The sequence below is a fragment of the Onychostoma macrolepis genome, chromosome 07, assembly GCF_012432095.1.
Source record: "Onychostoma macrolepis isolate SWU-2019 chromosome 07, ASM1243209v1, whole genome shotgun sequence".
NCBI classification, from domain to species: domain Eukaryota; kingdom Metazoa; phylum Chordata; class Actinopteri; order Cypriniformes; family Cyprinidae; genus Onychostoma; species Onychostoma macrolepis.
In genome coordinates this window covers 47,420,364-47,550,685 of record NC_081161.1, presented here as the reverse complement: position 1 = coordinate 47,550,685, position 130,322 = coordinate 47,420,364, and the positions used below count along the sequence as shown (strand labels likewise).

Below are 130,322 nucleotides of genomic sequence, written 5' to 3'. Positions count from 1 at the left end.
GTTTTATTTTATATTTCATAGCGGAAATGTTCACACTGCTCTTTATCATACAGTAAAAGCACACAGTGATCATTAACTTGATTCATTGAGTCAAGGTGCAACTATTTTTGATGCATTCTGATGCTTGACAGCTTCTGTTCACTGTCTGCTTTCACTGTTTGGCCCCAGATCAGTGTGAAAATCCTTCAAAACGTCCCATGGGTTTGGACTGAGAGTAAGCGATGACAGAGTGAAGGACTCAGTACTGACCTCTGCTGATTTCTGTGTGTAAAAGTCTACGCTTCTTTTGACACCAATGGTGAAATCAACTAACACGAGTGTAACTGAGGCTGAAGCGTGTGTGAAGCCCGTGATGTATTTCACAGAAGAGCCCTAATGGTTCAGTCCAGTCAAGCGCTACCGTATTAGACCTCAAGAGCACAGCATATTATTATAGAGCTGTTTTTCACACAATATCAAGACCGTAGAGGCATAGAATCTCATCTCAGCATATCGATGCACTCAGCTTGTATGGTCTTGTTTTCCAGTGAAATCAGCTTAAAGAAGATGAATTTACTTGAAGTTTTCAGAGAACATCTTAAATGTATTTCACCCCAAACAATCTAATCTAATCAAAACTAAAGTAAAATACTGAGGGGTTTATAAAACAAGACAAACCATGTGTCAATGGGGTATAAAAGTAAACTTCTCTGAAAACAAGCCTCCAATCAAATGTATTTTTAAAGGCTATTTTTTGGAAAGCACACTATTTATGCTCCAATGCTTGAGAGATATTTAATGAGTTTTTTATAACCAAGCTTTGCACCAAATAACAAGTTCTGATTGTTAATACCGGATCTGTTTCAGTCCTGAACCCGTCTTTGTCTAAACTAAAGATCACGTGATTCAGATTGAGTTCTAGACATCTACGATCTTGATCTGCGTTGGAGGATCGGAGCTAGTTTCCTGCGCTAAACGTGGTCCTCAACTAAAAATACTGATTCCCACTGAATATGGCGTTTAGTTCAGGAAAACAGGCCGGGATCCGTGCGTTGGGCGTCTAGAGGAGCTGCTGCTGCTGCTGCTGGCCGTGTTTCTCGGTGTGGAATAAGTGAAGGGTTTGAGAGGCAGAATCAGTCCAGTGGATGAGCTCCAGCAGAACTTTGTAGGTCCAGAGTTTAGCAGCAAAACTATCAACTTCATCCTGACCCTGAAAATCACAACAGACAGTCAACATGAGAGAAAACTCGGCCTCTTGCTTAAATACATGCTCTTAGCCTTATTGTGAATGATTGGTGAACTTTATTGCACGGAAAACAAACTGTACTTCTAGCCAAACAGCTCCTGGTTAACATGATCAGTTTGTATTGTTTTTGAAAGAAGCCACTGTTGCTCACCAAGGCTGCATTGAATTGATAAAAATACAGTAACTACAGTAACATTGTGAAAAATATAACAGTTTGGGGTCAGTAAGAATAAAAAAAAAAAAAAACATTTATCAAGGACAGATTAAAATGATCAAAAGTGAGAGTAAAGACATTTACAATGTTACAAAAGATTTCTATTTTAAATAATTGCTGTTCTTTTGGACTTTCTATTCATCTGTGAATCCTGAAAAATAAAATGTATGACGGTTTCCACAAAAATATTGTGCAGCACAACTGTTTTCAACATTGATAATAATCAGAAATGTTTATATTAGAATGATTTCTGAAGATCATGTGACACTGAAGACTGCAGTAATGATGCTGAAAATACAGCTGCGCATCACAGAAATACATTACAGTTTAACAGAGATTTTAAATTGGAATAATATTTAATAATATTTTACTGTATTTTTGATAGATTAAATGCAGCCCTGGTGAGCAAAAGAGACTTCTTTCAGAAACATCAAAATATCTTATACTTCATGAAATTCATGACAACTTTTTTTGGTGGGTGTATAACAGACAGAATATGACACGACCTGCGTGTGTGTGTGTGTGTGTGTGTGTGTGAACACAGCAGAGTTAAATAAAGTCATCAGCAGTCTGTATCCACAGAGCTTCTAGATAAAATACACATTTACACTCCCACTCTGTGGTCAGTTTGGGGCATTATAGGGCACAGAAATAGATGAGACGTGCACTTCACGCCGACACACTCAGATCCAATGTAAAGTCACTTTCTGATCACGAGCCAAACGTCTGTTCATAGGAAACATCCAAAAACATTCATTTGGTGTACTGTGATCGGCTTCATTTACTCGTGTGTGAAGGAAAGCGCTCGTCTGCCACACATCCTGATGTAGGAGATCCACAGGACAGTGTTGGAGGGTCTGTAACTAAAAGTAGCAACACTACTAACTTACCTACATTAGTCAGTGCAGTGTGACGGTAGTTCAGCTGTTTGAAAATAGTGCAGCTCTTACAGTAAGCTACTTTTGCAAACAGTGTCACGTGACAAAACTACAGTGCTGTTTTTGTTGTTGTTATTGTTGCATTTGCAACTATGAATAGAGGACATATCTGTACATGCTTTCCTGAATTTATATTTACTTTTACACGAAATGTTCCTAGAATTGCTTTTTTGAATTGTTCAATATTAACTATTGTTACAGTATATTTTATATTTGCATAAATGTATAAGTTCAAGTTTAATGCATTTACTCTAATCAGAGATTCATTCAGAAACTAATAATTGTTTTTAAAGCAAAAATTTTTTTTTTTTTATTTAATCACCTGAAATACCTACATGCCATTTATTCAGACTCAACCCTGAGACTTTGGTTTCAAGGTATGTTTCCTATTGTATTTCAGGTCACTTATAAATTAACTGGGTGTGAAATTTATTTATGTACATGTTCTCACTTTTTATTACACTTATTTTTATTGTTAGAAACACTTCATTATGAATTTAATTATTTTGTGCTATGTTGGTTTGGTTTATACTGTCGGTTTCATTATATTTCAAGTTGTATTTAGTATTTCATGAGGTTTTTCGTTATTTCATGCCTTATTTTTATTACACATTTTATTTGCACACTATTTCACTGTATTTTTATTTATTTATTCCATGACATATTTAATATATTCATTGTATATTTATTCAGTTTAGTAGTATTTTAAGGCATACTGCCAAATTAAATAGTCTCAATAGCAGTGTTGTGAATCGACTTTGAAACTTTCACTTGGTAAACTACAGCTTCACAACAGCGCTGTCGGCTTCTGGAGGCCTGCAACTTACAGGAATTGGGATTTAGGGTTTAGCGGTGCGGGGTTTGATGAGCGTCCAAATGCTTATCGCTGCTTCTGTGTCAACTCCAGCAGACCAAAATAATAGAGCACGGGATACGGAGTACAGGACTTAACTGAAAGAAACATTCCTTTCAAGCAGCATATCAATGCGAACAATGAGAATGATTCAACACAGATATCAGCAGCTTTGCAAGAGTAAAGCAGAAACTGTAGTGACAGATTGATATTTGGCCATATTGAGATCATCACCATTGGATAAGAACTGTGTCCGCTCGGCAAATGAACAGAAGTGCTATTTAGCTTGTGTGTAACAGATGTTAAATCTGCTTTGTCAATGGATAGAGGTAAACAAGTTTCACTGAATTTTGATTAAGCTAGACACTACAGTTGAATAGGGTAAACACTGTAACTAATATAAAGTACTGTCAACAGACAGAAACCGAATACATTGTCACTATGTTTTAGGGGTAAAATGTTATAAAAACTATTGTCGAGGATATATCAACAAACCCCACAGTAAAAATCTTCAGAATATAGAGAGGAATAAAACTGTAAATGTTGGTGTCTGTAAGTGCTGCTGAAGTGGAGGAAAAACTCAAACAGCCTTTAAATATATGTATTGTAATTGAAATCTACAGACGCAAATAGATAAAACGCAATAATAAATCAGCCAAATGATATATCAACAAACCCCACAGTAAAACCCTTCAGAATATAGAGAGGAATACAACTGCTAAGTTTGGTGTCTGTAAGTGCTGCTGAAGTGGAGATACAAATTCATTTTGAGAAAACCGCCTTTAAAAGATATTAATGCAATTTAACCGCCTTTAAAAGATATTAATGCAATTTAAATCTACAGACGCAAACAGTATAACAAAATTAACACTTAAATGTGGATTTTGGAAACGTGGAAGTTGACCATTCAGTAATAAAACAATGGTTTTTCCTTGCTTTAAACACTGTGCAAATAAGTGTTCTTGGAATTTTAGAAAATGTGTATGAATATAATTTGCTGTCATTATGCGCGTTATATCCCAGGTGTAATGTACTTAAAGTGCTCCATTTACACACACTCATTTTGTACTTAATATGCTAAAAATTATTGTTTAGTACTTTTTAAGAAAATCTTCAGAACATCTAAGTGTACTCAACTGTGCTATTTTGAGACACTTTGAATATGAACTAAAATGCGTTTTAAACATACCATCTCTGTATTTAAAAAAAAAAAAAAGTATTTAGTTTGTATGTGTATGAAAGACAGGTTCAAGTGTACTACAAGTGGAAACCAAATCAATTTTTTTTAAAAGCACATTTTAGCTCATATTCATGGTGTCTCAAAATAGCACAGGAGTACTCTTAGATGTTCTTAAGAAGTACTAAAGAATCATTTTAGTACATTAAGTACAAAATTACTGCATGAAAATAGAGCCCTTTAGGTACATTATGGAACTGCACTTGTTTTTTATCTGGGATCTGGGGCTCCAGTTGCATAAAAGTTTATTTTCTCAACTTTTTTTTTTTTTTTTTTCTTCACTTGTTTTATATATTGCCATTATAATATAAATTACAGTATTAGTTCTATGTGTGACAACTATCCTCCTCCAGACGGGCATCATATGCTCTCTAGCTACCTACAAACACACAAACGACTCTTTATCGAACTGAAACTGCAGTCGTGCTCAAAGTATTGCGTTTGGCCAGGAGTGCGCATTACCTTGATGCACTGCAGCGGCGGGGATGGTGGGCAGCCCCCTTCTCCGTTCTCCAGCAGGGCCCCGGTGCTGTGGACCAGATGCCCAAGCCGGTCCTTCACGGTCTTCCTCAGTCTCTCATACTCTCCCTCCAGCTCCTCGCCCATCTCCTCCACCTCTCGGCTGATCAGGCACTCCAGCAGCTCCATGCAGCGCCGCAGGGCCGAGCGCACATGGCTCACCTGCTCCGCGGTGCTCAGGGCCTCGGGGCAGAGGGCCAGGGTCACCAGACGCTCGCTGCCCGGTGCATGCTGGGACAGGAAGCTCTCCCGCTCTTTCTGAGGAGGAGGAGGAGGAGGAGGGCTGTAATTAGTTATTACAGGAAAAGTGGCCCTTTAGAGGAAGATTAGTCACTCGGACCGCCCACTCCACGCTTACGGTTAATGCGCCGTGAACCACCTGTAATTAACCAAACGGCCCTCTGAGTCACATGCACAAATGCATTCGATATCAATTATGCATTGCGTGTTACACCACCTCTTCAGACAAACCCAAAAATGGCTCTGACGTCTGCGCCGACGGCTCGCGCACAGCAAACAACGCAAACAATGAAACGCAAATAGTCATGCGTTCTGAGGAAGGCAGGAGAAATGGACTTGTCAACAAGTAAAATGTAAGAAATGGTGTAGGATTTACATTGAAATCATTTTCACTCAGAAGTTGCTAGTAAATTCCTCAAATTAGTAGAAATCAAATGTATTTTCTTGTAAAATGTACTGTGTGTGTGTTGCATTATGTATTGTTTATCTTATTGCTTTTTGATTTATTTATTTTATTAGGGAAAACTAATTCTAGTAACTTCTGCTGTTGATGTCAAGTCATGTGTAAAATTGAAATTTTGTATTTATTAATTTTATAGAAATTAAATACTGTATTTTATTTCATAATAGTGAAATACTGTATGTCAGCTCAAATTCATCAGTCACTTGGTAGAAGCCAAATAATAATAATAATAAATAAATAAAAATCATTTATAATTCTGTTTACATTTTTAGTATTCTTTATTTCCTACTTGATAATAGACTTTAAAACTCAAATATACCCTCTACAATGTTTTGTCAGATGTGGTGAAAGTGGTACACTTTATTATTATTATTATTATTATTATATTATATAATATTTGCATAATTTAACGTGATATAAAAATATTTATATAATACAGTTACTGAATTTAAAAAAAATGAAACATTCTGAATGAAACATTTTGAAGCAGAAAAACATTTTAAAACGGTTTTATTAATTTTATTTTTGTTTCAATCATTTTTAATATGTACTGACTAATTATGTTGATTTACAGAGCAGGAGAAAGCATTTCTCTACAGGATTTCAGCAGTAACTTAGACCAACTAATGGCAGATTTGCAGGTTGTGTGATGCTTTTGTCCTCAAAAACCATAAACAAAGCAACACTAAGAGGATTTGTGCTGGGAATAACAGCTGAAACCAGACAGAATCAAGAGACATTTAATAAACAAGCACACCAGCCATCAATCATCTGCTGCCTGGCATCTCTAAACGGAGTGTGTGAACGATTCCTCAGATCTTGCAATGATAATCAGTTTAGTGTTTGCTGGTCACAAAAATAAATACATAAAATCCGGATGGTTGAGAGTCACTGCTATAAACAACATTCCCATCATGAATGGACGACTATCCACATTATTAATTGAAAAAATGCAGAAAATGTCTGTTTTAAATCGTAGTAAGCACCCTACCTAGACAGCACTCCAGCACAACAACAGCTCACACCACACTGAACTGGTTACCAGCAGACAGCATTTCAGATTGAAGCACCGTTACCGAATAACGGAGAGAACCCCCGAGCTGAGATTATAGCGGCGTTCGGACCGAATCACGGGGGCCAGTCGTACTCACGTAGAGCTGGAGCAGACGCGTGCAGTCACGGTGCAGCAAGCGAGCGAGCGCCGCCGCTCTGTCCGCCGCCGATCGCCCTGAGTCCGCTGCTCCCTCCATCGCGTCGCGCCTCCGTTACCGTGTCCTCGAGCCTTAAATATCAGCCGACCGCGGAGAGTGCGAGCGAGCGAGCGCCGGAGGGCGTGATGACGTCACCCCGCGCCGGTTCCGAGAAATTAAAAGCTCCGGGACTCGCGCCAGCTCCGTTGAAATGAGCCGTAATTACAAAGCGCCAGAAGTGCGTCATAATTCACCGCGGCACTTACACACTCACCTGCGCTTGCTGCACTGCTACCGTGTTTAAAATAGTGCAAACAAACATTTGAACTAATCCCACCACAAAACAAACAAACAATTCATATTGCACATCTGTTTTTTCGTTTAATGCAAAGTATAGTACACTTTCTTTTAAGATTTATTTGTTGGCATTTTTTGCCTTTAGGACAGTTTATGATCATTATTTGCACTATCTGAAACATTTTAACTAAATCAACACACACACACACACAAAACATATTGCACATCAGTTTTTTTCATTTTGCCTGTTTAGTGTATATAAAAGGATTATCCTCAGTGTTGACAATGAATGGTGTCACAAGGTAAACTGTGCCCCCAGTTCTGGTTCTTTCATTATTGTGAATTCTGGGGTGGTGTGTGTGTGAGGGGTGGGATGGGGTGGTTATGGGGGGTGGGAGGGGTGTAAATACACAGTAATCACAGAAATCGAGTAGCTCCAGAATGCACCCGGGACGATGGGGCGGGGCGACAAACACGTGTCGCCCCGCCCACCCCCAATTTCATTGGTTTATAATACAGCAGAGCTTATAGAGTGGGGGAACTATGATGTCACTTTGTAGTTGAAAACCCGGGAGCAAGTGCATTTTAGCACTTCCGGTTCTATCGTCTCAGTCAATGGGTTTTTTGAATGGGATTTTGGTTAAATCCCTTAAATAAGGTCCGTGGTTCACACATGCTCAAGACACTTTCACGTTTTATTCTACGACATAAAACACACCAGTTACACCACACTCCTGATTTTTTTAAGCTGTTACGTTTCTTAAAAAAGACGGTTGCTAACAAGTTGCTAAATGGGACTACAGGCGCTGTCGGAGACATTAAACGTCATCACGCCGAACAGTTTATCAATTTAGTATTTTCCAGTTGTAGTATAATTTATAATACAATTAAGTTTAGGATAACCAATGAATAGTTAACAGCATTTTATATTGTTGTTCAACAATGTTTTTTTGCTTTGCCCCGAAATGCGACACATGTCTTCGGAGGGAAGAAGCTCAAGTTTATCGCTTTCCTACTGATACAGACTCTGGGTTCGCACCACAAGGTAAACTCATTTTATGATTATTACATGTAAACACCACATTTACTGGCTTTACGTGGTGAAAGTGAAACTTTAATGATGCATAGCGCTTAAAGCCACGTTAAAATTAAATGTTTACGGCCACATGAAGCTGTTAGAAAGAGATTGTAGAAGCAAGGATAAAATAACATGTTGTGTACCCACCCTAACAAAACGAGAGCTGAAATGTGGTGCTTTGTTCACTAAAATAAGTTTAATCTGACCATATCCAAAGACTCGCTCACTGTTATTTAAAAGATTAAATATGCGGATTTTTAATTAAAATATTCATATTAATCAAGGATTTATTGACTTTTAATGCACCTTATTTCGAAATGTACAGAAATACGTGCTTTAAATGTCCTTTAGTTATGATTATTTCATTTATTCACTATACTATATACTAATGTCTCATTTCAGTTTGGCTCTAGTTTTGTATTTATTCCAGTTTATGTGAAAAGGTTCATGTAGTGTGGATTAAAATTCATATACAGAGTAAATCCTTCACTGAACATGTTATAAATAAGTTTGAAGCAGTTGTCGGGAGCGCGCTGGTGGTGACGCTGAAGACGAGCGACTCACGAATTCAGTCTGGGGAACAAATTCTTAATTGGTGGCCATGATATAGTCCTACCTATGCTACAAATAGCCTCACCTATGAGAAATATTAATGATGTTTCTGTGTGATGAATGTAAATAGTGGTCCTCAATCTCAACAGGTGGGTTGCACGTTAAATGAAGTCAGATATTATTGCACTTTTCCCTGTACACGAAGCAGACATACTTAAACATTGAGCAGTTTTAGCTGGACGATGCTGGTAAAAATTATCCACTGTTTGAGATTTAGCTGTTTTGTATAATGCTGTTTTGTTTTTGCATATAGGCCTATTTTAAATGTTTTTGTTTACTAAAACAGCTGTTATTAAATCTGACCTACAGCAAATATTATTATTAATGTGCTTTAGTGCGTATTTAAGCAATAAATGTTCATTTTCTCAGCAACATTTTTCTTTATACTTTTATATAGGTTATATGCACAAATTAAATAACTGGTTTTGTTGCTCAATCCTTTTATATTTTATTAAGATATAAATAAGGAAACATTGAGCTTGCCATGAAAACATTTTATTAGCACTTTTAACCTACAAGTTTGTGACGCATTGAGCAACTTTGGCTATAACTCATCTCTTTAAACAACAAAAAACGGTTGTGCTTTAAAACGTAAAATCAGCCGCTTATGTTTGTCCATCTCTAAAATACAGTAAATTATCAAAATCTCAACTTCCGATCCTCAAGGAAATAATGAAGCGCTGCAGCCTGAAGAACCCGGAGGTGCCGTCATCAAGAGTTTATTTGTAAATGACTTCATCTGACTAAAATTACCATGGTTACTAAACAGATAATAATTAAGATAGGCCTATGATTCTAGAGTTAGCACATACTATTTTTGTAATATGGCCAAATCAATTACAAAATCGTACACAAAGGAATGTGCATGCTCGGGTCTACACCAATAAGATTTGCCGTGTTATAAACCAATGGAATTGGAGGTGGGCGGAGCGACACGGGTTGCCCCGCCCCAATGTGTCGCCCCGCCCCATCGTCCAGATTGCACTCTGGAGTACTTGCAGAAATCAGATAAAATACAGGGGGAGCCCCTTGATAAACAATCTCTCAGAGAAGTGGGGTGGGGTTATAAATCGCATCAGGAGAGCAGATCCCCCTCAGCAGAAATCACATTGCAGGGCCCGGGGCCCTGTACACAGTCCCCTTTCTATTTATTTTGAGTTTAAAAACTGTGCAAATGTGAATATTTGCATCTAAAACGGATAATATTATATTTAGTTGACTACATCTTTGCATTTTTAACTAGATGTTTCTCTTGCAGGGTTTCACACAGCTCATTTCATGGTAGAACGGGGGTGTCCTGCAGCGTTTAGCTCCAACCCTGATCAAACACACCTGAAAAACTGACAAAAGATAAAAAATTATATTTTGTTACGTAAATTGCATTATATGATTGTTTAGGGATGGTGCTAAACCGTGCAGGACAGTGGACCTCAAGGGTTGGAATTGCTCAGCCCTGAGGATAAAGATGAGACAGTTAAATAATGTAAAAATACAAAAAATGTCTATGCCTCAATCAGGCCTGGACTGGGACAAAAAATCGGCCCTGGCATTTTTGCTCCTGGTGTATATCATATATATATGATATACACTACCATTCAATAGTTTTTGAACAGTAAGATTTTTCATAATTTTTTGAAAGAAGTCTCTTCTGCTCACCAAGCCTGCATTTATTTGATCCAAAATACAGCAATATTGTGAAATATTTTTACTATTTAAAATAACTGTTTTCTATTTGAATACATTTTAAAATGTAATTTAAAAGATGAATTTTCAGAATCATTACTTCAGTCACATGATTGTTCAGAAATCATTCAAATATTCTGATTTGCTGCTCAAAATACATTTATTAGTATTATTATGTTGAAAACAGCTGAGTATAATGTTTTTTGAGGTTTCTTTGATGAATAGAAAGTTCAGAAGAACAGCATTGATCTGAAATAGAAATCTTTTGTCTTTATCCTCATTTTTGATCAATTTAAAGCATCCTTGCTAAATAAAAGTATTAATTTCCATAATTTCTTTCCCAAAAAACAAAACAAAAATTATACTGACTCCAATCTTTTGAAAGGTGTATTGTATAATGTTACAAAAGTTTTTTATTATTATTTCAGATAAATGCCGATCTTTGGATCTTTCTATTCATCAAAGAATCCATTAATAATAATAAATATTTTTTGAGCAGCAAATCAGCATATTAGAATGATTTCTGAAGATCACGTGACACTGAAGACTGCAGTAATGATGCTGAAAATACAGCTGCATCACAGAAATAAATTACAGTTTAAAATATATTCAAATAGAAAACAGCTATTTTAAATAGTAAAAATATTTCACAATATTACTGCTTTTGCTGTATTTTGGATAAAATAAATGCAGGCTTGGTGAGCAGAAGAGACTTCTTTAAAAAACATTCAAAATCTTACTGTTCAATAACTTGTGTCTGCTAGTGTAGATCTGTATCATCGAGTTGTTCTGGATAATAAAAAACATCAGGTCTGACAATATCGTGTCTTTTCGAATTTAAATCTAGATTTATTCGCATTGGCCCATAGAAACCTCTATGAACACACTTGACTTGGCCAAAAAAAATCGCGGTGGACGAATTTAAGTTTTATTTAATGTCGCGCGCGCACAGCATAGATGCCTGCCTCCGGTGCGAGTCCCGATCAAGCACTTTACCGCTTCAGCTGCTCTCCTCTCCTCTCCTGCTGCTGCTGCTGCTGGCTCTCTACCCCGCATCACTCACCGCAGAGCAAGCCTGGTCTTGATGAAGCTGCTGTGAAAACGAGGGAAGAGCCGACGAGGAAGAGGTTGGGGTGAAGCGAGCTTTATAGGAGGAGGATTGTGATTGGGTGGTTTACGCTGTCAATACAGGAGACAAACCAATGGGCCACTGGCTGCTCGTAGTCCCTGCGTGATGGTCCTTGGCAAAAATAAATAAAAAATTCTGTCGGACCCTTCAGTGTGTCGGCCCACTGGGAAAATGCCAGTCCATAGATGCAGCATATTTTGAATAATCCATATTTGTTTGCATTAAATAAATCATAGAATTATTGATGACTTGGGCTGTTTTTTACACCCTAAACAGGCAACGTGACCTGAGAGATACAACTATGTTTTACTTGAGTCCAGATTATATAAAAAGTGACATGAAATGATTTTTTGCTGATCATGTTCCACTCTCCCAAACACGCTGGACCCATTCCAGTTTGCATATCGTCCAAACCGTTCCACGGACGATGCAACTCCAGTCTCCCTGTCCCCGCTCTGAAACCATGAACACCTCAGCCTCCCAACTATAAATAACTATTGACAATTTTCCTAAGTGCAATTCTGAGTGTGCTACACACAGGTGAGTGGGCTATACAAACCACCTGTAGTAACACACTCGTCCCACTATATGCACACTAGACACTTTCTATAAACACTCCCTGCAACAAAGACTCAATAAGATAATATATGTTTACTTGAATATTGCACTACAAAATAATGTGTACTTGAACATTGCACTTCTAAATCTTTTGCATATATGCGCTGCTTCCCACAAAATCTCTCTTCTGAACAATTTAATGTGAAAAATATATATTTTCTGCACAATTTCATGTACAAATATCTCTTTAGCACAATTTCATGTACAGTATTTATGTAAAGTTCTTGTACAGTCTCAGTTTGTGTATGTGTAGTCAACTAGGTATAGTAGTTATAGTATTTATAGTATATGTATAGTCAGATGGTTAAACTGTTGTATAGCTCTATTGTTTTTCCTATATTTGCATTGTTGTATGTTTATCTTATGTTTAACTAGTATGTAGCACCGTGGTCCTGCGAGACACGACATTTCGTTCCACTATATGTCCACACATGTAGCAGAATGACAGTAAAGCCCAACTTGAACTTGAACTTGAACTCTTGTCTGTTTTAGGGTTAAGAAAGTCAACATACTGAAACAATCATTCTGCGATGACCTGCCCGACCTCACATGTTTATTCCTGCCTTGGAAACAAAAGCGTTAGTAAATGCCCAATTCCCATTATAACCATTAAAACCATTACATTTTCTATTGTGTTTCGGGCAGGGTGGTGTTGCCCCAGAGCCACAGACTCTTACTTCTGTGTCGTACATCAGCTTCACAACAAAAACTTCTACTAAGTGACAGTTTATCCACTTCTGTCAAGAGATACAAAAGGCAGGAATTTCCACTTTGTCACAATGTGTCTGTCTCTCTGGCAGAAACTAGACTGCATTATTCCACGCCCGTACTTAGAAAAGAGGACAAGCCACAGTCTTCTAATGTCTGTAAATCAAACTCACTTTTGAACGACTACAAGCTAACCCACATTCCAACCAGCTAGTCAAATCAAATCAAACATATGTCAAACATGAAGTGGTGTGGCACGCGCTCACAAAGCATGAATAAAGCCACGCAAGAGAAAAGAAAGACTAGTAAAACTACAACAAACATTCACTTCTCTCATTTCGAAATGTGTAGACTTGTCATTTTTGGGTGCGCTATCCCTTTAAATAAGTGTTTTTGTTTTTTCTTTTTCAGAACTGCATTCACAGAATAGATGTAGGCTACAGAATAGAATATAAAATACGGATGTGCCATTTATAAATATACTTACTTTGGTCTCCAAATAAAAAATCTAGAGCTTAGGAAATAGGCAAACATTTACTTCTAATATGCATGTGAAATATAAGAGATTTTGGTAAGTTTGTATCAGTGTTGTTCCATCAGAGGGCGCCACCGACACTTCAAAGAGTTTGATCACGTGACCTGATGAGCTCACACACAGACACTCAACGACATCATCACCATCATCATGTCATTTTGAAAATGATACATTTCAGCCCATTTTAAGCTACAGACAGACAAAACAATTGAGTAACACACCCAACAAGCGGCAATAATATCTACAGCAATGCGATTTTAGTATACACTGCTATTGTTATTAGTAATATTGAATTAGCTTTTATTTGATATTTTCATTTTAGTTACATTTTTTGTTAAGTGCTTATGTCACTTCTTTTATTATTATTATTATTTTATATACTAAGGTTAGGTTAATTTCTTTTTATTTCAGTTTTAGTTTTAATTCATTTCAGAACTTTATGTTAAACATATTTCAGTTATGTGAGACCCTGGACCATAAGCAGCACAGGTATATTTGTAGAAATAGCTAACAATACATTTGTTACGTGTGGTGGTGTCCAAGGAGTGTGAGGAGGCGACGGGATACAAAATACGCTTTTTAATAAAGATAAGTAGATACAGTTTAACAGAAACATCAATACACTTCGTAACATTCTTAATCACGGACAAAAACCAAGGCAGAACTGAAGGCTTTTAAAGGAACAGGAACAAAAGAGCAAACAACATAATCAAACACAGGTGGAGACAAATCAAACGATAATTAACTAATGAGGGCAGGAACTAAACCAAATAAGGAAAGTGAGGACTAGGACAGACAGACATGTGACAACATTGAATGAAATTATCGATTTTTCTTTTATGCCACAAAATCATTAGGATATTAAGTAAAGATCATGTTTCATGAAGACATTTTATAAATTCCCTATCATAAATAAATCAGAACTTAATTGTTGATTAGTAATATGCATTGCTAAGAACTTCATTTGGACAACTTTAAAGGGGTTTTTGTCACGATTTAGTTTTTTTGCTCCTTCAGATTCCAGATTAACAGACTAACAAACCATGCATCAATGGAAAGCTTATTAATTCAGTTTTCAGATGATGTATAAATCTAATAAAAAATTAAAAAAGACTGGTTATGACTGGTTTTGTGGTCCATGGTCACAAATGTTAAAGTAACACTCCAAATTGCTGGTTACTTTAAGTTTTTCCATCTAGTATTTTATATTTTATTTTATTTCAGCTGCATTCCGATGTGTATTTATGTATGTATGTATGTATGTATGTACCAGGAGCACCTTAAAACCACAACAAATTCCTCGTGTGTTTGCGCACACCTGGCGAATAAAGCTAATTCTGATTCTGATTCTGATTCTGATTCTGATTCCGTTGAAAAAAAAAAAAATGTTTTTAATGGTTTTACTTTTAATGATAATAATAAGCCTGGTCTGCAATCCTTCAAGTGAACTACGTACACATGTGCAAACACTTCATTATTCAACTTTATTATGGAGATTTATACTTCATTTCTAATGAAAATAAACACGTATATTCTTACTGAATTACATTTTCTGGGGAAAGAAGATCATCTTGACTGGGAATTTGCCCTCTTTTCTCATCTTTTCTTTGGTCTTCTTCGGTCTCAAACCTTCATTAGTGTGTCTATCACGAGCGGCGACGTCAAAGACAGCAGATAGGACACAATCAGACCCCGCTGAGGTGCTGAGAGACGGTGCAGGTATTGTGACTTCACACGTGTGTTTTATCACTGCACTGATGCACTCCAGTGTGTTCAGTGTTCCTTTGAACATATCCAGTCCCTGGGAACACGGGGAGGAAATAAATGAGTCTGAGTGATCTATTCATGACAAAACAGAATTCCAGAGAACCCACGAGGAAATGAATGTGTACTCTTTAGATGTGAATTCAATGCATTTTTGCGACACAACACACAGATCATCATCAATGATCATCAAAGGCACCTGATGGGACGTCACCGGAACTTGATCTGAAAGTCTGAGAGCAAGAAAATGGCTCTATTTTACGTTAAGAAAAAAGAAAAGAAAAGAAAAAGCGTGAACGTGACTTCGTGAATGTGTGGTCTGTCTCTGTGTGCTTCAGTGTAAAAAAAGAAAAAAAACCTGACAATCACATGATCAATGACACACATTAATTTACTGACCTATTTCCTTTTTATTTTAATATCATACAGCTACAGTTTTACATCTAAAACTTCTATTTAATATCCCAGACTTTCAAGCGTGGTCTCAGACTTCTGGACGCCACTGTATCTGTTAATTGCACCTTGTAAAAAATTACAAATAGATATCACCACACTTCCCCTGCTGATTGATTATGCGACGAACTGCAAACATTTTGGTAGTCCAAGCTTTCTTAAAGGTTTTTAAATACACAAACGAGACATTATCTAATTCAGCATGCACTAATTTCTGAAGGCAGGTTTAAAGCTCTTGTCGTGTTAAAGGTTTTTCCAGAGGGGATTTGGGATTTCTCTTTTCATCACTCCATAAATCAGGAAATACCGTTAACAGACAGAAATAAATGCATTTTCACTATGTTTTTAGGAATAAAATGTTAAACATAGAAACCGGTGTGAATGATATATCAACAAACCCCTCAGTAAAAACCTTCAGAATATAGAGAGGAATAAAACTGATAAATTTGGTGTCTGTAAGTGCTACTGAAGTTGAGATAAAACTCATTTCGACAACAAGACCTTTATGTATTGTAACTGAAATCGAAAGATGCAAATTTAGAAAGTGCAATAATTAAACCAGGTGAATTGCATTAACAAACCCCTCAGTAAAAACCTTCAGAATATAGAGAGGAATAAAACTGATAAATTTGGTGTCTGTAAGTGTTGCTGAAGTGGAGATAAAACTCATTTTGAGAAAACCGCCTCGTTTAAAATATATTTTGTAATTGAAAAGTACAGATGAAAATTGATAAAGTGTAATAAGTAATAAACACGTAAATGCATATTTTGAATGTTTTCTTTACACTTCTTTGAAAACACAAAGTCTCAAAATCAGTGGATGGAAAACAAAGTGTTGCCTTGCCTTAATGCATCTCAGTTATCAACGAGAGATGTGATAAAGTCATTCAAACGAACTGAAATGCATCTAAATCTAGAGGAGTCACCTACATTTGACTCACACATGAGCAGCTCTGATAACCTTCATCTCTGAGAGACTACATACCAATCGAGGGTTAGATGAATGTTATTTTTAGCACAGCAGACCTGACAAACAAACACCCGCATGGACACCTATAAACACACCCAAACATGTTCCCCGTGCATGCACTCACACACACACACACACACACACACACACACACTTCCCACACACACAGCATGAGCCACTCACATGCATCATCCAATGGCACAGCAGGGTGTGGTGACCAGGAATGAGGAATGAGCTGAATCTGTTTATTTCCTTACTGAGATTGAATAAATAAATCACACCCAATTAAACCAGATATCAAAAAGAGATTGAGTTGTATAATTTATTGGAGAACCATTGCATTTGCATTAATATCTGTGCTAAATCCGAACAAAAGTAACAAAAAATTATTGGGTAACACTTTATTCTTAATACATTTAAGTACTGAGTAATATTAACTAACTACATGTACTTACTATATGGTTTGGGTTTGGCTCATCAGGGTTACTTGCACGTAATTCTGCATAATTTATTGTTATTATAATAGTAAGTACATATATGTAACAAGAACACCTTAAAATAAAGCGTTACCCATTATTGTTACAATAATTTTGTTACATGGTAACAATGTTGAAATTTTAAGATTGTCACTTACAATACTAGGATAGGATTACTACTAAAGATTTACAATTTTGACTTAGAAATCGCTAGTACATTTTACAAATAATAACAAAGAAATTGGAAATAATACATTATATTTTGAAGTAAATAGACTGAAATTCAAACATACTTTCTTAATCTTTGTTTTAGTTATAACTTAGAAAATCCTTTTTTTTTTTTTTTTACTATGTACTGACCAAAGAAAACAAGGAAAATACATGCTTGACAGAGTAACTTTGGGACAAAGATTCAAGTCGTAAGTAACATGTTATGCCAACTAAAATTTACGGTAACACTTTAGAATAGGGAACAGTTATTAACTATTAACTATGACTTTTCCCTCAATAAACTTCTAATTTGCTGCTTATTAATAGTTAGTGCGGTAGTTGTTAAGTTTAGGTGTTGGGTAGGATTAGAGATGTAGAATAAGGCATTAATATGTGCTTAATTACTACTAATACATGGCTAATATTCTATTAATGTGCATGCTAATTAGCAACTAGTTAAGAGACCTTAAAATAAAGTGTTACCAAATTTACAATATAAGACAAAAATAGAATGCAGACAAAAATTATTATTAGCTTTTATTTTCACATCTTTTGTCCTTGTAATGCTGTGCATGCTTGTCAATACAACAGGGAGATTTAAAACAACACACTTAAAGCTCTGAAAGCATCAGTGACGTCAAGCGTCAAGCCTCAGAGAACAAGAAATCTCCAGAATTTCATTGCATCACAACTCACTTTTGCGTGAGGCGCGCAGCACACTTATCCTCCTACACACCAGCACTTATTCAAATCCACCAGACCTCAAGACAAGCTGCTTTATTATCCTTTCTCCTCTGCATGAAAGGAGACTAATAGAAGAATAAAGAGCCAGAAATATTTGACATATCGTCCAGATATATTCTTCGAAAACAGAAGATGTAATGAAGCGGGTTGATGACCTTGCATCTGAAAACATTAACTCAAAATGTTTCTTTTCAGTACTTTTTGTGTCAAGATTCAAGCTGCTAATAAACACTGGGGCAACTATTACAGCGTCTTCGTTTCCGAAACTGATATACAAATATTTGGCAAGAAAGCAGATTCATCTTAAGAACCTCTTAAGAGTCTATTCACTCTCTTCCCTCTGTATGCCAAATCACAGGCGCTTAAAATGTCATTTACCCTCCGGGGAAGTGTTTGAGATGTACAGTGAGGTGTCATTACACTACCAGAAAAATGATATGCATGTGAAATGTTTTTGTGGTTTAGAAATCAAGGTTACTCAAGCATGTCTTACAAGAAAACACTCTTTCAGTCTTTCTACTTTCACATTTAATTAAATGTGTGGCTTGTAATTATTTGTGAAAACCTCTATATGTTCAAATTTTCACTAAATTATTTATAAGCCTAAATCTATCCGTCCGTTTCCAAACCCCTCGTGACACTTTCTATATCTGCACCCTCTGAATGCCTTAAAGAGAGAGTTCAGCCAAAAATGATCATTCTGTCATCATTTGCCATCATCATTTCAAACCTGTGTGACTTTCTTTCTTCTGTGGAACAAAAAGAAGACATTTTGAAGTGCTTTTTTGGAATGAAAGCGAAGGTTTGACAAACATTCTTCAAACATCTTTGTGTTCGGTGTAAAAAGAAAAGTTTTTGAATGACACGAGGGGGAGTAAATGTTCCCTTTTGGATGAATTCTTCTGTTTATTGTGAACTGAATATATATTTTTTGGATGCTTCAGAGGTGTTGCTGGCTTGAGTTCGTAACATGTTTAAGGGTGTAGTTCCGCTTGCATTGATAGTTAGATTGCAGTCATTGTTCAGCACTTACTAACATGAGTGGCACATAATTGCCACTTCAACATTCACATAAAAAAAAAAAAACTGAGCTTAAAAAAAAAAAAACCACACCTGTTTACCAGCAGATGAAAGTGAAGACCTGACTGAACCAACAGGAACACCAGACCGTTTCAACACCCAGCGTAGCCAAAAAATACAAATAATTGATGCATTTGAATTCCGTGTAAAATTGACCACCCTTTGGATTACATAATTTGAACATAAACTAATAAACTTAATGTGATGCACATTTGTCAATGCATACATCAATGAAACACATAAACTAGTTTACTTACTATTTGCATGTATCTGATTTGATTTAAAATACATTTATTCAGATTTCTTAGAATCTGCATAAATCTGTGAAAGCTTGTTTCCGCCGCTGAATAAAAATAAAAACGGTAACTGCGACTTTTTTTCTTTCTTTCTCAGAACTGCTATATATAAACGGTAACACTTTACAATAAGGTTCATTAGTTAACTACATTAGTTAACATGAACTAATAATGAACTGCACTTATACAGCGTTTATTAATGTGTGTTAATGTTAATTTCAACATTTACTAATACATTATTAAAATCTTGTTAACATTAGGTAATGCACTGTGAACTAACATGAACTAACAATGAACATCTGTATTTTTATTAACTAACGTTAGCGAAGATTAGTAAATACAGTAACAAATGTATTGCTCATGGTTAGTTCATGTTAGTTAATACATTAACTAATGTTTAACTAATGAACCTTATTGTAAAGTGTTACCATATAAACTCACAATTGCGAGTTATAACGTCAGAACTGTGTGTTATGGTCAGAACTGCAAGATCTAAACTCACAATTTGGACTTTTTTCGACTTGCAATTTCAAGTTTATATCTCACAATTCTGAGAAAAGAATTCAGAATTGCAAGAAACAATGTGACAATTTCTATTTAACTCGCAAGTTAGAACTGTGAGATAAAAACTCGCAATTGCTTTTATTTGCATTTTTAAATTAGTGGCAGAAATGGCCTTTTAGATGAATCTGTTCATTGAAAAAACAGTTAAATTTATTCAGTTATTTATATTATATTATATTATATTTATTCAGCTATTCAGTTCATTCAGTTTATTAGGACATTACAGAAATCTGACCTGTTTTATTTCTGTATAACTGCCAAATATGATCACATTAAGTTCATATCTATCTGCAACCCAAACATATGCAGGTCAAATACATAAATCTTAAATTTCAGCATAAATATGTGTGCGTAACAGAAGATGTGTGGCAGGAGGCCTCCTCCAGATGTGCTGATGGATGTTTGGAGATTTGCCATCTGACGCAGTTCACTAAAAACTCGGATGACTTCTATTGTGTTTAGTAGATGTGAATAAAACTGATCTTATCAATACATTTCCTTGAGCAAAGCCAGGCAGCTCAATGACAGGGTTTACCAGAGTGCAAAAGGTTCTCAATGTTTTCATGCAGTGACTGATCTTCATCTCGATCAGGGTTTTCCCTGTGTCACTTTGGGGAAATGTTTGTGTTTCTGTGGAGTACGAGAGAATCAGGTGAATGCAGATTTCCTGAACACACCCTGTGAGTTTGTGGTTGATTTACTGACGTCTCCTCTCAGCACAAAAGGCTGAAACTGAAAGCTTTCCGAAATGTTCAAATGACGTCTTGACATGTTTGTACTTATTGGCTAAGTTTACATACACTGAAAAATTGGTGTAGGATTTACTTAAAAAAAAAAATACTCAGAAATTGCTAATAAATGGCAAGTAACAATGAATTAAACACGGAATTTAGAAGTAGAAAGACTGAGTATTTTCAGCAAACTTTATTTATGATGTGTTATAAAGGTATTTATTATACATGCTGTTTTGCATTATATTGTTCATAAATAATTGTAACCAAAGGTAACATGCATTATAATATTTGAAGGTTTGTTTTTCACATTTTACTTTCTAACAATGAATGAATACACTGTAAAACCTAACAGTGAAATTCGCTAAATGAAATTAGTTCATTTAACTCAAAAAGTTAAAAAAGTTAATTCAACTCGATATATATTTGTGATGTGAACTCAAAAGCTAATTAGGTTAAGCAGAACTCAATCTAAATAAGTTACTATAAATTATTTTAATCTATTATTACCATACAGTCTATGATTATTACATCTAAATGGCAGACCACAAAATATTTAAAAGAAATATGAGCTTAATTCATTATATCTAACATTGTTTTTCGAGAAGTCACGTTTGTACAACATAGAGCTATAGGTTATATGCTTTATATCTACTAACTAAACTAAACGATATAATACCTTTATTATATAATATATTTATTATATCAACGGCAAGTGTTAAATATGCAGTGTTATACACAGCAGTTTGTCAGTGGTGGTAAATTAAGAGAGATTTTTTTGTGGTTTCTCACAGCCGGACACAGACAAACCCGCAAACTATATTTTGAAACTAACTTTAGAGAGACGGCCGACAGAGCATCTTCCTCATCATCTCTAACCGTCACTCGCGCCACAGATCTGAAGCAAGGTAAAGCAAACACACATTTCCTGTATTACACGTTTAAACTTGTTGTTAATCATTATTTATTATCCGCTTTGTCAGTTTCATCTAGAATATCCATGTGATGCTGATCAAGTTTACTAAATCCGCCGAAGCCCCGGTGAACAAAGGGGCTGAGGACCGTTGGCTGTTTTGTTAACTTTAGTTAACATTTTACACTGTTATTTGCTCCTCACTGTTTTATTTAAAATTCATACTAACAAATTGTTGTCATGCTTTTGAAATCAATCTCTTCAGAGCAAAGGCAGCGAGGGGTGGTGTGATGTCACTGGCAACAGGACGGCTGCAAAACTAATATGAGCCTAAAATGAAGCAAGTAGAATTCACATTAAACAAATTGATGGGCTTTAGTGTTGTACAAGATGTAATTTGTCACATTATAAACAGTTATTTAAATACATCGTTTTTCAGTTTTTATTTTTTGATGAATTGCTATTAATGCAGATGTAATGATGACCAGCAGCACAAATGTTAAGTCTTCTGAAGCAAACTATAGTTTTTTGTGAATATTAGATTGAAATTTAAACCTAAACATTGATCAAATCATGAATACACAGCACAGATGAAAAATCACAAACCTCAACTAACATCCCACAAGAATGACATCATGACATCTAAAAACCAGTCATGTTTGATATAATGTAGTGTGTGCCACATTTTGATTCAGACTGAATTGGCAGAGTGAATAACATCTTAAACTTCAGTTTGTCGATCATTCTGTCAAAGTCTTTTTGCATTTTGTGTTGGTTCAGAAGAATACCAGTGAAGTCTTTTTAAGTTCTGATTATAGTTATATAATTATATACTTCACTAATATAGATGGAAATGATCTTTTATATTTCTTCTTGCACTTATCCTAAAGTTGTTTTGGTTTTTCATAAAGATGTCAGGTAATTGCCTTTGCTAAGTTTGTAGTGGTTGAAAGTTGTCTTATTATGATTCATAAAAATAAGCAGTCCATAAATGTTGCTTAATTGTGAGTTAAATTTCTGTATCCTGGCAGATCTACTACTATCTCAAAAGAAGACACACAAGGTAGGACACAGGACAACTTTATATTTACTTAGCAACATTTTAAGCTTTTAGCTGAGATCAGCAGAAATGACTGAATAGTTGAACATTTGAGTATCTTAAATGGATAGTGCACAAAAAAGTGTAAATTCTGTCATGGTTTACTCACCCTCATGTTGTTCCAAACCAGTTTTATTGAATTTTATTCATCTTCAAACAAAAGTATATATTTTTGATATTCTTTGGTTTTTGTCTATCCATTGGAAGTCTAGGTAGTCTTTATTTTCAAGCTTCAAAAAGTATTTAGTTTAGGCTTTGACTCATAATAAAAAACCCTTAGCTCAAGCTTCTCAGTTAATATTTGTGTCTTTAGAAGACTTGAATGAAACCACTTTATGCATATGGATAAACTTGTCTTTAAGCTTAATATTGATTGCCTAGACTTTCAATGGATTGACAAAATGGTGAGAGTTTTAAAAATATGTTAATTTTTGTTCCATAGATGAACAAGATTCGTATGTGTTTAGCATGACATGATAGTGGGTAAATGGTGGTAATTTTCATTTTGAGGTGAACCTGTCCCTTTAAAGGGTTAGTTCCCCCCAAAGAATTCTGTCATTAATTTCTCAGCCTCATGTTGTTCCAGAGCTCTCTGACCCTCCCATAGACAGCAACACAACTGAAATGTTCCCAGACCCAGAAACATAGTAAGGACATTGGTAAAGCAATCCATCACTGGTTCGACCTCAATTTTACGAAGCTATGAGTATACTTTTTGTGCGCAAAGAAAACAAAAATAACGACTTTATTCAACAATTCTTCTTCTCCGAATCACACCTTCCACCATTATCAAGAGTACCTCTGCATGCAATCAGCGTATGCGAGTGCTGTTGCTGACGTAGAACATGCGCTGAGGCTTGTTTACGTGCAGAGAAACGCACACGCATGCATTGTGATACTCTCTATAATGGCGCACTAGGGTGACGCGAAGGAGAAGAACTGTTGAATAAAATCATTATTTTTGTTTTCTTTGCGCACAAAAAGTATTCTCATAGCTTCACAAAAATTGCGGTTGAGCTACTGTTGTCACATGGACTGTTTTAACAATGTCTTTACTGCATTTCTGCACCTGGGAACACTTCAGTTGCATTGCTGTCTATGGAGGGTCAGAGAGCTCTCAAATTTCATCAAACATATCTTAATTTGTGTTCTGAAGATGAACGAAGGTCTTGCGGGTTTGGAACGACATAGGGGTGAGTAATTAATGACAGAATTGTGTTTGGGTGAACTATCACTATAAGCACCGTTTTTCTTTCTATTTTGTAATAAAGAACCTTAGGTTGTCACATTAAATTATGTAAATTAACAAATTCAATTCAAGCTCTAAAACATTCAGCTTTTATTCAGCCCTGAAAATCCTGCTGATAAACAACTCTGGAAGTTATGATGTGAAAAAGTACTACAGGGTTTTAAATGAGCACATACTTTATTGAATAAACACTTCCCTGATCTTTCACACCTTTATTGTCATTTATGAAAATTTAAATATGATGTCCGCTTTGTTTAAATATGATGATATTTGGCGACATACACATAACATAATTTTTTTTTTACTGCATTTAGAAAAAGGAGCCTGATCAGGTACAGAAGGACATTATATTTAACATTTAAGATGGATTTTGTTAAACATTTCCTTGTTTGTGTGGTCGTTACTTATTTGGTGAAAAGTCTGATAAGATGATAAGAAGTCTGATAATGTTATATTTTTGAATATATTGCCCACTGATTTTGTTTTATGCTTGAAAACATTTGTTGTATTTCAATAAACACTTGAGGAAACACTCCTGTTCTGTCATGATTTCTTTGTACCAGTGTTTTTGCTTCTTATGTAACTTCATTGCTTTGAGTTTGATGAACTTAAACCATTTAAGGCAATCGGTTTCCTCAAACCATTTAAGTAGCAAAGTGGTTAATTTTAAGTTGTAAAGACTTAGTCAGTTTGAGTTCAGGTAACATTCTAACTAGTGGAATAAACTTAAAATGTTCAAGTTCAGTTTACTCTAATAATTGACTAAGCCAACACTAAAATAATAAGTTAATTTAACTCGATGTAAATGAATTATGGTACTCATATTTATTAGTTTTAAACTTAAATGGTTTAAGGCAATCGGTTTCCTCAAACGGTTTGAGTTACCGTAACTTGTCGGGTTTTACAGTGTATTCGTAACACTTTACAATAAAGTGTCATTTGTTAACATGAGTTAATGTATTAACTAACATGAACAAACAATGAACAATGCATTTATTACACTATTTATTAATCTTTGCTAATGTTAGTTAATGAAAATACAGTTGTTCATTGTTTATTCACGTTAGTTCACAGTGCATTAACTGATGTTAACAAACACAACTTGTGATTTTAATAATGCATTAGTAAATGCTGAAATTAACATTAACTAAGATTAATAAATGCTGTAGAATTATTGTTCATTCTTAGTTCATGTTTACTAATGTTGTTAACTAATGTTAACTAACCTTATTGTAAAGTGTTACCTGAATAATTAATGTAACAATTAATATAATACTTAATAAAGTATTATAATGTATAACAACTCTGGTTACAATTCATGAGATCACACAATACATTATAAAGTGCATTACAAGGCATAATTAATGCATTACAAATACTTATATAATGCATTATATATAAAGGCTTTGTGCTATCATATTTTCTTGTAAAAAAATATTCCAATAATTTTGTATTTACAACTTTGAAATCTTTTTATATATATATATATATATATACAGTGTATGATATTTGAAGAGATAATAATAACTAGACAGCATAACATATATTAAGCAGCGAAGATATGTGCAAACAGTATAAATATGCATTCATATAATGTACATTTTATACTGCACAATGACTCAACAGAATATAACACCATATTTTTCATTTCTGCATTTTCACAAAATGCAAACATAAAGCTGATGAAAAAGAACAAAAGAGAAACCCTCTATTTTATTGTTCATCATCTTCAGCAGAAAAATCAAATATTTTTATTTTGGTCCTCCTCATACAGAATTTCATAATAATTATGCATATTTTATTAATTAAGCATCACTTCCATTACTAAATTTAATGAATAATTAAAATTAAGATTACTTAATATGTAATTAAAACAAATTTATATGCAACTTAAAATTACACCATTCATAAAGCTATACAATTTTCAAGTATTTCATATGCAGTTTATTCATTTTGAATTATATATGAATTATCTTAAACATTTTCTTTTTTTTTAAATTTGTGAATTTGTGTATTATCGTTGCGATAATTATTATAATTTGTATTATAATACAAATGCACTGTTGTGCACCGCCTAAACTATTTGCATGCCAGCTTTCCAAAACAGGAAGATTCTCACCCGACAGGTTCATCTCCATGTTTCTCTCACCGCTAAAAAATGCTGTGTTCATTTCTAGAAAACGAAAAGGTTTAAAAACATTTTTCTTTACTGAAAGAATTCTGCTTTAAATGCACTGTGATCAATGACGTGGTAAACCATCTTCACTTAATGATCTCTGAATAATTCACATCATGTTTATCAAGTTTTCATCTTATGGGGTAAGTAAAGAATGCATTTTAAGAATGTAATTTCTATCTGCTCCATTTCCTCTTCCTGATTGCTAACTGCTAAAGCTAGCTGCTGTCATTTGACACTGATATTGCAATCATCTGATTACAGAATTACAAGTTTGTGTTTGAGTTGGAAAAGATATTGTAACACTGGTGTCTTGTTCTATCAATAAAAGTGCGAGGAAAACTGTGTCAGCTGGTTATTTTGTGTTTGTGGTGAATATGAAGGCGTTTTGTAACTAAGACCAGATGTCAAAAATGTTACTATTACTTTGATAAATACATACTACGGTACAATAGTTATATTTCTATCATGATTTTTACAGGTTAAACCTAATGCTTTGAAAAGCAGTCTTTTGTGCTTTAATATTCACAGACACCAGTCCATATCGTGACTTGATTAATTGTACAGCCCTGCATTATATTTTAGCCTTTTCTGTCCAAGTCTGTGTCAACTTCGAGGTAAATTCACTAAACAGCTGGGGCTGCTTGCATAAACTGCCTAGACTAGTCTTAAATAGTTAGTCATCTGTTTTTTTTCTTCAAGACTGGTCACAACGTCATTGCCATTTATTTTTAAACAAAGCTATTTAATTATGCCAACAGCAGTTTATCAATAGATTAATCTGATTTGCATCACTGCTTTAGTGAATCTGTTGCGAAAACATCAGCATGTGCAAATGAACGACATTATCAGCAGGCCAAATTCCAGCCCTAGCGTAGAGTGAGACTCTAGGTTTACAAACAAGATTAAATGCATGCAGAGATGTCAGCACCTGAACCTGCGGAGTGATTAGAATCACAATATGACAAAACACCTGTTGAAATGGTGAAATGTTTGCTTTTCAGATTTGGTGAGCATGCAGGATACCATGAGGCGTAATGCAGCATTCCTGCTCTTCTGGGGTGAGTCGTGATCGATGTGGTTGTGTCAGAAGAGATGTGATGACGCACTTACACACCCGCCTGTGGTTCAGTTGCATCAAAAGGACTCTATAATATTCCAGTCGATATGCCAGTTTTTATGTACATGACCAGCCAAAAGTTCAAACACACTTTTATAATAATGTTAACACTTTAGATTAGAGAACACATACTGACTATTAACAAATTAAGTTTTCCCTCAATAAACTCCTAAATTACTGCTTATTGATAGTAAGTAAGTTGGTTGTTGTCGTATTTGTGTACAGGTTAGGGTTAAGAGATCTAGAATATGGTCATTCAGAACAACGAATTAATACAAGTACTAATAAACAGTCAGTACACTAGCAATATGCTTGCTAACTAGTCAATAGTGCTCCCTAATCTAAAGTGTTACCATTTACATTTAATACGAAATTACACAAATGGACGTATGGGAATGATTTAATGAGCAAAATGTGACAAAATTGAACTTTCTGCTGCTCCTTCGTGTTTAGTTGACACGTTTATCCGTAGAAATTTACAAGAGTGGGACAAAAGGAATTACTTTTGTAAAGACATTTCGCTACAATTTACAAAACCTAACTATAAGCAGAAGCTTTTAGATCAAATCGAAACATAAATTCAGTCAATCGTGTCCAAGATTTTCACTGGAACTTTTATGCAGTGTAAATTTCATACTGAATTTTGGTAACACTTTATTTTACGATCTCTTAACTAGTTGCTTATTAGCATGCATAATACTAGAATATTAGCCATTTCACGAGCAGTGTTGGGTGTAACGCGTTACTGTAATTAAATTACTTATCCACTGAAAAAGTAAAGTATGGAATTACTGCTCATTTTTATGTAATTTAATTACAGTTACTTACAAAGCACTTGCTTTACATACAGTAAATAATTTCAACTTTCTACACATCACAAACTCAGCGAATATTTGACACAGAAACGTGAGAAATATAGAAAGCGTATGTGTCTACTTTTAAATTAACGAATTCAAATTGAAAACGAATATTCTCTGATTATGTAATCCTTATGAAACTAAAGCGAGGTAAAGTCTTTCCCGTATCTGAGCTCATTATATGCAGACACCTGCGCGCAACCACCCTCATCTAGATACAAAAAATTGATTAAAAAAAATAAAAAAAATCAAGATTCATCCAATTTTCATCATTTTTGAAAGAAGTCCTGCTATGAGGAATTTACCTCAGAAGACCAGCGCGATCTGACACGGCTTTATACAGCAGAGAAGATCATTTATGAAATTTATTCTTACCTTACCTACATTAGTTAACGTGTTATTTTTACATAAACCTGTGTGGATTTTACTAGCTGGGCTTTTCCTGAACATCTTGCCAAATTGAAATGATTTGTTTAACTTTTCTTAAGCTTTTTTGTTATTCAGATATTTTGTTATTCAGAGTATTTCTATTTGTTAACCAAATAAGGTATTACAGTTGTTTTAAAGCTAAAAGGCTAAACTATTCTATGTTTGACTCAAATTGAATTTCTATTAAGGTTTATAGGGATGTTAAGATGTAGCCTAATTAGCGATTTGAATAATTAAGTTACTTATTGAGTAACTATAGTTACTTTTCAGATGGAGTAATTAGTAAAGTAATTTAAATACAATATTGATGATGTAATTAGTAATAGTAATTAATAACTTTTTGAAAGTAACTTACCCAACACTGTTCACAAGCAAGAACCACACCACAACCAAATATGTAATGGAATAGTTTATTGTTCAGAATGTTAGGGATGAGTTGGAAGAGGATGAAAAGGTAGATGGGATTGGATGATGGTCAGGTTGATCTGGGCGTCTTGGATTGATGGCCCGGAGAGACTCAGGATGGGGGTACCATGTCGTTTGTATATTAAGGTTTGTATATTAATTACAGACCTATTAATATTTTACCTATAGTCTCAAAGGTGGCATAGAAATATTAATTATATAATACAATATAATACAAATATTAATTATTAATTAAATACGAATAATTTAAATAATGGTTCTTTTGCTTTACATCCAATGCAGTTTGGCTTCAGAGCAAACTATTCAACTGAGATGGCAAATTGCTACTTCACTGAAAAAGTCAAGTCTCTATTAGATAAAGGAGGGGTCGTCGGGGCTGTGTTTCTTGACCTCAGGAAGGCATTTGAAACAACATAATTCTTAAGTCTAAATTATTAAGTTTTAATTTATCTCCATGAAAAACAGCCTAAGATGCTGACCCGGCATTAAATTAAAATATACTACTACTCAATAGCTTATTATTCTCCCCTCTCTCTATACATCTATACATCCACATACTTTAAGATGGATTGAATCATACTTGTCAGGTCGCACACGGTATGTTAGTATACAGAGTTATAAGTCACCTCCCTTAAGTATATCCACGGGTGTTCCACAAGGATCTATTCTGGGTCCTTTACTTTTTTCGTTGTACATCAATGATCTTCCACCCGTCTGTCCTAACACTAACATTCAAATGTATGCAGATGACACTGTCATTTATATACACGGACGTAGTGTGCCACAAGTTGCAAATTAACTTACAGAATCCCTGGTTCATGTTACAGCTTGGCTGGAACAATGCTGCTTACAGTTAAACATCTCTAAAACAGTGTGTATGTTCATTACCAAAACTAAGAGTTTAAGTGTAGTGCCAGATGTATTTGTATCAGGGGAAAGAGTACAAGTTGTATCTGAATATAAGTACCTCGGTGCACTGTAAAACCCGACAAGTTCAGAATACTCAAAATTTTTGTATACACTGATTACCTCAAAAATTTAGGTTAAGCAACTCATTTTTTTTTTAAGTTAACAATAATTATAAATAATAAAGTCAAAATGAAAAGTACTCGATGTTTAAGTGCACTGTACTTAAAATTATTGTTTACCATATGTAATGTTTTTAATTCCTCAATTATTTTGATGCAGTGGTATTTTATTAAATAAATAAAAAAATACACTTATGCATAAAAAAACAAACAAACAATGATCCACAGCTGTGTGTTTTTGTTTAGTGATAGTTGTTCATGAGTCCCTTGTTTGTCATGAAGAGTTAAATTGCCCGCTGTTCTTCAGAAAAATCCTTCAGGTCCCACAAACTATTTGGATATTCTTAACTTGTGTGTATTAGAACCCTTTCCAACAATGACTATGATTTTGAGATCCATCTTTTCACACTGGGGACAACTGAGGGACTCATATGCAACCATTACAGAAGGTTCAAACGCTCACTGATGCTCCAGAAGAAAAATTATGCATTAAGAGCCGGGGGTGTAAACTTTTGAACAGAATGAAGATGTGTATATTTCTCTGATTTTGTGTAAATATCTTCTTTTGGTAACACTTTAGAATACTGTTCCATCATTAATGAATAACTACACAAGAACACATGAGTAATGCAATATTATTACTCTAGTAACTACTAGTAACTAACAAGCAACTCTGGTTAATGAATTAGTAAGTAATAGTGCTTAGTTGAATGTGGTAGTTCACTATTAGCTAATCAGTAACTATAATATTTTTCATACCTCCCAAGAACTACGGTATACAGGTCGATAATTCATATGAATAATACATAATGTATAATTCATTCTCAAGTAAAGGTCATGGTAACCCACTAGTAATGACTTAAGTATTACCAAATTCTTCAGAAGGAATTACTAATTATTTGGATCAGTATTCTAAAGTGAAGATCATGATAATTCTCTAGTAATGACTTAAATCATTGTAAGCTTTTGAGGTCTTTGTAAAGTATTGGATAGTAATTATTCAGGTGTTACTACATCCTTATAAAGGAATTAGTAATTATTTGGATCATTATTCTAAAGTGAAGATCGTGATAACTCCCTAGTAATTACTGAAATCATTGTAAACTTTTGAGGTTTTTGTAAGGTCCTGGTTAGTTATTCATTTTGCTAGATTTGGTAACACTTAAATCATTACTAATGGGTTAACGTGATCTTCACTTTAGAATACTGATACAAATAATTAGTAGTTTTAATATTAGTAGAATTAATTATTCATTATGCATAATTCACATTAATTATGAACCTGTATAAAGTAATTCTTAGGAGTTCTCAGGATATCTGAAAAAAATTGTAGTTATTGGTTAGCTAATAGTGAACTATCAGTTTCAACTTAGCGCTATTACTTAATAAATTGTTAATCAGAGTTTCTTGTTAGTTAATAGTAGTTACTACAATGTTAATAGTGCATTAGTCATTTGTTCCTGTGTAGTTATTCATTAATGACGGAACAGTATTCTAAAGTGTTACCCTTCTTTTTTTTTCCATTTAGTCCTTCTGAAGCTAAAGAAGATACTTACATGTTTTCCAGAAGACAAAAGTAAAATTTACCCTGATCTTCAAATTTAAAATGTTTTCACCCCCCGGCTCTTAATGCATGGTTTTTCCTTCTGGAGCATCAGTGGGCGTTTGAACCTTCTGTAATAGTTGCATATGAGTCCCTCAGTTGTCCTCAGTGTGAAAAAGATGGATCTCAAAATCATAGTCATTGTTGGAAAGGGTTAAAATACACAAAAATGCTGAGAAACCAAAGAATTTGTGGCACCTGAAGGATTTTTCTGAAAAACAGCAGGAAGTTGAAGTGTTCAGGAGAAACAAGGGACTCGTGAACAACTATCAAAAAACAAACAAAACAAAAAAAAACATAGCTGTGGATCATTCAGGTATCAACTGTCACGGATCAGTCAGGCCCTTCACTCCACCAATCACATCGTTCCACATCCCCCGAGTATTAATCACACTCACCTGCACCTGATCACCATGCCAATCACCAGCACTATAAAGGATCACCACACACACACTTCAGCGTCCGATCTCGTCATTGCTACGTGGACTCAACCTCTTGGTATCCTGTATCAGAAAAGACCATATCCTTCCAAGAATCTAAGAAATACTTACCCTGTTTGACTTACCTGCTGTGTTCTCCCACCTTGTGTCCTCCTCTCTTCATAGAGCTCCGTCCTCGAAGTGTGTGTGTGTCTCCCCGGATCGATCCTGTCTCGTCTCCCCGTACGCCTGAGGAAAAGAGAAGAATCTTAAGCACATCATATTATCCGTTTCACTACCATTCTGAAGTCACCTACTCACCTTGCAAGAATCCTAAAGTCACCTGAGTGTCTCACCTGTTTTAATAAACACCTATTTCTCTTTTACCATCTTCGTGTCTGAGTCCATCCATAACAGAAGATCGGACCGACACCGTCACACAGGATGAGCACTCCGGACCCCTTCCAAGAGCTGGTGGATTCTCTTAAAAAGTTGCTCCTGCAACCGCCTGCATCAACTAATCCACCAGCTCCACCACCACAACCACCGTCCAACACCACCATGAGCACTCCTTCTCTGATCGTGTTTGCCAGTCCTGTGGCCAGACCAGACCAGCGCCCTTCTCTGGTTCGGCGGAGGATTGCGATGGCTTCATTCTCCAAAGCACCCTGAACATGAATCTGCACCCTCATATTTTCACAACGGATCAATCCAAAATAGCATACATCGTAACCTCTCTCACTGGACCTGCCCTGAAATGGGCCGAAACAATCCTGAACCAGGCTGGACCCGCTACCCAAAGTTTCAATAATTTCATTCATCACTTCAAAGAAGTATTTAGTCTATCGCCTGGGGATTCCACTGTTGGTGAACAGCTATATCGACTTCGTCAAGGTACTCACACCATCCATCAGTATGCTTTACAGTTCCGCACTTTGGCAGCCGCTAGCGGCTGGAATGAACCATCACTCATCACCGCATTTAGACAAGGTCTAAACCCTCGCCTCCGCCTTCACCTCAGTGCCTACGACGACAATTATGGTCTTGAGAAGTTTATCCAACTCGCTATTCGCTGTTCTAATCGTATCCAGTCTTGTCCCTTGGATCACACCACGGCCATCGCAACTCCTCCTCCTCCACGCCGACCAGAGATGGAAGACCCTCCAGAACCAATGCAAACTAATGTGACCCGTCTATCCTTATCGGAACGACAATGCCGTATAACCCACAGATTGTGCCTCTACTGCGGAGATGATGGACACCGAGTGCTGGAGTGCCCCTTACGACCACCACGAATCTTGGTGAGTTCTGTCCTCACTCCACTTCCAAAACTCAAACCTCTCTCTACTCACGCCTTGCTTACTGCCTGTTCCAATGTGTTCCCAGTCACAGTCCTCCTCGACTCTGGTTCCGCGGGGAACTTCGTCTCGGGGAAGCTCGTCCAGCAACTCCGCATCCCCACCTTTGACATCCCAAAAGGTTATGAGGCACAATCCATAACGGGCCAATCTCTCACAGAGAGGATGATTCATCTTTGTACCGAACCCATACGATTACAGATTGGTCAATTACATCAAGAAGATCTCCAACTTCTGGTTCTGGAGGGTTCAACGGTAGACATCATTCTGGGTAGACCGTGGATGGTGCAGCACGACCCACATCTGTCTTGGAGGACAGGAGAGGTCCTAAAGTGGGGTGAGAAGTGCTTCCATAAATGTTTTCCCAACCTACCTCAACCGATAAGACACAAGCAATCTCCTATAACAGTTGGTACCACATCCATTGAGAGCCCTCACCAGAACTTATCCGTCAATATACCTCCATGCTATTCCCACTTTAGTGAAGTCTTCTGTCCGAAGAGGGCTGCCCAGCTACCCCCACATCGGCCATGGGACTGTGCGATCGATCTCCTCCCGGGTGAGCCAGTACCACAAGGTAAAATCTATCCACTATCACCTCCGGAGCAAAAGGCCATGGAGGAGTACATTACGGAGGCTTTACAGCAAGGTTACATAGTACCATCTACCTCCCCTGCTGCTTCCAGCTTTTTCTTCGTGGGCAAGAAGGACGGCGGCCTACGCCCTTGCATTGATTACCGTAAACTAAATGAAATCACTGTGAAATACCGGTATCCCCTTCCCCTTGTTCCAGCAGCCCTTGAACAACTACGCGGCGCCACCGTCTTCACAAAATTGGACCTCCGCAGCGCATATAACCTCATCCGCATAAGAGAAGCAGACGAATGGAAGACAGCCTTCAATACCGGGTAATGCCGTATGGGCTTGTCAACGCCCCTTCCGTCTTCCAGGGGTTTATGCATGAGGTGCTCCGGGAGTTCCTGAACTGGTTTGTTATAGTCTATATAGATTATATCCTCATCTACTCCCGGATCCTGGCCGACCATTGCCACCACGTTGTGGAGGTCCTCCACAAACTCCGTCACTTTCACCTCTACCTCACGGCCGAAAAATGCACCTTCCACCAAACCTCCGTACACTTTCTGGGCTACATCATCGACCAGCGTGGCGTCCGCATGGACAAGGGGAAGGTGGAAGCAGTCACATCCTGGCCAGTTCCCTCCACAATCAAAGAACTTTAGAGATTTCTCGGATTTTCAAATTTCTACCGACGCTTTATTCCAAACTACAGCACTACCACCAGTCCCCTCACAGATCTTCTCAAAGGCAAGAACAAGACCCTCACCTGGACCCCTAAAGCCCAAAAGGCTTTTGACGACCTTAAGCAGACCTTCACCAACGCACCACTCCTCATTCACCCGGATCCTGAAGCTCAATTCGTTGTAGAGGTAGACGCATCCACCACGGGCGTAGGGGCCGTCTTATCTCAGCAGCAGGGGAAACCTCCAAAACTCCATCCATGCGCCTACTTCTCCAAAAAACTCAGCCCGGTGGAACGAAATTACGATATAGGAAATCGGGAACTATTGGCGGTAAAGTTAGCCCTAGAGGAATGGAGGCACTGGCTGGAGGGAGCAAAACACCCTTTTCTTGTACTCACAGATCATAAAAACCTGCAATATATCCGAGAGGCCAAACGACTCAACCCGAGACAAGCCCGCTGGGCACTATTCTTTACAAGCTTCCAGTTCACATTATACTATAGACCCGGAACCAAGAACATCAAGGCTGAGGCCTTTCCAGGATCCATAACCCCGAAGAAGTGACTCCCGAACCTGAACCCATCATACCTACTCCTATCATCACAAGTCCTATATACAGTGGTCCTCTCCACCAGTCGCCTCCACCATGCCTCCCGCCAATCCGCCGGGCTGTTCCCCAAACCTACAGTATGTTCCTCGGACCCAACGGACTCCCTTAATCCACTCCACCCACACTTTACTTGGTACTGGCCACCCAGGGGCCAACGCAACTCTCTCGTTGCTAGGAGACCGCTTCTGGTGGCCAAACATGGCCCGGGACGTCAGAAGGTTTGTGCGAGGCTGCCCGGACTGTGCCATATCCAAGAGTTCCCGTCATCTACCAGCAGGCAAACTTCACCCTCTACCCATACCTCAACGTCCGTGGTCACACCTAGGAGTAGATTTCATTACCGACCTACCTGTATCCGATGGTAATACCTGCATACTAGTAATCATAGACCGTTTTTCCAAGTCATGCCGACTTATTCCCCTCAAGGGTCTCCCAACTGCTCTCCAAACCGCAGAACTCCTCTTCAATCACGTCTTTCGATACTTTGGCATCCCTGAAGATATAGTATCCGATAGAGGACCCCAATTCATTTCCAGAGTCTGGAAGGCTTTCTTCTCCCTCCTAGGTGTGACCTTCAGTTTTTCGTCAGGTTATCATCCACAGTCCAATGGGCAGACTGAGCGCAAAATCCAGGAGATAGGACGATTCCTGAGAACCTTCTGCCATGTCCGCCAGAACTCCTGGAACCAGTTCATAGGCTGGGCCGAGTATGCGCAAAATTCCCTGTGACAGCAATCCACTGGACTTACCCCATTCCAGTGCATACTCGGTTTCCAGCCTCCCCTGTTTCCCTGGTCAGGTGAGCCCTCCAACGTCCCTTCCATCGATCACTGGTTCCGGGAGAGCGAGAGAGTCTGGGACGCAGCACACCACCAACTTCAACAGGCAGTGCGTAGACAAAGAATGACAGCCGACGCCCGCAGATCAGAAGCTCCAAACTACCAACCAGGGGAGAAAGTTTGGCTGTCAACCAGGGATATCCGCCTACGCCTGCCCTGTAAAAAACTTAGTCCCAGATTCGTTGGCCCCTTCACCATACTGGAACGTATCAACCCTGTCACATACAAACTCAAATTACCACACCACTACAGAATTCACCCTACGTTCCATGTTTCACTGCTTAAACCCTTCTCTCCACCTCTCACCACAGGGCCTGACTTGGAGGAAGAGACCCCTCTCCCACACATCCTAGAAGAAGGTGCAGTTTACCAAGTTAAGGAGATCCTGGAATCCCGGCGTCGTGGTGGTAAACTCGAATACCTCGTGGATTGGGAGGGATATGGCCCTGAGGAACGCTCGTGGGTAACCAGAGAGGACATTCTGGACCCAACTCTACTCGAGGAATTCCATGCAACCCACCCAGATCGCCCAGCAACCCCCCCGAGGCAGGGGCAGACCACCGCGACGCCGGGGTCGGCCCTCAGGAGCTGGCCGTGGAGAGGGGGTTACTGTCACGGATCAGTCAGGCCCTTCACTCCACCAATCACATCGTTCCACATCCCCCGAGTATTAATCACACTCACCTGCACCTGATCACCATGCCAATCACCAGCACTATAAAGGATCACCACACACACACTTCAGCGTCCGATCTCGTCATTGCTACGTGGACTCAACCTCTTGGTATCCTGTATCAGAAAAGACCATATCCTTCCGAGAATCTAAGAAATACTTACCCTGTTTGACTTACCTGCTGTGTTCTCCCACCTTGTGTCCTCCTCTCTTCATAGAGCTCCGTCCTCGAAGTGTGTGTGTGTCTCCCCGGATCGATCCTGTCTCGTCTCCCCGTACGCCTGAGGAAAAGAGAAGAATCTTAAGCACATCATATTATCCGTTCCACTACCATTCTGAAGTCACCTACTCACCTTGCAAGAATCCTAAAGTCACCTGAGTGTCTCACCTGTTTTAATAAACACCTATTTCTCTTTTACCATCTTCGTGTCTGAGTCCATCCATAACATCAACACAGTATTAAGAATCAAGGGAATCTAAACTTTTGAACGGGGTCATTTTTATAAATTTAACTATTATTTTCTCTTGTGGAATATATGTAAACGTCTTATGTAAAATATCTTATTCAGGTCAGTAATAAAAAATTACCTGCATTTTGTATGATCACTCTTATATTGGTAAAATAATTAACATTTTGTAGATTCTGCTACTTGGGTAAAGTTGGTTTTATATTCGCACATTCACAACATTCACACATTTCCACGTTCAATAACTTTCTAATTAGGCAATGTGCAATAAAGTTATTTTTTTGCAAATTCTAATCAGCGACATCATTGTCAACCTACTACATTTTTTTCACAATCGATCAAAATGAGCAAGTATTGTTTTTATGTCATACTTACTTGCGAATGTCCGCCGAATGTCCAATATAGTGTGGTTAAGAAAGTATTTGAATGCAGAAGTCCGAATGTGCGAATATAAAACCAACTTTACCCAAGTGATTCTGCTAGGTGTAAGTAAACTTTTGACCTCAACTGTATGTTAACTGCCAACAGCAGTTCTATTAATGCACTCAATGCTTACATTTCATGTCTTGAAGAACAGTTCTCCTCACACACGTACACTGGGAGAGCACAAAGGGCTTGTTTCTTGTTGACATCATGAAAAAAAAAAAAAAAAAAAAGCATGTTAAACAAGCAGGCCAACTTTATTTTATATACAGTGAAGACAGTGATGGAGGTGGTTAATGTTGGTGAATTTGCTCTCACCTGAAGATCAAACTTTTAGAATATCATGCAGCATCTAGTGTGTGTGCTGAAAACCACAAACACGCACAAGTTAGTTACGTTTATAACCAACAATGGATGTAGAAAAGAAAAAAGCAGAGTCTGTATCCTGTTATGTGAGGAGACATCACAAAACTTGCTCTTCAACTCAATAGAAGTTACCTTAAGTGTTGAGGCTCACTTTTTAGTATTCAGCATTCAGCTCAGCCTACAATTAAAGAAAGTTTGTAAAGGTTTACTACAAATTTGTAGATTGCTTTTGTATAATATCCAATATATTGCAAAATTCATGTCTGTGTATTAGCCTTAAAATAATTTTGGATTAATACTGTTAGCAGCTAGTTGTTTAAAAAACAACCAAATAAAATCACATTTACCAGGGCTCCATTTCCCAAAAAGCATCGTATGTCTAAGCTGATCGTAAAAACATTTGCCACCAGTGGTCTCAACAATCGACTTAGCTCACTATGCTTTTGGGAAACGCAGCCCTAAACATCACAGTAAACAGCAGCGGCATTCAAAACGTAGGACTGCGTTTACTGAAATAATGCCGGATAACGTTAACATTAGTGCCCTACTTTTACGTTAACATTATACTATAACTTATAGTCTATAAGCAGTGACGCTAAAATAGCATTCAAAATGCTCATTCAAAAGCACTAGGGAAATGCCGTGCTTTACAGCGCTATGTAAAAAATAGCGTTTCCCAAGGATGAAAACATTCCGTCATCATGATATTCTTACAACATTCAAAAAGCAAATAAGAAATGTTCACAGATGTTTTGATTTACTTACAAGTTTTTCCATTAAGTTTGCTCAGGTCGCTTGCGAGTATCCGCCATGTTGAATAGATTCTTCTGATAACTTCGGTTAGAGTAAGTAACGTCGTGACGTCACTTTACGTCACTCAGTAAACTTAAAAATAATAATTTAAGTAGAAGAGTTTACTCAAAAATGTTGAGCCACACAAAAATAAAACTTAATTCCTCGTTCAGAAAATTTTATTGTTATAAGTTGCATCAACGATTTAACAGACTTTAAGTGCAGTGTTCTTAATCTTTATAAGTTAGTAGTACTCTTCGGTTTTACAGTGTGTTTTGATTGATTCCAAACAAAAGGCACAGGTTAAAAGGTCTGTAACCGGGTCAGATTTAGTTTATCAAATTTTAGATTTATTTGTGATTATATGTCGTCATGATTATTTCTCATATTACTTACTGTTTAACTACTTGGTCGTAAGCTAGTATTACTACTCTGAAACCATTAGAGTCTTTGTATAAACAATCACTAAAAACTCTTGATAAGAAATCAGTTCAATTTCATCATTATTCAATATAAAAAAAAAATACAATTTGCTAAGCTGGGATAACTTGATCAAATATGTACATATTTGTCTGCTGTTTAAGACTATGCATAGCCTGACTTCACCACTAAAACAGTTTGTGAATATTAGAACTGCTCACCGATCTACAAGGGGTGGGGAAGAGGGGACTGTATTCCTCTCAAAAGAAGTAAATTCAGTCAGTCTGTATTTTCAGTCAAAGCTGCAAGGGAATGGAACTCCATCCCATCAACAATTAGAAGATTACATACTTTTGGTTCTTTTCAGTCTCATCTTAAAAAATGGTTACTGACAACTCAGCACTGTCAACATTAGTACTGTATTCTTGACAATAGACTTCCTTGCTAATTGCTCTTGGCTATGTTGCCTTCTCCTGTTGCCATATCTCTCTCTATTTCTCTCTTTTCCCTCATATGTTTACTTTGTTTTAGATAATTTACTTATATTTTGTATTTTAGTAGCGATTTTTTTTTTGTGTGTGAATTTATGTTTCTGTAATATATATTTTTTTCTCTCTCTTTCTCTCCATATGACGTGTATATGTGTGATGCTCTGTCTTTGTTTTTAGGGTGACTTTTTAACATTCTGTCAAGGGTCTACAGATGAAAAATAGCATTTTGGGCTAATTCTGGCACATTTACAGTTATGTTTATTAATGTGCATTGCCCCTGTAAATAAACCTAAGGTCAGACGATTAGGAACCCTAAATTGGGAAGACCAGAGGTAAGCTTGGGCTTGACGGAGCATCGTAGGAAGCCAAAGAATGCTAATGAGAACATAAGTCTAAAGTTTGATTAGTCTCGGAATTTGGATAGCATGATTATGCAGAGGTTAAGTAGATTAGTAGTTAGTGGAAGGCGTTTGGTGATTTGGCATAGGTTCTTGTTTCGTAAGCCTTTAACGAACATGGATGTGTGAGAATAAGAAAGAGCAGAGCAATGTTGCCAGTGGTTAGTTTATGGAAAAAGATGATTCCTGATAAGTAGGCTCGGAAAGAACACGTTCGGATCTTTTAAGAAGGAATGAGTATAAGAAATTAAGTTGTAATGGCAGCATGTCGTTTGATGTAAAGGAACTGATAGAGGGAATGGTGAGCTTGGAGCAGTTCCGGCCAGTGAGGTACGTGGTTGTTATAGAGATAGAAGATGCTGTTCTGGGATGGGAGGAATTGTTGCCCGAGGTACAGTACATTACCATTTGCATTCATCATCTAATATGTTGTGGAGAGATGAGATGGCTGCTGCTTTAGATAGAAGGTTGGACAACAAGGATTTCCCTTGAGGAATTATCCAGATGGCATAGTTGAGGTGGCCTAGAAGTGCAAGTAGTTGACACCTGTACATCTATTTGTTAATAGAAGTTGGAAAGACGCAGTGAGATTCGGTGGATTTTGTAGAGGGTGGAGATGAATGAGATTGAAGTGGGATGATGCCTAAAACTTGATGCTGGTATGAGGTCCTGAGGTTTTCTGCTCTGGAAATGGAATGCGGAGTTTGGTGAAAACCTTGATTAGTGTGCAAATCCTGATCGCGGTGGTGCGATGGAGGTGTAACATTAGGAAGTCGTTCATGAGGTGAAGGACGTAAGGGAATTGTGTGGTTTTTGGTGAAATCTGGCGTAGTGCTTTGGAGAGAAAGTTGAAAATCCTAGGTCTGCTTCTGCAGCCAAAGGTGAGGCGTACAGCGAAGTAAAAGGAACCTTTCCAGTAGACTCCGAAAGATCGCTAGAAATCTGGATGGATAGGCTAGACTTTGAAGGCGTTGGTGGTATCAGCTTCAGCAGCCGGGCTCCATGGCTTGCTAGATAAATGAGTTTGTTGGCGGTTAGGAATAACTGAAGAGGGCGGAGCTGCAGAGGATAATTGGTTGAAACTGTAGTTTTGTGTGAGAAGGATGGTTGGGTTGAAGGGGGTGTGATAATTGAGCATGCTGAAGATAGATGGGACGGGCTCTGCAAAGTTAGCGTGAAGGAATGTTTGAGCTGTGAATATTCGACAGTATACATGTTGATGGAAGGAGGTGACAAAAATATAGACCGGTTGGAAATAGAATTGGAGGTTGAAGGAGTCCAGACTGCACCACGTGGGGTAGTGACGCTGGACGAGGCTTCTGGACTGTAGAAGTAGCTATTGAGAATTATTAGGAAGCATGAGAGCCGTATTGCTGTAAAACGGCTACAGGAAGGGTGGAAGAATGGATGTTGGGATGAAAGGATGTTTTTGAGTGGGGCAGTATTGGGCATGAGAGGGTGTTGGTGGAGGGAGAGAGGGAGGTATAGAGAGAGGGGAGAATAATAGCGCTCGGAAAAACGACTGCGATCGGGACAATGAGAGGCGCTCCTTGAGCAGCGCCGGTGGCATTGAATCGAACGGAAGAGAGAAAGAGACAAACAGCACGGTACGAGGCGGCCCGATATATGAAGGATTCGGGAAGTGAGGTGATTGGTAGAGGCGTGGCCTCGCTCCCCAACCTCAGTTAACTAGTTAACTCCCTTTATTATTACTAATTAAGCACATATTAATGCCTTATTCTACATTACCTTATTCTACATCCCTAATCCTACCCAATACCTAAACTTAAAAACTATCTTACTATCTATTAATAAGCAGCAAATTAGGAATTTACTGAGGGAAAAGTCATAGTTAATAGTGAATAAGTGTTCCCTATTCTAAAGTGTTACCTAACATTTTTATAACTTTTTCACCATATCACTTACAATACTTACAGTACCTTCAAGAGAAAGAAAAAACAAAGCTGTCTATCACAACTACAATTATCTCCTGTTTTTATTTGCAGGAATCTTGAATTTCTACTTTCTTCCGGACTGCTGCCAAACTGACTCTACTTTTACTGCCAGTTCTTCTCCAAACCTTTCCATGACTGTTTCTCAAAGCACTGCAGCTCAAACAATGGAGCCCTTAACCAATGGGATCAGTTCATCAGGAAGCATTAAAACAACTAGCATGGACTCATCAACGACATCTGAGACACCTACACTGACTCCAAGTCATGCAAACAATGACTCCATTACCACCACTGTTTCCAATACACAGGATGGTAGAGGCCAAACCTCAGACAGCAATATATATGATTCTTGGACCACTGGAACATTAACTGGTCACCAAATGCCTGAGCCAACAACTGAAACTTCAACCAACAGAAGTGTCATAGAGCAGACTGCATTTTCTGAATCAATGACAACAATTTCCCCTACAACAACTCCAGACTCGAGTTCATCCACATTCACAACAACCTCAGAACCAAAACACCTCACAATGAGAAGCACAACTGAGTCTTACTCCACCATTCAAGCCACTACACAACCGATGAACACTTCTGACTCACCATCAATCTACCAATCTGCAAATGAATTATATACTACATCTTCCAACCACCTGCAAGTCTCCCAAGCAGCTACTGCTGCCTCTGCACTCCTTCAGTCTACACCACCGCAAAACGCACCAACCAATGCAAACATTAAACAGCCCACTGTTACAACCTCAACTTCATCCAGCAGAAGTGTCACGGATCAGACAGCGTTTTTTGAATCAACAAAAACAACTAGCATGGACACAAAGACATCTGAGACATCTGAGTCAGGAAAACCGATCTTCACAAGCAGCTCAGAACCAAACCACTTCACTATCAGAAGCACAACCAAGATTTACTCCACCATTCAAGCCACTACACAACCAATGAACACTTCTGTCTCGCCAGTAAACTACCGAAGCACTGCAACTCAAACAATGGACACCTTAACCAATGCCACATCACATGCGATCAGTTCAACAGAAAGCGCTACAACAACTAGCACGGACACGTCAATGACACTGACAACAACAACAACAACGACAGGCTCTTCATTTCCATCCCCTGATGCGTCCTCTGGGACATCACACTCCGCTGCGACGACAACACAACAGCTTGAGTCATCAGACCATACTCAAGTCTCCATCACATCAAATGAATCGACAACAAACACAATTGCCCCTACATCAACTCCGGACTTGAGTTCAGACATCTTCACAACAAGCTCAGAACCAAATCACTTCACAACAAGAGGCGCAACCGAGTCTTACCCCGCCATTCAAGCCACTACACAAACGATGAACACTGCTCTCAGTGACACTTCTGACTCACCATCTATCTACCAATCTACAAATGAATTAGATACTACATCTTTCAGCCACCTGCAAACACAAATGTCTCAAACAATTTCTGCTGCCTCTGCACTTCAGTCGACATCGTCACAGATCACACCAACCAATGCAATCATTACACAGCCTTCAGTTACAACCTCAACTTCATCCAGCAGAAGTGTCACAGATCAGACAGCGTTTTCTGAATCAACAAAAACAACTAGCATGGACACAAAGACATCTGAGACACCTACACTGACTCTGAATCAGGAGAATGAAAATGAACGCATTACATCCACTGATGCCAATACGCAGGATGACCAAACCTCGCACAGCAATATATCCAATTCTTGGACCACTGGAACATTGACTGGTACCCAAAAATCTGAGCCAACAACTGAAACCTCAACCAACAGAGAACAGACAGCATTTTCTGAATCAACAATTACAGCGATTTCCTCTACAACAACTCCAGACTCGAGTTCATCTATCTTCACAAGCAGCTCAGAACCAAACCACTTCACTATCAGAAGCACAACCAAGATTTACTCCACCATTCAAGCCACTACACAACTAATGAACACTTCTGTCTCGCCAATAAACTACCAAAGCACTGCAACTCAAACAATGGACACCTTAACCAATGCCACATCACATGGGATCAGTTCAACAGAAAGCGCTACAACAACTAGCACGGACACGTCAATGACACTGACAACAACAACAACTACAGGCTCTTCATTTCCATCCCCTGATGCGTCCTCTGGGACATCACACTCGCTGCGACGACAACACAACAGCTTGAGTCATCAGACCATACTCAAGTCTCCAGCACATCAAATGAATCGACAACAACAACAATTGCCCCTACATCAACTCCGGACTTGAGTTCAGACATCTTCACAACAAGCTCAGAACCAAATCACTTCACAACAAGAGGCGCAACCGAGTCTTACCCCGCCATTCAAGCCACTACACAAACGATGAACACTGCTCTCAGTGACACTTCTGACTCACCATCAATCTACCAATCTTCAAATGAATTAGAAACTACATCTTTCAGCCACCTGCAAACACAAATGTCTCAAACAACTTCTGCTGCCTCTGCACTTCAGTCGACATCGTCACAGATCACACCAACCAATGCAAACATTACATGGCCTTCAGTTACAACCTCAACTTCATCCAGCAGAAGTGTCACAAATCAGACAGCGTTTTCTGAATCAACAAAAACAACTAGCATGGACACAAAGACATCTGAGACACCTACACTGACTCTGAATCAGGAGAATGAAAATGAACGCATTACATCCACTGATGCCAATACGCAGGATGACCAAACCTCGCACAGCAATATATCCAATTCTTGGACCACTGGAACATTGACTGGTACCCAAAAATCTGAGCCAACAACTGAAACCTCAACCAACAGAGAACAGACAGCATTTTCTGAATCAACAATTACAGCGATTTCCTCTACAACAACTCCAGACTCGAGTTCATCTATCTTCACAAGCAGCTCAGAACCAAACCACTTCACTATCAGAAGCACAACCAAGATTTACTCCACCATTCAAGCCACTACACAACTAATGAACACTTCTGTCTCGCCAATAAACTACCAAAGCACTGCAACTCAAACAATGGACACCTTAACCAATGCCACATCACATGGGATCAGTTCAACAGAAAGCGCTACAACAACTAGCACGGACACGTCAATGACACTGACAACAACAACAACTACAGGCTCTTCATTTCCATCCCCTGATGCGTCCTCTGGGACATCACACTCCGCTGCGACGACAACACAACAGCTTGAGTCATCAGACCATACTCAAGTCTCCATCACATCAAATGAATCGACAACAACAACAATTGCCCCTACATCAACTCCGGACTTGAGTTCAGACATCTTCACAACAAGCTCAGAACCAAATCACTTCACAACAAGAGGCGCAACCGAGTCTTACCCCGCCATTCAAGCCACTACACAAACGATGAACACTGCTCTCAGTGACACTTCTGACTCACCATCAATCTACCAATCTACAAATGAATTAGAAACTACATCTTTCAGCCACCTGCAAACACAAATGTCTCAAACAATTTCTGCTGCCTCTGCACTTCAGTCGACATCGTCACAGATCACACCAACCAATGCAAACATTACATGGCCTTCAGTTACAACCTCAACTTCATCCAGCAGAAGTGTCACAAATCAGACAGCGTTTTCTGAATCAACAAAAACAACTAGCATGGACACAAAGACATCTGAGACACCTACACTGACTCTGAATCAAGAGAATGAAAATGAAAATACAACAACGACGGTCAGCAGCCATCTGCATATTCTAAACAACATGTCCACATGCCACAAGCAAACCACTAGTCACACTGTACTTTTGAATGCTCATGCATTTGCATTTGACCAAAACTGAATGACATTTAAATAGCTTAGAGACACACTGTACGATACATTTTTGGCTGTCCCAGACGAAAGACTGGCATTGTGAAACAACCGTGGCGATTTCTGATTCGGCACAATTATTTCACGATGCCAATCTTTCGTCTGGGACAGCCAAAAATTGATCGTACAGTGTGTCTCGGGCTTTAGTAGACCAAAACTGAATGACATTAAAATAACTTAGTAGACTAAATCTGAACGACATTTAAATATCCTAATAGAACAAAACCGACCAACATCAAAATCTCTGAATTCTCTTAATAGAAGAAAACCAGTCAATATTTAAACACAAATTTTCTAGTTCAAGTAGCTCAAGTAGTTCAGGTCGGTTTTGTTCTTAATAGAACAAAACTGATATTAAGTATCTAACAAAATTGCCATTTTCCCTTAAAATATACTCATAACATGGGCTGAATAATAGAAAAAAAACATGTCCAATATATAGACAGTGCACACGGTCACACACACAAAGACAAAGCACCATCACCATGCCTAACATTTAGTTTACAAAAATGTAAAAGAAACAAAACTATTCAAATAAAATATTATCATATAAATATCATCATATTATCAAATATTATCATAGTTATGCAGGGACTTTTAATTCCTTTTGATTGCCAAAACCATACAATTTATAGTATTTTATCATAAAATTACATACAATGCCATGTTAAATCATAAACAATTTTTCACACTATGGTATGTGCTAAGGTAGTTTATTGTTAACCAGTTAAGAGGTGATAACTGTTTGAAGCCTTCTACTGTTAAAAAAATAATAATAATTATATCCTCTCATTTAACCACTTTCCTTCTGTCTTTTTTTTTACAGGGAATAGTTTCAAGACCAGCAATAACACCCGATTCAATGCCCACATCTATGAACACGCCCTCAAAGTCTCTGACAACTCAGGAAAATCTGAAAAAGAACACAAACACCTCCTTAAACCCATTTTCTCCAGCATCTCCTGTAACAGCCATAAGCAATGACTCTAAACCTGTCACCACTCCATTAGCTGAGGAACACAAAGGCACAACTGTGGGCATATCAATTCAAACAGCGCTAAACAGGTCTGATTCAGAAGGCACTACAGTCACAGACACCTGGTCAAACAGCATATCTTCAATACCAGCAGGTCTAACAAACCCACAATTATCAAGAAACACCAGCAGAGACGGAAAAGCAGATGATTCTGCAAATTCAGTGAAACGCACCATTGTTTTTGTCTTCAACATTCCCAAAGTACCTGTGTTTAAAACAATCACCTTCAGTCACTCACTGGTTAATCAAGTAACAGTCATGAACACAGTTTTAAGACCATGAAACGGTTACATAAAATGACTTAAAAGCAAAGTGTGTGATTAAGAGAGCATATATTTGGCTCCTTGTATACATGACAATTGCGGAAGGGTCAAAAACAGAAACTTCCAGCTAAATGCATCTTAATGGAGAGAGATTGGGAATATAAGGAATGTAGAAGCCGAAATATTTTTGTGGTTACTGAACAGACAGGAAGGCAATGTCAACTATTTCAACGTCAAGCAGATCATATGACTACGTGCTTTTAAACAAATAAACAAATAAACAAACAAAGACTGAAACCAAAACAAATGAGATGGAAGAACAGGTGTAATGTTTTATGAAGACATTTCAACAACATATCAAATATATGATATGTTGGTTTTATATGTTAATTTGTATTCTATTCACTGTAGTGTTACAGCTTTAAATTATGCAATGTTTATGTACAAAGACACCCAAAAAAAATCATTCATATCATCATGCATGTAAACAATAACATGCAAAACCTTTTGCTCTTTGCATTTTTTCAGCTCTTTTGTCGCTTACGTACTCATTTTGTACTTTAATTTTAAAATTGTGTTCTGTGAAAATTGTTGGCTCCTACGACAAATTGCTTGTGATTTTCCTTTGTAAGTTGCTATAAAATCATCTGCTGAATAAATAAATATACAATATGTCAGATCTTTTTTCATTAAAAAAAGCACATTCCTTTAGCAGATAGATGGACGGATATGCGTTGTGTAGACTGTAGAATTTGTGATGCGTTAATATGATATCTGTAGAACCATTTGGAGGAATTAAAACCCATAATCTAGGAAAAAACTCAAAAGGATGTGATGTCTTGATAATATGCAACACTTTATCGTGAAAACCTGCACAACAACTTTGAACGATTTGTGATCAGAATTACTCATCTGGACAACAAACCTCATGAGGTCTCAGTAAACAAAAATCAGTTAAAGCAGCGATTTCAATTTCTGCTTAACTTGATTATTCGTCATCTTGGATTTGTTTTTCTTTCCTTTTTCCTCTTTGTTTTGTCTTTTTATCACAACCAGCTCATTGTGCAATAATGGAAGACGCAGTTCACTAAACATTCTGTCATCATTTACTCATCCTCATGTTATTCCAAACTCTCACATAGTGTAATTAGTGTTTATTTGTCCAGACAATGAAAGCCAGTGGGGTCCAGTGTGTTTTACACAAGAAATAAACACATACAGGTTTGGAAAGACATTTTTCTAATAGGTATTACATTATTTTTGTAATGAAGATGCAATAAATGATCAGCAGTCAATAAAATATACAATGTTATAGCAGTCTACAATATGAGTTTGACTGTATTATAGGTTTAATCATTTCAATCAAGAACAAAACACCCCATTATCATTTGCTTTCAAAGGCAGTATTTCATAAGAGTGCATGTTTAGGGAGGAATGCATTGTTGTATAAGTACGTATACCCGGTTTGGTTAAAAATGGAATGCATTAACAACGCACCACCACTTAGAGTGACATCTGTGTGTCATGTGATTCCAAACAGAGCTAATAAAAATGGGCACTTCCAGGACAGCATGAGTTTACCTGCTTTCATCAGAGGACTTACAACTTCACCTGTGTGTAAGAAATAGCACTCGGGTACATAATGGATTGGGTGAGTTTGACTTGTTTAATTTGTTTATTAGTATAGTCATACTTTCTGATTTATACTCATAACCATTAATATTAGTTTATTTTATTGTATTTTACTTTGCTCTTGCTGTATTTTCATTTTCTCTCTCTTTGTATTTTTTTTTTTTATGTTACTGTACAGCATTTTGGTACACTGTGTTATAAGGTGCTTTATATGTTAAAAAAAATAAAAATTGTACCATTTAGAAGTCTTTTTGTTAGACATTATTCTAAGGTGTCCTTGTTACAGTGTAATTATACATTTAAGTATTGAGTAATATAATATTACCATAACCATATAGTAAGTTCATGTAGTTAATTAATATTAGTAATATTAATTAACTACATGTACTTACTATATGGTTAGGGTTTGGTTTAGGGTTACTTGCATGTAATTTCTGCTGAATTTATTGTTATTATAATAGTAAGTACATGTAATGTGTAACAAGGACACCTTAAAATAAAGTGTTACCATCTTTTTTAATTAATTTAGATAATTTGTAACAATTTATGATTTAACTAAGCAGTATAACACTAAACTAAAATGAGCTGAATAATGAACATTGTCTTCTGTAGAACTGCTTTAGGGCTGAAATTGAAGTCATTTCATAATTTTCCTACTTATTTCTGCAAAGCTGCTTTGAAACAATTGTATAAATATACAAACAAATGTATTATACAAGGATGAAACAAAAGCAGACCTTATACTCCAAACACATTGTAATAAATGGCTGACACCTCAACAGCAAGAATAAGTAATTAAGTAAAAAATATCTTAAAATAGTTTCAAGTTCAAGATGCAGTTTGGGTGATCTTTGTAAATGTCCTCATACGTTAAAGATCAAATACATAAATGCAATAGGGCACAATAATAAATGAAAAATTAATGGCTACGAACCACAAGGAAAGCATGATGAAGTCTTAAGATATATTCTTAACTGTGAGCATGTTTAATTTTATTGAATGTAAGTTTTATGATCACATATAAACCCCTGTTGTTGGTAAAATGACATTTCTAATGAAATTATTTGAGCATTTTGATCACTACCATTCAAATGTTTTTTTTTTTTTTTTTTAAAGAAATTAATACTTTTATTCAGTAAGGATGCATTAATTTATGAAAAGTGCCTATTTCCACTAAAATATTGTGCAGCACAACTGTTTTCAACATTGATAATAATCAGAAATGTTTCTTGAGCAGCAGATCAGCATATTAGAATGATTTCTGAAGATCATGTGATACTGAAGACTGGAGGAATGATGCTGAAAATACAGCTGTGCATCACAGAAATAAATTACAGTTTAACACATATTCACATAGAGAACATATTTTAAATTGTAATAATATCACAATGATATTGTTTTATTGTGTTTTTAAATAAAAGCTGTCTTTGTGAGCATAAGATATATTTAAAAACATTTTTAAAAAAAACATCTAACTGACCTTAAACTTGTCAATGGTAATGAAATTCTTCCCTCTTTTTTGTAATATGATAACTACTTTCATCAACATTAATGTGGACTGTGCAAAAAAAAAAAGAAAAAAAGACAAATCATCTTTGATATATGGCAACAACAAAAAAAAACCTTTATGAACAGAAGTCATCTGGAAAAAGGGTCATTTTATTATTACTTTTTTCCCCCACTGCCACTGACATGCCAAAAAATGATGCCATTCCTTACATATTTGCTAATGTTATGTATTATATGTTTATAGGTGATCTATTTGACAGCTACCAAGATGAATAAAAAAGCACTGATAATTGCAGTGTTAAGTTTAGGTATGTAAGTTCCTGATAATCCAAATTCTTTATATCTCTTATTACTTATTTACATGTGACAATTGTTCTAAAATGAATGTTATTTTGATTTTTTTAACAACAGTGTTTTGTAGCACCACTGCCCAACCACAAACTACAGACACTCCTACAGGAACAACAACACAACTTACATCTACGGTTGAACCAACAACCACAACTGTTTTAACAACTACTGCTGAACCAACAACCACAACTGTTTTAACAACTACTGCTGAACCAACAACCACAACTGTTTTAACAACTACTGCTGAACCAACAACCACAACTGTTTTAACAACTACTGCTGAACCAACAACCACAACTGTTTTAACAACTACAGTTGAACCAACAACCACAACTGTTTTAACAACTACTGCTGAACCAACAACCACAACTGTTTTAACAACTACAGTTGAACCAACAACCACAACTGTTTTAACATCTACTGCTGAACCAACAACCACAACTGTTTTAACATCTACGGCTGAACCAACAACCACAACTGTTTTAACAACTACTGCTGAACCAACAACCACAACTGTTTTAACAATCTACTGCTGAACCAACAACCACAACTGTTTTAACAACTACTGCTGAACCAACAACCACAACTGTTTTAACAACTAGTTGAACCAACAACCACAACTGTTTTAACAACTACTGCTGAACCAACAACCACAACTGTTTTAACAACTACTGCTGAACCAACAACCACAACTGTTTTAACAACTACTGCTGAACCAACAACCACAACTGTTTTAACAACTACAGTTGAACCAACAACCACAACTGTTTTAACATCTACTGCTGAACCAACAACCACAACTGTTTTAACAACTACAGTTGAACCAACAACCACAACTGTTTTAACTACTGCTGAACCAACAACCACAACTGTTTTAACAACTACAGTTGAACCAACAACCACAACTGTTTTAACAACTACTGCTGAACCAACAACCACAACTGTTTTAACAACTACAGTTGAACCAACAACCACAACTGTTTTAACATCTACTGCTGAACCAACAACCACAACTGTTTTAACATCTACTGCTGAACCAACAACCACAACTGTTTTAACAACTACTGCTGAACCAACAACCACAACTGTTTTAACAACTACAGTTGAACCAACAACCACAACTGTTTTAACATCTACAGTTGAACCAACAACCACAACTGTTTTAACAACTACTGCTGAACCAACAACCACAACTGTTTTAACAACTACAGTTGAACCAACAACCACAACTGTTTTAACAACTACAGTTGAACCAACAACCACAACTGTTTTAACAACTACTGCTGAACCAACAACCACAACTGTTTTAACAACTACAGTTGAACCAACAACCACAACTGTTTTAACAACTACAGTTGAACCAACAAGCACAACTGTTTTAACAACTACTGCTGAACCAACAACCACAACTGTTTTAACAACTACTACTGAACCAACAACCACAACTGTTTTAACAACTACAGTTGAACAAACAACCACAACTGTTTTAACAACTACTGCTGAACCAACAACCACAACTGTTTTAACAACTACAGTTGAACCAACAACCACAACTGTTTTAACAACTACTGCTGAACCAACAACCACAACTGTTTTAACAACTACTGCTGAACCAACAACCACAACTGTTTTAACAACTACAGTTGAACCAACAACCACAACTGTTTTAACAACTACAGTTGAACCAACAACCACAACTGTTTTAACAACTACAGTTGAACCAACAACCACAACTGTTTTAACTACTGCTGAACCAACAACCACAACTGTTTTAACAACTACTGCTGAACCAACAACCACAACTGTTTTAACATCTACGGCTGAACCAACAACCACAACTGTTTTAACAACTACTGCTGAACCAACAACCACAACTGTTTTAACAACTACTGCTGAACCAACAACCACAACTGTTTTAACAACTACTGCTGAACCAACAACTACAACTGTTTTAACAACTGCTGCTGAACCAACAACCACAACTGTTTTAACAACTACAGTTGAACCAACAACCACAACTGTTTTAACAACTACTGCTGAACCAACAACCACAACTGTTTTAACAACTACTGCTGAACCAACAACCACAACTGTTTTAACAACTACAGCTGAACCAACAACCACAACTGTTTTAACAACTACTGCTGAACCAACAACCACAACTGTTTTAACAACTACTGCTGAACCAACAACCACAACTGTTTTAACAACTACTGCTGAACCAACAACCACAACTGTTTTAACAACTACTGCTGAACCAACAACCACAACTGTTTTAACAACTACTGCTGAACCAACAACCACAACTGTTTTAACAACTACTGCTGAACCAACAACCACAACTGTTTTAACAACTACTGCTGAACCAACAACTACAACTGTTTTAACAACTACTGCTGAACCAACAACTACAACTGTTTTAACAACTACTGCTGAACCAACAACCACAACTGTTTTAACAACTACTGCTGAACCAACAACCACAACTGTTTTAACAACTACTGCTGAACCAACAACCACAACTGTTTTAACAACTACTGCTGAACCAACAACCACAACTGTTTTAACAACTACAGTTGAACCAACAACTACAACTGTTTTAACATCTACGGCTGAACCAACAACTACAACTGTTTTAACATCTACTGCTGAACCAACAACCACAACTGTTTTAACAACTACTGCTGAACCAACAACCACAACTGTTTTAACAACTACTGCTGAACCAACAACCACAACTGTTTTAACAACTACTGCTGAACCAACAACCACAACTGTTTTAACAACTACTGCTGAACCAACAACCACAACTGTTTTAACAACTACAGTTGAACCAACAACCACAACTGTTTTAACAACTACTGCTGAACCAACAACTACAACTGTTTTAACAACTACAGTTGAACCAACAACCACAACTGTTTTAACAACTACTGCTGAACCAACAACCACAACTGTTTTAACAACTACAGTTGAACCAACAACCACAACTGTTTTAACATCTACGGCTGAACCAACAACTACAACTGTTTTAACAATCTACTGCTGAACCAACAACCACAACTGTTTTAACATCTACTGAACCAACAACCACAACTGTTTTAACATCTACTGCTGAACCAACAACCACAACTGTTTTAACATCTACTGCTGAACCAACAACCACAACTGTTTTAACATCTACTGCTGAACCAACAACCACAACTGTTTTAACAACTACGGTTGAACCAACAACCACAACTGTTTTAACATCTACAGCTGAACCAACAACCACAACTGTTTTAACATCTACTGCTGAACCAACAACCACAACTGTTTTAACAACTACTGCTGAACCAACAACCACAACTGTTTTAACAACTACGGTTGAACCAACAACCACAACTGTTTTAACATCTACAGCTGAACCAACAACCACAACTGTTTTAACATCTACTGCTGAACCAACAACCACAACTGTTTTAACAACTACTGCTGAACCAACAACCACAACTGTTTTAACAACTACTGCTGAACCAACAACCACAACTGCTTCAACATCTACAACTGAACAATCAACTACATCTGAACAAAGCACCACAACACAAACAGCAACAACATCCCAACCCACAACTACAGACACTCCTACGGAAACAACAACACAACTTACATCTACTGCTGAACCAACAACTACAACTGTTTTAACATCTACGGCTGAACCAACAACTACAACTGGTTTAACAACTACAACTGGACCAACAACCACAGCTGCTTCAACATCTACAACTGAACAATCGACTACATCTGAACAAAGCACCTCAACAAAGACAGCAACAACATCCCAACCCACAACTACAGACACTCCTACGGAAACAACAACACAACTTACATCTACAGTTGAACCAACAACTACAACAGTTTTAACATCTACAACTGAACTAACAACCACAGCTGCTTCATCTACGACAGATCAATCAACTACAGCTGAACAAAGCACCACAACGCAGACAGTAACAACATCCCTGCCTACAACAAATACAGCACAATCTACAACTGAGGTTACAACAAACTCACCTACAACAGCAACTGTAACCCCACATACAACAGTTCAGCCTGTAACCACAACACAGGCTCCAACAAGCCCAAGCACAACCTATACCGTTTTTGTCAGCTTTTCCAGCAGTGAAGACTTTGTGCCTGATCTGTCAAATCCAGCATCACAAGCATATACAAACAGAAAAGATAAAGTCAAAAATACGGTACGTTGTGTGGCAAAAATGTAAGGCATATGCAGTTTGCACTGGAAGTTAAATAGTAACAAACTCTGCATTTAAATGTATTAATTATTTAATTTTGCACACTAATGTAGATATTAGTGCAAACTAACTGCACACCATATAGACAGTAATGTACATACTTTTTTTACTCAAGTGCAAATAGAATTTTATTTTATTTATGCTCTGGTGTAAATATTAATATTCTGCCTTTTTAACAATTAGTCCAAATGTTACTGTTAAATGTTAAGATATCAAAGAATTGCCAATATACAACTGGATTTTCCTGTGGGCATTCTCATCATTGACCTCTTAGATTTTTCAAGAAGAGTTCTGAATTAAAAAAAATTTAAAAAAATTAAAAAAAACTAATAACTTCTCTGCGGCTTGGTCAGCTGATAATCTGAGCATAATTGGGTGAAGACAGGAAAATAAAAAAATGCAGACAGTCAATATGGTGGACCAATATAATTTTTAAACACTAAGTGGCGATGATTTTAAGCTTTTAAAGTACAAATGTATAGGGCACGTGTTGACGATGACCTAATGTCACATGTTTTGTTACAATCCATGCATTTGTTGGATATGTTGAAACTGCTCAGGTACCCTCAGACTTGATGGTTATAACATTTACCAGGTTATGTCAAACTTTAGAAAAAATAATAATGATTACAGAACCAAAGGTGAAAAGAAGTGCAAAAAGCATTTAAATACTTTAGTTGTGAATTATGCACCGAGTAAACTAAGGTAAACAGTTAAACAAGAACTAAAGAAAATACTTTTACAGTAAATTCTGCCATGCACTAAAATTTGGAAACAGCTGGAACAGTAACTGTATCATGTGAAAAAAAAAAGAAAAAAAAGAATGACTATCAAATCTCTTTCATGTTGTAGTTTTTTGGTCTGTGATTACAATTATTGATAATCGATGACTAAATATTGAACCTGACATTGTTTTCCACAGTTGGAACCATTATTTAAAAACGCATTCCCTTCCTTCAAAGCACTGGCAGTTATTCAGTTCCGGTGAGTATTTCTTAACTTTAAATAAGAATACATTTCATTTTTGGAAAGCTAAAGTCTTTAGTTTACAGGGAAATCTAGACAGCTATTTATACATTTTTTTTCTTAATTGTAAGAAATAAAAATTTTACATTTCCAAACCTTCCTTTGGGATCACATGAAGAGACAGAGGCAAAACAACAACAACATCAACAACAACAACAATAATAATAATAATAATAATAATAATAATAATAATGCAAAAATAATGTTTATGAATCTTTTTTTTTTTTTTTCTACTGGTTTACTAAGCCTAAATAAAACAATCATCTTAAAATATTTTTCGGTCCCACTTTATATTAGGTGGACTTAACTACTATGTACTTACATTTAAATTAATCATTTGGTACAATGCACTTATTGTATACATACATGTTTTTACATTTTACATTAAAAATACCTATATGTAGCTACATCTGTAATTAATTTCTGTAATTACATTTATAATTACACTGTTGACCCATCCCTTACACCTTAACCCACCCTTAAACCTACCCATACCACCAAACCTGTCCCTAACCTCACCCGTATCCCCCTCAATAACAGAAAAAGTGTTTTTCAATACAATATGAACACAATAAGTGCATTGTAATTATTTTTTGATGCATGATACATAGTAGTTAAGGCCACCTAATATAAAGTGTGACCCTTTTTTTTTTTTTGTAAATCATTTAATACACAGCATCTGCAAAGACTTAATACCACAAAAAATCTACAGCAAACCAAAAATAGCAGCATTAACACTTTTTTTATTTATTTTTTTTTTCCAAATGTGCTGTATGGGATTTCTGTATTGAATCTTACATTAAAAAAAAATGACACTGAGTCTTTCTCTTCTTCTGTAGTCCAGGGTCAATCATCACTGAAATGAATGTGATATTTGGATCCTTACCCAGTGATGCAAGCATAACAAGCACAATTCTGGAAGCTAATGCCACTCTCAATATCATCAGTGTAAGACGTAAGTCAAACAAACAACATCATCAGTACAACATCATTCAAAACAATTTAGAATGTTTTCTGTATTAGTCTGTATTGTTATTAAACTATAGCTGTTGCAATGCTTTTTTATCTTGCTGGAATAATTGTCTCAACTGCTATTTTTACTTTTCTACAATACATTCAAACCCACACAACAGTAAGGGAGCCCTTCACCACAACTACCAAAGCCACAACAACCAGTATTACTACAGTTACAACCACCCCTACAACAACTACAACCACACCTACCACAACTACAACCACACCTACAACAACAACAACAACAGCAATAACCACAGTAACAACCACAACAACAACTACACCTACCACAACTACAACCACCACCACAACAACAGCACCAGCACGTCCTCTGCCAACTGTTGCCATACAGATTGTCATAATAGTGGTGTTTGTTCCAGAACTGTCAAACCCTCAAACTCCGGAATTTAAAAGCCTAGCCACAAGAGTAGAGAGTATGGTATGTTTCAAATGGCAGAATAATAGTGTGTTTTATATATATATATGCATTTGCAAACATAAGTATATAGTGACTTTAATTTTAATAGTAAAAAATGATAAGAAAATTTCTAGATGCCTGAAAGTTTTTTGGGGAAAAAAATGATATTTTTTAGCACTCTTGCTCAATTGTATAGTACTCTTTGAAAAGAAAAAAAAAAATAGCAGCACAACAAAACATAAACTGCTTTCACAAAAATGGAATTGTTTAATAAAACATTAGGAAAAAATCCTAAACCTGACTTACTGTTTTCACAGTTTGATGAAGTCTACAAAAAGAGGTATGGGCCTCGTTTCATCAGGACCATCGTGATTGCTTTCATGTAAGTTAAAAGTTTGATTCTTTACTTTAAATGATTCCTTTGTTAATTTGCACTCCATCCTGATTTCAATGTCAGACAGTTTGTGTAATTTTTCATGTCATAAAAACTTAAATGTATGCATTTCCAATATAATATGTCTGATTAGTTTACGCATTCCCTGGGATACAAGAGCTCAAAGTTTGAAATGTTACATTTATGTGCTGAAACCTTATTGTAATTGTTAGAATGGTCACGGATGAGCTTGGTCCAAAGTGCCACAAGAGTCTATGAGGCGAACATGACCGCCATTGGCGGTTAACAGAGGCCGATCAAAACGAAACTCGGTGGGCCTGTTTGACTTATGGCCCTAAAGGCCTGTGAGAAATTTGAAAGAAATTGGCCTCTGGGGGGAGGTATTGCATTTTTTGCGATACATGCAATATTCATATCGTATGATAGACCTCCTCATTCCGAACAACTTTGCCTCTAGAACCACTGCTGTCAATCAAACCGTTTTTAAAATGATTGAGAAGATGTGAAAAACCTACTTTTGCAAACTAGTCCTAGTTTTTTGCTCAATCTGAGAAAAAAAAAAAACACTGCAGTGTAATTCTCTGGACTCTAGGTCAATAATTATCAAAAACATGTTGAAATTTACCCTTTGGGAAGCTATAATGGGCTCCTTTAGAAAAGGGGTCTGTCCAAATATATCCAAAAGCCTATAAAGCCTCAACGAAAACTCAAAACTTCACGAAACCCACTGAACACATGTGACAAGTGACAATGTGACAACACATGTGATTCTAAACAAGCATGCAAAGTTTCAGCGAGATCGGACCACAGCAGGCGCTGTAACAGTCATAAACATTTTAAAAACATCATATTTCTATGGTAAAATGCCTTTTTAATAATTGATTTAGGTGGTTACAGGCTTGCTAAATAATATGTAATGTATTTTTCCTTATGTGCTTAAACACCTAAAGCACATAAGCTGCTTGCAGCTATATTTATTTATATAATTACACTCACTACTGTCAACAGCACAAAATTTGACAAAATTTACTCTTCTCTACACAAGTTATATATATATATATATATATATATAATACTGCTTTCTCCAATTTCTGCATCACAACACTGAGATCATACGGATGTAATTATAAACTGTAAAACATACCGTTTCTTTCCAGAGCTGTTTCCAGGACCCGGGCAGTCTCAAACGTACAGGCAGAGGTTAAGTTAGTGTTTAGTGAAACATCCACTGAACCGATCCCCAGCAACACAGACATTGTGGAGACTCTAAAAGAAGCAGCGGCTAATTCAACTTCAAACTTCAACCTCACCCTTGATGCCACCTCCATTACTGTCATTAGTAAGTTGATTCAGACATGCCCAATTTTCCAAGATTTTACTATATTTTTACTATACTTACCTATAAAAGTTGTGCTACGTTTTCTTTAAAAAAAAACAATTCCTGTTTTGTAGAATCAGTGCAGATAATTCCGCTGACAATCCTCACCAACGGAACCTTCATGGCTGCTCTTTCCAATAAAAATTCTACTGAATTTCAGAGCAGGGCTTCGCTGATAAAAGCAGGGGTGAGTGTGACGTGTCTACTTATGAATTTTGGAACCATGCTTTTACAGAAGAAACCCAATTTTGATAAACAACTCTTGTTTTGCAGCTTGAACCTTTCTTCTTTGCTGATTACCCTACATCATTCAGCACCATATCCATAACAAGCTTCAGGTATGAATATGCTGTGTGTTCTTGAATATAGCTACTGATTCAACATAACACAGTTTTCATTGATGAATCTTGATTCCGAACTCTCTCCAGTGATGCCAGTGTGAAATTAAGGAGTTTGCCCACGATCCGAAACAGCATGGATCTTGTATTTGGAGCAGGCACCGTTCTACCCAATAGCACCCAGATAGTGAACACAGTAGTTCGAGCCGCCAAAAACAACACATTACCCTTCCAGATCTTCACTTCTTCAATTATAATAAATGGAACAGGTGAGTGACACACTTCAATCTTGCACTGCTCAGATGAGTTTTTTTTTTTAAATTATACAGGATTTCTGAGGGTTTTATGAAGGTGAATGTAACACTTTTTTAAGATCTGCAGAAACTCTGTTATGTCAATGTAGGGTAGAGTAAAGGTAGAGTAATAGAAAAGTTTGCGCAATTTGTGGTACTCAGAGAAAAGAAAAATCAATTCCATTTTTGTAGAATCACTGCAGAAATTTCCAGTGACAATCCAGATGTAATGTCACATTTGTGGCTACTTTTTTCAAATACATGACGCAGAAAGAGAGAACTCTAAATGTGAACTTGCATGTAGATTTTAAGAGTTCAAACTTGAATTGTTGCAGCTGTACTCTGTTATATTGCTTGTGCTTTAGGCAAAATCCCAAAAGGTCAAAAAATGATAATTTATGTTTTCTTCTCTTTGTAATGCAGCATTTTCATCAGGTGAAGTCAGCAGCAGGATCAGTGTGTTGACCGCTTCATTCCTGGTTGCGGTGTCGCTTCTGGTTCAACGGTTTAACTGACCGTAATGACTCATGCCAAGATAACCAATTCAGACAGGTCTGAATCTTGCCTTCAGCTCAAGTAAAGGCAAATGAAGCTACTGATGCTACTTAATGAGTAGTAATGAAAGTAATATTTTATATAATCATATTCTGAAAACTTCAAACTAGATCTAAGCTACAGTGGATTCCATATCAGTTCTGGATCTGTATGTACCTGAATGTTTTCATAGATTTTCTTCAGAACCCATCATTGTAGAATTATGTTGTTTTTAAAATGTTGGTTAATGGAATATTTTTTACCACAACTCTTCCATTTAGTAAGGACATATTTTCAAAATACGCAAAAACAGTACATAGGTTTTCAAAGTCTAAATTATGCTGAAATGCTATGCTATTACTGATTCTTCGGAAAAGGGATAAAACAAGCAAGAGTTTAATTTCAATTGAATTTCATCTTCCTTAAAATGATGACCTTAAAATAAACCATTCTCAGATCATAACTCACTACTTCACTTAGATTAAACATAATATTAAAAAAAAAACAATATCATGTGCTGACTGTAATCCATGCATTGGAAAATGTTAAAGGTCTTTTTTATGCTGGCTGACTCTGGAGCAGGCTTTAATGAGCGAAAGGATGAAGTATTTCAATGCTTATGAAATCAGTAACACAAAGAAGAAGAATAACAAATAGCTACAGTATATGACATCAGAAAAGTCTGGGTGGGGGTGGGGGTGGGGGGACTCGTAGACAAGATCATCCGATAACATTTTAACTTATTAACATGAAAACCTGTATTACTACAACAACAACAACATGCTTCTTAGCCAGTTAGACACAATTTCATGCACTTGTATCATAGCAGTATTTTATCAATTATTTATTCTAGAAACAAAATAGCTATCCAATATTTCCAATGTTAATTTAAATCTGTACTCAAAGGGATTTTCTGTGAATTTGTGAGAAATGTATTGCTTGTTGATATTGTTCATGCTGGATGTGGTAAACAATATAATGTGTAGAAAGAGCAAAAGTGAAATGATTACAGAGCACAGTGAGTATATACAAGCACTGTTAGATATCAGTATGTATGGATGTATAGAATATATTTTTCAATTCTGTATATGTAATATTTATCACTTTTCTCGATAAAAGTCAATGTTGCATCAAATTGCTAAATAAACACTGGTGACAAGTAGAATTTCAATGGTGATAAATAAAAAGAGTCGTATTACTTCTAGAGTCGTATTGAGGTTCAATTCAGTTCATTTCGAGTTTATTTGTATAGCGCTTTTCATGATATAAATCGTTTACAGAAAATTAAAATGAAAGTTTCTACATCATATTTAGTAGTAGCTTATCAGTGGTGACAATGTCAAGTTGAAATAAAAAAGGCAAGGCAAGGCCAGTTTATTTATATAGCACATTTCATACACAATGGTAATTCTTTACATAAAAGTAAAATAATCATAAAAAAATAAATCACAACAATAAAGCAAGGACTTTAAAAAGTTTTTAATTTATTTAAAAATGAATTTAAAACAGTTAAAAATAGGAAATGATTATATACTGTATAAAATATATTTTTCTCTAAAAAAAAAAAAAAAAAAAGGTTAGAGAAAATACTGCGCCATGGTACAACAGTTATACCCATTCTCTCAAGAAAGAAACTCAAAATCTTGAGCGCAAATGGAGAAAAGCTGACTTGGACGTTTTTAGAATTGTGTGGAAAAACAGTATGTCCAGCTATAGACAGGCTTTAAAAGCTGTCAGGGCAGAGCATATCCACAAGCTCATACAAAATAACCAAAACAATTCAAGGTTTTTATTTAGCACAGTGGCTAGATTAACAAATAACCAGGGGGCGGTTTCTAAAACAAGTTTACCAAACAAGCCAGGCTTATTTCAGTTAGTCTGACTTATTTTGAACCAAATCAACTGACAATAAGTCAGACTAACTGAAATAAGCCTGGCTTGTTTGGTAAACTTGTTTTATGAAACAGGCACAAGATGTCACCCAATCTAAATATTCCCTCACAGTTTAATAATCACTTTATGAATTGCTTCACTGATACAATAGATAGCATCAGAAATACAATAATAAATGTACACTCAAAAAAATGATTAATTGAAATTAAGCAAACAATTTAAATAAAGTATTTTTAAAAAGGGGTAAACTAACTTTTATTGTTCGTAATTACTCTCTCAACCTAATTTTTGTTGCTGTAATGCGCAAATGCAGATGTTGCGCATGCGCATATTAGATAAAAAAACAACAACAAAAAAAAAACAGACACTGAAGGCAGCAAGTCGATGAAGGCGCAACTCAGCAACAAGGAAGATTAAGAATGGTTGTGGAGATCATTCAAGCTAAGATATTTTCTTTATTTGTAAGTGATTTAGACTTAAACATCATCTATTTTTATGATTTAATCGATCTTGAGTTAATAAATATCTTAGTTTTGCCGTGCCGACACTTTCTTCGAACGAACTAACGTTAGGCTTCTTTGATCATATTAAAGTTGGGTCATTCTATGGAAATGTCCATTTTTCTGTCCCTAGCCTTTAAAGAAATATTACAATTAAAATACACGTTAGGGTTACAATTTCTTTATATTTTAAAATGAAACAATATGTTATTTGAACAATTACACCTTCTTGAGCCATCAATGTGGCAATATTTATTTTTAAATTAATTCTAAAAATTCCAAGCACCACAAAAACACTGATGACATCACTTGACTTCCTCCTTTCTATTTCCTGAAGATCTATGAAGGAAGGCCCATGATAAGTCCACTGTTTCTTTTCAGTTATGATTTCATATGAAGCTTTTAGTTGATGTCACTGGTATGACCTACTTACTGTTAGGGAATCGTAAAAAAAACAAAAAAAAAAAACTATGATACAAATGGATTAAACTACTTAATTTAGTGAGTATACCGTGATTGACAACATGTGGTTTGATACCTTGCAGCAGACATTTTATAAAGTGCATTTTTGATGAAAATTGTCATGATGATCAGTATTTCAGGTCTAATGTATGTCACTGGTGTTACTGTACTGTTTTTTTTTTCTGTCACATTAAATAAATAAAACAATCTCCTTATTTTGTGCATTTTCATTATTTTTCTGTAACTCTGACTACATGTGCTGAAAAAATAGAGACATAATATTTCATAAAAACTTTAAATATAGACAAAAGGTAACACCATTGACAAAAAAAATGTTACATGTGGTCTTGAAATAATTACAAAAAAAAAAAACAAAAAAAAAACTATGATACAAATGGATTAAACTACTTAATTTAGTGAGTATACCGTGATTGACAACATGTGGTTTGATACCTTGCAGCAGACATTTTATAAAGTGCATTTTTGATGAAAATTGTCATGATGATCAGTATTTCAGGTCTAATGTATGTCACTGGTGTTACTGTACTGTTTTTTTTTTTTTCTGTCACATTAAATAAATAAAACAATCTCCTTATTTTGTGCATTTTCATTATTTTTCTGTAACTCTGACTACATGTGCTGAAAAAAATAGAGACATAATATTTCATAAAAACTTTAAATATAGACAAAAAGGTAACACCATTGACAAAAAAAATGTTACATGTGGTCTTGAAATAATTACAAAAAAAAAAAAAAAAAAAACTGTCATTTATATGTATTCATAAAGTCAAAAGGTGATCTAATAATGTGGTCTAAGTTTAAATGTTAGAAAAAGTAAATAAATTTGAAGACATACCAAAAGTGGACGTTTCTGTAGAATGACCCATATACAATATGTGCATCATTTTTGCATTGAGGCAGATTAAGCGTGCGTGCATGTTTTTTAAACACAGATTTTAAGCAGATTTGTCATCTCGAGGTAACGTTACATTTCACTTTCACGCACTCATCTAACTTGCGTGAAAGTTATCTGTGTGTAAACCTTTACATGATTTCTCAAAAACAAATCTGTTAACAAACATTCATAACTTGGATAATTTTCGACTGACTATGTGCATCTTTTTAGGCAAATTACGTGTGTATGATTTAAAAAAAAATGATAGCTTTGTCATCTCGACGCACATTTCACTTCGCAAATATGAAAAGAAAAAAAAACGTTATGGAAACGGTCCGTGTACCTTCGGATAATTCGTTTTTTGATTTAATATTGAAATCTGAAAAATGAAAAAAACGCCACCTTTTTCGTTTTTACTTTCAGGGACAGAAAAGGGATAAACTATTTGAATATTCGATCTCTACAAGTGGGCGGAGTGAAACGCCCCTCTCCGCTGATTGGTCAACCAAACATTACAACATAATAATAGTCATTAAAACATAATAAAAGTCCTCCGCTACTATGTATTCTTAAAGTGTTTATTTCTACTACATTTGATCTCTTTCTCTTCAACAAACAGCCAGATTAAGGAATGGCTTGACACAAACAATACCGAGGCGGAGCCTAGACAGAGATTTCTTTTGTGTAGGCTTAAATTCTGCAACCTACCCCCGAAATCTCATAAATATTAATTTAATTCGTACCTGCACACACAACTACCTACTAGCCTACATCTTTGGCACGGCCGCCTGATTTATTGTAGCTAACTACCCTGCTGAAAAAAAACAATAGAAAATGTAATGGATTTAATGGTTATGATGAGAATTGTATTGGTGTTAATGGAAACTATAATGGTGTCTACTGGTATGTGATAGATTCTATTGGTGGGATTATGGAGTCAATTTAATGCCGCATATATATGCAAAAGAAAATAAAGTTTTGCAAAAGAAAATAAGTTTTGCAAAGAAAAATAAAGAATTGCAAAAGAAAATGAAGTATTGCAAAAAGAAAAGAAGTTTTGCAAATAAAAATAAAGAATTGCCAAATAGATAAATAAAACAGAGCAAAAGCAATGATTTTGCAATACATATTTTCCATGGCCATATCTACTAATTTATTTGCAATGCAGCTTTTATTTTGCGTTTCAGTCAAGTTTGAGCTTGCGATACCGTTTTCCCTTTGCGCTTCACGTTTCTGCGCGTCTCACTTTGTGGCGCTGTTTTGACATGGGGGTGGAGTCAGGGGCGGGGCGTGTCCAACAGGCCTGGGCATGCCTCCCTGGAAGTGACGCCATCAGCCCGAGACGCAGATCACAGCTGATCCAGGCACCGTCATTGAGCAGAGGCATGCGGGCGGATCGTTTCCTTTTATTCACTAGCTTTAAAACATGCATGCTTTCGTTTTATTAACAAATGTATATGTGTATTAGCAGCGTTTGCTCAAGTTAAAGAAGTTGTTAATATGAACATCTGCTGTTTATTTCTCTCAATGTGTGCACACTTTTATAGCATTAAAATGTGTATTGTTTCATCTGGTTAACTAAATGTGCATTAATAGTGCTTGTTTAAAATCTCTTAACCTGTGCACAGCGCTCTTTGTTTACATTAAAACTAGCAGTAACTCTGAACTAATGTAAAAGAATGCAATTAACTTCACAAACTATACATCATTAAAAAAGGTCTAAGACTCAAGCTTCATATCCATCTCGACTTCGTTTTTCATTTACATAACTCCTGGCATAAATTAAGAAATGACTGTCACTGGGAGTTTAAAAAAAAGATTAAAAAGTCATTTTGGTTTAGTTTTGTCGTGGCCATGAGATATTAAGTCGTGGGAACGTGATAATACTGCTGTGATCTGCGTCTCGGGCCGATGACGTCACTTCCAGGGAGGCATGCCCAGGCCTGTTGGACACGCCCCCGTCCCCTGACTCCACCCCCATGTCAAAACAGCGCCACAAAGTGAGACGCGCAGAAACGTGAAGCACAAAGGGAAAACGGTATCGCAAGCTCAAACTTGACTGAAACGCAAAATAAAAGCTGCATTGCAAATAAATTAGTAGATATGGCCATGGAAAATATGTATTGCAAAATCATTGCTTTTGCTCTGTTTTATTTATCTATTTGGCAATTCTTTATTTTTATTTGCAAAACTTATTTTCTTTTTGCAATACTTTATTTTCTTTTGCATATATATGCGGCATTAAATTGACTCCATATGGGATGTTAAATCCTATTGGAAAAATGCCCAAAACACACTACAAAAAGGAATTTTGTAATGGTTTTACTGGAAAAAGCTAATGGTTCATAATGGTATTTTAATGTAAACCACTGGAATTTCTGTGATGGTTTCTAATGGTTTTTTTTTTTTTAGTAGGGCACCTATTAAAATCTGTGTGGCAAAACTGCGCAACGTATGGGAAGCCAAACAACCCAAAAGTGGGAGAAACAGTGCGATATTAAAGCGTTTGCGCCGCGCTGTCCTGTCATAGGCTCAATGGACCGAGCGGCACGACCGACTCTACAGCGCAGGGAGGACGTGTTTGCTAGCGCCACCAAACTGACAGCGCAGCGCGAACATAAGAAGTTCGTATTTTTTCCTGCACGTTAACATAATGAAGATCAGTATTAAGTTAATAACCCTAAAATAAATGCAGTGCAAAATTCAAAATACATCATATTGAATTTACATACACTGTCCCCAATTTTGAAAGAGTTTGTTTTTAAATCAATTAATTAAATGTTATTTATTTATTTATTTAATATGGAGCGTAGAGAAAAGCCTGACAAACGTAGCCATTATATAAAATTGCACTGTTAAAGTTAAAGAACATTACCTTGGATGTTCCCTGGTCTTTAGAGACCAAAAAAAAAAAAAAAAAAAATTCCCTGGACCACACAAAGCAAGGGTATGTTTGCAGCAATAGCCAACATTGTATGGGTCAAAATTGTCAATTTTTTCTTTTATTCCAAAAATCATTAGGATATTACTGTAAGTAAAGATCATCCATGAAGATATTTTGTAAATCCCCAAATAAATCAAAACTTAATTTTTGATTAGTAATATATGCTAAGAACTTCATTTGGACAAAAACGATTTTCTCAATATTTAGATTTTTTTTTTTTTTGCACCATCAGATTTTCAAATTTGTATCTCTGGCAAATATTGTCATAACAAAACATACATCAATTGAAAGCTTATTTATTCAGCTTTCAGATGATGTATAAATCTTAAAAAAAAAAAAATACCCCTATGACTGGTTTTGAGGTCCAGGGTCACATACCTATCCTATTTAATAATAGTTTCAATTTTAAATGGTACATAATTGCAATTGTGTGCTATGTAGAACTTGACGACAACAACAATAATAACTAGGTACAAAATAAAAATATATAAACTAGAAGCTGGGTGTGCTCCTCAAGAAAACTATTGTCACGAATCTGGTCTGCACTTCCGTCCATTCACCACCAGAGGTCACTCGCTCACCACATGGATTTTCACACCACATGGACTCCATTTCCCATCATCCAACACTGATCACAGCTGTCACCAATCACTCATTGCACTAATCACACGCACACCTGATCCCACGCACATACTGATCACACACGCTTTATAAGCCTTGGACTTTCTCTGCCTCTCTGCCGAGTATTGTATGCGTTTACCGCTCCCATAGCTGTAGCTACTCTACAGAGCCCCTGTTGTTTCCTAGTTTTCCCCTGCCTGTTTGGTTTGTGTTTTCTCGTGTTTGTTCTAGCCTGTGTTTCCCTGGATTAACCCTTGCCTTGCCGTTTGGACTCTAATTGCACCCCATTGGATTCTAGCCCGTGTTCCCTGGATTATCTCTCTGCCTTGCCCACTGGATACTGTTGCCGATCGTCGACCTTTGCTTGCCCTAGGATTACTCTTTGTCTTGTCTCTGCCATACCTGTTTGCCATTGTTTCGACCCTGCCTGTACGACCACGTCTCTGCCTAATAAAAACTTGCACATGGATCCGCACGTCTCACGTCTCGTCAGCCCCGCTACAACTATGCTATTGTAAATGTATTAAAGTCTTATTATATAGGCTATTAGGCCCTTTATATAGGCAATGTGTGCAGTTCTTCAAAGTAGCTAAAACAACTTTTACTGTCTTAATATGAAAGATAATACGCAAAGGGGAAATGTAATAACTTAATACTGATCTTCATTATGTTAACGTGCAGGGAAACACACAAACTTCTTATGTTCATGCCGCGCTGTCAGTTCGGTGGCGCTAGCAAACACGTCCCTGCGCTGTCGAGTCGCTCGCAAACTCTCTTTTCCGTGCTGTTTCGTCACACTTTTTGGTTGTTTGGCTTCCCATACAACGCACTGCAGCGCGGGAGATTGTATTAGCGCAGACCACTATAAATGTATTTATTCGTGTTAAAACCATGGCTAATTTTCGTAAGGGAGCATGGAAACTCAGAGAGAATATTAGATGCGTTGATGGTGGTGAAATTATTACCGACATTAAAACACGTTATTAATATCAACAGCCGGAGTGCTGATGTCTTTTCACGGGCATAGCTGTCCGTCAATTATGATAATTTGCATTTAGCCGCAAACATGAGGTGCGAGCACCGAGTTCACCTTCAAATCATGACGTCAAATTCACATTTCACTAAAACAGCACAATGGAACAAATAGTCCCATGCCAGCGGGATAACAATATGATTTGCTATAAAGTGCTCTGTGAATAAAACTCAAAATAGAAAAATAGCTAATAGATGTGCTGTGAAGGTAAATTACACAAAGTCATATCTTGTCATATCTGTCATATTATTTAGGTTCCTCCATTGTCCAAAACGTAGCGTATTGTCTAAAACAAAAGTTATGACTCCTGTGTACGTTCACATACATTGATACTGGTCTGCGCTTCACTACACTCAAAAAATGATTTTTCAGTTTTGTTCACTTTACCTGAACAATTCATGTTGAATTAATGCCATTTTGGCTATTTTTCATTTCAACATGATTGTGTCATGTTAAACTGACTTAAAACTGTCACTCGTTGGTTTAACAAAGTTTTCATTTTAAAAGTACATGTTTCAATCACTTTGCTCAATCAAACTGTTTTGACTGAATTAAAAATATATATAATAACTTACATAATATTTATTCTTTATTTTTTATATTTTTGTTTATTAATTTATAGCTTGATTATAATTATAGAAGTGCAATTAAATGGTTATTGGTGTTTTTAGGTTTGTTATTTGTCTTAAATTGCTGTTACCTGAAAGACAATGCATTATATCCATTTAAAGGGTATTTGGTTTGTGTCGAATGAAGCACACACTAGCCTATTAGTATGTCTAGTGACAAAATAAAGCTAATGTGGAGTTTAATAATCAACATTTATTGTGCACATTTAGTGCAAAGCAACATAAATGAAAAATGTATTTTAAAAAAAATAAGGCCTTTACTGTTGTTCATATTTATTTGGTTTAATGTCTACTTTCTAAGTTTTGAAAAATAAAGCACATAAAATTATTCATACTTACTAATTTTAAAACTTTTATTTTGAGAGAAGAAACTAGAAGAGAATTACATAACTATACATTTGTATTACATACAATTCATTAAGAATAGTGGACTTGAAAATAGAATATTGACATTACAATATACACCTATCACTTCACACTCAGCACATTCAGCACAGGAGGTGGCGGTATGCGACCCGCCAGTAAATCTATGGAAGAATGTATGACACAATGTATGATTATATAGTATATGATATTTATTATTATAATATTATTAGTAGTTCTTTCTCAGATTATCTAAACTGTTAAGCAATTCTCTGTATTTGACTGTTAACTAAATACAATTAAGGAAAACATGACATGCTTTTTTAGGTCCATTTTAAAGGGACAATTCATTCAAAAATAAAAATTAACTCACTCTCATGTTGTTTCAATGTTGTATGACTCATTCTTCTGTCGAAGATACTTTGAAAAATGTTTCAATGCTGTTTTGTTCACACTGGTTTCAAACAGGTGAGTAAATGATGACACAGTTTTCATTTTTTGGGTGGACGTATACTTTTATATTATAATTTATTATAGGCTACTTGGAGATTTGTGATTCCCAAACAGGTGTATGTGCAAAGATTTTGTTTTGTTTTTAACTTAAAATAAAAGAAAATAATAATAGAATAAAATGTGTGACAGATAGAAGTAAATGTGCATTTACCTTTGTGACTTTATAATTTACATGATACATCATATAATATGATAAAAAGGAATATTTGTAGTTTGGTGTTGATAAAGATACTGATGGGGCTGTGGAGGCTGGGAAATACTGGCTATTAAAAATAAAAAAGAAGAAGAAGATGAAAGAAAGAAAGAATGACACAGGATACTCACACGAGACTTATATACATTTGGCCACAGATACATTTGTAGAGGTTTGTTTCAGGCATTGTTGTAGCTTCACACTGCAGTATAGTCTCCAATGACATCTAGGTAGGCTAATCTATTAAAAAATAAATAAATTAAAGCCCCACAAATGAAATATATAAAAGCTACACATTTAAAAAAAAAAAAAATATATATATATATATATATATATATATTAGCCTACACTGAAAAAAAGTGTACAAGGCATGTCATTACTCTAAAGAAGTTGTTATACTTGATCTAACTCAAAACATTTAATTTTCTGTCTAGCCATCAGTGTTATGTAAAAAGTTTGGTTGGTTTAAATTAAAAGTAAGTCTTGTTAGTGTAACGTAAATACATTTCTTTAAATTAAATTAAAAATATTGGTTTCCATTGTCACGTGACTTCTAACGTCATCCGTGGTCGTGCGTGAGGACGTTCAGTTTTCCGCCATCTTGTTACATTGCATGGATGAACTCGGCGTGGTAAAACGGGAATCAAGAAAATTGGTAAGTAATTTTAAACATACGTTTGGGCGTATTATTAACATTATACATGTACGATTTCATAAAATATTATGTTGTACTGTTGTTTTACATACGGTTAGTATTACTAGTTTGACGGCTCTAACTCGGCTAGAAGGTTTACAAGTTTCCCTCATCACGATGTTAAACCGAGTGGAAATAAAATAATAATAATACAAGTAAGTTAAACTGCTTGAGGTGAGATGGATTGATATTGAAACGTCTCCGGTTACATCTGTAACCTCGGTTCCCTGAAAGGAGGGAACGAGACACTGCGTAGCTTACGCTTGGGGTAATCCCCCTCCTCCCGAAATACTGAAGCCTTATTGCATCACGCCGGTAAATCTTACCGCCAATGACGCCGGCGCTCGAGCTAGGCGGAGCCACCCACTATATAGGTCGACATCCAGCGCCATTGCCCCAGAATCTTTCGACTGTTCGAACGGGTACAAGACTCTGAGGATTACAACACAGCAGCGCGCGCAGTGTCTCGTTCCCTCCTTTCAGGGAACCGAGGTTACGGATGTAACCGGAGACGTTCCCTATCAAGTTCGGTCTCTCGACACTGCGTAGCTTAAGCTTGGGGAACGCGTAAAATCCCGCTGTGTTGCATTCCACACATCCGGTAGGAAGAGTCTAAAGAGCCGGGCCCAATAGAGCCGAGCCCGTTAACTGCTTCATCGGATACTCAGGGAAAAAAACGCCTGCGGAGCGGGACTAAGCACAGTAATAAAGCACAACACCACACATGGACTGGCCGCAGCGCTGCTGGAGCCACGTACATATTCAGCATTTACCACTTGATTTATGTAGAAATCAGTGCACCTACCGCGGTCGACAACAGCTCGAACGCATGTAGAAGTCGCTGACTATATCTATTATAGGCATGTCTAAGGCCACCGGACCTAGTCGAAACCACCCTGATCATCTGGGGGGCGTGGCCAAGTGCAGGCGGCAGCCAACTGCCAAGCTGTAGACACATCACTGCACAGACAGAACGAACGGTGCGAATGACGGAATCTCCAGGTTGTAAAATCTAGCAAAAGTGTCTTGTGAAGACCATCCTGCTGCCAGACAAATATCCTGAATCGACATACCTTTTGCCCAAGCCCACGACAAAGCCATTTTTCTTGTGGAATGGGCGTGTACTCCCCACGGACAGGCCTCATTCTTAGAAGCATACGCCAACGTGATCGCTTCCACAATCCAATGTGACAGCCGCTGCCTCGACACTGGCAGTCCTTTGGTACGGCCACCAAAACATATAAACAGCTGTTCTGCTTGTCTGAAATGACTAGTCTTCTCCAGATAAACTCGCAGAGCACGGACTGGGCATAGCGGGTGTGTCGCTGGCTCCGAATCCTGGGGAGCAAACGCTTGAAGCGTAATGACCTGTGCTTTAAACGACGTAGAAAGCACTTTAGGCACATATCCCCGTCTTGGCTGCAGTCTGACCATACAGTCATCCTTACCAAATTCCATACACGCAGTGTTCATAGACAGTGCATGTAAGTCACCCACCCTTTTACCACATGCCAAGGCAAGCAAGAGCGCTGTCTTAAACGAGAGCACTCTCAACTCTGCCGAAAACAGCGGCTCAAAGGGTGACTCAGAAAGTGCACTAAACACTAAGGACAGATCCCACACTGGTACCAAATTAGAACCGAAGGGGTGCAACCTCCGCGCTCCTCTTAAAAAGCTGGCCACCAGATGATGTCTACCGACTGAACGATCCAAAATAGGTGAATGGAAAGCTGAAATAGCAGCCACATACACTTTTAGAGTAGATGGCGTGCGTCCAGCATCCAAGCATTCCTGCAGAAATGATAGAATGACAATCACAGCTGGCTGGGTCCTCATCCTTCGACATGCACCATGAAGTGAAAACTTTCCATTTCAGATTGTACAGACGCCTGGTAGACAGGGCTCTGGCTTCAGCAATTGTATCCAAGACTCGCTGAGATATATTTAGCGACTGCCCTCTGCGCTGACTTGCCAAACATGCAGGTTCCATAGCTCCGGTCTGGGGTGCCACACCGAGCCCTTTGCCTGCGATAAGAGATCTCTCCGTAACGGAATCGGCCACGGGGGAGCCGTTAGAAGCTCTATCAACTCCGGGAACCATGGCTGATTGGGCCAGTTCGGCGCAACCAGAAGCACCGTCCCCCTTTCCTCTCTGATTTTCTGCAGCACTAGCGGCATAACCTTCACTGGGGGAAAGGCATATTTGCGCTTCTTGGGCCAGCGACTCGAAAGAGCATCCCCATCCAGAGGTGCGTTCGTCAGCGAGAAGAACAGCTGGCAATGCGCGTTCTCCTCTGAGGCAAACAAGTCGATCTCCGCCTCTCCGAACAGGCTCCAGATCAGCTGGATGGTCCGCGGGTGCAGTCTCCATTCCCCGTGAACTGGACCACCCCTGGACAGCATGTCTGCGCCGCAGTTCTGGCTGCCTGGAACATGAACTGCTCGGATCGACAGAAGGTTTCTGTCCGCCCAAAGGAGGAAACGTTCCGCCAGCCTTTGAAGCGAGCGTGAACGAATACCTCCCTGATGGTTGATATAGGATACCACCGTCATGTTGTCCGTCCGGACCAGGACGTGTCGATCCTTTACCAGTGGAAGAAAGCCCTGCAAAGCTAAAAATACTGCCTTCAGTTCTAGGTAATTTATATGCCACCTCGCTTGCGCATTCGTCCAAGTGCCATAAGCCGGCCTGCCGTCGCAAAGGGCTCCCCAGCCCGTCAATGACGCATCCGTAGTGACAATTTTTCTGCTGACCACTCTGCCCATCGAGACTCCCTGCTCGAACATCCTTGTGTTGAACCAGGGGGCTAACGTCTGCATGCATTCTCGGGTCACCAAGACGCGCAACTGACCGTTCTTCCACGCGTTGTTTGGCACCCGGGATTTCAGCCATAGCTGAAGTGGTCTCATATGCAGAAGCCCGAGTTGACACACCACAGCTGCTGCTGCCATACGCCCCAACAACCTCTGAAAGCATTTCAGAGTCACCACTCTCCCTGGCTTGAACGAGGTGAGAGCGCTGGCCAAAGCTCGCATTCGCTCTTGAGAGAGACGCGCTCTCATCGATTGCGAGTTCAAATCCATTCCCAAGAATGCGATGGCCTGTGTGGGGCGAAGCTTGCTCTTCCGCATATTGATCGTCAGACCAAGGTGCTTCAGATGCTCTAGAAGCTGACATTTGTGGCTTTCCAGCGTATCCCGTGACTGGGCTATAACAAGCCAGTCGTCCAGATAATTCAGGATGCGAATTCCACTCTGCCTGAGAGGGGAAAGCGCTGCATTGATACACTTCGTAAAAGACCTCGGGGCCAAAGCCAAGCCGAAAGGGAGAACTTTGAATTGATAAGCTCTGCCCTCGAACGCGAATCTTAGAAAGCGCCTGTGACGAGGGACTATCTGAATGTGAAAATAGGCGTCTTTCAAGTCCACCGAGATAAACCAGTCCCCGGGCTGAATGTGTGCGAGGATCTGTTTCACTGTTATCATCTTGAACGAGCGCTTTGCGAGCGCGCGGTTCAGTGGTCTCAAATCCAGAATAGGTCGAAGCCCCCCGTCCTTTTTGGGGACCAGGAAGTAGCGACTGTAAAGGCCACACTCCATATTACCCGGGGGGACTTCTTCTATCGCCTGTTTTGCAAGGAGAGAGAGAATTTCTGCTCGCAACACTGGTGCGTCCCTGCTCTGCACGTCTGACATCCTCACGCCGCTGAAGCGGGGTGGTCTGCGTGCGAACTGAAGCGTATACCCGCTCGAAACTGTGTTCAGCACCCATTCTGACACTCCTGGAAGCGTGCGCCACGCGTCCAAATAGTGAGAAAGGGGTAGAAGCGCCCCGTGACACGTCTGAACCGGCTCGTTGTCTGATGATAGGAAGCCGCCCACCACCAGAGGGGCATCGTATATGTCTTCCGCACCGGTTGGACCGCCAGCATGAGCCGGGGGAACACTCGTGCTTAGACTGAGAGGGCGCGTGGGGCTTGCGCCCTGCAGAGCGCCGCTCAGAAACGGGACTCTGCTCATAACGCGCGATTGGGGAAAATTCTGAGGGGGAAAAGAGCTCTTTTGCCGAACAGTGTTCGTTTTGTGCTTTTTTTGTGCAAGCTTTATTGACAACAAACATTTCCCCCTGTCGCCTGCAACATGCAAGGGGACAGGCAGGTGAAAAACAGCAGGATGAACTCTCTTGCGAAGCGGCCCGTCGTCCATCTCTCCGGACGGCCGCTTCCCCCTCGGACCAATCCCGTCAGGAACGCTGCTGAGGATCTGGTCCAGCACTAGAGGGACGGGGTCCCATCTTCTTTGGATACCAGAACTGCCTCGCTTTTGGTCTCACGGCCGGCTCCGGGTCCACCCTCGCCCTAGTATGGGAAGGAGTAGGCGGCGGTCGTTCCCGCCTTTTTGGACGCTGCAAAGAAGAGGACCTGGAACGTGGCGGAGGCGCCGCGGACCGATCTCTCTTCGGCAAAAAATGGCTCATCGCCTTCAACTGCTTCTGGGCCTCCAGAAACTTCTCAGAAAACGAGCCTACAGCATCCCCAAACAGGCCGAGCGGGGATATGGGCGCGTCCAACAGCTGAGCTTTCTCCGACTCCCTCATGTCGGTCAACGTCAGCCAAAGATGCCGCTGAAGCGTGACGAGATTGCCCATACAACGGCCAATTCCTTGGGCCGTCTTTTTCGTGGCTCTGAGCGCCAAGTCAGTGGCCGAACGCAGCTTTTTGAAGGCGGCAGAGTCCAGCCCCTCTTCATCCAACGTCTGCAGCATTTTGGCTTGGAAAGCCTGGAGAACGGCCATAGTGTGGATCGCAGACGCTGCTTGGCCGGCTGCCATGTAAGCCTTATCCGCGATGTGGCTTGTGGTACGGCACGGCTTCGATGGAAGCGATGGCGCAGATTTCCACCCACGTGCGGACGGACACAGGTGTGCTGCAACTGCCTCCTCGACGGGCGGCGGCTTAGTATAGCCCCAGCGGTCGGCTCCGTCGACAGAGGAGAGCATACGCGATCCCGCGGCTTGGGCTCGGGCCGAATAGGGGGAGCGCCAAGACCGCGAGACCTCCTCGTGGACCTCTGGGAAAAAGGGAGCTGGTCTCTGGGGGGCGGCAATCTGGCGGCCCGACTGCAGATACCGCATGTCCAACCTTTTCTTAGCTGGTTGCTCAGGGGGCGACCAATCCAGACCCAGGTCCTGTACAGCCTCAGACAGGATCTTCACCAGCTCCTCATCTATCGGAGCCGAGGGCTCGCGCACCTCGCTGTGTGAAGCCTCTGACTCCTGGCAGGCGGACCAGTCACCTGAACCAGAGGCTGCAGTTGACATAGCGTCGTCATCGACGTCCATTTCATCCTCTGCAGCACCAAACGAGACCAGGTCCCGCGCATCATCCGAGGTGCGGTGGCTGGACCTCGTGTAAGAAACAGGTGGCTCTCTTGAGTGATGAGCATGCAGGAACTGAGTCGACATGCGTTCATCGGAGGGGCCTACTGCACGTGGCTGCCTCGGCCTTTCCTCCCACGGCTCGACGGCGACGGGGGGCGGAGGCAATGGATTAGCCGGTGCGCAGTTTAGGATAACGGAAATCCTGGCTCGGAGGGTTTTGACTGACATTTCCTCACAGGAAGGACAGTCAGGCCCATCCAGCGCAGCCTCTGCGTGGGCTCGGCCCAGACAGAAGACACACGCGTCGTGTGCATCAGGGAGCTCAACTGGGCCCCCGCATGCACAGCACTCCTTAAGCGACATCTTGTCTTCTTGCCGGATCGCCAAAAGGGAACTAAAAGGGAATGGCGTCCTCTTAGGGCGTTGTCAACGGCGAGAAGAGTTAACGGCGGTGAATAAATTTTTCAAGTCTTCGATGCTTGCTTCGTGAAGGAGAAAGATTCTGGGGCAATGACGCTGGACGTCGACCTATATAGTGGGTGGCTCCGCCCCTAGCTCGAGCGCTCGAGCGTCATTGGCCGGTAAGATTTACCGGCGTGATGCAATAAGGCTTCAGTATTTCGGGAGGAGGGGGATTACCCCAAGCGTAAGCTATGCAGTGTCGAGAGACCGAACTTGATAGGGAACGTAGTATAAAGACTGTTTCGGGTATGCTGGAGTGCGATACTGTACGGCGCCATGTAACGTTATAAAGTACATGCACGCTTCAGACGCTTTGTATGGACTTATCGTTGTTATGAAGCTTTATTATTATGATGATTTTTATTGATTTATTATGAAGCTCGCGTTCGCAAGGTATTCGCTCTGCTTACTTGTATGGTCTCTCATTTATGATTAATGTTAACACAACGTTAGCTTTACATGAAGGCCCAAACACATGTCTTTAGTGACGTGCCTAAACACTTATTTTAACGTATCGCGTCGACCAGCATACCCGGTAAAGAAGTACCCTAACCCTAAAAGGGTTAACCATAACCCTAAAAATGACAAAGACGTTTGTCTTACGCAGACAAGAGATTGTGGAAAACCAACCTAGTGTTCAAGAACCGCAAGAAAGATGGCCAGCTCTGTTTCAACGAGGAGGTAAAAGCATTTATTTTATTGAAAAATGTTAAAATGTAAGTGACTAATCCTGAATTTACCATAGTTTTTACCATGGGATTTTAGTATGTAGTGTTTTTGAAAATGTCTTAGATGCCCTAATTATACCTTGTGTGTATGTATTTTTACAACTAGTTCTCAAAGTAAAATAATTTTTTTCAGAAGTCTATTTTCTGTTTCTCTTTCTTACAGATTAATGGTGAATTTTTGCGCATCAGGACCTTACCTTTACAGTCGAGATTTATGGCCTCTTTGGACAGACAGAGCTCTCAGCTTCTCCAGGTTATTAGGAGCAAAGGTGGAGTCCTCCGTAAAAAAAACTAAGGACACTATTAAAGTTATGTATCAGGTATTGTGCATGTCACATTTTGCATGTGAACAAAATTGCTTGTGGCAATCAATTTAGTAGTGTTTTGGTCTAATAAAAACAATACATCTTGAACATTTTGTAGAGTCTGGACATAGACATCAGAAGAGAGTGCCTGCTGAAGTGCTTGATCATGTACCTTGGTGAAGATGCAAGCTGTCTGATCAAAGAATACCAGGTAATGTAGACAATGCAAACTACTGAAATTTTCTCCAACCATGTTTGCCTTAAAGTTATATTTCACTACCAAATCAACATTTCCCCATGTTTTACTCGCCCCCAAGGCATCCTAACTGAATATGGTTATATTCTTGAAGAACAATATAGGCAAAGTTATAATCCTACGTATCATTTTACTTCCAAGCGGTAGAATGGGAGTGAATTGTTGACTTTGGATGCACTATTTGAAGCTTCAAATAGTGCATCCATCGATCAAAGAACTGCTCGACACAGCTCTGTGGTCTTAAAAAAGGTCTTCGAAGCCTTGAGGGTGAGTAAAACATGGGGAAATTTTGATTTGGTAGAGACATATCGCTTTGAAGTACTTCAAGTAATTGTGTTATCACATATCAGCCTGTGTGACTTTCTTCCACAGAACACAAAAGAATATATTTTGAAGAATGTTGTTAAAGGGATAGTTCACGCAAAAATGAAAATTCTGTCATCATTTACTCACCCTCAAGTAGTTCCAAACCTGTATGAATGTCTTTGTTCTGCTGAACACAAAGGAAGATATTCTGAAGAATGTGGGAAACGGAGCAGTTCTGGGGCACCATTGACTTCCATAGTATTTTTTTTCCCCTTCTATGGAAGTCAATAGTGCCCCAAAACAGCCTGGTTACAAACTTTCTTCAAAATATCTTCCTTTGTGTTCAGCAGAACAAACACATTCATACAGGTTTGGAACTACTTGAGGGTGAGTAAATGATGACAGAATTTTCATTTTTGGGTGAACTATCCCTTTAAGAGCCCCCCATTCATTTGCATTGGTTTTGTGTCCATACAATAATAGTGAATTGGGGCTGTGCTGTTCTGTTACCAACATTGTTAAAAATTCTGCAAAGGACAGTTTCATACAGGTTTGAAATGACAATAGGGTGTGTAAATGATGACAGAATTTTGAATGTGAACTACTCCTTTAAAAGGGGTTGGTTCACCCAAAAATGCATTTTGAACACTGTTGAGTAGATTGATAAATGCCTCTGATTGGCCGTTGTGGTACTGCACTCAACAAATATGTCTGTGATTGTCTACAATGGTCAACACATGGGAGCATTTGATTGTACAAGTGTTTAAGTGTTTAAAAGCATTTTCAAAGCCAAAGAGTGTAAAAGTATTTCTTCACCCAAAAAATGAAAATTGTCATCACTTACTCTACTCTTGTAATAAACCGTACAAATTAAATTTTTACACTGAACACAAATGAAGATATTTGAATGAAAGTTAGCAACAGACGTTTGGGCTCTACATTGACCTCCATAGTAGGAAAGCTAACTAAATTTTGTAATACATTTTCAGATGAAGGGGTGGTTTTTTTTTCTCCTTCCACAGTCCCACAATTACTCTGTTCGTTTATGTTTTTAGGCTGACCAGAGGGAGGAAGCGGAGAGAGAATTTTAAAAGACCACCATGGCATTTTTTGTGATCCGTGAAAGTGATGCTCTTAGTCGTGCACCGGACATTTCCATTGTCATTGACGGTGTGGAAGAACTAAATGAGTTGCCCTCTTTTGCATGTGCCTGTACCTGTCACAGTATGGGTCGGACACGGGATGAGTATATAAAATAGATTTATTAGACACAATGAGTTTCAGAGGGAAAGGCAAGGAGGTAGAGATGGTCTTGAATCCACACACACTATATCTTGTTCCAGGAGCGGAGACTGGGGCTTGACAGACGGATCCAGGGGAGAACGATCTAGGAGGATGAGAGGAACACAAGGAGCAGACACAGAAGGTAAGACTTTCGAGGTAGGTATAATATAAAGGATATTGTTCTTTGTCTCAACAGGTAGTTGAAGAGGAGTCCAGATCGTGTCGACGAGATCGGACGGTGAGTGTGTGTGGGGATGGTGTTTTTATCTTGAGTGCTGGTGATGAGTTGATGAGGTGCAGGTGGACGTGATCAGTATTCAGGTGAGGTGGAGCGTTGTGATTGGTGGAAGGTCGGGCCTGGCCGATCCGTGACAGTACCATGATGTTTGGACTCATTTATGCACTGAACTTAAAATATCCTGAAGGACTCAAATATGCCTTTCAAAAAATAATCATGAACATGGAGAGTAAGCAGATGAGCTGAAGGGCGCAGAACCTCTCTTCAAAGCTGCAGGAGTAATTTTGTTTCCTTTGACCCAGCTACAATGTTCTGCTGATGGTAAATTTCTTTGAAGATGTTGGACTGTATAAAGCCTTTTATACAAAGTTAACTGTACTACTGTTTACAACCTGATTTGTTTTATCTTGGTTAAGTTGTTTTATCTAGGGTTAGTTAAATAGTTTACCCAAAAATGAAAATTCTTAGGTTGTTTACTCATCCTTGAGCTATTCAAGTATTTAACTTTAATTAAATTTGGTTAAGAGACATTTTATGACAATTATGAGAGAAGTTTCATTTTTTGGTAAACTATTCCATGAAGGTGAATTTTTTTTTTTAAATTTTATTATTTATTTATTTTTTTTCTTTCTACCATTGGCTAATTTGGTAGGTGTTTTATTAAGTGTTTGGTTTTACACTGCCCATTTTAAAACAGTTTTTGGGCTAAACTTGTTTTAACTTCAGAAGAATTCTAAAGGTTTGATTTGTGTAGTCAGTTCTAAGTGACTGTTCATGCAAAGATTGCATGTTTCTCCTCGAAACCATAACTGATTCTCATGGTGAATTTACATTGAATCCAGTGTGTCTATGTATATGGATACTAAACACTTTTATACAGTATGTGTTTTTATAACAATACTATACACATTGTAGAAATATTTTATGACATAAATTGTGAAGTTTGATGTTTACATTGTTAGTGTGTATTTGTATGAGGATACTGTACACATTGTAAAAACATTTTGTATTATGACAAAATAAATTGTCAAAAGTTTGATGCTTGAAGTCATTCATCTTAGACAGATGATAAAATTACACATTCTGAAAGTAAATACATTTCTTTATATTAAATTAATATTTTAAATTGTATTTGGTTGGATATTTGGTTAGATGTAAAGTAAAAGAATTAAGTTAATACAAAGGGAAAACATTAAGACAAAGTATAATTTGAGATTTCATTAAACTTAAAAACTTTATTTGATTCAAAGATACTTTTTGCTTTGGCTAAGTAATGGATAGTTAATTATTTTCAAAGTAAAAATGTAAAGTTGATAAAAAGTAAAGTAATTAGATGTAACAAGTTGACGCAAAATGTTTACTTTGGTCCAATGAAACACTTTTTTTCAGTGTAGGTTAGCATAAGTTATTCACTTATTGTTTGTTTTGCTGTATTCCTGTAATCAATCAGGCAAAACAGCTTATAGACGGTTTATCATATTATTACAAAAACTATGCATTATTTTGACACTGTTGCAGTTAATGCTTTAATGCTGAACATTGATACTTCATTACCTTTTCGAAATAATCCATTAAACACGTAGAGATTTGAGGAGCACGCACTAATATTTTCAGTTCCATTCGTTTGCGCGTTGTTTCAAGGACACGCCCACAACAGGGGAACTAATGACTATTCACGATAACTCCACCCACTGGAACAGTTTTTCACAGGAACTGAATATTACACTAGTGATGGGAAGTTCGGATCATTTTACTGACTCGGACCTTTGAGTCTCGTTCAGCAAAATGAACGAATCTTTTTTCGAGTCATTTCGTTCATTTCAGCAAAATATAATTAAAATGTTACGTGCTACTTCCCTAACACATCTACTACTTATGCAAATGTTGATCACACTACAAACTATAATGCTATAAGAAACAGAAAAGATTAATTCATCGTTTACCTGGGCCTTGATTAGCTCACCTCACCTCTTATCTGACATGCATTCGGGTTTGAGTCGTTCGTTCATCATGTGACAGCCTCATACACTAACCAATGCAGTCAGAGCCGGAAAGAGAATTGATTAGTTCACCTGTTTCGAGTCATCGGGTTTGAGTCGTTCGTTCTTTTGTCACGTGACCACTTGCCGGATCAGTAAAATACTATAAAGTAAAACTGTATGTTGGATCATATTTATCAAAATGTGTAATAAGCATTTTCCTAGAAATAGAAATGGTCTGTTCATTTCTGTCACTATGTTTTTGTTACTCTTTCTTGAGGATCTGTGTTATTTTATAAATAAATAAAACCCTGTTATAAATAAAATATTGATTGATTTGTGAACTAATCAATTCTCTTTCCGGCTCTGACTGCATTGGTTTAGCTTATGGGGCTGTCACGTGATGAACGAACGATTCAAACCCGATGACTCGAAACAGGTGAACTAATTCCAGTACAGAACCTATAGGATGTTGCGCATGCGCGACTGAACGAATCACTCCCTGAGACGACTCGTTCTTCCCGAGTCACATTAAAGATTCGTTCAAAATGAACGAATCGTTCAAGAACGACCCATCACTATATTACACAACACCGGCTTTGTTCCAAGAAAATGAGGTAATTCACCCTAATGTCTTTAAGTGGGATTTTACATAAAATTAAATGTATTAAAATGCCAATAAGTCAAATAGAATCATTACACCATATAAGCAAGTTAGAACACATAGGCTAGCTAGCTTTTTTGGGCATACATTAAAGTTTTGGTGTTTTTCTCTTTGTGTTTTAGGTTTGTGCTGAATTTGCACGGGTAACAACTGTTACCTTAATTTCAAAATTCTTCTCAAAGCTGGATGAACACACTCCAAGTCTTCTGAGGATCTTTGCCAAGAGAGGTGGATCCGGGACAAAGGATAAGGACACTTCTTGTGCCACTTACACAGGTATGATAACTGCGAAAATTGTTTTTCTAGATAAATTAATCATTTGTTTCTCACTTATGATTTGTGTGACTTGAAAATGTATTAGTTGATTGCTACATGTTGCTAATTTTCTTTATTTTCCCTAGTGTGCCTGCATTAATGTTAAGAGGGAGTGTGTCCTCAAAGCCCTGTTTGTCTACTTAAATGAGGATCCTGACAATCTCATCAAGGAGTACATGGTATTATTGCCTGAATATTCTGACAATATTTTGTGTATAACAATACATTTTATAGTACATTAGTATTAATGTACTTTGTTTCTGTTTATAGGATGTAGATTTTTCCAACGCTGAAGCTGCACTCAAAGAAATGGTGATGGGCGTTTTTGTCATCAGATGTGAAGTTGGTGATGAACCTGCGGATGTTGGAGTAGTTCTTGAAGGAGTTACAGCACTAGAAGGGCTTGGTAATGTAGCTAATGGTGTTGCATTGCTGGTTGGGCTTATTTATGCCCTAAATCTTAGTTATCCGAAGGAGTTTCAATACACCTTTGAACTCCTGCAAAAAGTGTTCCTGGAGCTTGATGGACACAAACTCTCCACCAAAGTTCAAGCCCTCAAGACCAAGCTTTTTACACCTCATTAAAGGACTGATGAACAGACTGATCTTTACCTTGAAACTATGTTTTTTGTGTCAAATAGTCAAAACATGTTCATGTTCACACATTTTTAATGCTTTTATTGATTTGATTTTTTTTTTTTTTTTGTACATCAAGGCATATGTGAAGAGGAATAGTTTCCTTAAAAATTACATTTGTCCTTAACTCACCCAAAGAAGGTCAAGGAAAACCATCAAGGGTTTCAATGACTCATGTGTTAGTTAATGATGACTATTTTAATACACTTTTTTCAATGACGGTTTTAATGGCTTCTGACTGTTCTTCAAGGAAAGAGGTTTGAATGACAATGTATTTTAAATAGTTTTCAAAGATGTTCCACATGGCACACATTGTGTTTGCTTTTCCTTTACAAAAATTATCCAGGCACATTTTGGAATTAGAATACATTTACAGACAGCTTGATGGACACAGGCAGTTTGATAACGTTTTGCACTTCAGTGGAGGCCTGATGAACAAACATAACCCAAACATAATATTATTTTTTTCTTTGGAATTGCAGGTTACTTTCTTTTTGTGAAATGCATTAAAAGTAAACACACTTTGCTATTTAAAAAAAAAAAAATGTATTAATGGGTTGTACATGTAGGAATGTAAACCTGTTTGTTTCACTTTGCATTGTAAAGGAAAACATTTCTGTACACATTTGTTTTATATAAATTGTTAAATTCAGGCTTAATGTGTTAAGTGTTTGAAATGTTTTTGAAAGTGTGACACCTGCTTAAGCTGTTCCCTAGTAAAAATAATTTATTACATATTTGCTGCCTCCGTAGTCATTGAATTATGGGGAAAAAACGGGTGATATTCATTATTTTATAACATAGTAGTAACTTGACTAAATGGGATTCATTAGAAGTGATGTAAACATATCGGCTTAACATCAAGGATTAAATTTAAGATAGCATGATTAATTGAAGTTCAATAAAAACCATTAATTCAAGTATTTAAATCATGTTTAGTGAATGTCATCTGTTCATGTTAAATGAACACAAATATTTCAAGCTGGTTTAACATCATCCATGGTTGTTAAGATAATGTGGTGTAATCACGTGGAACCACTGTCCACGATTAAATCATGTTCAACCAAAGTGCTATTTTTTTGAGTGTACAATACATTTTCCCCGCGCTGCAGTGCGTCGCGCGGCTTTGCCACACAAATTTTGATAGGTGGATATATAATAAAACAGGCGGTGTGCCAGAGGACTGAAAGGTTCTGCCTCGGTACGGTTTGTGTCAAGCCATTGGTTAATCTGGCTGTTTGATGAAGAGAAAGAGACCAAATGTTGCAGAAATAAACATGTTAAGAATCTGTAGAAGCGGAGGACTATTATTATTATTTTTAAGGACTATTATTATGTTGTAATGTTTGGTTGACCAATCAGCGGAGAGGGGCGTTTCACTCCGCCCACTTGTAGAGATCGAATATTCAAGTAGTTTATCCGTTTTCTGTCCCTGAATGTAAAAATGAAAACTGAAGCCGAATTCTTGATCTTTCGTTTTGTTTGAACAAATGAAAAACGAAAAAGGTGGCGTTTTTTTTCATTTTTCAGATTTCAATATTAAATCAAAAAACGAATTATCCGAAGGTACACGGACCCCAGTAGCCTATACATTTTTTACAACAAATTTTCTGAGAGGTACGATTTGTAGGCTACTATGTGGAATATGCATTCATTTCATGCTGTGTTGTAATTTCAGTATAAAACTCTAACAATGTGTCGTCTTTACTATTTCAGACACATCGTCGTCGTGATATCATTTCAACATTGACAGTGAGGGATAATCACTCAGTTATGGTAAGTATTTTGCTTGTTTTGTTTGTTATATAACTAAACTTTACTCATTTCTTTGCAAAAGTATTGATGTTTTCTCTCTCTTTTTTGACTTTTAGATATGCGAGTGTATGAAAGCTACATGTAAAAGTGTACAGGAAACGTGCTAATCTACATAAAGTGTTCAGCAGCAAAGGAGGTGCTTCTACACAGAAGATATCACACATTATGGCAGCTGCAGACACGGTGTGGTAAATTGCATTTCATTAGAACTAATTACAGTGATTGAAACCAGACTGTATATTGTCAATATTTCAGTGAAACTGAACAATGTGGTTTTTTTTTTTTTTTTTTTTTTTTAAATGCCTTAGAAAGGTTAGGTGAATTCAGGGTTTCAGTCCTGTTTCTAGCTGTAATACTTCTGAAATGGGAGATGTTAGCCCTAGTGCTACGGACTCAGTCCAGGAAGTCAACTTATCCGATGACTCGTTCTCCAGCAGCACTGACACGGTCTTACTTGTGTATCCTGAATCAAGAACCAGTTCTTGGCCTCAGGTTTTTTTAGTTCCTCATTCTTTATGTTTTGATGAAATTCAACTTCAAACTGAATGCTACTTATTCCACCACCAAAACTAAGAACTGACAATGAGGAGATCTTTAGGTATGCAACAAATCACACCGCAATGATTAGGACACTTTTTCTGACCTCAATGTTGAAATGTAAAAAAACCTATTATATACACACACACACACATATATATATATATATATTTTCTTTAAAGTGTAGAAGTGTTGTCATCACTAGTTATATGTGAAGTAAAATATAATAGTTGCTTTCCTTTATTTATTTATTTTTTGTTTATTTTCCCCAAGGGTTCTGGTTGTTTAATTGTTCTAACAAATAATTAGGAAGGGGAGGGCCAATTTACATTTGTGTTTCACATTATAGGTCAGGAGAAAATACAGATTGTTTACTATGCAATGATATAACAATGTTACCTAGAAAATGTGAAAATGTTTGATGTTAAAGCAATTAATGGAGCAATTGCAACAATAAATGTTTGAAAATTTGACATGTTTTTGACCATTTATTTAATAGAATTGAGAAATTCTAAGGTAATTATATAAAGCAAGTAACAATAAGTTATTGGAAAAGAGTAAATTTGATGTATTCCACAAGCTTAAATCACAGTTCATCAGATTACATAACATTTATTTAATTCATTCATGTAAACTGAACATGACAGGGTTAAGTTGAAATAAATGTTAACTTTTACGTTGGATTTATGTGATTAAATCTGGGCATCTATCAAAGGGTTTTTAAGGAATAATGCCATCTCCTTTTCTGCTAAACTTAAAAAGAATTAGGCCTATCTTGGACAACTATCAGCATTAGAGAGCAAGTGTGGGTAATTAGAGAATTAGGATGTACATTTTCTAAAGAGACAGAAGAAAAACTGAATACTGAAAGGGCTGCTCTTAATGATTTGCTTTGACAGAGAACAGAATATTTAATGCATATTACAAAACATAAATACTACATAAATCAAAGCAAACAGAGTCGAATCCTTGCACTTACTTTGAAAAAAAAAAAACATGAGCGACATTTTAATATTCAGGCAACCAAAAGGTATAAAAATGGTCTCACCTCGCACAGACATCAATAAAACGTTCAAGGCATTTTTTGAAAAATTATACACTTCAGAAACTCAACCCAACATAGACCAGTTAAATAGTTCATTTGACCAGATGAATTTAACCAAACTTTCCAAAGAATTTCAATATATTTTTCAATTTATTAATAAAGCACAACTAAACACAACTACCGTTGACCAATGTGCTGTACAAAATAAATAACCATTAACAGAAGTGAGACAAAGACAAGGTCGCAAATAAAACTACAAGACATAAGGCAAAACAAATACAAATCATGAATAATAAGCCAGATCAAATAAAATGATTTTAAGCTAGATTTAAAACGGATCTGATTTCCGTAGGTAGACTACTGCAAAGTCTCGGAGCAGCTACCGCGAATGCTCGATCTTCCCTAGACTTGCTCATAGATATTGTTAATACTAGTTGTTCATATTAAAATATTTATGAACTTAATACATGGCCTAGAGCACTTAAATCCTGTCATTTTAATAAATATTACATTAAATGTATTAAAAATTGTTGCTGCTCCAATTAAGCTCAGTGCGCTCTCTTTAGGCTCTTCCACACTGAACGCCTGTAAATATTAACTGATGGTTGTTACTTTAAGTTAATCTTTATAAAATGGTTAATAACTTATTTTCACATCTTTAAGATGACAAAATCGAGACGTAACTCTTGTTTATGCCCAAAGATGAAAGAGGCATGTCGTTCGTACAAAGAAGGAGCCATTAGAAACCTGTCATATCTGTCCAGGAACAAAGCAACTAAAGGCTGGAATACACTACATGACTTTTAAAATTTGAACAGATTTTTAAAACACCAGGCATCATACATATATTTCTTTAATTAGCAAAAGAAAGAAATGACTTCATTGTTACCAGGATTCGCAAATGGTAGAAGCTTGATTGACTTGTTGATCAAGCTTTAAAGTACTGTCCAACACCACACCCAGATTTTTCACATATTTTGATATAAGGTGCCAAAACACCAAGATTTAGGCCCAATCCCCTTTCTATCCCTCAGCCCAAAAACGGAGGGGTAGGGGTAAGGGGAAGGGGAAGGGCCAGATAGCCCTTCAAACAAGGATTTTTTGGGACCACACTTCAAACGAAGGGGTATGAATCATCTCAGCGTAAACCGGCATCAGCAGCAACACGGCTGCCCGAGCAAACAAAAAGACACATAAATGTAAGCATTACTGGCATTAATAAAGATTTTAATGAAAAGTAATCATTTGTTTATGAAATGGAAGTTTGAAATTGTAAATATGGCCTAATTGTATTTGGCTACTTTTAGAAGGATACAACACAGTTAACTGATGCAGGATGATCTGGATATGAGTCTCAAGACGGCTACATACCCAGCAATTTATTTTTTGAAACATGCTTTTAATGTCAGTTTTTTTATATGTGCACTGTGCAGCATAAAAACAGAAGTGCACTATAATGATAGCTCTTACTGTCAAGGTGTCTGCTAATTTGGACTTTGTTTTCCTTTTGCACCGTTTCCCTTGTTGTGTTGATTGTATTATTCTGTTCAGGTGTGCCTAGCTAATTACCCTTGTTTAGTCTGAGCACTTAAGTTCCTGTATGTTCACTTTGAGTTTGTTTGGGCTTATGTCTGCATGTCTTAAATGTTGCGGTGCTACATTGTGTTTGAGTGTCTGAGTGAGAAGTGTTTCGGTTCAAACTTGTGAAGGACTGGAATATTTATCTGTGACATCTGCATATTTACCATGTAAAATTTGGTCAAGTTATGCTGCTTGTGCAAAACTTGGGTCAGAATGTTTTTACCAAGTAGGACACATTTATGGAGGACATTTTTTAATTTCTCTTTAAAATTTGTTGAGTATTATTTATGCATAACTCAATTAATTTAGGGTGGCCCAAATAATGTATATTTATGGTTTATTTGGTTCATTATTAGCTAAAATGTGGCTGTGCAGTGGCCTGCTTGTGGACCGCAGCCAAAATGCCACCATTCCACGCAGCATGTGGGCCACATGAGGAATGGGGGGAAGACCAGGGCTCAAACAAAAATCAACTGTGGCCCACATTTGGGCCAGTTTTGGTTGGCTTACATGCGGTAATGCTAAGGTTTACTTGAGGCCCAAATCTGGCAAACAGGACCTGACTGTCCAAATGCCATTATTCCACATGGTATGTGGTGTTGGATCTGGGCCAGACTTGAAATAAATGTGGCCCAGATTTGGGCCAGTTCTGCTTTATTTTATTTATTTATTTATTTGTCACGGCTGCCATATGGCCTTACTATGGAGTTTAGACAACTCTAAGCACATTGTAATAAATGGCACTTCAACAGCAAAAAGAGTCAAAATATTTTAAAATTGTTTAAAGTTTAAGATGCAGTTGGAGTGATCTCAGTAAATTTTAAAACTTATAACAAATTATAAAACTTAGCAAGTTTTATCATCAGATATAAACCTTTGATGTTGGAAAAGTTACATTTCTAATGAACTCTAAGGTCTTGATCTGCACTATCGTTCAAATGTTTGGAATCAGTATGACTTCTAGAAAAAAAAAAAAAAAAAAAAACTTTTATTCAATATGGATGCATTACATTTATTAGGGTTGCCCCGTCAGGACTTTTGAGGCCGATCACTGATCGTCAATCTCAAAAAGCAGTATTTCTGCCAACAGGATCACCGATACCGATCTTTTTAGAGCTTTCTTTTTATCATGTACAATTATTTATAGTGCTACTCCAGTCAGGATTTTTTTTTTTTTTTTTTCAGGGTCTGAATTTCATTTTTGAAAATGGGGGGTATTCCCCTCCTAGGTGACTTGTGAGAGGGTTTTTGTTTTTTAATTTGAGGGGTAGAGGGGGGCATTTTCTGGACATTTAAAAAAATAAAAAAAAATAATAATATATATCTATATCTATATATATCTATATATCTATCTATCTATCTATCTATCTATCTATCTATCTATCTATCTATCTATATCTATATCTATATATATATATATATATATATATATATATATATATATCTATATATATATATATATATATCTTACCTAAATGCTAGCTTGATCACGCAGTGTATTTTATTTTTAAACTTAAAAAAAAAAAAAAAGAAAAAAAAGCCATCTTCTGAGGAAAACTGAAACAGATAGTATGGCTTGATAATATGCAACACTTCATTGTGAAAACCTGCATGACAACTTTGAATTTTGTGATCCGAGTTACTGATCTCGACAACAAAACCTCATGATGAACTCCCAGTAAACGAAACTTGGCTAAAGCAGTGATTTCAGTTAGATTTTTTAAAACTTGATTATTCATCATCTTGGATTTGTTTCGTCATCTTATTGTAACCAGCTCATTGTGCCATAATTAAAGGCACCAAACAATAAAAATTCCGTCATCATTTACTTACCCTCATGTCATTTCAAACTCTCACATTGTGCATTTAGTGTTTATTTTCCAATGACAATGAAAGCCCAGCGTGTTCTAAACGGGAAATAAATGCATACAGGCTCGTAAAAAATACACTTTTCTATTAGGTATTTCATTATTTTTGCAATTAAGATGCAATGAATGTTCAACGATCAAAATAATATACACTGTTATAACAGTCAACAATATAAGTTTGACTGTATTATAGGTTTCATAATTTTAATAAAGAACAAAACACCGCATTATCACTTGCTTTCAACGGCAGTATTTCATAAGAGTGCATGTTTAGGGAGGAATGCATTGTTGTTTGGTTAAAGATGGAATGCATTAAAAATGCACCACCACCATATGCGGTTTGTCATGTGACTCAAGACAGAGCTAATAAAAACGTGAAATTTGAGGACAGCAATTATTTGCTTTTATCACGGAACTTACAACTTCACCTGTGAGTAAAAAATTGCACTCAGGTACAAAATGGACTGGGTGAGTTTGACTTGTTTAAGTATTACTATAGCCATGCTTTCTGATTTATACTCATAACCATTTAGAAGTCTTTTTTCTTAATTGACATTATTTGTAATAATTTAATTCATGATTGTAATAAGCATTCTTAATTTATTTTTAACACTGAACTAAAATCAGCTGAATAATGACCATTGTCTTCTGTAGAACTGCTTTAGGGCAGGAATTTAAGTCATTTCATAACTTTCTGGCTTATTTCAGTAAAGCTGCATTGAAACAATTGTATGAAGCATTATACGAATAAATGTGTTATGTAAGGGTTAAACAAAAGCAGACCCTATACTCTAAGCACATTGTAATAAATGGCACTTCAACAGCAAAAATAAGTGATGAAGTCAAAATATTTTAAAATTGTTTAAAGTTTAAGATGCAGTAAATTTTAAAACTTATAAAAAGATATAAACCTTCGATGTTGGAAAAATTACATTTCTAATGAACTCTAGGTCTTTATCTGCACTACCGTTCAAATGTTTGGAATCAGTACGACTTTTTTGGGAAAAACAACAAAACAAAAAAACAACAATTTTATTCAATATGGATGCATTAAATTTATTAGGGTTGCTCCGATCAGGATTTTTGAGGCCGATCACTGATCGTCAATCTCAAAAAGCAGTATTTCTGCCAATAGGATCACCGATACCGATCTTTTTAAAGATTTCTTTTTAGTCATATTTATAGTGCTACTCCAATCAGGATTTTTAGATTTTTATTTTTTTTTCAGGGTCTGAATTTCATTTTTGAAAATGGGAGGAATTCCCCTCTTAGGTGACTTGTGAGAGGGTTTTTTTTTTTTTTTTTTCATTGTGAGGCGGTGTTACGGCAGGTTCACACATACTCCGTTGGTACAGAATCAGCACAGACTGTGCTTGCTTTCACACAGGAATGCATACTGATCCATGGCTGTTTACCACAAACACACAATTTATCCATTATTTAGATTTAAAATCCAAACATACTGAAAATGCTTTTTCTGCATTGCGATTCAGTTTGTTTTTCCCCCCCACAGTAGTCTACCCAATACAGTCTTTCATAGATGTGTTTAAAGGCAATAAATATAAGCAACACATTATTCAATGCTTATTACTTTTGCATTTACTTCTAGATTTATATATTAAGATGCTCAAGCAAGTGGCAAAACGTTTAAACTTTTCTTAAGTTAACACAAACATTAAAACTTACCATTGACAGAAACAGTCACCTCTACTGTCTTTTCTTTTGCATTTAAATATTTATTGCAAGCAATCTTGCGGTTCATAAAGAACTTACTCCACGATTGCCATCTGTTATTGCCTTATCTAGTGCTCTTGTCCTTTAAACCTAGCCTGAAAAGCCATATGTGTTGACTGTGAAACACAGTAGACTTTAATTATGTGCATTTATGGTATAATTACTACATTTCAATGTCAATCCACGTTCATATTAAATTCAGCGCTTGAAGCGGTGCGGAAACGATCTCTGAGCTGCTGCAGACGCATCCGTGTGCAGCGTGAACGCTTTAATCCGTTAACATGAGCGCGGAAAAAATACGCACCACAAACGGTCTAACCTGGCATTATGTGTATGCGCGTGCATGAGCGCACAGTCTCCAGGAGAGCGCGCGAGTGCTGAATGGTTAAACACTGGCAAGAATTAAAAAGAAATGCAATTTCTAAACTTTAGTGACGATGCGACACTGCCTCGATTGTGAAAGAGATTCCTGTGTCAGCTGTGCAGCTTATAGAGCAGACGCGATGCGATTTGAAACCATTTGCGCATTTTGAGAGGGACAGAGAGCGCGCGCTGTGATTCACTCACGCGGTTTGTGAAAGTATGTCACACAGAACGTGTTCAAATTACTTAATACGTTATTTAATGAAGAAATATGAATTGTACCTCGCCTTCAGCATTATAGTTATTGTACCTGCGCTGGACAGAGATTAAGACGGTGCCGCTGTGGTCACTAAACTCTAGAGGTTGCTGATTTTAATGTGAGAACATGTCATATTAAAATTCGTATTTGTAAGCTGAAATTTACACTCACGCCGTGATGTGAAAAGTTGAATCTTTCGATTTGCGCACACAGACCATAATCAAAACATGTTTTGAATTCGAAGTTGCAAATGTGTACGACATATTTACTTTTGCGCTTTACTTTAGCTTAGCTGTACAACCTCAAGTCGGCACTTACGACCTCTCAGATCTGGCAGTACAACTTAAAATCCTAGCGCTTTGACTTTTGCTACTCATTCCGCGATATTCCTGTAGCAAAACTCACCTGTGCACCTGTGAAAGCAGACGTGAGAGAGCGGAGCTGGGGGGTTGGCTGGGGTGCGAATGAAGGCATTTTATTGGTCGATGCCTGACCAATGAACAACGCCAGCCAGCGCCACTTGCCCTGCAGAAAGAAACGTTTATGCATGTGTATCAGTTATTTGTAAAACACTGAATTTGCATTGAATATCCTTAGCTTTTACGGGATTTTAAGCAACTAAATTCATCTTGACATTCAAGTGTTATCTGGTAGACAAATAATGCAACATCTTTTATATGTATCCTATATTGCATATTGCAGAGAGAAACATGGCATTTCAGCGTTTCTAACTTGACATTTCAGCCATTAATCAAACTAAAATGCAGTCAACCAAACATAAAAGTTACACAGCTCAATTTACAAAGTCCACTGTAAAATCTGCGTGCAGTACCAAAATAAACATTTTTGCACATGTGAAGGGTGATATTTTGCATGGATATTGGAACATTGAAGTAAAGCCCAGTTAACATCATAGATAATAGTTTAGCGACCCATTTAGCTACTAATTTTTTTCATTCTTGTTCTGTAATTCCATTCAATTTAAAGGGTTTGTTGTGGATTAAGGAGAACTAAATAATCTAGTGTTTATAAACGTTTACTGGTATTTAATATACATATAAACTAATGCCATTGTTTGCAATTATAAGGGTAAAAGGGTGTTTTTAGAGTAAGATCAATTTCTCTTTCATGAGATTACTTCCTCTTTTTGGCCGGGTTACGTTTCTCCGTGTCGTAAACTTTAGGGGCGAGGCTTCTAAAGCGGGGTGTTTTTAGGGGCGTGATATTCAAATGACGATTGTTTTCAGCCGCCACATTTATCAATGTACGATCTTTCGTACGATGGGATTGGCGGCATACGAATGTTTCATGAATCACATGTGAACTCTGTCGTAAGTTGATTTGTGCGCTCGGATCTGTGCTCGTTTCTAAGTTGGATTGATAAATGAGGCCCAGGAAGTGCTTGCAATACAAAGTGTCAGGCATTGTTCAGATTAGTACAAGCTAGACAGGGAGAGATTAAGGAAAGTGAAAGCAAAGTTTTTTTCTTCTTTTTTTAAGATGAAGTCAAATGGTGATGAAAGAGATGAGTTTTCAGGAGTCGCTTGAAAGTTGTCAGGGCTTCAGCATTTCGGATAGAGGTGGGAAGTTCATTCAGGAATGCCAGGCAGGAATGGTGAATGAAAATGTTTTGGAAAGTGATTTTGTGCCTCTCTGTGATGGTACCACGAGGCGTTGCTCACTAGCGGACCTCAGACTTCTGGAGGGGATGTAGATTCTCAAAAGTGAGTGGAAGTAAGCAGGTGCTGAGCCTGTGGTTGTTCTATATGCAAGCATCAGTGTCTTGGACTTGATGCGATCCGCAACCGTTAGCCAGTGCAAGGAGATAAAGAGAGGTGTAACATGGGCTCTTTTGGGCTCGTTGAAGACCAGTCGTGCCACCGCATTCTGAATCATTTGTAGAGATTTGATTGTGCATGATGGAAGTCCAGCCAGAAGACCATTGCAGTAGTCCAGTCTAGAAATGACAAGGGCCTGAACAAGAAGTTGATGATGGGACCCAGTGATGTAGTGTATATGGAGAAAAGGAGGGGTCCAAGAACTGATCCCTGAGGAACCCCAGCAGGCAGTTGATGTGCTTTGGAAACCTCCCCGTCCAATTGGTTATTCTGTGAAAGAAATTACGATACCTGGTTGAAAATAATTCGTTCAAGCAGGCCCGTAGCCGGCTATGAGGTCACCGAGGTCTGGACCTTGGTAAATTTTTCATGTTTAAACATAACATTTGTTCTCTGAATGACTAATTTGCTATGTAAAACTCCTCATATGAATCTCTGCATGTATAATTAAGTTTAAACAGTTTGCAAGAATGTTTAGTGTGCGTGGTATGAAAATGATCGCTGTGAGATGCTGGCAGAGTGAACGAGGCTTGAGATAGTCATAAGTGAGGGCGCAGCCTCCATGTTGCCAGATCCAGCCATTGTAAGCGTTTTCGAACTTGTCTTTTCCACTTAATTTGACACTTTAGAAAGTTAATCAGGTACAGTAGGAAGTTGCAGTTAATGGTCAGTGATATCTTTATCTTATCTCATTTGCAAAAGATTTTAAATAATTTCAGTTCATTTTTATTTGTTTTAATAGCAATATCTGGCAACACTGCATCACCAGCACTTAAACTGGCAGTAATCAAAAAAGCCTTTGGACAGGTTTTTGCTGACAGGATAGACATTTGGTAAGGCAAATGCAAAAAAATATCATGATATTATCTATCAGAAATGTTATCAATGCTGTCAAAAACAGTAGCATTTAACACTACAGCACAGATCTGTAGAATAAGTAGATTACAGAATGAAATGAAATGCACAAACACTAGCCATGAAGAAGTCTATGCAATACAGCTTTAAGTTTTTTTTTTTTTTACCCATACATTAGAAAGTGTCCTTTTTAAGTTTATATTTTTCTGAACAAAAAATTATTATTATCATGCAGTTTTTACCATGTTTGACAGAAGACACCCACTAAAATGTCATTCACTGTAACAATATTTATATACCAAAAAATCTTGTTAGGTATATTTAAAATATGAATCATTTGATGACATATTAAAAGACTATTTAAGCATTGCAGTGCAGCCCTCAAATATCAATGAACTTTAATTTTTAAATCTTTATACTTTGCTAATGTCCTTCAAACCACTATGTTTTCCAATTTGCCAGCAAGAAGTTTTTGTAAGGAAGTGAAAATCATTTAAAATATATTAAAATTTAATATGATCATATATTCTTATTTGTATTTTAACCCATAAGAACCCAGACCAATTTCTGCTTACAGGAAAATTATGGGGCATATAAAACAGACCAAATGGACCACTTATAACAGGTTTCTGCAGTTGTTTTTGAAATACAATCCCTCCTTGTGAAAGATCTGTAATGTAACATTTTTTTTTAAACTTTTTTGCTAAATACGTTTTTTTCTGTTTATTTGCTTTTCCACAACATATATCAAAATGATTACTTTTCTGGGAAGATAAAACAAAAACCTTTTTCAGAAGTAATATAGTTTTTGCATTTTATTTGCTTTGCCACAACATATTTCAAAACCACATAACTGTGACCATTACATTTTACAACAACTCTTTTGTAACATATCAAAATGATACCTTTTCAGGTGTATGGTTTAACCAGAAATTTTATTTATTTTTTATTTTTTATTTTTTATTTTTTCACAACTTGAAAATGTGCAAACTGAATAAAAATAAATAACTACCTTACACTTGTTACATCCTCTGTCATGTGTTAGCTAGTAGAGCTCCGCCTGAGCTCCCAGCCCTGCCATGGTGCCATTTAATGATGTCACAGACTGCCGAATGACTATCAGTTTTTTTATATGATTTCAGAATAACTTCATATTCCCGTTACACTGAATAATCTCAGAAACTGCATTTTCGAGACAAAAGTCCCCTGTCCATTTAAATACTTAAAAAAACCAACAAAACCCCAATGAGACATAGTCCTTTTAATATAACACAGCCATTACATACTTGAAAATGCCAAGACAACAACTATATTTTTTAACTTGGTATTTTATGTTTATTTAAAGATGTATTGGTAAAATCAAAGTCCGGACCATTACGCTGAATGACAATTTTACACTTTGGAACATTATTTCCCCCATATTTTGGCATTTTATTGTCACAAAAGTTATTTGAAATATGAAAGTAGACAATTTACTTGCATTTAAGATGGGTTTTTTTTTCCTGCATTTAAAATCAAGACTTTTGTAAATGTAATTTGATATGGACACCAAAATGGTGATGTCTCATCTTTGACCCATTAACAAATTTTGATGCAATAAATAGGGTATAATTTAAAAATGATCATCCCTCCAAAACAGGGAAAACATCTTTCACAAACATCTATATGTCTGTCTCTTTTAAAGTGTTTAGTGTTAATGAGTTGTATTTGTAGGGATTATTATAGCACATTTCTTTAACAATTGATAAATAAAACAATAATTCACACTGCGTGATTGTCACTCGAGTGAACGAGCACCGATTTGCCTCTGATTTCAGGCATTTGTCTGTGATTCATCAAAACCTGTCGGCGAGTGAAAAATCAGGCTAAAATCGTGCAGCGTCAGGACCCGACGGGCTTGCAGACCAGTCGCGTAGCTACGGGTGTGCCTGGGTGGGCCTGGGCCCCACCCACTTTCATCTGTGGCCCACCCAATAGGATGTTTGTAATTTTCCAAATGGATGTAATTTATTAAACGATACTAATAAACGTATTATTTCACTGCAACTTTATTTATTAACAATATTAAACGCTTGTTTTCATGGTCAATTACAGGTCGTTTTCCCTCTTCCTATAGGTGCATCATATGCTTGTCAAAATGATGATTCGTTCGTTTCTGTTAGTCCCACCCACAATGTTATGTTTACAACCTATGTTTACGACGTACGGATATAATAGTAAAATGCGCGCGTTTGTGAAGTTAAATTTGAAAATAGCCTAGTGAAGCAAACATAAATCAGATCAATTCTTTTAAAAAGTAAAAGTCTTAGCAATAAATCCGGACCGTCTACAAATGAAACCCGACAGACCACCTGAGGGTGCTGGATTTATCGATTGGAAACTTCTGAACCAAGTGTGTTTGAAACATCATATTAGCATAGGTACAGTGTTTGATCCGCTAAACAGATGCGTCCTTTGTGGAACGAAACACATAAACATTGTGCTAGATCCTGGTCGCCACAACAAACTGCATAATTTGCAGCTGCGCACATTTCTGCAGTCCTCGATGTGCGTGAACTGACAGAGACGCTTGATTATGAAATCATCTGCGAAGCCCCGTTGTTTCACACTGGGGTAATGCTTTTTAATAAACTTCCTCTAGTTAACGTTAGTTAATGCATTAATTAACATTAGCAATACGTTTGTCACCATGTTTATTCATCTTTGTTAACCAGCTCAGGCAAATGTTAACAGATACAACTTTTAATTTGAATAATGTCCTATTAGTAAATTTTGAAATTAACATTAATATAACAAATTACTAAAGTTAATGCATGCGTTAGAAGTACTGTGTAATGAACCGTGGAGCTCTATTTTTTGTTGGCAATTTGACATGCAATTTTCATATACTGTACACACCTGGCCCACCCAGTTTTATGTAGGCCCACCCACTTAAACATTTCTGGCTACACTAGTGTTGCAGACCTCTGTTTTATAGTCCTCCTGATTGGAATCATGTGTCGGTAATCAGTTCCTGGGCAGAAGGTGTTATGGGAAATGGAGTCTATGAAACAATGACAAAGGTCCGGGATGGAGTGCCGTCTAGAGAGCACTCAAGCTGGACATCGTGACAAGGACTTTAAGTCTCTACTAATGAGCTGACCAGCCGAATCGGGTGTGAAGACAGTGCTACTGTGCTCCAGGCAGGGAACAAAATTTCAGGCTGGGAAATCTCACATTCATCCAAAGCATCCCATACACCCACAACAAATTCTGAAATACGGACAACCCTATTTTTTGTATGGCTATCACATAAAAAAGGTTTAAATACTTAGGCTGGGGACATGCAAAACAATTAAAAGTTATCTCCTGAACTGCACCTTCACTTCCATTTTCCTTTTCAGACTCTTTATTTTGTCTTGATATCACTCTGTCTCTCACATGACTTTAATGCTAAATTTTTAACAAAACTATACTTAATTGCTTAAATATACATTGCTTAAATGGCAAAATTAGTACAATAGCCTTATAACAACATCATTAAGGGTGTGACGAGACACTTATCCCAAGAGACAAGATTTCTAGACTTTTTTTTTTTTTAAATCCTCAATGATGAAATATATAGGGAAAAATACAAAATGCAAAAAATGTAGGTGCATTTTGAAATCAACTTATACTTTAAGGAAATTAGTTATTTTTGAATTAATTATATGCAGTAATAAACATCATGTAAACTAGAGCTGCACGATTCTTAATAAATTGAGAATCACAGTTTTTTTTTATATATATATATAAATTGGAGATCACGATTCTCTCAATTTACTAGTGGTTCTAACAAAATGTTCATTGCTTAAGTCTTTTAAAAAAAAAAAAAATATATATATATATATATATATATATATATATATATATATATATATATATATATATTAATTTGAACAAAATTAAAAAAATAATTCAATGAAGGAGTCAGTCTCTCACTTCATAAAGACTTGTTTCACTATTGGAATCTCCTGAATGAATGTCAAATAATGTTTTTTAAACGGGTTGTCACCACCTCCTGGTGGAAGATGTGGCGGGAAGTGTTAAGATACTTTCTTTTTGAATAATAAGTAATAAAATAAAAAGACAATAAGTGTTTATACCCAAACTATAAACTTTTATCTCATTACTTCTGTTATTTAAATGTCTGTAACAGAAATTATGATGTGTGGTTGAAAAGACTGTTTGTGGATCAGCAGCAGCATGAATGCAGATTTGAATGTCTTTAACACCTGTTTCACATCGTAAGCATCAGTGGAGCGTGAGCAGCGCATGTTTTGTCGCCGCCCATATCAGTGAATGACAGCGTTCACATCGGAAGCGTGATGATGGCCGACCCTCTGATTCATCAACTTGGGCAGCTACAAAATGTGCTTCTCACGCTCCACTGACACACGTGATGTGAAACGTGATGTGTCTTAATAGCCATAGCTGAATCGTTGTCATTCAGGAATAAGATCATGTGGGTGTTTGAATCAAGATCGCAAGCGCAATTTTTAATGATTAATTGTGCAGCTCTAATGTAAACATTGCAAAATATTTTGCGAGGATATCGTCATGTTCCGACTGATCCGACTGGTCTCGCGATCCCTATACATCATTAATCCTAATACTGAACATGAGTCATATTTTTCCCTTACAAAAATTAACCATGATTTTATTATACTAAATGTACAGTAATCATGTTTTTTTGGCAAACTGATTATCATTTTTATTTAGTTTTACTACAAATTCCATGGTTAAAACTGTGGTCTTGCATACTATTGTAATAACTCTATTACATAACCACCGTGGAATAAATCTTACCTCGTTAATTACTGTATCCTGTGCTCCGTCTCTGACTGATCTACACATACGCAATGATTGCACATTTACATCCTACATTAGCACTGTTTGACTGTCGGTCTCTCACAAATAAGGCTACTGTGCTTTCCACGTTACTAACTGAGAATGACCTAGACTTTCTGCTGCTTACTAAAACATGGCAAATTCCTAACGACTATTTCCAACTAAATCTCCTCACTCCCTCTGGATACAGCTACCTGGCCAAACCTCATTTGACATCTAGGGGTGGTGGTCTGGCTGCTGTCTACCGTAGTAACATCCCAGTCAATACCATCGACTTTCATGCGACTTCAACCTTTGAATACCTAGTTCTCAAAATCTCTGGTACATCTCCTATGATTGTAATTCTCTTGTATCGTTCCACCTAAATCAATGTCAATTTTTTTCACTGAACTGCATGAACTGTTAACCCTTTCCTGTGCTATGTATGTATATTAAATGTAGACTTGTACCTTCTACACATACATCTCCCTTGTGTACCCCTGCTCTTCGCAAACTGAAAACTATTGGTCGTCGTCTTGAACGCCTTTACAGGAAAACTGGTTTGAACGTAGGGATGGCTCGGTACGCGTATCGGTACCGTTCGGTTCTTGGACAAATTCCAAATGGAATGATCACTTCCATTTGGAATTTGTCTGAGAACCGAACGGTACCGATATGCGTACCAAGCCATCCCTATTTGAACGTGCATCTTATTGCTTACAAGGACCATATTCAGCTATATAAATCTGCCTTAAATACCGCACGCTCCAGTTACTATTCTGCCCTCATTACCAATTACTCAATTACCATTACCTCCCATCCTAAAACCCTGTTTTCTGTAGTTAAACTCACCAACCCTCCTGTACCTGTCATGAGTAACTCAGTAGTCCTCTGTGAGTCATTCTTGGGTCACTGACGTATAAGGAACATATTTTAAAATACAAAAAAATTATAATATCTACTGTAATTGTTCAAACATTAAGAATGTGGTGTATACATAAATTCATATTAAAATTACATTTAGTGTTTTTTTCATCTAGATGAATTGGCCGTAGCCTTAATGTCATGTGGTGCGACCATGATTTATATTAAAATTAAACAATTTCCTTAACATGCTTAACATTTTTTTAATGTTCTCAGTAATTAATGTGTTTAGAAACAAAGTATTTGCATTTCATTTGAGTTTTTGTAAATAATGATCTCTTATTTTTGTTCTATAATTTCAGAGTTGCCTTCTTAAATGTAGTTAACAGATTTATTTTTCCTGCAAATTGCATAAAAGTGATAAAAAATGTTTTAAAAATACCATTCATTTAAGCATACTGTAGCAGTGATTCATATTTCAACCACAGAAATTAGATATTTTTTTTTTATTTTAATACAGCTATTATTGGTTGCACCACATGATGAGTGGTCACCCCAAATGACACAAAGACCGTATATCAATACAAATCTATTTAAATAGACGTGTGAAAAGTGCAGCACGTGGCATTAACTGCAGGCATTTCTTTAGCCACAGTTACTTCTGTACTTTGCCCAATATTGGCTGCTCAATTGACCCTTTCGCCGGGAGTTTGATTTACAGGCAGTCTGACATATTATAATGCTGACAAACAAAGCAGACAGGAGAGTCTAGTCTAATCTGAATAAATTTAGGGCAATTTTCGGATGGTCACACCAATTAAAAATAACTCATGTTTTTTGAAAAGTTAAACTGAGTTCATACATGGCAGAGGCCCTTCATATCTCACCTTTTTTATGCATTTAATCCAATTTATAACTGAAAAAATGCAATTGGACAGAAAATGTAGACGTCACATAATTGACCCTCTTACACTTCTTCCAAAATAAAATAAATCGTATATATAATCTCTTTCCAACAATTTTGCACTTGGTACTTTTACTGATTTTGACCCTCCAACCCCTGCTTATATCTCTGAGCTACTCAAAAAATCGAATCCATCTTTCTGTCATCTTGATTCTGCTCCTACTGCTCTACTCAAAAACACTGCACCTGTTATTTCACGGCCTATTTCACTTCTATTTCACTCACTCATTTCTCAACTTCTCTGCACTGGTGCTGTTCCTCTTGAATTAAAAACTGCAGCTGTCACACCAGTCTTAAAGGGATCCCTGGGTATTAAGACTTGTATGGCTTAATATAACGTAAACGATGTCTCTTACTGAAATATGAAGTAGAAAACCCATTAAAGATTTATGTTATTTTAAAAAATCACCTCATTTTATACATATTTTGAACTATGGGGGGCGCCATTTTTCTGATGACATAAAATGGTTGCACTCGGTGAGCTACTAGCGCTACCTGTTGCTATTTTTACCACAGCACAACTCGGAATAGACAACTCGGAAAATAAAATACTGATATGATGACCACAGCTACTGAAAGAGCTTACAGGTGGCGATGGATATAAGTATAGGTTTAAACCAAATGCTGTACCATCGATTTTTCCCCACAAGGAGTGTAAACACCCCAGATATCGAGGGAAATCCGCACTGAGAAACTCCTCTAGTGGCCACGCGTCGGCATGTTTACATCCTAACAGATGGCATCTAGCATTTCTTGTTTCAGCCGTTTGTAAGCTCTTTCAGTAGCTGTGGTCTACTAAAAGACTCAAAGGCATCAGTGCTAAAGTGGAGAGAACAAAGAAGCAGGTCTTTAGGAAGTTTTATTCGTCCACAGGCATCTTCCCATTCTTTTCTCCTCTTCTTATCGCTAGGAAAGCAGTGAAGTCTTACATTACATCGCTTCTTTTGTTGCCCTTCGACTGAAAATTACAACCAAAAGTCTCACAATGTGGTATCGTATCAGTATTTTATTTTCTTGTTGTGTATTCTGAGTTGTGTTGCGGTAAAAAGCGCCAGTAGCTCACTGAGTGCAACCATTTGACGTCATCAACGCAGAATGTACTGTACACGTAAAGTAATGGCGCCCCCCATAGTCCAAAAACAATGTCGTTTTTTTACAATAACATACATTTTCATGGTTTTTTTTACTACATATTTCAATAAGAATTATCACTGATGTTATATATTTTAATTCTGTTAGATCTTTCCTCTGCTTTTGACACAATCTCTCACAGTATTCTAATCTCACGACTTTCTTCTCTTGGTATTTCTGGAACTGCCCTATCTTGGTTCACTTCTTACCTGTCTGACCATCAGCATTACATTGCTGTTCGCCAGGCTAAGTACTCTACTGCTCCTGTCTCTCACGGTGTTCTTGGCCCTTTACTCTTCATCATCTATATGCTCCCTTTAGGTAACATTATCTGTCATCAAGGCTTCAACTTCCATTGCAATGCAGACGACACCCAGCTCTATATCAGTTCTCAACACAACTCTCCTTTTCCCACCAACTCCATATGAGCTTGTATTAATTATATAAATGATCGCATGGCCAGTAACCTTCTCAAACTCAAAACTGATAAAACAGATCTACTACTTGTCGGTTCACCAAAAAATGTTGCTCCTTTCTGTGCTGACTATGTTAACATTGCTGGGATCTTGGTTCAACCTTCCACCACTGTTAAAAACCTGGGTATAATCCTTTTACTCCTCTCTCTCCTTCCTATCTCACATTTCTTCACTCACTAAATCTGCCTTCTTTCACATCCGTAATATCGCTTGTTTACGTCCCTTCTTAAATATCAATGTCGTCCAGCATCCACCAAGTATTCTAGTTTGTCACAAACACTCACTCAGGACAGCTTTCAAACGTATTTAAAGGATGTTGACCATACAGTTTTCGCTTTAGATTCCGGTCTGTTTTGAACACACGATTTGCCGCATCGACCGGTATTAGCAGCTTAATTTGGAAGTGACTTAAGAACAATTCAGTCAAGATCGGCCCTCCCTGCATGGAGTTGTAGCCTACATCATTAAGAAGATCAAGCATCCTCAACAGATGTGGATATACTTCACTCTCCATTCATCCGAACATGTCTTCAAGAAGCTAAGCCAAGTTTCTTTTTCATACTCATGCTTAAAGTTATGTATTGGCAACATGCTGTTGCTAAGCTTTAATTGGTCAGTACACGCTCGTTGACCATAGCTTGTTGGAAACTGCTGTTGCTTAAAAGCTATTTAGTCACTATTTGGAACCTACTGTTTACCAGGATTATATGTTTATCATTGGGAACATTCTGAACGTTAAGGCATGCCACCTCTCCTAACCATCCAAAGAGTGCACTCCCTGAATGATCTTTTAGCCGAACTACTATGTCTTTGTGTTGGGGGGTTCAAACCTCAGTGAGGTTTGCCTGTGGATAGCTCAGAATCTGAACCATTCAGAGCGAAGCCTGCCACCAAAAATATAAGTTCAAGACCTCTACAATATTCTGACTCAAACAGAGTGGTCCTGACTGAAATCTAGTTTGAGTGACAAATGGAGCTCAAGCGTAGTTCAGGCAGACCACAGCGTGACTGCAGCATCAGCTGACACTCAGCTGATTGTAATTCCTCCCACTACAATTAATAAGATATATAAGATCATCGATACTCACACTTGCCATAGTCTGTCGCACAGACATGTGCTTACCGTCCTCCATCCCCAACTCCTCCTTATGCAGATATATGATCACTAACTGCTCGCCAACGGAGATATATCATCTATCCTGCTCATGTTGCTAAAATTGTTCAATATTATCTACAGTACGGTGTTACTCTACTTCGTATAACTGCATATTAAAATATCTGGCAATTGCTTAGGCTTCAAGGGGGGTTCAAACCTCAGTGAGGTTTGCCTGTGGATAGCTCAGAATCTGAACCCTTCAGAGCGAAGCCAGCTGCCAAAAATTCGGGACCTCTAAATATTGTTAATGCATTAAACTGAAAAAAATTAATCACATGCGTTAACGCACTAATTTTGAAAGCAATGGTTTTTAAATAAATTATTTCTTGATGAGCATAAGACACATTAAATAAATTTAAAAAATAAATAAATAAAATATCACTGATATAAAACGTTTGAAAGGTAGTGTAATTCTTCCCTTGTGTTTACATTCATCTTCATTAATGTGGACTGTGCAAAAATGACAAATCGTCTTTGATGCACAGGAAATTTTAAAAAAATTTCTCACTTCACTGACATGCCAAAACTGTTGCCATTTCTAACATGTTTGCTAATGTTATGCATTATATGTTTATAGGTGGTCTATTTGACAGCTACCAAGATGAGTGGAAAAACACTGATAATTGCAGTGTTAAGTTTAGGTCTGTAAGTTACTGACCATTCAAATTCTTTATTTCTCTTATTACTTATTTACATGTGACAATTGCTCTAAAATTGCTCTGTGCTTTGATTTGTTTTTATAATAACAGTGTTTTGTAGCGCATCAGCTGATTCAGCAAACTCACTTACAACTGCAACAACTGCATCTATGACTGTTACATCATACTCAGCTGCACAGACAACACAATTCTGCTTAGAACTGACACAACAGCACATACAATACTGCTCAACAACAACTGAAACCACAGTTGCTTCAACGTCAACAACTGAACAATCAACTACATCTGAAAAAAGCACCACAACGCAGACAGCAACAACATCCATACCCTCAAAAAGTACAGCTCAATCTACAACTGAGGTTACAACAAACTCACCTAAAACTACATCTCAGTTTACAACTACAGACAATCCTACAGAAAAAACAACAAAACTTACATCTACGGCTGAACCAACAACCACAAATGTTTTAACAACTACAGTTGAACCAACAATCACAACTGTTTTAACATCTACGGCTGAAACAACAACCACAACTGTTTTAACATCTACGGCTGAACAATCAACTACATCTGAACAAAGCACCACAACGCAGACAGCAACAACATACCTACCTACAACAAGTACAGTTCAATCTACAACCCTGCTTACGACAAACTCACCTACAACTACATCTCAGTTTACAACTACAGCCCCTCCTACAGAAACAACAACAAAACTTACGTCTACGGCTGAACCAACAAGCACAACTGTTTTAACGTCTGCTGCTGAACCAACAAGCACAACTGTTTTAACATCCAAAGCTGAACCAACAAGCACAACTGTTTTAACATCTACAGCTGAACCAACAACCACAACTGCTTCAACATCTACAACTGAACAATCAACTACAGCTGAACAAAGCACCGCAACGCAGACAGTAACAACATCCCTGCCTCCAACAAATACAGCTCAATCTACAACCCTGGTTACAACAAACTCACCTACAACTACATCTCAGTTTACAACTACAGCCCCTCCTACAGAAACAACAACAAAACTTACATCTACAGCTGAACCAACAACCACAACTGTTTTAACAACTACGGTTGAACCAACAACCACAACTGTTTTAACATCTACGGCTGAAACAACAACCACAACTGTTTTAACATCTACAACTGAACCAACAACCACAACTGTTTTAACATCTACTGCTGAACCAACAACCACAACTGTTTTAACATCTACAACTGAACCAACAACAACAACTATTTTAACAACTACGGTTGAACCAACAACCACAACTGTTTTAACAACTACAGTTGAACCAACAACCACAACTGTTTTAACAACTACAGTTGAACCAACAACCACAACTGTTTTAACATCTACTTGAACCAACAACCACAACTGTTTTAACAACTACAGTTGAACCAACAACCACAACTGTTTTAACATCTACTGCTGAACCAACAACCACAACTGTTTTAACAACTACAGCTGAACCAACAACCACAACTGTTTTAACAACTACGGTTGAACCAACAACCACAACTGATTTAACAACTACAGTTGAACCAACAACCACAACTGTTTTAACATCTACTTGAACCAACAACCACAACTGTTTTAACAACTACAGTTGAACCAACAACCACAACTGTTTTAACAACTACAGTTGAACCAACAACCACAACTGTTTTAACATCTACTGCTGAACCAACAACCACAACTGTTTTAACAACTACAGTTGAACCAACAACCACAACTGTCTTAACAACTACAGTTGAACCAACAACCACAACTGTTTTAACATCTACAGCTGAACCAACAACCACAACTGTTTTAACAACTACTGCTGAACCAACAACAACAACTGTTTTAACATCTACTTGAACCAACAACCACAACTGTTTTAACATCTACAGCTGAACCAACAACCACAACTGTTTTAACAACTACTGCTGAACCAACAACCACAACTGATTTAACAACTACAGTTGAACCAACAACCACAACTGTTTTAACATCTACTTGAACCAACAACCACAACTGTTTTAACAACTACAGTTGAACCAACAACCACAACTGTTTTAACAACTACAGTTGAACCAACAACCACAACTGTTTTAACAACTACGGTTGAACCAACAACCACAACTGTCTTAACAACTACGGTTGAACCAACAACCACAACTGTTTTAACAACTACAGTTGAACCAACAACCACAACTGTTTTAACATCTACTGCTGAACCAACAACCACAACTGTTTTAACAACTACTGCTGAACCAACAACCACAACTGTTTTAACATCTACTGCTGAACCAACAACCACAACTGTTTTAACAACTACAGTTGAACCAACAACCACAACTGTTTTAACAACTACTGCTGAACCAACAACCACAACTGTTTTAACATCTACGGCTGAACCAACAACCACAACTGTTTTAACAACTACAGTTGAACCAACAACCACAACTGTTTTAACAACTACTGCTGAACCAACAACCACAACTGTTTTAACAACTACTGCTGAACCAACAACCACAACTGTTTTAACAACTACGGTTGAACCAACAACCACAACTGTTTTAACATCTACTGCTGAACCAACAACCACAACTGTTTTAACATCTACTGCTGAACCAACAACCACAACTGTTTTAACATCTACAGCTGAACCAACAACCACAACTGTTTTAACAACTACTGCTGAACCAACAACCACAACTGTTTTAACAACTACTGCTGAACCAACAACCACAACTGTTTTAACAACTACGGTTGAACCAACAACCACAACTGTTTTAACATCTACTTGAACCAACAACCACAACTGTTTTAACAACTACAGTTGAACCAACAACCACAACTGTTTTAACATCTACAGTTGAACCAACAACCACAACTGTTTTAACAACTACTGCTGAACCAACAACCACAACTGTTTTAACAACTACTGCTGAACCAACAACCACAACTGTTTTAACATCTACTGCTGAACCAACAACCACAACTGTTTTAACAACTACAGTTGAACCAACAACCACAACTGTTTTAACAACTACTGCTGAACCAACAACCACAACTGTTTTAACATCTACGGCTGAACCAACAACCACAACTGTTTTAACAACTACAGTTGAACCAACAACCACAACTGTTTTAACAACTACTGCTGAACCAACAACCACAACTGTTTTAACAACTACTGCTGAACCAACAACCACAACTGTTTTAACAACTACGGTTGAACCAACAACCACAACTGTTTTAACATCTACTTCTGAACCAACAACCACAACTGTTTTAACAACTACAGTTGAACCAACAACCACAACTGTTTTAACATCTACAGCTGAACCAACAACCACAACTGTTTTAACAACTACTGCTGAACCAACAACCACAACTGTTTTAACAACTACTGCTGAACCAACAACCACAACTGTTTTAACAACTACGGTTGAACCAACAACCACAACTGTTTTAACATCTACTGAACCAACAACCACAACTGTTTTAACAACTACAGTTGAACCAACAACCACAACTGTTTTAACATCTACAGTTGAACCAACAACCACAACTGTTTTAACATCTACTGCTGAACCAACAACCACAACTGTTTTAACAACTACTGCTGAACCAACAACCACAACTGCTTTAACATCTACTGCTGAACCAACAACCACAACTGTTTTAACAACTACAGTTGAACCAACAACCACAACTGTTTTAACAACTACTGCTGAACCAACAACCACAACTGTTTTAACATCTACGGCTGAACCAACAACCACAACTGTTTTAACAACTACAGTTGAACCAACAACCACAACTGTTTTAACAACTACTGCTGAACCAACAACCACAACTGTTTTAACAACTACTGCTGAACCAACAACCACAACTGTTTTAACAACTACGGTTGAACCAACAACCACAACTGTTTTAACATCTACTTGAACCAACAACCACAACTGTTTTAACAACTACAGTTGAACCAACAACCACAACTGTTTTAACATCTACAGCTGAACCAACAACCACAACTGTTTTAACAACTACTGCTGAACCAACAACCACAACTGTTTTAACAACTACAGTTGAACCAACAACCACAACTGTTTTAACATCTACTTCTGAACCAACAACCACAACTGTTTTAACAACTACAGTTGAACCAACAACCACAACTGTTTTAACATCTACTGCTGAACCAACAACCACAACTGTTTTAACAACTACAGCTGAACCAACAACCACAACTGTTTTAACAACTACTGCTGAACCAACAACCACAACTGTTTTAACAACTACAGTTGAACCAACAACCACAACTGATTTAACAACTACAGTTGAACCAACAACCACAACTGTTTTAACATCTACTGCTGAACCAACAACCACAACTGTTTTAACAACTACAGTTGAACCAACAACCACAACTGTTTTAACATCTACTGCTGAACCAACAACCACAACTGTTTTAACAACTACAGTTGAACCAACAACCACAACTGTTTTAACATCTACTGCTGAACCAACAACCACAACTGTTTTAACAACTACTTCTGAACCAACAACCACAACTGTTTTAACAACTACAGTTGAACCAACAACCACAACTGTTTTAACATCTACAGCTGAACCAACAACCACAACTGTTTTAACAACTACTGCTGAACCAACAACCACAACTGATTTAACAACTACAGTTGAACCAACAACCACAACTGTTTTAACATCTACTTCTGAACCAACAACCACAACTGTTTTAACAACTACAGTTGAACCAACAACCACAACTGTTTTAACAACTACTTCTGAACCAACAACCACAACTGTTTTAACAACTACAGTTGAACCAACAACCACAACTGTTTTAACAACTACAGTTGAACCAACAACCACAACTGTTTTAACAACTACAGTTGAACCAACAACCACAACTGTTTTAACAACTACGGTTGAACCAACAACCACAACTGTTTTAACATCTACGGTTGAACCAACAACCACAACTGTCTTAACAACTACAGTTGAACCAACAACCACAACTGTTTTAACAACTGCTGAACCAACAACCACAACTGTTTTAACAACTACTGCTGAACCAACAACCACAACTGTTTTAACAACTACAGTTGAACCAACAACCACAACTGTTTTAACAACTACAGTTGAACCAACAACCACAACTGTTTTAACAACTACTGCTGAACCAACAACCACAACTGTTTTAACATCTACAGTTGAACCAACAACCACAACTGTTTTAACATCTACTGCTGAACCAACAACCACAACTGTTTTAACAACTACAGTTGAACCAACAACCACAACTGTTTTAACATCTACTGCTGAACCAACAACCACAACTGTTTTAACATCTACTGCTGAACCAACAACCACAACTGTTTTAACAACTACAGTTGAACCAACAAGCACAACTGTTTTAACATCTACTGCTGAACCAACAACCACAACTGTTTTAACATCTACGGTTGAACCAACAACATCAACTGTTTTAACAACTACAGTTGAACCAACAACATCAACTGTTTTAACAACTACAGTTGAACCAACAACCACAACTGTTTTAACAACTACTGCTGAACCAACAACCACAACTGTTTTAACAACTACAGTTGAACCAACAACCACAACTGTTTTAACAACTACAGTTGAACCAACAACCACAACTGTTTTAACATCTAAGGCTGAACCAACAACCACAACTGTTTTAACAACTACAGTTGAACCAACAACCACAACTGTTTTAACATCTACTTGAACCAACAACCACAACTGTTTTAACATCTACAGCTGAACCAACAACCACAACTGTTTTAACAACTACTGCTGAACCAACAACCACAACTGATTTAACAACTACAGTTGAACCAACAACCACAACTGTTTTAACATCTACTTCTGAACCAACAACCACAACTGTTTTAACAACTACAGTTGAACCAACAACCACAACTGTTTTAACAACTACAGTTGAACCAACAACCACAACTGTTTTAACAACTACGGTTGAACCAACAACCACAACTGTCTTAACAACTACGGTTGAACCAACAACCACAACTGTTTTAACAACTACAGTTGAACCAACAACCACAACTGTTTTAACATCTACTGCTGAACCAACAACCACAACTGTTTTAACAACTACTGCTGAACCAACAACCACAACTGTTTTAACATCTACTGCTGAACCAACAACCACAACTGTTTTAACAACTACAGTTGAACCAACAACCACAACTGTTTTAACAACTACTGCTGAACCAACAACCACAACTGTTTTAACATCTACGGCTGAACCAACAACCACAACTGTTTTAACAACTACAGTTGAACCAACAACCACAACTGTTTTAACAACTACTGCTGAACCAACAACCACAACTGTTTTAACAACTACTGCTGAACCAACAACCACAACTGTTTTAACAACTACGGTTGAACCAACAACCACAACTGTTTTAACATCTACTTCTGAACCAACAACCACAACTGTTTTAACAACTACAGTTGAACCAACAACCACAACTGTTTTAACATCTACAGCTGAACCAACAACCACAACTGTTTTAACAACTACTGCTGAACCAACAACCACAACTGTTTTAACAACTACAGTTGAACCAACAACCACAACTGTTTTAACATCTACTGAACCAACAACCACAACTGTTTTAACAACTACAGTTGAACCAACAACCACAACTGTTTTAACAACTACTTCTGAACCAACAACCACAACTGTTTTAACAACTACAGTTGAACCAACAACCACAACTGTTTTAACAACTACAGTTGAACCAACAACCACAACTGTTTTAACAACTACAGTTGAACCAACAACCACAACTGTTTTAACAACTACGGTTGAACCAACAACCACAACTGTTTTAACATCTACGGTTGAACCAACAACCACAACTGTTTTAACAACTACAGTTGAACCAACAACCACAACTGTTTTAACAACTACTGCTGAACCAACAACCACAACTGTTTTAACAACTACTGCTGAACCAACAACCACAACTGTTTTAACAACTACAGTTGAACCAACAACCACAACTGTTTTAACAACTACAGTTGAACCAACAACCACAACTGTTTTAACAACTACTGCTGAACCAACAACCACAACTGTTTTAACATCTACAGTTGAACCAACAACCACAACTGTTTTAACATCTAAGGCTGAACCAACAACCACAACTGGTTTAACATCTACGGCTGAACCAACAACCACAACTGTTTTAACATCTACGGCTGAACCAACAACCACAACTGTTTTAACAACTACTGCTGAACCAACAACCACAACTGTTTTAACAACTACAGTTGAACCAACGACCACAACTGTTTTAACAACTACAGTTGAACCAACAACCACAACTGTTTTAACATCTACGGCTGAACCAACAACATCAACTGTTTTAACAACTACAGTTGAACCAACAACATCAACTGTTTTAACAACTACAGTTGAACCAACAACCACAACTGTTTTAACAACTACTGCTGAACCAACAACCACAACTGTTTTAACAACTACAGTTGAACCAACAACCACAACTGTTTTAACAACTACAGTTGAACCAACAACCACAACTGTTTTAACATCTAAGGCTGAACCAACAACCACAACTGTTTTAACAACTACAGTTGAACCAACAACCACAACTGTTTTAACAACTACTGCTGAACCAACAACCACAACTGTTTTAACATCCACTGCTGAACCAACAACCACAACTGTTTTAACAACTACAGTTGAACCAACAACACAACTGTTTTAACAACTACTGCTGAACCAACAACCACAACTGTTTTAACATCCACTGCTGAACCAACAACCACAACTGTTTTAACAACTACAGTTGAACCAACGACCACAACTGTTTTAACAACTACAGTTGAACCAACAACCACAACTGTTTTAACAACTACGGTTGAACCAACCACCACAACTGTTTTAACATCTACTGCTGAACCAACAACCACAACTGTTTTAACAACTACAGTTGAACCAACAACCACAACTGGTTTAACATCTATGGCTGAACCAACAACCACAACTGGTTTAACATCTACGGCTGAACCAACAACCACAACTGTTTTAACATCTACGGCTGAACCAACAACCACAACTGTTTTAACAACTACTGCTGAACCAACAACCACAACTGTTTTAACAACTACAGTTGAACCAACGACCACAACTGTTTTAACAACTACAGTTGAACCAACAACCACAACTGTTTTAACAACTACAGTTGAACCAACAACCACAACTGTTTTAACAACTACGGTTGAACCAACCACCACAACTGTTTTAACATCTACTGCTGAACCAACAACCACAACTGTTTTAACAACTACAGTTGAACCAACAACCACAACTGGTTTAACATCTACGGCTGAACCAACAACCACAACTGTTTTAACATCTACGGCTGAACCAACAACCACAACTGAACCAACAACCACAACTGTTTTAACATCTACGGCTGAACCAACAACCATAACTGTTTTAACAACTACAGTTGAACCAACAACCACAACTGGTTTAACATCTACGGCTGAACCAACAACCACAACTGTTTTAACAACTACAACTGAACCAACAACTACAACTGTTTTAACATCTACGGCTGAGCCAACAACTACAACTGTTTTAACATCTACAGTTGAACCAACAACTACAACTGTTTTAACGTCTACGGCTGAACCAACAACCACAACTATTTTAACAACTACAACTGAACCAACAACTACAACTGTTTTAACGTCTACGGCTGAACCAACAACTACAACTGGTTTAACAACTACGGTTGAACCAACAACTACAACTGTTTTAACAACTACAACTGAACCAACAACTACAACTGTTTTAACATCTACGGCTGAGCCAACAACTACAACTGTTTTAACATCTACAACTGAACCAACAACTACAACTGTTTTAAGATCTACGGCTGAACCAACAACTACAACTGTTTTAACATCTACAACTGAACCAACAACCACAACTGTTTTAACAACTACAGTTGAACCAACAACCACAACTGTTTTAACAACTACAGTTGAACCAACAACCACAACTGTTTTAACAACTACTGCTGAACCAACAACCACAACTGTTTTAACAACTACAGTTGAACCAACAACCACAACTGTTTTAACATCTACTGCTGAACCAACAACCACAACTGTTTTAACATCTACAACTGAACAATCAACTACATCTGAACAAAGTACCACAACGCAGACAGCAACAACATCCCTGCCTACAATAAATACAGCTCAATCTACAACCCTGGTTACAACAAACTCACCTACAACTACATCTCAGTTTACAACCACAGCCCCTCCTACAGAAACAACAACACAACTTACATCTACTGCTGAATCAACAACATCAACTGTTTTAACAACTACAGCTGAGCCAACAACCACAACTGCTTCAACATCTACAACAGAACAATCAACTACATCTGAACAAAGTACCACAACACAGACAGCAACAACATCCCTGCCTCCAACAAATACAGCTCAATCTACAACCCTGCTTACAACAAACTCACCTACAACTACATCTCAGTTTACAACTACAGCCCCTCCTACAGAAACAACAACAAAACTTACATCTACTGCTGTAGCAACAACCACAACTGTTTTAACATCTACACTTGAACCAACAACCACAACTGTTTCAACATCTACAGCTGAGCCAACAACCACAACTGCTTCAACATCTACAACTGAACAATCAACTACATCTGAACAAAGTACCACAACGCAGACAGCAACAACATCCCTACCTACAACAAATACAGCTCAATCTACAACCCTGGTTACAACAAACTCACCTACAACTACATCTCAGTTTACTACTACAGCCCCTCCTACAGAAACAACAACAAAACTTACATCTACGGCTGAACCAACAACCATAACTGTTTTAACATCTACAGCAGAACAAAGCACCACAATAAAGACAGCAACAACATCCCTACCTACAGCAAGTACAGCTCAATCTACAACTGTGGTTACAACAAACATGACTGCTACATCAAGCTCAGCTACACCAACGACACAGTACTGCTTAAAAGTGACACAACAGCTGATACAATTCTGCTCAGCAACAACTGAAACTCTGTTTACAACCACTGCCAAACCGACGCAAGCACCTGAATCATCAAACTCACCTACAACTGCAACAACTGAATCTACAACTGGTAGAGCAAACACAGCTACAACTGAAACTCTGCTTACAACTACAAGCCTTCCTACAGAAACAACAACACAACTTACATCTACAGCTGAAATAACCACAGTTGCTTCAACATCTCCAACAGAACAATCAACTGCATTTGAACAAAGCACCACAACGCAGACAGCAACAACTGTTTTAACATCTACCGCTGAACCAACAACCACAACTGTTTTAACAACTACTGCTGAACCAACAACCACAACTGTTTTAACATCTACAACTGAACAATCAACTTCATCTGAACAAAGCACCACAACGCAGACAGCAACAACATCCCTGCCTACAACAAGTACAGTTCAATCTACAACCCTGATTACAATAAACTCACCTACAACTACATCTCAGTTTACAACTACAGCCCCTCCTACAGAAACAACAACACAACTTACATCTACGGCTGAACCAACAACCACAACTGTTTTAACATCTACTGCTGAACCAACAACCACAACTGTTTTAACAACTACTGCTGAACCAACAACCACAACTGTTTTAACATCTACTTCTGAACCAACAACCACAACTGTTTTAACAACTACTGCTGAACCAACAACCACAACTGTTTTAACATCTACAACTGAACAATCAACTAAATCTGAACAAAGCACCACAACGCAGACAGCAACAACATCCCTGCCTCCAACAAATACAGCTCAATCTACAACCCTGCTTACAACAAACTCACCTACAACTACATCTCAGTTCACAACTACAGCCCCTCCAACAGAAACAACAACACAACTTACATCTACGGCTGAACCAACAACCACAACTGTTTTAACATCTACAACTGAACAATCAACTAAATCTGAACAAAGCACCACAACGCAGACAGCAACAACATCCCTGCCTCCAACAAATACAGCTCAATCTACAACCCTGCTTACAACAAACTCACCTACAACTACATCTCAGTTCACAACTACAGCCCCTCCAACAGAAACAACAACACAACTTACATCTACAGCTGAACCAACAACCACAACTGTTTTAACATCTACAACTGAACAATCAACTAAATCTGAACAAAGCACCACAATGCAGACAGCAACAACATCCCTGCCTCCAACAAATACAGCTCAATCTACAACCCTGATTACAACAAACTCACCTACAACTACATCTCAGTTTACTACTACAGCCCCTCCTACAGAAATAACAACACAACTTACATCTACGGCTGAACCAACAACCACAACCAAAGCTCAATCAACAACAACACCAGACACAACCCAGACAGTTTTTGTTAGTTTTTACAGCAGTGAAAATTTTGATACTGATCTGTCAACTCCAGCTTCAGAAGCATATAAAAACAGAGAAAAGAAAGTCAAAGATACGGTACGTTGCATGACAAATGTTTAAAGGCATGTAGTTATTCTACTAGTGACATTACTTTTCCATTACACCCCCAAAAAAAGTGTGAATCAATTAAAGTTACAGATATAAGTCTATTCTTAGTACCACTCCACAATTTATGTGTGCAGTTGATGTTTTCTCCCTAAAAAATTAAAATAATGGCTGTATTTCCATTTATCCTTCTTCAGACTAAGCTAGCTTGCTACATTGGTGACGTCTTGAAACAATTATGAACATTAATAGGGATGACTAAATATTTGAATTTCAAATCATTGGCATCAAATCAGTAACTACCCATTTTTTTGGATGGTAACTGTAATACTATTACTAAAATTGTATCAGTAATTAGTTACACTACTAGTTACCAGGGAAAGAAATACTATTACAGTAATGCATTACTTGTAACTAGTTACTGCCCAACACTGGTGAAATCTAACTACACCCCACATAGACAGTAATGCACGTTATTTTTTACTCCAGTGCAAATAGTATTCTATTTTATTGGTGCCCTGGTGTAAATATTAATATGCTGCTATTTTAACAATTAGTCCAACTTTTACTATTTATTTTTACTGTTAAATGGTAAAGAATGATATTAATACAGAATAATACCAATAAATGTTAAAAAAAATGTTCAAATAACTTCCAATATACAACTGCACTTTCTTTTTGGCAGTCATTTCTCAAGAGCAGCTCTAAATTAAAATAAATAAATAAATAAATAAAATAAAAATATATATCAATAACATCTGTGCAGCTTGGTCGGCTGATCATGTGAGTATTATTGGGTGAAGACAGGAAAAGACCTGTAGAAGTAGCAAAAAAAAAAAAAAAACCTAACCCTAACCAATATGATAATAAAAATATTAGTATATAAAAAAGTAATACATTTTTTAACACTAAGTGATGATGATTTGAAACTTCTAAAGTACAGTTAAGGCACGTGTTGATGAAGTCACATGTTTTGTTACAATATTACATAACTTGTTACAATACATAACTAAATACAAATTAAAAAATAAGTGAGTGAATAAATAATAATGATAACAGAACCAAAGGTAAAACTGGGTGCAAACATTATTTAAATACTTTAGGTGTGGATGATGGACCAAGTTAAGGTATACAGTTGAACAAGAACTAAGGATAAGACTTTTACATTAAATGCTATCATGCACTAAAATTTGGAAACAATAAATTCATATCATGTGAAAATCAAATGAATGGCTATCAAATCTCTTTCGTGTTTTTTTTTTTTTCAGTCTGTGGTTAATTCATAATCGATAACTAAATATTGAACCTGACTTTGTCATTCTGTTTTCCACAGTTGACACCATTCTTTACAAAAGCATTACCCTCCTTCAAAGGTCTGGCAGTTATTCGGTTCCGGTGAGCATTTCTTCCTTTAAATATGAATACATTTAATTTTCATTTATGTAAAACAAAAGTCTTTGGTTTACAGGAAAATCTAGACAGCTATTTACACATTTTTCTGCTTAATTGTACAGAAATAACAATTTTCGATGTGCAAACATTCCTTTGGGGTCACATGAAGTGACAGAGACAGAGATTTGTAAATCCAAAATTATTATTTTTCTACTGGTTTGCCAAGGCAAATATATAAATAATCATCTTAAAACAAACGTTTTTAATCAAGCATTTAATGCACAGCATCTGAAAAGACATAAAGGGTTAGTTCACCCAAAGATGAAAATTCTGTCATTAATTACTCACCCTCATGTCGTTCCAAACCCATAAGACCTTCGTTCATCTTCAGAACACAAATTAAGTTATTTTTCATGGAATCTGAGAGCTTTCTGACCCTCTGTAGACGGCAAATCCAACTGCAGTGTTCCCAGGTCCGGAAACATAGCAAGGTATATCAGTAAAATAGTCCATGTGACATCAGTGGTTCAATTTAATTTTAATTTTACGAAGCTACAAGAATACTTTTTGTGTGCAAAGAAAACTATAATAACATAACTTACCATCTTCCGCCATTTTGGAGAGTACCCCAGAAAGTAATCAGTGCTGTTTACATTCAGTAGAAAGTACATTCTGGGGTTCTATGTCACATGGACTGTTTTCTGATGTCCTTGCTACTGTATGTTTCTAGACCTGGGAACACTGCAGTTGCATTGCTGTCTGCAGAGGGACAGAGAGCTCTCAGATGTTATCAAAAATATCTTAATTTGTGTTTCGAAGATGAACGATCTTACAGGTTTGGAACGACATGAGGGAGAGCAATTAATGACAATTTTCATTTTTGTGTGAACTAACACTTTAATGCCACAAGAAAACTACAGCAAACCAAAAATAGCTGCATAAACACTTCTTCCAAATGTGCTATAGCCTAAGTGGTTTCAGTATTGAGCCTTGCATTTTAAAAAATGACAATGACTTTTTCTCTTCTCTTTCCCTTCTGTAGTCCAGGGTCAATCATCACTGAAATTAATGTGACATTTGGAACTTTACCCAGTGATGCGGAAATAGTAAACACTATTATGAAAGCTAATGTCACTCTCAATATCACCAGTGTAACACGTAAGTCAAACAAACAACGTCATCATCAGTATTTCATTCAAAACAATTTACAGTGCTTTCTGTGTTAGTTTGTATTGTTATTTAACTATAGCTGTTGCACTGCTTTGTTTAATCTTGAAGTTATTTTTCTCAACTGCTATTTTGATTTTTCATATTCTATAATACAACCAAACTCACACAACAGTAAGGGAGCCCTTCACCACAACAACCAGTGCAACTACAACTACAACCACCCCTACCACGACACCTAATACCACAGAAGCAACAACAACAACAACCACAACATCTACTGCCAATCCTAATACAACAACAACAGCCAACCCTAATACAATGACAACAGCCAACCCTAATACAACGACGACAACAACAGCCGATCCTAAAACAACAACAACAACCACAACATCTACTGCCAATCCTAATACAACAACAACAGCCAACCCTAATACAACGACAACAACAACAGCCAATCCTAACACAACAACAACAACCACAACATCTACTGCCAACCCTAATACAACAACAACAACAACCACCACCAACACCACCACCACCACAGCATCTACTGCCAATCCTAAAACAACAGCAACCTCCACAACAACAGCAGCAACAACAATAAGAGCACCAGAACGAACTTTTGCCATACAGATTGTCATTATAGAGGTGTTTGTTACAGCACTGGGAGACAAGAAATCTCCGGAATTTAAAAGCCTAGCCACAAAAGTAGAGAATATGGTATGTTTCAAGTGGCAGAACAATACAGTGATTTGCAGAAGCAGGAGCATTTGCAAAGATACACACACACACACATACATACATATTATATATATATATATATATATATATATATATATATATATATATATATATATATATAATATTTTTATTTTATTATTTTAAATAATAGTCAAATTCTAAAGCAAAATTCTGAATTCAGTTTTGTATTTACCTGAAAGTTTTAGGAAGGAAAGAAATATGAACTTTTTAAAGAACTCTTGTTCAATTGTACAGTGCTCTTAAAAAACAGCATGATCTACTTCTATAAAAATGGAACTGTTTCATAAAATATTAGGAAACATTCCTAAACCTGACTTACTGTTTTCACAGTTTAATGAAGTCTATAAGAAAAAGTTTGGGCCTCGTTTCATCAGGACCATCGTGATTGCTTTCGTGTAAGTTAAAAGTTTGATTTATTACTTTAAATGATTACTTTGTTCATTTACACTCTTGTTTTCGATGTTAATTTACACATCATGCAATCAATGTCAGACAGTTTGTGTAATTTTTCATGTCATAAAACTTAAATGTATGCTTTTGATTCTTTTTTCCAAAGCAATTTACAATGGATTCAATATAATAAGTTTAATCAGTTTATGCATTCCCTGGGCTAAAAGGGCTAAATTCTCAAAGCTTAAACTCAACATTTATAAGATTTATATATATATATGTTGTAATTTATTTATATATCAACACTCAGTACTGTCAACAGCAGAAAATATGACAAGATTTGCTCTTCTTTATAAAAGTTTACATCTATTTAGCTTTCCTAACTGTTTACGGTTATATGTCGAGTTGCATTTATTTATTTATTTTTTTAAATCTGCTTTCTCCCATCTCTGAATCACAAACCAACACTGAGATCATATGTATGGATGCAAATATAATCTGTGAAATGTACTTTTTCTTTCCAGAGCTGTTGCCAGGACCCGGGCAGTCTCAAACGTACAGGCAGAGGTTGAGTTAGTGTTTAGTGAAACATCCACTGAACCGATCCCCAGCAACACAGACATTGTGGAGACTCTAAAAGAAGCAGCTGCTGATTCAACTTCAAACTTCAACCTCACCCTTGATGCCACCTCCATTACTGTCATTAGTAAGTTGATTTAGATATGCCAGATTTATAAGATTTTACTACGTTAACTTACCTAGAAAAGTTCTGTGCAATCTCTGCTACTTTTTCTTTAATTATCAATTCCTGATTATCAATCAACACGTAATTCAAACAAGCATCATCATCAGTATGTCATTCAAAACAATTTGCAATGTTTTCTGTGTTGGTCTGTGTTGTTATTTAAAGGGTTACTCCACCCCAAAATGAAAATTTTGTCATTAATCACTTACCCCCATGTCGTTCCAAACCCGTAAAAGCTTTGTTCGTCTTCGGAACACAATTTAAGATATTTTGGATGAAAACCGGGAGGTTTGTGACTGTCCCATTGACTGCCAAACCATTTTCACTGTCTTGGCCCAGAAAAGTATGAAAGACGTCGTCAGAGTAGTCCATCTGCCATCAGCGGTTCAAATGTAACGTTATGAAGCTATGAGAATACTTTTTATACGCAAAAAAACAAAACTAAGGAATTTATTCAACAATTCGTCTCCTCTGGTTCCGTGTAGCACCATTTTGGTGAATCCCCGCTGGACACAAAGTGCACACGCTGTTCTGGGCCAAGACGGTGAAAATGGTTTGGCAGTCAATGGGACAGTCACAAGTCTCCCAGTTTTCATCCAAATTATCTTAAATTGTGTTCCAAAGATGGACGAAGCTTTTACAGGTTTCGAACGACATGGGGGTGAGTGATTAATGACAAAATTTTCATTTTGGGGTGGAGTAACCCTTTAACTAAAGCTGGTGCACTGCTTTTTTAAATCTTGCTTGAGTTATTTTTCTCAACTGTTATTTTTATTTTTCATATTCTTCAATACAACCAAACTCACACAACCACAGGGGAGCCCTTCACCACAACTACCAAAGCCACAACAACCAGTACAACTACAACCACCCCTACTACAACTACAACCACACCTACTACAACTACAACCACACCTACCACAACTACAACCACACCTACTACAACTACAACCACACCTACTACAACTACAACCACAACCACAACAACAGCACCAGCACGTCCTCTGCCAACTGTTGCCATACAGATTGTCATAATAGTGGTGTTTGTTCCAGCACTGTCAAACCCTCAAACTCCGGAATTTAAAAGCCTAGCCACAAGAGTAGAGAGTATGGTATGTTTCAAATGGCAGAATACAGTGATTTGCAGAAGCAGAAGCATTTGCAAAGATACACATAATTATTTATTTCTTTATTTTTTCTTTATTTTATGTAATAATATTAAAATTCTACAGCAACACTCTGAATTCAGTTTTGTATTTGCCTGAAAGTTTTGGGAAGGAAAAAAAAAATTAACTTTTTTTTTTAAGCACTCTTGTTCAATTGTATAGTATTCTTTAAAAAAAACTGCATCTATAAAAATGGGATTGTTTCATAAAATATTAGGAAACATTCCTAAACCTGACTTACTGTTTTCACAGTTTAATGAAATCTATAAGAACAAGTTTGGGCCTCGTTTCATCAGGACCATCGTGATTGCTTTCATGTAAGTTAAAAGTTTGATTCATTACTTTAAATGATTACTTTGTTCATTTACACTCTTGTTTTCAATGTTAATTTACACATCATGCCTTCAATGTCAGACAGTTTGTGTAATTTTTCATGTCATAAAACTTAAATGTATGCATTTGACACTTTTTTTCTAAAGCAATTTACAATGCATTCAATATAATAAGTTTGATCAGTTTATGCATTCCCTGGGCTAAAAGGGCTAAATTTTTAAAGCTTAAACTCAACATTTTCAAGATTTTTTTTTTATATGTTGTCATTTATTTATATAACTACACTCACTACTGTCAACAGCACAAAATCTGGAAAGATTTTCTCTCCTTTATAAAAAGTTTACATCTATTTAGCTTTCCTAACCGTTTACAGTTATATGTCAAGTAGCATTTTTTTTTTTTTTTTATCTGCTTTCTCCCATCTCTGAATCACAAACCAACACTGAGATCATATGCATGGATGCAATTATAAACTGTAAAACATACCGTTTCTTTCCAGAGCTGTTTCCAGGACCCGGGCAGTCTCAAACGTACAGGCAGAGGTTGAGTTAGTGTTTAGTGAAACATCCACTGAACCGATCCCCAGCAACACAGACATTGTGGAGACTCTAAAAGAAGCAGCGGCTAATTCAACTTCAAACTTCAACCTCACCCTTGATGCCACCTCCATTACTGTCATTAGTAAGTTGATTCAGACATGCCAGATTTATAAGATTTTACTACGTTAACTTACCTAGAAAAGTTCTGTGCAATCTCTGCTACTTTTTCTTTAATTATCAATTCCTGTTTTGTAGAATCAGTGCAGATAATTCCACTGACAATCCTCACCAACGGAACCTTCATGGCTGCTCTTTCCAATAAAAATTCTACTGAATTTCAGAACAGGGCTTCGCTGATAAAAGCAGGGGTGAGTGTGACGTGTCTACTTATGAATTTTGGAACCATGCTTTTACAAAAGAAACCCAATCTTGATAAACAACTCTTGTTTTGCAGCTTGAACCTTTCTTCTTTGCTGATTACCCTGCATCATTCAGCACCATATCCATAACAAGCTTCAGGTATGAATATGCTGTGTGTTCTTGAATATAGCTACGTATTCAACATAACACACTTTTCATTGATGAATCTTTATTCCGAACTCTCTCCAGTAATGCCAGTGTGAAATTAAGGAGTTTGCCCACGATCCGAAACAGCATGGATCTTGTATTTGGAGCAGGCACCGTTCTACCCAATAGCACCCAGATAGTGAAAACAGTAGTTCGAGCCGCCAAAAACAACACATTACCCTTCCAGATCTTCACTTCTTCAATTATAATAAATGGAACAGGTGAGTGACACACAGGCCTGGACTGGTAATCTGGCATACCGGGCATTTTCCCGGTGGGCCGACGCACTGAAGGGGCCGACAGAATTTTTTTTTTTTTTTTTGCCAAGGACCATCACGAGCAGCCAGTGGCTCATTGGTTTGTTTCCTGAATTGACAGCGTAGACCACCCAATCACAATGCGCTATAGACGGCGCTATGAAGTGTTTTGCTCCACCTGTATAAAGAACGCTTCACCCCAACTTCTTCGTCGTCGGCTTTTCCCACGTTTTCACAGCAGCTTGATCAAGAACAGGCTTGCTCTGCGGTGAGTGATGCGGCGTAAACAGCCAGCAGGAGGAGGAGAGAGCAGTTGAATCGGTAAAGTGATTGATAGAGACTCACAACGGAGGCAGGCATCCTGTGTGCGCGCGCCATTAGTGCAGAATACGCAAACACTTCTTAATTAAACGTAAATTCGTCCACCGCGATTTTTTTGGCCAAGTCATGTCAAGTGTGTCCATAGAGGTTTCCATGGGCTAATGCAAATAAATCTAGATTTAAATTAGAAAAGACACGATATTGTCAGACCTGAAGTTTTTTTATTATCCAAAACAACTAGATGCAATGATACATATCTACACTAGCAGTCAAAAGTTATTGAACAGTAAGATTTTGAATGTTTTTTAAAGAATTATCTTCTGCTCACCAAGCCTGCATTTATTTTATCCAAAATACAGCAAAAGCAGTAATATTGTGAAATATTTTTACTATTTAAAATAACTGCTTTCTATTTGAATATATTTTAAAACGTAATTTATTGCTGTGATCAAAGATAAATTTTCAGCATCATTACTCCAGTCTTCAGTGTCACATGATCCTTCAGAAATCATAATAATATGCTGAATTGCTGCTCAAGAAATATTTATTATTAATAATGGATTCTTTGATGAATAGAAAGATCCAAAAATCAGCATTTATCTGAAAAAAAAAAAGCTTTTGTAACATTATACAATACACCATTCAAAAGATTGGAGTCAGTATAATTTTTGTTTTGTTTTTTGGGAAAGAAATTATGGAAATTAATACTTTTATTTAGCAAGGATGCTTTAAATTGATCAAAAATGAGGATAAAGACAAAAGATTTCTATTTCAGATCAATGCTGTTCTTCTGAACTTTCTATTCATCAAAGAAACCTCAAAAAACATTATACTCAGCTGTTTTCAACATAATAATAAATGTATTTTGAGCAGCAAATCAGAATATTAGAATGATTTCTGAAGAATCATGTGACACTGAAGACTGTAGTAATGATGCTGAAAATACCGCTTTGATCACAGGAATAAATTACATTTTAAAATATATTAAAATAGAAAACAGTTATTTTAAATAGTAAAAATATTTCACAATATTACTGTATTCAGACTTGGTTAGCAGAAGAGACTTCTTTAAAAAATAATGAAAAATCTTACTGTTCAAAAACTTTTGAATGGTAGTGTATATCACATTATATATGTATATATATATATATATATATATATATATATATATATATATATATATATATATATATATATATATATATATATATAGTGGTGGCCACCAGGACCAAAAATGCCAGGGCCGATTTTTTGTCCCAGTCCAGCCCTGGTGACACACTTCAATCTTGCACTGCAGTGAAATATTTTGCACTCACATGAGGAAATTTTTTACTTTGTTTCAGAGAGGAACCATCAGGGCCCTCTAGGCCCTCAGAGAGGGCTTAAACTATTATAAAAACAATATTTACAATTTTAAAATATATTTTTTTTAAATGATAAACTTTTAAATATTGTTTTAATAAGTAATAATTTCAAACTTTATTTAATAAATTTATCATTTAACAATCATCATCTAAGTAAAATAAATGCAATTTCTGTGGAAATAAACTCTTCAAATCTGCCGATTCAGTGAATGCGTTAAATTGAAGGACGCTCATTTTCTCCATATTTGAGTGTTTCTGAATTAAAAATAACATGGCTTGGCAAACAATATATTTGGATAATGTGTTCTTCTGGCATTGAAAATAATCCTGTGTGATAATCTTGCGTGATTCATTTGAATACTCTCCTCCCATAAACTTTGCATCTGAAAGGGAAACTCCTACAAATGCATATTCAATAAGGTCAGGCGCAAAAATAACTGTCCACGCCTTTTCAACTGTCCACGCGTCTTTAGTAAAACCTGACAGTACAATTTTAATGCCAAAAGATGGTTTGCACTGACACAAGCTGTTAGTAAAACTGGCCCTAAATGTCAACGATCATTAATTTGCAACTACATCAATGAACTCTCATTAGAGTATTCATATACTCTTATGTTAAAGGGTTAGTTCACCCAAAAATGAAAATTCTGTCATTAATTACTCACCCTCATGTCGTTCCAAACCCGTAAATATTTGTTCATCTTCGAAACACAAATTAAGATATTTTTGATGAAATCTGAGAGCTCTCTGACCCTCCACAGACAGCAAGGATCTTACCACGATCAAGGCACAGAAATGCGGTAAGGACATCATTAAAACAGTCCATGTGACATCAGTGGTTCAACCGTAATTTTACGAAGCTATGAGAATGCTTTTTGTGTGCAAAGAAAACAAAAATGCGCATGCATCGATAATGGCAGAGGACTGTCCCTTTTGTTTTCTTTGCGCACACAAAGTATTCTTGTAGCTTCGTAAAATTACGGTTGAACTACTGATGACATGTGGACTGTTTTACGTTTCTGTGCCTTGATCGTGATAGGACCCTTGCTGTCTATGCAGAGTCAGAGAGCTCTCGGATTTCATCAAAAATATCTTAATTAGTATCTTACAGGTTTGGAATGACATGAGGGTGAGTAATTAATGAATTTTCATTTTTGGATGAACTAACCCTTTACGGTTAGTAGAACAAGTTAATATGAAGTTAGTCTAAGTAGATGACATGTAGTTGCAAAGTTACTTGTAGTTAGTAAACTGTCAAAACTGGACTATTGGAATAAATGGTAACCCTATATGTGACCCAGGGCCACAAAAGCAGTCATAAGCAGCACAGGTATATTTGTAGCAATAGCCAAAAATACATTGTATGGGTCAAAATTATAAAAAATTTTATCATTAGGATATTAAATAAAGATCATGTTCCATGAAGATATTTTGTAAATTTCCTACTGTGAATAAATCAAGACTTAATTTTTGACTAGTAGTATGCATTGTTAAGAACTTAATTTGGATCAATTTAAAGGCAATTTTCCCAGTATTTAGATTTGTTTTGCACCCTCAAATTCCAGATTTTCAAATAGTTGTATCTCAGCCAAATATTTTCCTGTCATAAGCTTATTTATTCAGCTTTCAAGTGATGCATAAATCTTAAACTTTAAAAAAATTACCCTTATGACTGATTTTGTGGTCCAGAGTCACATATTTGTTTAAATAGATAAAATTCAAAATTGAATTAAATTTGAAATTGAATCAAGTCAAACTGCCTTGCATTATTAGGTTATTGCAAAATAAAATAACACAACCTCGCATCCACATCATACGTTTTTAGGTTTTTTTTATTAACCTAGTATTTTCACAAACAAATTTCAGAAGATTAATCAGTTATCACTAATAACATCAGACAGGCCAGTTCAAACTTGCAGTGTTTTTGCTTTAGGTAAAATTTAAAAAGGTCAGCGAATGATTGTTTCTGTCTGTTTTCTTCTCTTTGTAATGCAGAATATTCATCAGGTGAAGTCAGCAGCAGGATCAGTGTGTTGACTGCTTCGTTCTTGGTTGCGGTGTCACTTCTGGTTCCATGGTTTAACTGACCTTAACCACTCATGCCAACATAACTGATTCAGACAGGTCTGAACCTTGCCTTTAATGTCTGATCAAATGAAGGACTTAACTTAAGGATAAATGTAGCTACTGATGCTACTTAATGAGTAGTAATGAAAGTAAAAACTGTAAATAATCCTATTCTGAGCACTTTAAACTAGATCTAAGCTATAGTGGAATCCAAATCAGTTCTGGATCTGTATGTACCTGTATCTGTATGTAAACAATCAGTGTTGTATAAAGCACTATATAAATAAAGGCAAAAATGTACCTGCATGGTTTCATAGATTTACTTCAGAACCCATCATTGTGCACTTATGTTGTTTTTTAATATTGGGTAATGGATTATTGATTCAACTGTTATATTGTTTAAAAACATTTGATTAAATGCATAAATGCAGTACACAGGTTTTCAAAATCTAAAATATACTGAAATGCTATGCTATTATTGATTCTTCAGAAAAGGGATAAAACATAAGTATAAAACAAAAACAAAACAAAAACATTCCATTGCTCAATTTCAGCTGATTTTCAATTCTATTAAAATGACGAACTTATAATCAGGCATCCTTAGATCATAAGTACTTTATTTAGATTACTAAACACATAAAACAAAAACAAAAACACACACAGACAGAACCATAACTACTGTGCACGTTTAAAATAAACCCTATCGACACTCGGACTTCCAGTTTTGCCAACTCCGAAATGGATGTGTTGTGAAGCAGCTATTTGATGGCAGGCTAGAAATGTAAAGGCTGAACCAATAAAAATATGGCGGTTGAAATACTAGCGCAGATCAGGGCCGTGAGAACAGATGTTGCTGGTAATCTAGAGAGAATAGACATTCTCTCAGATCCAGAACTGAAAGACATTAAGGAAGTGGTTAAAAGCCTTGAGAACAGAATAGAGGAATCAGAGCGAAGGATAAGCGCATCTGAAGATCGCGGGAACAAAACAGAGCCGATTGCGCAGGTCAAACATCCGCATCTATGGAGTCACTCAGAGATATCACATCGTCCGTTAGCGTACCTCACGGTCACATACTCGCCAGTCTTAGTTATTAGACAGAGGTAATTGACTAATACTATTAGATGGCTGCTCCTATGCTCACTCGTTCTAAAAGTACTTTTATTTAGTCCCTATAGATCTGTACACACTTTAATAAAGCAACATTATCTCTAGTCAGAGGAATGCTCAATATGACAAGCAGGAAACATGCAAAATCATCAAATTCAAAATGGCCATTTTCACCAGAGATTCAGAGCCAAATTAGAGGTGGGTAAAAATTGCTTCAGAAAGATGGTAGCATCATAATGTTACTTTGACACAAAGATTGGTAAGTCTGTTGGTAATATGTTGACTTTAGCCATTTTTGTTGCATTACGTGCCAATGGTGACCACTCAAAAATGGGGAAACAGCACTTTTCAAGTTTTTTCTCCATAGTGTGCACGCCTGTAACTCAAGAAGTACTAAAGATATATTAATGCCCTTTTAGATATTGGGTCTTAAACTTTTCTTTTGGTATCTTCATTTTTTAGGCCCTACATGATTCAGTTCCAGAGATACTACAAATTGTAATTACAATTTAAATATGGTTTCAGGAGTAAATTGTTAAAATGTACACATTTTCAGTGGTCAAAAACTAAATGTGGGTCAATTTGCAAAAATATGATACTTATTTTCTTTTAACGAGGAATGTCTGAAGAACAAATAATGATTAATCTAGATATGTATCT

The 130,322-nt window shown here is 37.1% G+C and overlaps 4 protein-coding genes across 4 annotated transcripts; 3 read left to right on the top strand and 1 right to left on the bottom strand.

Annotated features, from left to right (window-relative positions):
• Nucleotides 1-26,233: 26,233 nt before the first annotated feature.
• Nucleotides 26,234-48,044, top strand: LOC131543369 (mucin-2). Its single transcript, XM_058780637.1, has 4 exons — nucleotides 26,234-26,407; nucleotides 27,269-27,325; nucleotides 42,252-45,927; nucleotides 46,891-48,044. Exons 2-3 carry the CDS (start codon nucleotides 27,280-27,282, stop codon nucleotides 44,480-44,482), a joined length of 2,277 nt encoding a protein of 758 aa, XP_058636620.1. The 5' UTR covers nucleotides 26,234-26,407; nucleotides 27,269-27,279; the 3' UTR covers nucleotides 44,483-45,927; nucleotides 46,891-48,044.
• Nucleotides 44,836-61,224, top strand: LOC131543912 (mucin-2). The gene is made up of 13 exons (XM_058781716.1): nucleotides 44,836-45,927; nucleotides 46,891-47,349; nucleotides 51,805-53,883; nucleotides 54,167-55,093; nucleotides 56,073-56,134; nucleotides 57,016-57,131; nucleotides 57,310-57,629; nucleotides 57,926-57,990; nucleotides 59,160-59,341; nucleotides 59,455-59,567; nucleotides 59,654-59,718; nucleotides 59,809-59,987; nucleotides 60,435-61,224. Exons 1-13 carry the CDS (start codon nucleotides 44,836-44,838, stop codon nucleotides 60,524-60,526), a joined length of 5,751 nt encoding a protein of 1,916 aa, XP_058637699.1. The 3' UTR covers nucleotides 60,527-61,224.
• A 12,005-nt stretch (nucleotides 61,225-73,229) lies between these two features.
• LOC131543911 (uncharacterized) lies at nucleotides 73,230-75,305 on the bottom strand. The gene has a single exon (XM_058781715.1). The coding sequence runs from the start codon at nucleotides 75,303-75,305 to the stop codon at nucleotides 73,230-73,232; it is 2,076 nt and encodes a 691-aa protein (XP_058637698.1).
• Nucleotides 75,306-101,155: 25,850 nt separating this feature from the next.
• LOC131543910 (mucin-2-like) lies at nucleotides 101,156-128,852 on the top strand. Its single transcript, XM_058781714.1, has 15 exons — nucleotides 101,156-101,163; nucleotides 108,868-109,702; nucleotides 113,652-117,470; nucleotides 118,813-118,874; nucleotides 119,914-120,029; nucleotides 120,214-120,761; nucleotides 121,134-121,198; nucleotides 121,718-121,899; nucleotides 122,755-123,050; nucleotides 123,357-123,421; nucleotides 123,937-124,118; nucleotides 124,232-124,344; nucleotides 124,431-124,495; nucleotides 124,586-124,764; nucleotides 128,481-128,852. The coding sequence occupies exons 1-15, from the start codon at nucleotides 101,156-101,158 to the stop codon at nucleotides 128,570-128,572; spliced, it is 6,627 nt and encodes a 2,208-aa protein (XP_058637697.1). The 3' UTR covers nucleotides 128,573-128,852.
• Nucleotides 128,853-130,322: the final 1,470 nt, after the last annotated feature.

Excerpts from the sequence above, each read along its gene's own strand:
- LOC131543912 (XM_058781716.1), top strand. The coding sequence starts at position 44,836 with ATGGACACAAAGACATCTGAGACACCTACACTGACTCTGAATCAGGAG. Across the intron at positions 56,135-57,015 it reads CTGGCAGTTATTCAGTTCCG|TCCAGGGTCAATCATCACTG; the intron begins GTGAGTATTTCT and ends CTTCTTCTGTAG. Across the intron at positions 59,988-60,434 it reads AATTATAATAAATGGAACAG|CATTTTCATCAGGTGAAGTC; the intron begins GTGAGTGACACA and ends TTTGTAATGCAG.
- LOC131543910 (XM_058781714.1), top strand. Across the intron at positions 117,471-118,812 it reads AAAAGAAAGTCAAAGATACG|TTGACACCATTCTTTACAAA; the intron begins GTACGTTGCATG and ends TGTTTTCCACAG. Across the intron at positions 124,496-124,585 it reads ATATCCATAACAAGCTTCAG|TAATGCCAGTGTGAAATTAA; the intron begins GTATGAATATGC and ends AACTCTCTCCAG.
- LOC131543911 (XM_058781715.1), bottom strand. The coding sequence starts at position 75,305 with ATGAGCAGAGTCCCGTTTCTGAGCGGCGCTCTGCAGGGCGCAAGCCCC.
- LOC131543369 (XM_058780637.1), top strand. The coding sequence starts at position 27,280 with ATGCAGGATACCATGAGGCGTAATGCAGCATTCCTGCTCTTCTGGG. Across the intron at positions 27,326-42,251 it reads AGCATTCCTGCTCTTCTGGG|GAATCTTGAATTTCTACTTT; the intron begins GTGAGTCGTGAT and ends TTTTATTTGCAG.